Source organism: Rhinatrema bivittatum, chromosome 3 (assembly GCF_901001135.1).
Source record: "Rhinatrema bivittatum chromosome 3, aRhiBiv1.1, whole genome shotgun sequence".
NCBI classification, from domain to species: domain Eukaryota; kingdom Metazoa; phylum Chordata; class Amphibia; order Gymnophiona; family Rhinatrematidae; genus Rhinatrema; species Rhinatrema bivittatum.
The window spans coordinates 214,070,080-214,214,258 of NC_042617.1; the positions used below are offsets into that span (position 1 = coordinate 214,070,080).

Consider the following 144,179-nt stretch of genomic DNA (forward strand, 5'->3'; position numbering starts at 1 on the left):
ACCATTTGAAGTGGGTTTTGGACATTCCCTAACACCGCCACTTCCACTGAAGCCCTCAGTGACGTCCACAGCAGTTCATTGCATTGCTGCTGATATCTATAATAACATTCAGTGAATTTCTTCCAAGACTAAAAAACCACCTGTCGTCTATGCAGAAGACGACTTAGTATACAAGGTCGAAGAGGTTCTGGATGTTCGTAAACGAGGCAAGACTTTTGAATACCTTCTCAAGTAGGAAGGTTTCGGCCCCGAAGAAAACTCTTGGGAGCCTCAGGCCAATATCTTGGACAAAGAGATGCTTCGTCAGTAGGGATGTGAATCGTGTGATCGATCGTCTTAACGATCGATTTTGGCTGGGGGGGGGGAAATCTGATCGTCATGGTTTTTTTTGTTAAAAAATCATAAATCGGGGGAGGGGGGGAAAACTGGCACACCAAAACAACCCTAAAGCCCACCCCGACCCTTTAAAACAAATCCCCCACCCTCCCGAACCCCCCCAAAATGTTTTAAATTACCTGGGGTCCAGTGGGGGGGATCCTGGCGCGATCTCCCACTCTCGGGCCACGGCTGCGTTAATAGAAATGGCGCCGGTGGCCCTTTGCCCTTACCATATGACAGGGCAAAGGTAGCGCCGGCACCATTTTGGTTCCTGTCACCCGACGTCACGAGTGCAGGAGATCGCTCCCGGACCCCCGCTGGACTTTTGGCAAGTCTTGTGGGGGTCAGGAGGCCCCCCCAAGCTGGCCAAATGTCCCTGGGGGTCCAGCGGGGGTCCGGGAGCGATCTCCTGCACTCGTGACGTCGGGTGACAGGAACCAAAATGGCGCCGGCGCTACCTTTGCCCTGTCATATGGTAAGGGCAAAGGGCCACCGGCGCCATTTCTATTAACGCAGCTGTGGCCCGAGAGTGGGAGATCGCGTCGGGACCCCCCCACTGGACCACAGGTAATTTAAAACATTTTGGGGGGGTTCGGGAGGGTGGGGGATTTGTTTTAAAGGGTCGGGGTGGGTTTTAGGGTTGTTTTGGTGTGCCGGTTTTCCCGGCCTCCCTCGATTTACAATTTTTGACGATAAATCGGGGGAATTGCTATTGTATCGCGACTCTAACGATTTTTGACGATTTAAAATATATCTGACGATTGTTTTAAATCGTCAAAAAACGATTCACATCCCTATTCGTCAGTTCCATCTCGCACATCCTTCTAAACTCAAGCCTGGTACCCGAAAAGGCGATCGCCCTTTGAAGGGGGGTACTGTTGTGTCCGTCACTGCCCGACACCTCCGCTCCGCCCACCTTACCCCTGTGGCGACTCTTCGGGGATGATGGAAGGCTGGCTGCCACGGCGTCTCCCTGCCATCTCTCTCCGGCGTCCCCGGACCGGCTCGATGCTGCAACTGCGCCATGTTGTCCTGAAGCCTATTGGCGCGAGCGCACGCGTGTCCCGACTCTTGTACCAGCAAGGGCATGAACCTCAGGGGCTTCCCCCTGAGATGACGTCATCCGCTTCTGATATTTAATACCTGATACCGGAGCGCACTGTTAACCTGCCACTGGACGTGCATTTTCCCTTACCCCTTATTCAGTAAGGGGTGGAAAACATGCGTCCAAGCCGCCGAACCTAATAGCGCCCTCAACATGCAAATGCATGTTGATGGCCCTATTAGGTATTCCCACGCGATTCAGTAAGTAAAATGTGCAGCCAAGCCGCACATTTTACTTTATGAAATTAGCGCCTACCCAAAGGTAGGTGCTAATTTCTGCTGGCATCGGGAAAGTGGACAGAAAAGCAGTAAAAACTGCTTTTCTGTGCACCCTCCGACTTAATATCATAGCAATATTAAGTCGGAGGTCACGAAAGGTAAAAAAAGTAAAAAAAAAAAAGAAAAAAAAATTTAAAATGGGCCGGCGGCTGTCGGGTCGAAAACTGGACGCTCAATTTTGCCGGTGTCCAGTTTCCGAGGCCGTGGCTGTCAGCGGGCTCGAAAACCGACGCCGGCAAAATTGAGCGTCAGCTGTCATACCCGCTGACAGCCGCCGCTCTGGGCCAAAAGGAGGCGCTAGGGACGCGCTAGTGTCCCTAGCGCCTCCTTTTGCCCGTTTCTACCGCCGGGCCTCATTTAAATACTGAATCGCACACAGGCGAGTGGCCTGTGCGTGTACCGGGAGAGCAGGCGTTCACCCGCTCTCCCGCGGACTTTACTGAATCGGGCCGAATTTGTCCGGCACTGGCAGTAGAATGTGTTTATGTTACTGATAATGAGTTGACACCAGAATTTGAATTTCTTTTATTGATAGTGATTTTTAAGAGGAAACATCCAAAGTCCATTGTTGGGGGAATTTCAGTGGATGTGGAGTGTGTTACAGAACTGGAGGTGCAGAATTTATTTTGAGATTCTGTCCCTTCCTGTAATAGTAGATTACAGACTTCACTCTCATTTCTCTATAGAAGAATTAGTTGAATGAAGATATCAAATCATTTTAAGAATAGTTTTACTAGATGGTTGAAACTGGCCAGCTTTTTAAAACTTGTGCAGAATGCACTTGGATCTTTTTCTTATTGTACTTTTATAGCCAATTTAAAGGGAGGAAGCCATGCTATGGAAGTGGGCATGATGTGAGGAAATACCTCTTTAGCTTGCCCCCTTTACACTTAGCTTCACCACCTGTTGCCACCAAATACTTCTGTCTAGAGACCCCACTGTCTGTATTGTTTGTACTTGGTGAGGGTGTGTACTAGGGATGTGCAGCCAAAAACTTTTCGTTGCATTCGTGATACGTATTCGTCGGGGGTCATTTCCATTGCATTTGGACATATGGCGCTCTCGATACGTAGATATGTGAATTCGTTTTCCGGTTCCCATTAAAGTCAATGGGGGAAGGATTTCCAGCCTATTTTTGGCTGCAGAATTGGGGTTTTATTATCAATTTTGATGAGGAGGGTGAATGTGAACAGCGGTGCAACATGGGTCAGAGGGTAGAAACAGGCAGGCTATACCCGGGGAGAGTTCCCTTTCCTATGAGCAGGAAAGGGCTCCCTAGAATGGGTTCGCCCCTAAAGTGGGGGGTTTCCATTGGGGTCCAGTGGGCTCTTGCTGGTCTTTTAAAATCAGGCTGGCTACACCCGGGATTCCCAGGGACTGTAGTGTGAGAATATCCTTGACAAAAGACAGGTAGGCCGGAAAGCAGTCAGAGTACAGCTTGGCATAGAAAGAGGCTGATTTCAAAATGGAACAGAGGTTCAACATGGGTCAGAGGGTAGAACCAGGCAGGCTACACCCAGGGAGAGTTCACTTTCCTACGAGCAGGAAAGGGCTCCCCCCTAAACAGCGGTTCAACATGGGTCAGAGGGGAGAAACAGGCAGGCTACACCCGGGGAGAGTTCCCTTTCCTTCGAGCAGGAAAGGGCTCCCTAGAATGGGTTCCCCCCTAAACAGCGGTTCAACATGGGACAGAGGGCAGATACAGGCAGACTACACATGGGACCCCGAGGGACTGTAGTGTGAGAATATCCTTAACAAAAGACAGGTAGGCTGGAAAGCAGTCAGAATACAGCTTGGCATAGAAAGAGGTTGATTTCAAAATGGAAGAAACGACTGGAGGTAAAACACTAATAAAAAGGACTTCATCAAGTGAAATAAAATCCCAAATGCCAGCTGTTGTTTTAGTAGAAACAGGCTTTGAAGAACTTTACTATTCCGAAGCTAAGAAGAAGAACTAATAAAGTGTGCTTGGCACCTAGCAACACAGATAGAAGAGAGTACATACAGATGAAGTATACTTTAGAAGAATCAAGATCTGATATGTGCTATCATATGCACTCTTCCTGGCATTTTGGTGATATGAAACTTGAATATACATATGACAATCGTCAATGCCGAGGTGGAGGAGGTTACCATGTAAACAAACAGCGGTTCAACATGGGTCAGAGGGTAGATAGATACAGGCAGGCTACACCCGGGGAGAGTTCCCTTTCCTATGAGCAGGAAAGGTCTCCCTAGAATGGGTTGGCCCCTAAACAGCAGTTCAACATGGGTCAACAGGTCCTAAGAGATAGGCTGCAACACCGTGGAGAGTTCCCTTTCCTAAGAGCAGGAAAAGACTTCCTTGGAATGGGTTGGCCCCTAGAGTGGAGCACGAGCCTTCAAAGCATGGCGACAGGGAGCAGGGTGCCATGTGAACAGCGGTTAAACATGGGACAACAGGTCCTAAGAGATAGGCTGCAACACCGGGGAGAGTTCCCTTTCCTAAGAGCAGGAAAGGACTTCCTTGGAATGGGTTGGCTCCTAGAGTGGAGCACAAGCCTTCAAAGCGTGGCGACAGGGAGCAGGGTGCCATGTGAACAGTGGTTAAACATGGGTCAACAGGTCCTTAGAGATAAGCTGCAACACCGGGGAGAGTTCCCTTTCCCAAGAGCAGGAAAGGACTTCCTTGGAATGGGTTGGCCCCTAGATTGGAGCACGAGCCTTCAAAGCGTGGCGACAGGGAGCAGGGTGCCATGTGAACAGCGGTTAAACATGGGTCAACAGGTCCTAAGAGATAGGCTGCAACACCGGGGAGAGTTCCCTTTCCCAAGAGCAGGAAAGGACTTCCTTGGAATGGATTGGCCACTAGAGTGTATAATGGTACAAATTGTTCAGATTAAATCATTTGCAAACAGATCATGACTTCATAAGCAAGATGAAGGAAGTTCTCTTCTTTGCCCTGAAACTAAACAAAACTCTTTGTTTTTTTTAAGGATCAATGCTGTGAAGGAGTACTAGTTTTAATTGCCAGAGACTGAGGTTTCCCTTTGCAACGAGAGTTCAGCCATTAGGACTAGATATAAGGCCTGGACTGACAGGCAAAGCAGTCGAGGACAGAAGTCAATCCCACCTAGGGACATAAGGCATGGACTGACAGGCAGAGCAATCGAGGTCTAACACTTGTAGGAACATAAGGCCTGGACGGACAGGCAGAGCAATCGAGGTCAAACACTTTTAGGAACATAAGGCCTGGACGGACAGGCAGAGCAATCGAGGTCAAACACTTGTAGGAACATAAGGCCTGGACGGACAGGCAAAGCAGTCGAGGACAGAAGTCAATCCCACCTAGGGACATAAGGCCTGGACTGACAGGCACAGCAATTGAGGTCAAACACTTGTGGGAACATAAGGCCTGGACGGACAGGCAGAGCAATCGAGGTCAAACACTTTTAGGAACATAAGGCCTGGACAGACAGGCAGAGCAATTGAGGACAAACACTTTTAAGAACATAAGGCCTGGACGGACAGGCAGAGCAATCGAGGTCAAACACTTGTAGGAACATAAGGCCTGGACGGACAGGCAAAGCAGTCGAGGACAGAAGTCAATCCCACCTAGGGACATAAGGCCTGGACTGACAGGCACAGCAATTGAGGTCAAACACTTGTGGGAACATAAGGCCTGGACGGACAGGCAGAGCAATCGAGGTCAAACACTTGTAGGAACATAAGGCCTGGACGGACAGGCAGAGCAATCGAGGTCAAACACTTTTAGGAACATAAGGCCTGGACGGACAGGCAGAGCAATTGAGGACAAACACTTTTAAGAACATAAGGCCTGGACGGAAAGGCAGAGCAATCGAGGTCAAACACTTGTAGGAAGATAAGGCCTAGATGGACAGGCAAAGCAGTCGAGAACAGAAGTCAATCCCACCTAGGGACATAAGGCCTAGACTGACAGGCACAGCAATCGAGGTCAAACACTTGTAGGAACATAAGGCCTGGACGGACAGGCAGAGCAATCGAGGTCAAACACTTGTAGGAACATAAGGCCTGGACTGACAGGCAAAGCAGTCGAGGACAGAAGTCAATCCCACGTAGGGACATAAGACCTGGACTGACAGGCACAGCAATAGAGGTCAAACACTTGTAGGAATATATGGCCTGGACAGTTGATGGTCAGGCACAGCGTTTGAGGTCAGACCCTTGTAGGGACGTACGGACTGGGCAGTGGACGGTCAGGCACAGCGTTTGAGGTCAGGAACATGTGCTGCAGTGCTTATATTATCTGGAGCATAGGAGGCAGTTGGAGCTGCTGCAAGGCTTTGAATTGCTTTTATTCATCTTGCCATTTACAGGGAAAATTTGGAAACCCAAGCAGAGGCAGGTTTACTCTCAAAAACACTAGCATTTCCATCAACTCTGGTGCCATCCTTGAGCGGTGAGGGCTCATGATATCCCCTGTCATTGAAAAGACACGTTCACTGGGCACACTGGTTGGTGGACATGACAGATATCGCTGAGCCACTTTGGCTAGGTGTGGCCAGACAGTGGACTTGTGTGCCCAATATGCCAGCGGATCTGTCTGCATGTTCTCTATCGACTCTGAGAGATACCGTGTCACTGACAGCTATGCTGGTGTCTCCTTTGCTTGGGCGGGCTCAGAGTCACTCATGCCAGCTGCTTTCTCTCTCGCCCATTCACAATTGATGAATCTTTATGGGCAACATGCCTTGGGCGTTCTGACATGGAGGAGGAGGTACTATCTGTCACTGACACAGTGCTGCTCCTGCTTGGGCTAGCAGCACAACTCTCTGAAGTGCCTGCTGTTTCCACCTCTGCTTCAAGCCTAATCTGTCTCCGCCTATGGCGCTCTTGTTCACGGACTTTTGCTAACAGCAGCTCCTTCACAAATCAGCAAGGAAGGCTGCTTAACAAAGCCGTGAGAGCAAAAATACAGAATAAGCAGTCAAATGTCCAATCTGGATTTCTTTATTGTATAGGGACAAAATTGTGCAAATGAGCCCGACTCTGGCCGAGTTTCGCCCTCTTTCAATAGGGCTGCATCAGGGGCTAAAAACATACAATAAATAACATTAAATAATGAATAAATAAATTAAAAAATTATAAAACATAATTCTAAGAAACATACGGGCGGATTTTAAAAGCCCTGCTCGCGTAAATCCGCCCGGATTTATGCGAGCAGGGCCTTGCGCGCCGGCGCGCCTATTTTCCATAGGCCGCCGGCGCGCGCAGAGCCCCGGGACGCGCGTAGGTCCCGGGGTTTTTGGAAGGGGGCGTGTCGGGGGGGGGGCGGGATCCGATGACACGGCGTTTCGGGGGTGGGGCGCTGCATTTCGGGGGCGGGACCGGGGCGTGGCGCCGGCCCGGGGCGTGGTCCAGGCCTTCGGACCACGCCCCCGGGTTGGAGCACGACGCGCCAGCAGTCTGCTGGCGCGCGTAGATTTACATCTGCTTCTCGCAGGCGTAAATCTACGGACAAAGGTAAGGGGGGGTTTAGATAGGGCCGGGGGGGTGGGTTAGGTAGAGGAAGGGAGGGGAAGGTGAGGGGAGGGCGAAAGAGAGTTCCCTCCGAGGCCGCTCCGATTTCGGAGCGGCCCTCGGAGGGAACGGAGACAGGCTGCGCGGCTCGGCGCGCACCAGCTGCCCAAAATCGGCAGCCTTGCGCGCGCCGATCCAGGATTTTAGAAGATACACGCGGCTATGCGCGTATCTTATAAAATCCAGCGTACTTTTGTTTGCGCCTGGTGCGCAAACAAAAGTACGCGAACGCGCTTTTTAAAAAAATCTACCCCATAACGTGGACACATATAATGGTAACATAAATGTATGTGGTGTGAACATAAATTAAACAACATAAAATGCAATAAATATATAAAAAATGCAATGACTGTGTAAAAAAACAAATTGAATAACATAAAATGCAATGAATAAATGAAAAATACAATGACTGTAAAAAGTAATATTGCCTTTTCCTACAATGAACGGGTGTGTACTTACTATGTAGCTATATAGCTAATACAAATAAATTCAACTCTGACAAATGAAAAATAAAAAATAAAAATCATAGGGGGTAATTTTCAAAAGGAGTTACATGCGTAAATGTAGCTACTATTGTAGCAATTTTCAAAAGCCATTTACTCAAGTAAAGTGCACTTATGTGAGTAAATCCTATAGACAAGTCAATGGCATATATTGTAGCAATTTTCAAAAACCCACTTACTCAAGTAAAGTGAATTTACTCCAGTAAACCTGGTTTTTACTCGAGTAAATGCTTTTTAAAATCAGGCCCACTATGTGTGATATAATTACTAAAAACACGTATAAAACAAAATGCTCACCACGCGTGTGTGAATGATAATTTAAAAAGGAAGAAAAAAAGGGAGAAAAAAGGAGAAAAAATAACAGAAATAAATATGTTGAGATCAAATATATCAACTGTGGGGTATAATTATGTGACTATAAATTATGCAAAGGTATTGCTTACTATTGCATGCACCAACCAATTCTTTGTCTTCGTCATCCTCTTAAGTATTTCAAATATGAATAATACCTAAAAAAATGGTAGAGAAACAGTAAAAATAGAATTAAATTAGTGTCAGAGGACAACTTAAGAGTGAAAAAAGGAAAAAAACAAAAAGAGGGAAAAAAATATATACAGTGTATAAGTGAATGAAATATCAGAACAAATTTATGATTAACAATTGATAAAGATAGCGGGCACACCAAACCCAATACATTAATGCTTGTGCAAAAAATTGTTACAAAAAAGATTTACAAAAGAGTCGCTAGATGAATTTATTTATATGTAGCAAGATTTGAAGAAGTGTTTTTAAGCGACCATGGTTTTGAGAACATTTTATTCTGGAAACGGTACATTGATGATATTTTTCCGTTATAGAAAGGTACTTCAGAATTGTTACGGCTTTTTCATAGATGGCTTAACAGTTTGGATTTTAACCTGCATTTTACTCTTGAATTCAATTTTAATCAGATTTCATTTTTAGATATTTTAGTTTCTTTTAAGGATGGTTCATTTTTTACTGACATTTTTAGAAAACCAACAGATACAAATAAGTTATTACATTATGAAAGCTGCCACAACAAGTCTCTACAGAAAAATTTACCATTTTCACAGTTTTTAAGACTTAAAAGAATATGTGGTGATGAAGAAACTTTTTTTAAAAGATCCAAAGAAATGTCAATGAGGTTTAGTGAGAAATGCTATCCAAAAAAACATATCACAGCAGGTTTTCTGAAAGCTTCAAATTTGGACAGACACACATTATTACAACCAAAAGAGAAAAAGCACAATGAACGTATAGTGTGTCCTATCACATATACTCACATGTCTTTTCAGATTACGAATATTCTAAAAAAACATTGGTCGATCTTACAAATTTTGCCTTGCTTTAAGAATAAAAATTTGATGATTGCGAATAAGAGAGAGAAAAATATAAAAGAATTTATCTCTCCCTCCGCTCTATCTATCATTCGCTCTAAAGATATAAGACCACCTGGGCATCGTCCTTGCGGGAACTGTTCAGTATGTGGTGTAAATATGAGGACTAATGTATTGCACATTCCTGGACAGAATAAAGATTTCAAACTTAATAGATTTACTAATTGCAAAAGCATAGGAGTTGTGTACATTGTATTTTGCCCCGTAATAAAATATATATTGGCAAGACCATCAGACAATTTAATAAACGCATCATTGAGCACAAGAGCAGCATTAACAGAAAAATTCTATCCAGCCCATTGGTGTCACACACAATAGAAAATAATCACAAATTTGAGGATTACAAGTTTTGGGGCGGATTTTAAAAGGCCTGTGTGTGCCGGCATGCCTATTTTGTATAGGCCGCCGGCACGCATAAAGCCTCGGGACACGCGTAAGTCCCGGGGCTTTCGAAAAGGGGCGGAAGGGGGCGTGTCCAGGGCGTTCCCGAAACGACGCGGCGTTTCGGGGGTGGGCCCGGTGGCATGGTCGAGGCCTCCGGACCAGCCCCCGGGACCGGAGGATGGAGCAGGGCTGCCGGCTGGCGCGTGCAAAGTTACGCCTGCTTTCAGCAGTCCCACTGACATGGTTGCGGGTGCCTTGGGGAAAAGGGGGATTGGGGGTACCAGATCTGGCAATCTATAATTTGGCCAGTAATTTACGATTAATCAGAGACTGGTTATTGGATACCTCCTCCTTTCTTAATCTTCTGGCGGATAAGGCCTTGACCCATCCATTGGCTCCCTCCTTTGTGCTGCAAGCCGCCTCTCTGTCTCTCAATACTTTTTGAGTACAAAATGCTCTTATCCATCCCCTTCGCGGGTCATGGCGGAAACTGATGTCTCTTCTAAAGCTGGATCACGAGTGTGCTTATCTTCTACCTATTCAAGGGAACCCAGCCTTTACTCCGGGCTCACAAACCCTCGCTTTTCGTAAATGGGGTACGCTTGGTATTACAAAATTGGGTCACGTGTTTAATCCCGAGGGCCAAGTTCTCTCGATGATGGAACTGAAAGAACTATATGGTAACTCCAATATTGGGGTCTTCCCTTATTTACAACTCCAACACTATGGGCCTCATTTTCCAATATCGCATTGGTAACGCATTAGGGGGCGTTTCCAATGCAAATGAGGCTTCTTTCGTGCAGTGGGGAAACATCGCGTGCGGTGATGTTTTCGCCGTTTGCGAAAACATTAGCGCCATTCGCGATGTTTTCCCGGTGCGCGAGGAAACACCCGAAGAAACATCGCAGCACACGATATTGTCGGTATCTGAAGAATCATCATCGCAGCACACGATAGTTGTCAGTAGCCGACAGTAAGAGCGTCGGGGGTTGGGGGCCACTTTCGCATTCCACATGAGAAGTACGGAAAGAACAGTGGTCCCTAGTGAAGATTTGCTGGCCATCGGAGTGAGGACGCTCACTCCAAGAAGAGGTTTGGGCAATGAGTGAAACATAGATGGACAATGAGTGAAACATTGCCCAAACCTCTTCTTGGAGTGAGCGTCCTCATTCCGACGGCCAGCAAATCTTCACTAGGGACCACTGTTCTTTCCGTACGTCTCATGTGGAATGCGAAAGTGGCCCCCAACCCCCGACGCTCTTACCTAATCCCCACCCCGAGTTAGTAGGTGGCCCTCCCATAGGGATTCAAATACCTGTCTAGGGCATAGGCACTATAGTAAGTCTCTGTCTCTCTCTCTCTCTCTCTCTCTCTCTCTCTCTGAAACAGGCTGTCCGGACATATCGTGGACCGCGATAACCCTTTACTGGCCTGTAACGCAAATCAGAGGGTTGTAGTTAGCAGCCGCGCTACCACTGCGGCTGTTTCGCCGCACACGATAAACTGGTTCCCGTTTTACATATACTCCGCCCCCTGACTACCAAATTACTAATTTGCATTCGCAAATTGCGTTAACGGCTGTCAGCGCGATTTGCGAATTTATCGCACGCGGTAAACTGCTTGGAAAATGAGGCCCTATATTGCTTCTATACCTCCTGCTTCGCGGCAGGCGGCCTCCTTCCATGCTATAGCGGACATCCTACTCCTAAAGCAGGAGAAAATTCCGTCACTCGCCAACCACTATCGTATGATTAGACAAGTCATTTCCCTGGATACATGTTCTATTTTGGTGGAAAGATGGAATCGGGATGGGGTGTTTCTGGTTACTGAAGCCATTATTGCAGCCTGTTTTCGGCGGATCTCCCAACTCTCAGTTAATATGTATTATCGCGAAATGCAGTACAAATATATTCGTCGCGGATATATTTCTGCTCAAGATGCCTATAATTCAAAAATTGCATCCTCACCTCAGTGTCCACGCTGTGGCAAGATTTCTGGCTCCTTATCCTATGCTTTTTGGGCCTGCCCGCCAATTCAGACCTTTTTGCGTAAGAACTTAGTTATGTGGAATTGGTATTAGGGCTGGATATCCCCTTCTCATATTATTGGCTTCTTTTTGGTTGTATTTCGCCTCGACGTGTGAGAGTTTTTGGATCTCACCTCTTCATACAAAAAGCCTGTTTGGTAGCTAAGAAGATTATACTTCTAAATTGGAGAACTACGGATCTGCCTTCTTATTGGGCCTGGCGTAATCATTTACATCAAATGATGCAAATGGAGGCTTCCCTTATGCGACAACCGCCGAGTCAAAAAAAGAAGTTTCTTGCCGTTTGGGGCCCGTTTGTGCAGAGGCTCCCTCATTGGGCCCGCAGTCTCATATTAAATGAGTGAAAAACTGCGGGGATAACTTCCCCTGGATATGGATGGCAAACGTAGCTGAAGGACCATGAGACATTTGAGACTTTGGACCTAGGGCGGGGGGAGGGGGGACAGGGGCTGGGGGGAAAAACCTATTTGTAAATCGGTTTTGAAACGGGGAGTATATCAGAGTCAAATACTCGCTGTACTGTCTTAGGTTTATATTTGAAATAAAAATCTTTTTACACTAAAATAGTTTTTATTGTGAGTTTTTGCCTCTACGGCCAACTTCTTTTCAAATTCTCTCTTAGCCTGTCTTATCAATGTCTTACATTTAACTTGACAACGTTTATGCATTATCCTATTTTCTTTAGTTGGATCCTTCTTCCAATTTTTGAATGAAGATCTTTTGGCTAAAATAGCTTCTTTCACCTCCCCTTTTAACCATGCCGGTAATCGTTTGCGTTCTTTCCACCTTTCTTAATGTGTGGAATACATCTGGACTATGCTTCTAGAATGGTATTTTTTTAACAATGACCACGCCTCCTGCACACTTAGTAGCTGCTCCTTTCAGTTTTTTTCTAACAATTTTTCTCATTTTATCAAAGATTCCCTTTTGAAAGTTTAGCAGTAGAGCCGTGGATTTCCATACTGTTCCTCTTCCCGCCATTAATTCAAATTTGATCATATTATGATCACTATTGCCAAGCGGCCCCACCACCTCTCTCACCAAATCCTGTGCTCCACTGAGAATTAGATCTAAAATTGGGCCATAATGGAATGGGAGAAGATGAAGTGCACTTTCAATGACACAGTTGGCATGCTGAATGTAATAGGTGCAATTTATGCACCCCTGTCGCTCTCATCTCCCCCACATGCTGGAACAGAAAGCAATTTCACTCCCTGAAAATACAAGTTGCCTGGAATGTGCAGATGAAGAACCTCAGCGCTGTCTCCAAAATTCACCAGAAGCAGTTATGCTTCATCCTTACACAGTCGGCACTGACCCAAAGTTTCACTGAAGGGCAGCTCCTACGTTCCGCGTTTAATATTGCATCGGCCCCTATGTGTTACTTTAGCCACTTTAAACCTCTGCCCGCAGCTGGCTTGGCCATAGAAAAAACAGATAGTCTGGCTGAATACCAATCATTTGATCACCCTGGTTATAAACATAAAACATGTAATTTCAATTCCATAAGCTTTCATAAACAAGCAGAATATCGACAACAGTTCCCCCAAGTGTCTTCCAGTAACGCCTTTACCTTACTTTTTCTTTGACAAAAATGACAATTTTATAGCATGAAAAAATGACTTTTTAAAACTAGTTTGTGACAGATTTAACTCTCATAAACAACTGCCAGTTTTTGAGCGGGAGCTCCGATTTAAAATCTAAAAATCTGACCTCTTCAAAATTACTATTATCAAAGCTTTTTAAAGAAGCCCGCACGGAACCCTCTGACTCCTGGGCTGAATCGCCGCTGTTTAAACGTAAATAATAATACAAATAGCAGCGCTCACACAACCCCCACCTGGAGTTGGCGCCAGGGTTTAACCCCTGCAGTGCCAGTCCGCAATCATGTGCTCAAACAAATGTATAGCTCCGCTGCAATCAAGATCCCTGCCTCCAAAACCCGCTAGCTCTGGGTGCTGCATAAGCCCCCTTGATCTGACCCAGCCATCGTCACCACTAGCTCTGTTCCGATGTATTCAAGAGCAATAACTCAGAGTCCTTTTTTCCTGCTGCACTACTCAACCAGTGTTTCTCTCTGGAACACGAGTTGTATAACACTGTTGCTCAGGCTTGAAATAATTCCTTTCTCTGCATAGGAGGAGGTTTTTGGGTTTTATTGGGGGGGGGAGGGGGGGTCATTTTTGTGTTCTGTTATTACTCTTGACATGACTCGAAGCTAAAATAAACAATGAGGTCGGCTCCTTTGCTCTTAAAGGGGCTACCTTAAAAAAAATTAGAAATTCTCACTTTTTCCTCGGTTACCTTTGACCTCAACATGTCTTGCCAGTGAGTTTTGAGAGGGCAGCTTCCTTTTTTTCTTTAAATGTAAAAGGGAATCAGGAAACGAAACTGAAACTATTTTTATTTTCCTCTTAGAAACATGGCTACGGTGAGTAGCGTGGAGGAGAGTCTGAAAGTTGTAGGTGCTTGTTCCTTTTGTTTAGATTATTTTAAAAACCCAGTCACTATAGATTGTGGGCACAATTTCTGTCTCTCTTGTATTACTTATTACTGGCAGAGGGTAGACACAAAATTCCTCTGTCCCCAATGCAAAGAAACCTCTAAGCAGGGGACCCTCATGCCTAACAAGCAGCTGGCAAATGTGATAGAAATAGCAAAAATGCTTTCTCAATGTTCAAAGAGACAACACGAGGACCATCTGTGTGAGGAGCATAAAAAGGAACTGAAGCTTTTCTGTTCAGAGGATCGGAGACCAATCTGTGTGGCGTGTGATGATGGCTCCCAGGATCACAAATGTCACACTGTGATTCCCATAGAGGAGGCTGCACAGGAATACAAGGTGTGTGTCTATCTTTACTATCATAACGTGTCCTGGATAACAGATCTCACAGTGTTCCTCATAGACGAATCTGTGCAGGAATACTACTACCACTAAATATTTTTATAATGTTACAAGATACGCATAGTGGTGTAAAGACACAGAAGATACAACCCCTGTTCTGTAGAGCTTACAACCGGGTTGATTTTAAAAGCATTGCTCAATCAAAAATACCTACAAATGGTGTATGTGGGCTGCACATGAGAAACGCAGATTTTAAAAAACTGTAAAATACATTTGTATGTACCTGTGTGTGAGTGAGAAATAAGGGGCAGGACCAACACTTAGTGTGTAACTCCATATTTTAAAACTGAAAACCACTGCACACATATGGCTAGTATAACTCCATCCCTGGGTTAGTCCTAGGGGAATTCTGCGCTACTGCGGAGTGCAGAATTTGCGCAGAATTCCCCCATGCGCAGAATTGCCAAATTCTGCGCATGGGGAATTCCCGCGAAGATGAAGGCCCCGGCATACCGTTCGCAGCGAAGATGAAGGCCCCCGTGTGCCGTGGGACATGCTTCGCTCACACGAAGATGAAGGCCCCAGTTTGCTGTTCATGGCGAAGATGAAGGCCCCCTCGTGCCATAGGATGCGCTCCGCTTGCAGCGAAGATGAAGGCCCCAGTGAGAGTGAATGTGTGTATGTGAGAGGAGAGAGAGAGGGGTGCGAGAAAAGGGGAGGGGGTGTGAGAGAGGGGAGGGTGAGAGAGGGGGAGGGGGTGACAGCAGGGGAGGGGAGGGTGAAAGAATGGGGGGAGAGTGTGAGAGAGAGAGAGAGCAAGGGGGTGAGCAGGAGGGTGTGTGAGAGAGAGAGCAGAGGGGGATGCTTGAGTTTGGGTGCCAGAGAGAGGGAGCCTATATGAGGAGACTGTGAAGGAGTGTGTATGTGTGTGAGAGATTGGGAGCTCGTGTGTATGAAAAAGAGATCATGTGTATGTGAGGGTGCTAGCCAGTGTGAAGAGATTGTATATGTGTGAGAGAGAGCCTGTGTGAAGGGGTGCGTGAGAGAGAGAGACATAGGTAACCTGTGTGAGGATGTAATGAGTGAGAGAGAAAGGGAGCTTGTGTGGGTGTGTATGCAGGAGAGAGTGAGGGAGCCTGTATGAGGGTGTGTGTATGTGTATTAGAGAGAGAGGGAGCATGTGTGTGAGAGAGGGAGGGACAGAGGGAGCCTGTGTGAGGGGCAGTTCTGAGAACGGGGTCGAACTCTGGGACTGGCTATAGAGTGGAAGGGGTTGAGCCTAGATGTGGAGGGGAGAGATACTGGCAGGTGGAGGAGTTGGGGCCTGAGACAGCAAAGTGGCCAGGGGAGTAGGGAGAGCGAGTGAAAGGGACACTCTTACAGTGAATTTCTAGGGAAATTCTGCTCAAAATATTTAAAATTCTGTATCTCTAAGTAATAACTTTTTTTGTATTAATTTAAAATGTAATTACTTAAAGACTCTCATGTAAATTGTGTTATTTTGACCAATATAAAGTTTGCAGAATTTTAAGTTTTTGTGCGCAGAATTTTAAGGTTTTGTGCACAGAATTCTGCCAGGAGTACCAGGTGCAGACTGCATCCTGATGGGGTCATAAAAAAAATTGCTTACTCTCTGGGGCTGGAACCTCTCACCAGCTAACTCTCACAGTCTCTCTTACTCCCAGCGCCAACAACTTTGTAGATAGGGGGAAAGATGTACTTTCAAGACCCAGTGTGACAGGGGTGAGTTTACTTGGCGTTCCTTGGGAGAGGTGCACTCATCCCAACACTATGGAAGCTGAAGGTGCTAGAACACACCACACAGGAAACTTTGGGTTTAGTGTCCAAAATCAAACATTTACTGATGGGTGATCAGGTGGATAAATGGCAAAATTCAAATAATTCCTTTGGTTTCCACAGGTGGCTGTTACAGTTCTGTCTTTTTTTCTCTATCTGTGCAAGGGGTCTATTTATCAGGGTCCAGGGCAAGGGAAACATTCACCATCCAGGGCTTGAATTAATGAGGTTCCCAAATGAACAGGGGTATCCTTGTTGAGATGAAAAAACCCCTTCCAGCTGGGCAAAAATCTATTATACAGTCTTTGCACAGAATCCCAATTATCTCTCTTCCCAGGGGCGAAGACTCCAACTGGGGATCCTCAGATGTGACACAAATTTGGTTTTACTCTGTTTCCCCCAGTCTCTCTCAATCTTACTCACAGATTTTTCACAAATCCCAAGTTGGAAAGAGATCCCCTGGAACATGCAGCTCTTGATATTCCTTACCAGGGCAAGAAGCAGGGGAAGCAAAGCTTTTCCTCCCAGCTCTTCTAACCCAAAAGTTGTTCCTTGCTGTGGGTCACCGCCTCTAAAACCGGAGTTGTTCCTTGCTGTGGGTCACCAACTCTAAAAGGCACCCCAAACACTAGGTTTCCCCTGCCCAGTGCCCAGGAGAGGCCCAAGTGTCTCACAAGGCTCCTACCACAAAAACTGTTAAACCCCCAAAAGCAACCTAGAGGGAAAATCCCAACTATCCAGTGAATTCACTGGAAAAGGAAAACCCTCCTGACCCTGATCAGGGTTTGCCTGCATCCTCTGATTGGGCCTGAAAAATACAATGCAGGAAAAGCTCCTCACTACCTCCTAACTCTTAGCAAACCTAAAAAGGATTATCCCTACAGCTCACTCTTACAAGCTACTTTTGTTAACTCACAGGAGGCTGGCCATCCCAGCACTCTCGAGAGGAGGGGCTGTACACAAATCACTCTTCCCCTTTCTCTAACATACACTTCTGTATTCTTAGGAACTGAAATTCATTAGCGGGCCAATTTTAAAAGGGGGTTACACTCATGGCTGGGCCCTGGGCTCGGGCACACATATAACCCCCGATATATGCCGAAATGCCAGGCCAGTAGAAAGTGGCGTGCCGGGGAGGGCATGATCTGTGGGGGGGGGCCGGGCCAGGATGGCACCATTAGACGCTGTCCCAGAGAAGTGCGCGCCAGGAGCTGACCGGCACATGGAAGATACTTCTGCTCTGGAGGAGCAGTAAGTATGAAAAAAAAAATAGGGGATAGTTTTAGTTTTGGGGTAAGGAAGGTGAGGGGAAAGATAGGAAGAGTAGAGTTAAAGATAGGAAGAGTAGTGTTAGGGAAGTTCCCTCCCAGTCCGCTCCTTAATTGGAGCGGACTGGGAGGGAACTAGTCAAGGCCTGATCACGTCGCCATATGTACTTAATAAAATACCCCCCTGCGAGTAGCAGGCCGCCCGCATATACGAGCAGATGTTAAAATCCGGCGCGCATGTGTGCCCAGATATTGCATTTTATAACATGCGCGCGGCGACACGCGCATGTTATAAAATCGGCACGCCCATGTACACACTCTGGGAACCGTGCGCACATGGACACGTGCATGCTGCTTTTAAAATCGACTCCTAAGGGCTTATTTATGTATTTTTAAATTTTATATACTGCTAATTTCCAAACAAATGGTTCAATGTGATTTACAACAGTACATCCATAAAAATCATAACGAAAATGTAAACATTTTATAAAACATAATATGAGCACAATAAAATCAGTTAAATGCTTTCATAAAATAAAAAGTCTTCAATTTTTTCCTAAAATGTTTCAAATCTCTTTCCAACTGCAGCTCTAATGGCAATCCATTCCATAGTGTAGGTGCAACATGTGTGTTATTTGTAGCTTATATTCTCACACTGGAGGAATCGCCAACAAATTATCTGTTTGATCTTTGCTGCCTTATGGGTTTGCATTTTTTAAATTTATTTGAGGGCATGGATCTCATAAATTTAACAGCTTAAAAATGACAATTAGTACTTTATATTGAGTATGCCATTTTACAGGCAACCAATGTGATTGGTACAAAACTGGACTAATATGGTCAGTACTTTTGAGACCCTTTAAAGTCTGTGCTGCTGCGTATTAAACTAATTGTAATGCTCTACTACTCGTTTGAGGTAAACAAAAAGATTGTTACAGTAATCTATTTGATTAAAAAAGATTGCCTATAAAAAGACTGTCAAAAATATTTTAGTGGCATCAATATTTTTAGTTTAAAAAAAGCATTTTTAACAATCTGCTTTAAGTGCAGTTTAAAAATCTGTTGCAAGTCTAATGTCACTCCAAGATTCCTAGTCTCAGCAAAATGAGTTTCCCCTAAGTATTTTACATTAACCATTCCCTAAGCAATATGTTTTTCCCTGTCCAAAGCAAAGAGGGTTTTTTTTTAAATATTCAATGTTTAGTGAGTATCACCAAGCCATTTCTTAATTTCCATCATTCTTAGTTGAAAACAGGTGGCTGAAAAAGCATCATCTGCACTCGGAATATATATCTGAGTATCGTCAGAGTAGAGAAAATAAAGTACTCCCTAACCCTTGCAATACATCACACCATAGACACATAAAAATATTATAAAGAATCATCAAGGTGGATCGTTCAAGGACACCAGAATTGCTATGTTTCCAAGATAAAATATTTTCCTTATAGTGAACTTGAAATTGTCTATTTGTCAAAAATGATTCAGACCAATGAAGTACAGTTCCACCAATGCCAATTTGCTGTAAATGGCATAATAATATCTTATAAGATTTTTTGGGGAACACAAGAACATATGCTGCACTCAGCAACAATTTTGTAAAACACAACAAGTGCAGGAAATGTTTCATAGTCCGTCAAGTTTCCAAATGTGTTTTTATTTTTCTTGTTTTTATCCAAGCGGCGACTCCACTGCTTTAACAATTATACTTTCAATGGGTCCCCCATTCAAGCATTTCGATTTGCTCTAAGTTCTATGTCCCTCCCAAGGCAGCCTCGGCGAATCACGGGTCCGTGTTGGGGGACCCATTGAAAGTATAATTGTTAAAGCAGTGGAGTTGCCGCTTGGATAAAAACAAGAAAAATAAAAACACATTTGGAAACTTGACTGACTATGAAACTTTTCCTGCACTTGTGTTTTACAGAAGATAAGATAACATAAGACATAAGAAATTGCCATACTGGCTCAGACCAAGAGTCCATCAAGCTCAGCATCCTGTTTCCAACAGTGGCCAATCCAGACTACAAGTACCTGGCATGTACCCAAACACTAAGTAGATACCATATTATTGATGCCAGTAATAGCAGTGGCTATTCCCTTGATTAATAGCAGTTAATGAACTTCTCCAATAATTTATCCAAACCTTTTTTAAACCCAGCTACACTAAATGCACTAACCACATCCTCTGGCAACAAATTCCAGGGCTTAATTATGCATTGAGTGAAAAAGAATTTTCTACGATTAGTTTTAAATGTGCTACTTGCTAACTTCATGGAGTACCCCCTAGTGCGTCTATTATCTCTCTCACTACAATGCATCCTAAATTCAGCTCATGACTTATCTTTCACCAAAGATGCTAAACTCATATAACACCTCTTCTGAAGTCACTGCATTGGTTCTCTATCTGTTCTCACATACAATTCAAGCTCCTCTTATTCATCTACAAGTGCCTTCACTCTGTAGCTCCTCGCCACCTCTCCTCTATCTCTCACTATACCCCTCCTCATCCATGCCGCTCATCAGGCAAGTCATATCCATGCCCTTCTCCTCTATTGCCAATTCTTGACTCTATGCTTTCCACCTGGCTGCACCATGTATGGTATCAAAAGCCACATTAATATCTAGTTGCACAAGTACTCCCAATTTACTCCATTCCAAATCACAATAGAGACTATCAACTAAAGACAACAACAGAGTCTTTGTCCTATGGCTTTTATGAGAACTATATAGATTTGTATCTAATACCGCCTTTTCCTCTACAAAATCTTCTAATTGCACATACATATGTTTCTCTACTATCTTACCAAGTGTGGGGATATTTGAGATGGGACGAAAGTTAGAGACATCTGTCAAAGGCAAAGAAGGATTTTTTTGAACTGTTTGTATAGTGACCTTTTTTAGTCTGTCTGGGACAGTACCTACAGTAAGTGTCATATTAACCATTTCAACTATAAAACTATGAGACATGTCTTTTAAATTCTTAATAAAGGAAAAGGGACATGGATCCAACGCAGAATGTGTTGACCTCAGGCCATTTATGATACTTGTTGTTTCCATTAATGTTACCTGTCTGAATAATGTCCAACTAATATTTTTAGTCGATGGAAAAACAATAACCTCTAAGCAGATCAAACTGGGTCTTTATCAATTTTGTCCTGAAAAACGTTTTCCAAGCTATCACAAATCATGAATCCGTTGATTATTAATCACTTTTTCTTGTTAAATGTTTCACAGTCACAAAAAGTTCTAATGCCCTGTTTAATGATTGCTGAATCCTAGCTTGAATAGAAGTTCTCTGAGTTTCCCTACAGAATTTCTTATATTCTTTTAATTGTAACGTGTAACTGTGACTGTTTACTAGTAATGTGACCGTAGGATCAGTTAGCCTAGATATCTGCAAAACTTTACTGCTTCTCCTGATGCAGAGCAAATCTGTAGATCTTGAGTTTTAGGACTTACAGAATAGGGTGAGGGGTCCGGGTCAACTGGGTGGTGTGCAAGATAAAGAACCAGAGGGGTCTGAAAGACCTTAATATAGAAACTAGACAATGACAGCAGAAAAGGACCAACTGGTCCATCCAGTATGCCCAACAATCAATCTTATGTTAGCATCTGCTGTGCTATTCAGGTCAACCCCATATTTAGTTTCCCAAAACCTTCCCATGTTGGGACCCTTGCTGGTTGCTGTCCAAGTCCAATTTCTGTTCCCACTTGCCGCTGAAGCAGACAACAATGTTGGAGTTGCATCAGACGTATCAGGCTTATTGGCTATCCCCATGCACTCATTTCTTCATTTCCATCCCCTCACCTTTAGGGATCCACAGTGTTTATCAAACTGGACAAAACTGGTGGACTAATTTGAAAACTGGGAATGGGCCTTGCACAAGCATGTTTTAAAATCTGCTGACATACACGCGTAAAAGCCGACAAAGTCCTATGGAACACATACACATGCTAGCTGTGCTCAAGTGACCTCTTAAACTTGGGAGCATACTTATGCTTGATTGGCACATTTTACAATATACACATGCAAAAACGCACACGATGAAAAATTCCAGCGTATCATTGCTCGTGTACCAATACGAGTATGTGAGCACACGCACTCATTTAAAACGTCAACAGACAGACATTCAGAACAGGCCTAATTTTAGTGGACCAAAGGATCATTGTTTTTAAAGTCTAAGGAAATAAAATATTGTGGCACAGTAAATGTCTCCCTTACATTGTAAGCCCTCTGGGGATAGGGAAATACCTACAGTTCCTGATTGTAATCCATTTTGAGTGCCAAAAGTTGGAATGTAAATAAATAGGAAAGATAGGAAATCTGGAGGGGAACAAGAAGTTTCCAGAAAGACACAGAGAGAATACTTCCTCCTGTTCGGACTGAGAAAAAAAGTACAGGAAAAAATGAATTTTTCTTAGCATTCCACACCAGTGTGTTATGCACCACTATCAGCAGATGAAGATGGAGCAAAGCTGACATCATGGTATATATATAGCCCTGCACCGGTAGCAGCCCACCAATATTCTCTGTCTCCAGCAGATGGTGGATGTGCATCTCCCTACTGGGGATTACTTTAAAAAATGATATATAGAAAATGAAGGAGAAAAGAAGAAGGAAATTGATTTGCCCTGCTCGCCTGTCGTAATACCTTATGGTCCCTCCCTCAGTTGCATTTTACTGAGGTGATATCTGCGGATCCCTTCCTCAGATGAGTGCCTCAGTCTGGTAGCTGGTTTTCCAGCATGGACTTAGCTTAAAATAAAAACAGCTGAGATGTTAGCGGGTGCAGGAAGCCGAGTGCAGCAGTGAAGGCCTTTGCCCTTTCTCCCCGCAGCCGGAGACCGACACTATACTTGGCCGGGTCAGCTTGAAGAAGATGCAGGATAGCAGAATCGAGGCTATTCTTACACAGGCTTCAAGGTGGTGGCAGTGAATTGCAGATGGCCTCTTGCTTCGCCCTGATGGATCTCTCTTCCTTGCTCTCTCTTAGGAAGTTGATGAGTTTGGTTTGAATTCAGGGCAGTGCCCTATGGCCTCTCCACCCTGGATGAGCCTGATCTCATCTGATCTCATAAGCTAAGTAGGATTGAACATCAGCTGTGACTGATGAATGGGTGCTGAGACAATCTAAAGCCTAGTATTACGAAATGGCCTTTTAAGGATCACTCTGGTTTCAGAGTAAAAAAAAAAAAAAAGAAATGGCCAATAAGTGGGGTGAGCCTCGGTTATCAGAGGATTAAATGCAGGTGCCATGTTCATTCGGCATGGTACATTGTTCTGGTGGTTTTCAAAAGTTTTCCACCCTACAGAGGAGTGACTTTTCATAGGGCTTGAACTTTGAGTAGGTTCAGTCCTACGATTGGCGGTGCCCCCCTCGAAACCCCTCAATCAGGGTGTGCTGAACCACTCCCAGGATCTGGAGTTAGGATGTCCCCTGTCTCTCCCTTTTAGTGGAGGTGGGTCAAGATCACATAAGGCCAGTGAGGTCTGGAGGTGATGAGATGGCTGTATTCTGGAATTTCTGCTTGCCTTGGGATGTTCAGCTCAGTGGAGTGTAAGTTTCTGGACTCCTCAGCCTGTGGATTGTGATACCAGGGCCCATGTCTCAAGATAATTTGGACTGATATTCTTTCGCCCATCCCGGCATCTCAAGGGAGTCACTGACCTTTGCAAGTGAATCATTCCCAAATGGAAACCTTACGCTTGCTGATGAGAACATTAAAGTTGGGGGAGTTTATTAAGTCTCTGGGGTGTCAGAGGAGTATCTGCATATTCCCTCTGGCTGGAGCATCAACAGTTTTCTGCATTTTACTGTTTTGGGGCAATGTCACTTTTTAAGTGCTACCCTTTGGATTGGACACCATGCCCAGAGCCTTCTCTAAGGTCATGATGCTGGTAGCAGCAGTGTTGAGAAAGGATGGCATTCTGAGCCACCCGTACTTTGATGATTAGCTAATTCAAACCAAAATCTATGAAAGAGAATTTTCAGGCCCCACACAGGGTGATCTCCCTGCTGCAGAAAAACTAGGCTGTGTGGTGAACTTGGCCAAGAACAATCTGCAGCCATCCCAGACACTGGAGTATCTAGGTATAAGAAGCAGGACAGGTGTCCCTGTCAGAGGTCCGCATTTAGAACTGATGGTGCTGATGCAACTGTTGGCAGAAACAATATGCCCAGTGATGTAGTTTATGTACATGTGCACAGGGTGATGGCAGCCATCCGAGAGAGGGTTCCATGGACAAGGGCACATTGTGTCCTCTTCAGCGCACACTGCTTATGCAGTGGAGTCTACAGTCTCGGAATTTCTTGATACGATTTTAGTTACAGTGAAGATCTGCCTCCAGCTGTAGTGGTGGTTGCAAGCATGTCATCTAATGAGGGGCTTTCCCCTATGAACACCAGACTGGCTACTACGCTCAACGGATACGAGCCTCCAAGACTGGGAGGCTTACTGTCAGGAGTTGAAAGCGCAGGGGTGCTAGAGTACTGAGGAGTACCTCTGGAGCATCAGTTGGCCGGAAGCCTGTGTTGTTTGGTTGTCTTGTTTGTGATTCGTTGATCGCTTGCAGGATCAAACGGTTCAAATAATGTCAGACAATGCTATTTCAGTGGCTTACATTGGCAGGGAGGAACCAAGGGCCAGCAAGTGTCAGAGGCAATAGCCCAACTCATGGAATGGGTAAAAGTACATCATTAGGAGTGTTATACTCACCGGCTGTGGGCCATCCCGGCCGGCCTCCCCGGCTCTCCGACGCTCCATTCCAGTGACTGGCTCTCGGGCCACGGCACCCAGCTCTTCCCGATGCGGCCGGCGTCTCCCCCACGCCGCTGGGGCCGCCCCAGACCTGCCAGCACATGGGGCTCCTTCCTCTTGGCCCTTCCCTTAGGCGTGCATGCTCGCCACCTGAGGGGATTTAAAGGGCCCACGGCGGGAAGATTCCGTGGGCCCCCTCAGATGACATCAGGGCTCTTGCCCTATATAACTCTGAAATGGACATCGATCAGATGACTTGGCAACAGGTCACCTCACTCTGGGATTCAGCCTTCCTGATCCAGCCTGTCTGAACCAGCTTCCAGCCTCCGTGATCCAGCTTTCCTAATCCAGCCTTCAGCCTACCTAATCCAGCCTCTCTCCTTCTTCCCTTTGGATGGATCTCCCAGTCTCTTGATCTTGGACCGGATTTCATCTTGCTTCTCGCCGCCAGCCCCTGATCTTTAGACCGGATTTCACCTTGCTTCTCTCCGCCTGCTCTGACCCCTGGACCGGACTGACATATCTCTTGCCTCCTACCTCCGGTCAGGGACAGAACTCCGCTCACATTCAGTCACCCATGCCCTCATGGTTTGTCTTCGCAGAGGCCCACCTAAGACCAGCCGGCCTTGGTACCCAAATGCTCAACCTGCGATGAACGTGGCTGGTAATGGCGAAGTTCCAGCTGACCCTGTGTCTCTCTGGCCTTGCCTCCCGACAGTGGGGACCTGTGGGGGCTTCCCCTCAGGTAGCGCCAACTCCGCCTCGGGCCAAGGGACCACAATCCGTACCGGATTCATAACAAGGAGATATCAGCCTTGCATATTGCAGGGAAAGACAATGTTAGAGCCGATTTTCTAAGTAGACAGTATGTGGATCCAGGAGAAAGCGAATGGTGTGAAACATTCTAGCTCATAGTGGGCTGCTGAGACCTCCCGTTTCTAGGCTTGCTGGCAACATCACTCAATGCGAAGGTTCCTCGCTTCTTCAGTTCTAGGAGAGATCTGAAGTTTTTGGGCATTGATGCTCTCATGCAGGAATGGCCGGAAGGCAAGCTTCTAAGACACACATGGGTTGGTACTACTGGCAGTGCCAGATTGGCCAAGGAGGCTGTGGTGTGCAGATCTGCAAAGGTTTCTGGTAGAGTATCCTTTCAGATTTCTGGTCCACAGGGATCTACTATGGCAGGAGTTTGTTCTTCTTGAAGATCCGACTTGATTTTTGTCTTACAAAAAAGGCTCAGTTGAGGAAGCGTGGGTAGTTCACTGCAGTGTTTTCCACCTTGCTTCCAGTGCGAAAGTTATTTACTTCCTTAGCCTATGTTCACATTTCGCAAATGTTTTTGATTGTCTGAGGAATGAGGGGGTTTATCCTCATTTGGTTAAAATCCCGCTCAGTTTGGATTTTTGCAGGATGGATCGTGTAAGGACTTTGCCTTTAAAACCTTGAAGGTATAGGTGGCGGCTCTGACCTGTTTCTGATGTCACGTGAAAGGTAAACCCATGTTGGCCCATCTGGTTTTGGCACGGCCTTGGAAGGGATGAAGCATCTTCGTGCTCCTTGCGATTGCTGGTTGATCTGGTTCTTGAATTCTGGCGGGTCCCACTTTTCGACCACTGCATATCCTCTTCCTGAGGTTACTTGCTAAGGGAAGATGTTCTGCACATAGAGTTTCCGGATTGCGGGTTCTGTATTGCCAGGAACCATCTCTGCAAGTGTCTCCGGGATCGGTCCAGATGCAAACTGTTCTGTCTTTTTGGCCAAAAGTGGTCTTAGATTTCACTAGAATCAATCAATCCCTGCTGGCCCTGGGCAGGGAGAGAGAGGTGGAGGAATATAGCTTGCTACGGACTTTGGGTATCAAGCGGCATATCTTGAGGTATGGGAGCATTTTAAACCTCTTCCCACCCTTGGCTGCCGGATAGAGGTGCCTATTGTCCTCCTGAATGGCTGTGTTTCCGGGGATTACTGGTAAGTGTCAGATCCAGTCCCTATATTAGTAATATTACACTTGTCTGACCACAATGTTTTCCTGTTAACGGAGTGTTTGAATGGTTGTCTTGATGGTTATGATCATGTATTCTTTAGTTGTTCATAGTTGGCTTTTGCATAGAATACTGGCGGGCTGATGCTGGTGCAGGGGTATATATACCATGACATCAGCTTTGCTCTGTCTCCATCTGCTGGTAGAGGTACATAACCCGCTGGTGTGGATTAACCGGTCTTCATTAAAGAAAAGGAAATTATCAGGTAAGTCGTAATTTCTCCTTAGAATAGAAGCAAATGAAATTCAGCTGAGAATTCTCCAGTGTATTAACAAAGTGCCAGTAATATTATACACACAGGGGAAGAGCAGATAAATCATACAACAGAAGAAAGATATGTATGTGTGATATTTATCAGGGATCATGTAACTCTCTGAAATCACAGCAGAGATCTGATACTGAAGACAGATAATATACAAACTATAACAGAACCTTTAGTAAGAATGAAGACATGCGGACATAACAGAAAACATGTTAATTCCTGTCAAGATATGCACAATACAAACCCATTTGGAAAAACTGTCCTGAGAAACCTTGTACACATTCTGTGGGAAAGGTGTAATGCCCCTTACCTCCAGGTAATCTAGCTTCCTTCAGCGTGCTGCATCCTAGGGCCTGGTTGAAACCACTTGCACTTCTGTAGCCCTTTTATACATCATGTAACCAGCATTTCCTGTGGCCACTGACTGATGATGTCTTCCCAGCTCTAGTACATAAGGAAGCTCAGTTCCATCACTCAACACCTCAGCAACAGGTCCTCTGCCATGCTTGCAGTGCATGTTGCTTTCTCGTGCCTTGTTCCTGCTCGCCCTGCCTTTTGCATCGTCCCTGCTTTTCAGCCTCTGTCTTGCTGCAGCCCTTCCTGCCGTCACCTTTTTCCAACTCACCCTGCTTTTCTCCATTCCAGCTCTTCAGATTGCTCTCTTGTGCCTGAACAAAACCTTGATATTGACACCACCTGATTTTTGCCTGCTCTGACCACTGCCTGGATACTGATGCTGCTTGATCTCTACCATTGCCTGTACACCTATGCCGCTTGATCTCTGCCTGCCCTGACCTCTGCCTAGCTCACGACTTTCACTACTTTTCTCTAGACTCTTGCCTAAGTCCTGCCAGCCTCAGAACCCAAGGGCTCAACCTGCAGGGGAAGAGGCTAGTAAGGTGAAACCTAATACCTTGTCCCAGTCAGAGTGAGTCTGCCTGCTGTTGGTGTTGGCCTAATTGGTTTGCCTGCTAGGCTATATCACCCACAGTCAAGGGCTCATACTCTGTGACAGATTGCTGAGGCCATGAGCTTGGTGGACTCACCCTCAGCTCAGGCCATTTATTATTTATTATTTATTTATTTATTCAGTTTTATATACCGATGTATTTATTCAGTTTTATATACATTTGTACAAAATCTAAAAAACAGACATATTACTTAAATCAAATTATACAATTTAAATACAACTTAGTCATAAAATAAAATTGAAATAAAAGGAATTAGTTCATAAAGTAAAAATCACTTAAAATAAAAGAAAATAAAGAAAAAAATAATTAAAATGAAAATAAAATCACTTGCTCAATTCTGTATCAAAAGCTTGATTAAAAAGCCACGTTTTTAGAGCCTTTTTAAACAGTTTCATATCTCTTTGTAGCCTCAATTTGGGTGGCATAGAATTTCATAGTTTTGGACCCGCCAACGAGACAGCTCTTTCTCTGACAGTTGTTAATTTGGCACTTGCCACGGAGGGAACAACAAGGAGTCCTTTACTAGCAGAACGTAAATTATGTTGGGGGGGGGGGGGGTGTGTATACGTAACATTGCATTCAGCCAGTCAATCTGTTCGGCATAAATTGCTTTATGAATCAAACAAAGTGTTTTATATTTGACTCTTGCATCAGTCGGCAGCCAATGAAGTGCTACAAAAGCACAGGAGCAATATGTTCTCTTTTGTTTATTCCTGTTAAAACTCTAGCCGCTGAATTCTGTAAAATTTGAAGCGGTCTTAATGTTGTTTGAGGGAGACCTAAATATAAGAAGTTACAGTAATCTATAATTGTAAACACTAAAGCATAAACACTAAAGCGTAAACACTAAAGCCATATCCAGATTAGCTACTGAGTTCCAGCAGCAGCAAGAGCAGCTTAATCAAATAGCTGGTGTTACACTCTTGGTAATGGTAGACCCTTGGTGCTGTGGTGTGGTTCATGCAGCCCAGGGAACAAGCCCACTAGGTCCACATTGACAGCTGGCGGATGAGCCCAGAGACAGGTCAACTGGAGCTTCACCTATACCAATTATTTTCTCTATAGGTTGAGCCCTTGGTTCTGGTGACTGGCAGTACTTATGTGGGTCCCTAGGGCAAGCCAAATAATGGAATCCAAAGCCAGGCAACGGTCAGGGCAGACGGAGACAGCAGATACAGAAGATGAGCCAGAGGACATGGCAGGCAGCAGGCAAGGCGAGGTCAGGTCCAAGCAGGTGTTGGGTCCAGACGGCAATCCAGAAGTCAAAGTCCAAGCAGAGGTCAGAATCCAAGAAGGTAGGCCAAGGAGAACAAAATAAAGACCAAGACCAGGGCAAGATGAACAAGATGAGGCAAGGACACTGCAAAGTGAAAACACAGGAACAGAAGCAGGAACACCGGGGCACAGGCCGAAGAACTCCAGGAGACCTGTTGCTGAGGCCAGGATCCAGGGCTTCTACAGGCACCAGAAGCACCGAAATGTTTTTTCCACCATGGTGTCCCTTGACCCAGGTGGAGACTAATGCATGTGCACTCATGTGCATGCTTGGGAGCAATGGCACTTGCACTGTGAAGTATGGTGTCGCAGTGAAATGGCAGCATCCTGGGGTGAGTGAGGCAGCTCGCTGGTAACAGCTGGTTTGCTTCAAGGTCTTGCCATTCGCATGGATGCCATGCAGGCCCAGCAACTGCCACCGGCACCTGCCATGCCACCTCCGTCAGTACCAGTCCATGTTCCTAGACCTATGCCACATCTGACACCTCCACCCAGGTATGACAGGGACTCTAAAATCTGTAGAGGATTCATCATCCAATGCTTAATGCATTTTGAACTGCAAGCCATCAACTTTCCTTCTGATCAGACTAAGGTAACATATATCCTTTTTGGCTGGGTTAGCCTTAGCTTGTGCATCCCCCCACCCCCCTGTGAGAGAGGAATGACCAACTCATGGGGAACCTAGAGGAATTCCTGAAACACTTTTGGCATATCTTCAATGAGCCAGGCCATGCCTCCTCAGCTGCTTCAGAGCTACTCTGCCTCAAGCAAGGCACAAGAATGGCTGGGGGCTATGCCATCCATTTCTGGACCTTCGCCTCTGAGTTGCGCTGGAATGAGGAGAGTTTGATCACCACCTTTTGGCAAGGCCTTGCTGAAAGGAACTAGCCAGTAGGGACTTTCTGGCAGGCCTTGAGGACCTCATTGTCCTCTCCATTTGAATTATGTCTGGTTCCAAGAACGGTCTAGAGAGAAGGAATCCTTCCGACAGCATTTAAAGCTTGAACCCAGGTTTCAGCGTCCATTAGTGGTCTTCACTAAAGAAGTCCCTTCCGCTTCCACTTTTGAAGAGCCTGGGAAAGACTGATTATCTGAAGAGGAAAAACAGAGGACCTGGTAGCTTAACCTCTATCTTTATTGTGCCGACCAGGCGCACGTCACTATTCAATGTCTTGGGAAATTCCTGGAGAGGCAACCCTAGGCCATACTTCACCTTCTTCTCAGATGACAGTTGCCATCCACCTCATGGTGAACAATGTTGACATCATGGCCAAAGCTTTCCTGGATTCAGGAGCCACAGGAAATTTCATAGAAGAGTCCTTGGTACGTCATCATAATCTACTGGCGGTTCCATTAGTGAGGGTATCTTTTAACTATGGAAAACCTCTTACTAGTCTCCTGACTAAGATGACTACTCTGCTGACCCTACAGATCGGAGCCTTATATCAGGAACAGCTCTTCCTCTTCATTCTCCCTAAGGCAGTGTGTATCCAGTTATCCTGGGTCTACCATAGCTGATCAAGCTCAACCTCACCATTGATTGGCAGGCACTGGAAATCTCCTGCTGGAGACCTTGGTGCCCTCAGAAGTGCCTCTCTATGGTTTCTCCAACCATGCCTGTTGCCCAAACTTTGGTATCTGACTTTCCAGGACTTCCACCACAATATGCTGCATACGCTGACATCTTCAGTAGGAAGCAGACAGAGACTCTGCTGCCATATAGGTCTTACAACTGTAAAATTGACCTCATCCCTGACAAGACTTTCCTAGAAGCTGTTTATATCTATTATCCATTCCAGAGACCCAAGACATGTCTGCATACTTCAATGAGAAAATGGCGAAGATTTTCACTTAATTGGACCTTCAGGGCATCTACAGTCTGATTCATATTCAATAAGGCAATGAATGGAAAACAGCTTTTAATATTTGAGATACACATTATGAATATTTAATGAAGCAATTTGGCCTGTGCAATGCCCCAGCAGTATTTCAGCACATGATAAATGAGAATTTTTGGGATCTTTTCCAGTCATGTGTGCTAGTCTGCCTCAACAATATTCTTATCTTCTCCCAATATTTCCCCAGCATTAGATGCATGTGAAAACAGTGCTGCAGAGACTCTGGGAGAACCATCTGTATTCCAAACTAGAAAAATACACATTCGTGCAAAAGGAGTTACCCTTCCTGGGATATATAGTTTCCCAAAATGGCCTTCGTGTGGACCCTGAGAAGCTGAAGGCGATATAGGACTGGCCTCGGCCAGTGGAGCTCAGGGCTCTACAAAGATTCCTTGGTATCACAAATTATGAACAGCAATCTATATGTAATTAGTCCACTTTAGCAGCCACTTTCACATCGCTTACTGAGAAGGGCGCAGATACAAGGAATCGATTGGACTTGGTGAACCAAGCCTTCGAACAACTCAAGCTGGCTTCTTAGGAGCTTCCTGGTTGCAACACCCAGATCCTTAAAGGCAGAGAAGATCAAGCATCTGGATGCTCTCTTCCAGTCTTTTGAGGTCATCAGTTCTCAAGAACCACCTTGTCAGATTATTGATCCAGCCCAAATTGTAGCGGCCGCTGTGACCACTGTACCACCCGGCAAGACAGTCATTCACAAGCGACTTAGAGGAAAAAGTTCTCCAGTAGGCATATGACTTCCGCCTAGCCGGCCTCCCCGGTGTCAAGAAGACTTTGGAATTGCTCACTCACCACTACTAGTGGCCTTACATATCTCAGGACATCTGCCAATAAGTTGAATCCTGCCCTAACTCACAGTCAATAAACTTTCTTATGTCCGTCCCTGGGATCTGTTATAGCCAATGCCAGTCCCTGACAAACCCTAGACTCATGCCATGGATTTCATTACCGACCTTCCTCTCTCCAGCAGCTGTATGGTTATCTGATTTGTGACGGACTGGTTCTCAAAAATGGCCCACTTTGTGCCTCTTGCTGGACTATCATCGACTCCAGAGTTGACCCACCTCTTTTTTCACCAAGTGTTCTGCCTCCATGGCCTACTGGAGCACATAGTCTCAGACTGTGGAGTCCAGTTCACTACCAGGTTTTTAGTTCTCCATAGGCAAGCTGATAGGACTAATCAAATTCTCAAAGCATTTCTAAGGGCACACCTCAGTAACCGACAAGACAACTGGGCCTCATTACTGCCATGGGCTGAATTTTGCTGCAGTAAACAAGCTGGTGAATCCACAGGTTCATCACTGTTTTACATAGTCTATTGTCAGCACCTGAGAATTCCACTCTCGGTGCCCCTGTCTGTTACTTGACTGCCAGCCAACTCTCTTGCCCAAGACCTCGATGAGCTTTGGCAGAAGACCAGGCAGCATCTTGTCTCTGCTGCAGAGAGGTACAAAAAACATGCTAATAAGAAATGCCATCTGGCGCTGCACTTCAAACTGGGTGAGAAGGAGTGGCTCTAAACACGGAATCTCCTTCTAAAGATGCCATCCATGAAGTTCTCTCCCAGATTCATCAGACCTTTTTCAATCGTCCGCCAAGAAAGACCAACTACAGTTGCTTCCTACTCTCACATTTCCTTATTGAAGCCATTACTGCTGTCCTGGCTTCGGTACCTAAACCCACTGAAGCAATTTCCGAGATGGACACCAAATATGAGGTACAGGCAATTCTGAATTCTAAATGCATCCAGGGAAGCTCTTCTATCTCCTTTCATGGAAGGGCTTTGGACCTGAGGAGAACACCTGGGAACTTGCTTCATAAGTCCAAGCCCCCGTCTGACTGCAGATTTTCACCAACTCTTTCCCCACTAGCCCAGACTCAAGGGCTTGGGAAAGGGGCTTAGAGGAGGGGGGGCTGTTACGTCCCTTACCTTAAGACACTCCCTACAAGGCTTCCTGCAGCATGCTGCATCCTAGGGCTTGGTTGAAAACACCTATGTGTCCTATAGCACTTTTATAGACTATGCAGCCAGCATTACCTGTGGACACTGACTGATGAAGTCACCCCAGCTCTGGAAGCTCAGTTCCACCACCCAGCACCTGAGCAACAGGTCCCCTGCAGTGCTTGCAATGTGTGTTGCTTGTCCTCCCAGTGCCTTGTTCCCTCTTGTCCTGCATTAGTCCTGTTCCAGCTTGCCCTGCCTTTTGTCTCGTTCTTGTTTCTTTGGTCTCTGCCTTGTTCCAGCCCTTCCAGCCTTCACCTTGTTCCGGCCCCTCCTCCCTTGCTGTATTCCTGTTCCTGTATGCCCTCGAGAGTGCTTTCTTGTGCCGACCATAGCCTGGATATTGATGCCGCCTGATTTCTGCCTGCCCTAACCATTGCCTGGATACTGATGCTACCTGATCTTTGCCTGCCCCAACCATTACATGGACCACGACTCTCACTACTTGCTCTTTTCTGAACTCTTGCCTAAGTTCTGACGGTCTCAGAACCCAAGGGCTCAACCTGTGGAGGAAGAGGCGGGTACAGGTGAAGCCTAAGACTTTGTCTCAGTCAGAGTGAGTCTGCCTGCTTTCAGTGTGGGCCTAGAAGGTTCGTCTGCTAGGCTATGTCAAGGGCTCCACACTCTGTGACAGAAAGATTTAAGAAGAAAGAGAGAACTAATAAAACGCCAGAAAATCATCAAGGGGAAGAGACTGTCTTCAGCTACAGAATATGGGATAAGCTTTCTTAAAGCAAACCTTACAAATTACAAGAAAAGCCATACTGATGATACCATTGTTGTCTTCTGATTGTGACAAAAGTTTCAATTGGAAAGCAAATGTATTTATTTATTTAATTTATTTATTTAGTGAGGTTTATATACCGTCATTTGGAACAATTCCTTCACAACGGTTCACATGGCACAATATAAATTAATAACGTACAAACAATAAAATTAGTTCAAGTGCCAAACATCAAGATAAAAACAAAACAACAAAATTACGTTCCATCCATAAAACTAATAAACATTTTTTATGTTTGAAATGAATGGAGGTGACCTAAGTAATGAATTTTAATGGATCAAAATAAAAATTTTGCCTCTGCTCATGCATACCCTCTAACTCAATTTCCCTGCTATGTCCCCTGCCTATCTCTAACTCTCATGCTCCCTTTTCTCCATTAACTTTCCTTTTCTCTCTCTCCTCCCTTCCTCTCACTCACTGTCATGCTAATTCTTCCTCTCTTCATCCATTCTCTCACTGGGGATCATGGATCACCCTCTTCCCCTGAGTCTTGATGTTAAAACATGACCCAGAAACTAGAGCAGCACAGCTATCAGTTCCATCACATTTTGCCTGTGCCAATATGGAACAGGCTAAGATATGTGACTTTTTGTTGTAAGCATTGGCTTCTCTCTACCCTGTGGCATACGCTTCCTGTTTAGAGAGGAAACTTGTAGGAAGGAGGCAGACCAGGGTGGTTGCTCTCTGCATACTCCTGTATGCATGTCTCTGTTCTGCTGCTACACAGAAAATACATGAAGCTGACAGGACTCACTTCCTCAAGCTATTACCAGAAGTACTGGTTTTGTAGATGGGAAGGGTCACAGACTAGGCCTGGAGTCTCATGGGACATACAAGAGACCCAGTTTGCGGGCTTTGAGACTCAGACTATTGCCTTGATTGACTTCCCTGCTAAAGGTAGCTCTGCCTAAGAGGGGAGTCACATTGCTATTTATTTATTTGATTTATATTTTGCTTTTTGGCATTTCAAAGTAGATTACTTTGAGGTACTGAAAGTATTTCCCTATCCCAAGAGGGCTCACAATCTAAGGGCCAGATTTTAGTATCTACGCCTGATTTTATAACATGCGCGCGCAGCCGCACGCATGTTATAAAATCCGGGGTTGGCGTGCGCAAGGGGGTGCACGCCAAGCCCTAGGGGAGCCCCGATGGCTTTCCCTGTTCCCTCCAAGGCTGCTCCGAAATCGGAGCAGCCTTGGAGGGAACTTTCCTTCCGCCCCCCCCCCCCCCCCCACCTTCTCCGCCCCCCAGCCCTATCTAACCCCCCAACCTTTATTTTGGAAGTTGCGCCGGCCTCTGGGCAGGCGCAACTGGGGGATCGCGCGCCGGCCAAGTGCTGGCGCGCGATCCCCCAGCACGGCTGCTGTGCCGAAGGCCTCGGTCCCACCCCTCCCCGCCTCTTTCACAAAGCCCCGGGACGTAGCTGGGGCTTGCGCACGTTGCCGGGCCTATGCAAAATAGGCTCGATGCGCGTAGGGCTTTTAAAATCTGCCCCTAAGTTTATAGACGAAGCAATTGAGGGTAGAATGACTTGCCCAAGGTCACAAGGAGAATCATTGGGATTTGAACCCTGGCTTTCCTAGTTCATAGCCTGCTGCTCTAACTACTAGTCCACTTCTTCACTCCACTACTATTAGGAAAGACAAGCTTAGAGGGTCAATTGACCTCCCTGCCTATCCCTTGCATTTCTTTGTCTAGATCCAATCTTTCTTAAAATGTATTGTGCGAACTAGCCGAATTGTAATAGTTGTAATGTAATCTCTGATGGAACCCATGCAAACACTTTGGGGCAGATTTTCAAAGGGGCACGCACGTAGCATACGCGCGTAACCCCCGAAAAGCTGCCCCTTCCACTCCCTGCGCGCGCCGAGCCTATGTTGCATAGGCTCGGCAGCGCACGCAAGTCCCGGGGCTTTCCTGGGGACGTGTCGGGGGCATGTTGCGGCGGCGCATCATCTGGGGGCAGGGCCACGGGCGTGGTTCCGGCCGGGGGCGTTTCGGGGGCGTGGCCGAGGACTCCGAAACTGCTCCTGGGCCGGGGAATCGCGCGCCGGCAGCTGGCCGAAGTGCACGAGTTACACCTGCCTCAGGCAGGCATAACTTTTATAATAAAGGTATGGGGGGGTTTAGATAGGGCTGGGGGTTGGTTAGGTAGGGGAAGGAAGGGGAAGGTGGGGGGAGGCGGAAGGAAAGTTCCCTCCAAGGCTGCTCCAATTTCGGAGCAGCCTCGGCGGGAACGGGCAGCACGCACAGGGCTCGGCGCATGCAAGGTGCATAAATGTTCACCCCCTGTGCGCGCCGACCCCGGATTTTAAAAGATACGCACGGCTACTCGCGTATCTATTAAAATCCGGCATACTCTTGTTTGCGCGAAAAAAGTACGCGCGCGCATACTTTTTAAAAATCTGCCCCTTTGCGTACTACCCACGAGGAAGGTCTAAAACGGGTAGATGTGAATCGGTTATTTACTCTTTCAGATAATAGAAAGACTAGGGGGCACTCCATGAAGTTAGCATGTGGCACATTTAAAACTAATCGGAGAAAGTTCTTTTCCACTCAACGCACAATTAAACTCTGGAATTTGTTGCCAAAGGATATGGGTAGTGCAGTTAGTATATCTGTGTTTAAAAAAGGATTGGATAAGATCTTGGAGGAGAAGTCCATTACCTGCTATTAATTAAGTTGACTTAGAAAATAGCCACTGCTATTACTAACAACGGTAACATGGAATAGACTTAGTTTTTGGGTACTTGCCAGGTTCTTGTGGCCTGGATTGGCCACTGCTGGAAACAGGATGGCCTTGATGGACCCAGTATGGCATGTTCTTATATATTTTACAATGTTGTAGGATAGATTTATGCATATTTTATATCATGCATGCACATATGAGTGCATAATATAAAATACATGAGCATGAGTGTACATGTCTATATACATGCATATACAGGCGCATGCACGCGTGCTTTAAAGTTATCTTCTTTCTCAGTGGCACAGTTTCAGGAAGATTATGTGCTGTAATAATATAATAGGCTTCATGGACACCACACATGCCTTTTTCTAAGAACTTGCAATTGAGTTCTCAAGTGCTAATGTTAAAGATATTAGGATGTTGCCTGCCATGCAGCCTCATCCTACTTTGCTGCTTCCTACTATGACACCTCCTCCCAAGCAGAGGACTCTTATGGACTCTACTCTCAGACATCAGAACCAGCTTTTCAGTGACCAACCTGAATCAGACTGTGTGCAGCCTTCTTTTCATTAGGAGTCCTCAGCAGGCTTGGCTTCCAGAACTTGCTAGGCTCCTTCTTTCTGCCTGCACCACATCCAGCACTAGCTCTATTTAGGCCTGCCTTGCCAGAACCTCCTCACTGGTTCATTGAGTTACTCTTAGCTCTTTGTCCTGGCCTCGGTTCCTTGCCTTATGGGCTATGGGCCTTCCTGCCTTGCCTTCTCTTGCCTTGTAGCCTTAGAGCCTTCTTGCTCTCAGCCTTGCCTTGTGACCTTGCCTAGCCCTGTGGCCTTCAGGCCTCTTGCCTAGCTCTGTGGCCTTTTGGCCTTCTGTGTTATCTGTCTGTCCTTGTCTGTGTCTTGTCCTGTCCTAGCTTCATCCTGCCTTCATATCCATCCCTTACATCCAGCCCTGTACTTCCCTGGCATTCAATCTTGGTCTCCAGTCCTTTCTTGGCTCAGCCTCTATTTTGTTCTTGCCTCAGCTGCCAGTCCAATCTTTCCGCAACCTATAGTCCATCCTTACCTGTTTCAGTTAAGTCCTGTTGGCCTCCAGAACCCAAAGGCCCAACCTGCAGGGAAGGAGGCTGGCTAGGCTGAAGACCAACCCAGCTTTAGCCATGATATTCAGCCAACATACCCTACTGGCCCCCAGCACCCTGCAGAGGGGGGATGGGGGGGCCCTGGATAAGCAGAAGATAGATTCAGCTTCTGCCTTGTGGTCCAGCCCTGCTCCTGAGAGAGCATCCCTACGCCCCAGTCGCTATAACAAAAGGTGGAAGACTTGTAACCTTTTCTGCTTGTTTCCTTTGCCTTCCAATGCATTGTGGGTTTTTTAATTGCAGCCTTTGCTGAAATTTATTTGACACCTTTTTCAAGGTTCACTTGACAGACAGATATAGTGAGGGTTTAACTCCATAGCAAGCATTTGCTTGTTGTTCAGCCTGTTTTCTTCCTTGTTTCTAGGGAACTCTGATGTGGCAAGCCATACTTGAAATGGGACAAAAGCTGCAGTGGAGTGGCCAATTTGGGTTATGCAGCTTGAGGTGACAACCCTAAAATTATAGAACTGGCTTAAAATCAGGCTACACACATAGCTGAGCTATAAGAAATGAGGAAAGCAAAATTTATAAATTTGTGATTTTTATTGCTGTTTGCTTTGAGTGACTAGTGCGTTAGGGAAGTGGTCTAGAAACTTTTTTAAAGAAATAAAATATTTAAATCTCATAAATGCAAATTAATATTGGAATTCTGAAATAAATGTGTGTAATATTTCAGGAAAAAATTAAATTTCACATGGACTTGCTAAGAAAACAGCTGGATGAAATTTTGATATATAAATCCAGTGAACAGATGAAAGCTGAACTGCTGAAGGTAGGTGTCTATGTCTTTCTCATAGCAGGATTCTGTAGGACTGGTGAGGTCAACCTTCAAAGGGTTTGTCCAGTGAAGTTCTAGTCTTAGCTGGACAAATCTAGGGTTTAAATAAGTCCCCCCTCTTAACAGGTTACGTTTTTTAGCAGGGTTAATCATTACCTAACTAATACTTAGCTGGATAAAAAAAGAGGCAGTGTTGGGGTTTTCTAGGAGCAAGACGTAAACTTAGCCTGGAATATCAGTGCTGTTGAGCTAAGGGTAGCTTGATCAAAACAAGCCTAAAGTTATCTGCATACTTATACATGGATAGCTTTAACCTTAATTAGCATATTCAACATATAGCCAGTTAAGTGACAAAAAAAGAAACCCCTTGGGTGAGCAGGCTGGGCTCATCCCCCCTCCCTGTAAAATAAATAAATAATAAGATTAGGACAAAGTGCCTGATTTTACTCCCAAATACCCGCAAAAGAATGTCAATAAGTTGTAGGTCATAGTGACCCGAGACTCCCCTTTCCCATCCCAATTTCAAAAACCCAGACCAGCTACAAGCCTCTTCCTAACTGTGCCCACCCATAACCCCTATCGCAACCCTCATATCACACTTACAAGTGGCCCGAAAACTGAAAGGCCAACAAGAGCGTGCTATGATTGTACTGCTCACGGTGGTGTCTGACAGCACCAGCTTATACTATCAGGTTTTCTATCAGAGCTGTACTGGATGCTACTAGGAGTGGCAGCCTTTGAAGTTTTTGTGGGGTTTCACAGGTTTTCAAGTGGGAGTTAGGAGGGGATTTTTTTTTTTTTTAAATAGGTGGAGGGGGCCTCAGGCCCTCAACTTATTCACATTCTTTTGGAGGGGGGCGGTAATAGGAGATCAGACCTACTGGCTCAAAAGGGATTCTTTTGTTTATCACTGAAGCAGTTTATCTGAATAAGCTTAGACCAACTGGCTATATGCAGGATATAGCCAGGCAGATTTAAACATATCTATCTGGGTAAACTTGCCTGGATAACTTTAGCTCGGTATATTCAACGAGACTTGTGGATAAAGGTGAACCGGTAGATGTAGTGTACTTGGATTTTCAGAAGGCGTTTGACAAAGTTCCTCATGAGAGGCTTCTAGGAAAAGTTAAAACTCATGGGATAGTTGGTGATATCCTTTCGTGGATTACAAACTGGCTAAATGACAGGAAACAGAGAGTAGGATTAAACGGACAGTTTTCTCAGTGGAAGGGAGTGGGCAGTGGAGTGCCTCAGGGATCTGTATTGGGACCCTTACTTTTCAATATATTTATAAATGATCTGGAAAGAAATACGACAAGTGAGGTAATCAAATTTGCAGATGATACAAAATTATTCAGAGTAGTTAAATCACAAGCAGATTGTGATAAATTGCAGGAAGATCTTGTGAGACTGGAAAATTGGGCATCGAAATGGCAAATGAAATTTAATGTGGATAAGTGCAAAGTGATGCATATAGGGAAAAATAACCCACGCTATAGTTACACAATGTTATGTTCCATATTAGGTTTTACCACTCAAGAAAGAGATCTAGGCGTCATAGTGAATAACACATTGAAATTGTCGGTTGAGTGTGCTGCGGCAGTCAAAAAAGCAAACAGAATGTTGGGAATTATTAGAAAGGGAATGGTGAATAAAACGGAAAATGTCATAATGCCTCTGTATCGCTCCATGGTGAGACCGCACCTTGAATACTGTGTACAATTCTGGTCGACGCATCTAAAAAAAGATATAATTGTGATGGAGAAGGTACAGAGAAGGGCAACCAAAATGATAAGGGGAATGGAACAACTCCCCTATGATGAAAGACTATAGAGGGTAGGACTTTTCAGCTTGGAGAAGAGACGGCTGAGGGGGGATATGATAGAGGTGTTTAAAATCATGAGAGGTCTAGAACGGGTAGATGTGAATCGGTTATTTACTCTTTCAGATAATAGAAAGACGAGGGGGCACTCCATGAAGTTAGCATGTGGCACATTTAAAACTAATCGGAGAAAGTTCTTTTTCACTCAGCGCACAATTACACTCTGGAATTTGTTGCCAGAGAATGTGGTTAGTGCAGTTAATATAGCTGTGTTTAAAAAAGGACTGGATAAGTTCTTGGAGGAGAAGTCATTACCTGCTATTAATTAAGTTGACTTAGAAAATAGCCACTGCTATTACTAGCAACGGTAACATGAAATAGACTTAGTTTTTGGGTACTTGCCAAGTTCTTGTGGCCTGGATTGGCCACTGTTGGAAACTGGATGCTGGGCTTGATGGACCCTTGGTCTGACCCAGTGTGGCATGTTCTTATGTTCTTATGTTGTCCCGCTGAATATTTGTGATATAATATCCAGCTAAAAATAGCCAGATAATTTGACTTCTCCCCAGTTTAATGAATATGGATTTCATTGTTCCTATCACTACATAAATGCCCTGAAAATATTAATACTATTGGATATTCATTGTTGCATAGGCCATGTAAAGTGTTTCACGACTTCTTATTGGTTAAGGACTGTCACACTATGAATCAGTATATTTCTATTCACTTCTTTGATATCAAGGATACTTAAGTCTTAATGAATTTCAGCCTTTGAAATTGCAGGATAAAAATTTTATTTTTAAGATGACTCCTTTGAAGTAAAAGATAAGTTAATCTGTGTTTGTGATGTAATAATATTTTGTTTGTAATTTCGGATTGGGTGAAACCTGGGAGTCGCCCCCCAGGAAAAGGTATCATTTTTTTGACAGCGGCCAAAAAAGCAAATAGAATGCTATGGATTATTATGAAAGGAATTGGGACTAAAACAGAGATTATAATAATGCCCATGTATCACTCCATGTTGTGACTTCACTTTGAGTATTGTGTGCAGTTCTTGTCACTGCATCTCGCAATGAGGACGAGTATTCCAGGGCTGCTGCCTAGGAGGGAAGGGTTAGGTTGGCCATCATAGTTGGTGATTTGATTATTAGGAATGTAGATAGCTGGGTGGCTGGTGGACATGAGCATTGCTTAGTAACCTGACTGCCTGGTGTGAAAATTGTGGTCCTCATGTATCACCTAGATTGGATTTTATTCATTGCTGGGGAGGTGCTGTCTGTCATAGTACATGTGGGCACCAACGACTTTGGACAGTTTGGGAGGGAGTTTCTGGAAGCCAAATTTAGGCTTTTAGGTAGAAAGTTAAAATCCAGAACCTCCAGGGTAGCATTCTCTGAAATGCTCCCTGTTCCATGCTCAGGACCCCAGAGAAAGGAAAAACACTAGAGTTTTGAAACACTAGAGTTTCAATGAGATATAGTGCAGGGAAGAGGGATTTAGTTTTGTAAGGACCTAGGCAACCTTTTGGGGAAGGGGGAGTCTTTTCTGAAAGGATGGGCTCTACCTTAACCAGGGTGGATCCAGGCTGCTGGCATTAGCCTTTAAAAAGGAGATAGAGGAGTTTTTAAACTAAACAAAGAGGAAAGCCAACAGTTGCTCAGCAGCTCATGGTTCGAATGGAAGTATTTTCAAAAAATACTAATGAAACAGGAGAGAAAGGGTTCCAGTAAAAAAATTAGTCCATGTGTCCTGAGTTAGAAGATTCTAAATTATCCCTGTCAACTGAAAAACAGATAGTTGATACAAACAAAAAACACACTTTGAAATGTCTGTATGCCAGGACCAGAAACTTTAAGAAAGGAGAGTTAGACTGTATAGTACTAAATGAAGAGGTAGACATAATTGGCATCTTAGAGACCTGGTGAAAGGAGGATAACCAATGGGATAGTGCTGTACCTGGGTATATATTGCAATGATTGGTTGGATAGACTTGGTGGGGGGAGGGGCACTTTATGTTCAGGATGGCATAGAGTCCAATAGGATAAAGATATTGAAGGAGACTAAATGCACAATAGAATCTTTATGGGTAGAAATCCAGTGTGTGGTGGGGAAGAGTATATAGCGATAGGGGTATTCTACCAACTACCTAGCCAAAAGGATCAGTCGGACAATGAAATGCTAAGAGAAATTAGGGACGTGAATAAATTTGGCAGTGCAGTAATAACGGGAAATTTCATTTACCCCAGTATTGACTGGGTAAATTTAATATCTGGATATGCTAGAGAGGTCAAGTTCCTGGATGGAATAAATGTCTGCTTCACGGAGCAATTGTTTCAGGAACCGAAGAGAGGGGGAACATTTTAGATCTAATTCTTAGAGGAATGCAGGATTTGGTTTGAGAGGTAAGGGGGTGGACCACTCGGCAAAAATGATCATAGTATGATCAAATTGGACTTAAAGACTGGAAGGGGACCTTAAGTAAATCTACGGCTCTAGCATTAAACCTTTAAAAAGGAGACTCTAATAAAGTGAGGACAAGAGATCAAAACTGAAAGGTGCAGCTACAAAAGTTAAGAGTATACAGGGGTAGATTTTATAAATTTATGCGCACGTGTACTTTTGTTCGTGCACCAGGCGCGAACAAAAGTATGCTGGATTTTATAAGATATGCACGTAGCCGCGCGTATCTTATAAAATCTGGGGTCGGCGCGCGCTGCCTGTTTCCTCCGCCTCCCCTCACCTTCCCCTCTCTTCCCCTACCTAACCCACCCCCCCAGCCCTATCTAAACCCCCCCCACCTTTGTTGGCAGATTTACGCCTGCCAAAAGCAGGCGTAAATCTGCGCGCGCCAGCAGCCTGCTGGCGCGCCATCACCCAACCCGGGGGCTGGTCCGGAGGCCTCGGCCATGCCCTCGGGCTGGCGCCACGCCCCCGGTCCCGCCCCAAACTGCCCCCTGACCTCGGACATGCCCCTTTTACGAAGCCCCGGGATTTACGTGCGTCCCGGGGCTATGCGTGCGCCGGCGGCCTATGCAAAATAGGCCCGCCGGCACGTGAGTGCCATGCGTGCGTAAATCCGGCCGGATTTACGCGCGCAGGGCTTTTAAAATCCGGCCCATTATGTGGGGTAGATTTTTAAAAAGTACGCCTGCGCATACTTTTGTTCGCGCACCAGGCGAAAACAAGAGTACGCCGGATTTTAATAGATACGTGCGTAGCCGTGCGTATACTTTAAAATCTGGGGTTGGCGCGCGCAAGGCTGTGCAAAATCGGCAGCCTGCGCACGCCGAGCCGCGCAGCCTGCCTCCGTTCCCTCTGAGGCCGCTCCGAATCGGAGTGGCCTCGGAGGAAACTTTCCTTCCACCCCCCCGCACCTTCCCCTCCCTTCCCCTACCTAACCCACCCCCCCAGCCCTATCTAAACCCTCCCCACATTTGTTTGACAAGTTATGCCTGCCCGAGGCAGGCGTAACTCGTGCGCGCCGGCCGCACGATTCCCCGGCCTGGGAGCAGTTTCGGAGGCCTTGGCCATGCCCCCGAAACGCCCCCGGGCCAGAACCACGCCCACAGCCCCGCCCCGAATGACACACTGCCGCGGCACACCCCCGACACGCCCCCCCAGGAAAGCCCCAGGACTTACACGCGTCCCGGGGCTTGGGCTCGGCACGCGCAGGGGGAACTTGGGGCAGGTTTTCTGGGGGTCCGCGCATATCTTACGCGCGTACCCCTTTGAAAATCTGCCCCAAAGTGTAGACATTGTTTAAAAAATACCATCTTATAAGCCCAATCAAGATGGAATCCATAAATTAAAAAAGTTGAAGGCCAAACGACTGCCAACATGATTAACAGCTGATATGAAAGAGGCTATTTTAACCTCTTTCACTTTGCCTTTTTGCCAATGTTACCAAAATCTGTAACAGAATGGACATCCAGGAAGGAGTGGAAAACATGAGGAATGATCTAAGGTCTGGCAGCTAAGATATAATGCTAAAAAATGCAGAGTAATGCATTTAGGAGGCAAAAATAAAAAAAGGAAAATGTACAGTATTGGAGGTGAAATTCTTCCAAGCTCAAAGGAAGACTGGGATCTGGGGGTAATTGTATCTGATGATCTTAAGGTGACCAAGCAGGTGGATAAAGCGACGGTAAAAGCCAGAAAGATATTTGACTGCATAAGGATAGGAATGGTCAGCAGATAAAGAGAGGTGATATTGCCCCTGTTTAGGTCCCTGTTGTGACCTCATTTGGAATACAGTATACAGTTCTAGAGACTGCACCTTCAAAAGGATATAAACAGGATGGAGTGGGTCCAGAGATCAGTGGTCTTCATTCTAAAGCATATGGAGATAGACTTAAAGATCCAAACACCCTTAGAGCAGGGGTGGGCAAACTACACCCCATGGACCAAATCTGGCCCACCGATAGTGTTTTTTTCTGGCTCTCACTGAATTTAGCCCATTATCCCGGCCCCTTGCAGTGGTATCATCAACAATGGCCTGACATTGCGGGCCTTTGTTGATGATGTCATCCTGTTTGTCAGCAGCTGGTGATAATGTTTCCCTTAGTGTATTTTGGAGAGCACCATGGCCCCAGCATCAGCAATTAAAATAGCAGTGTGCCGGTGGGGCAGGAAGAGGAGCAGCTTCTTGGCTCTTCCGGAATTGGCACGTGCTAACAGCTGACATAGGGAGGTCCTTGTGGCTGCCGGTGGACCTCATCCCACCAGTGGCTGAAAAACAAAGAGAAGCTCGTGCTGCCACTGGGGCACCCCATCCCACTGAGGCCCGTTTGGTGGTAATAGCATCAGCATAAGAATGAGAGAGGCTCTGAGGTTGCCAGCAAAAGAGAGGGTAGCCTGCCTGTGTTAGGATAAGTAAGTGAGTGAACCCTTTGGCCGAGGTGAGAGGTGGAATCATCCACGGGGGAGGAGCCTCACGGGGCCTCACTGTCAGGAGGCGGAGCCTCGGTTGTGGGATGGAAATACAGCAGACTTTAGAGGTGGAGATATAGAGGGTGACCCCCTGGAGGTGGGCCACGGAAAGGCAGCAACCTGCTGACGTCAGTCTTGCTAGAGAAGAGAGTCAAAGGTGGAAGCGGCAGTACCCGAGGAGCGGGGGTGCCACAAGATACAGTCACTGTAACACACTGAATCAGTAGTAGAGGTAGCAAGGAGGTTCCTTGGTGGTAGGGATCCGCAGAGCAGAGGGGAACCCGGATGTGAGTCCTCACGGTAATGGACCGCAGAGCGGGGTACACCGGCGAGGGTTCCCATGTAGCAGTCAAGCAGTGATCCAGAAATAGTACTCACAGCGACAGGAAGTAAGCAGAAGTCCCGTAGAAGGCCTTAGGAGAAGGCAGGCTGGAAACTGGGTGACAGGCCCTCTGAGGAGCGGATAGCCAAGAGACAAGAGAGGCCCCCTAGTAGCGGGTACCCAGCAGTCTCACACCACGGAAGCGATACTGGAACAAACAGTGTAGAAGCTGGAACAACATTAAGTGAACTCGTTGCCAAGTCACCAGCTGTCTGGGCAGGCCGGATTAAATACTAGAGCAGAGTGACGTCATCTGGTGGGGACGCCCCCGAAGTTCCCACCATGACGTGGTTAAAGCCGGTCAGGAAGCTCGCGCCTAAGGAACCCCATGGATAAGATGGCGGTTGGGAGCTTCCATGCTGCTTGGATAGGCCCGGGAACGGAGGCCAGAAGGCCGGTGGTAGCTGGCCGAAGCCGTGAGTTTGCCCAACGGAGCCAGAGTTGTAAAAAAAGAGGTGAGCAATGGCGGCCGCAGCCATCTGTGGCCACGGAGTGTAACAGCCTGGGTGTATGTATAAATGAATGGGAGTCTGCCTGGTGGGGGAATGTGTGTGAGAATAAATGTGAGCCTGCCTGGAGGTCTGTGTGTGTGTGTGAGAGAATGAATGGGAGCCTGCCTTTGCGTCTGTATATGTATGTGAAAATGAATAGGAGCCTGTCTGGGATCTGTGTATGTGAAAATGAATGGGAGCCTGACTGTGTGTGTATGGGAACTTGCGCACGTGTGTGTGTGTGAATGGGAGCTTGCCTGGTGGTATGTGTGTGGGAGGGAGCCAGTGAGAGTGCGTGCATGTGAGAGAGAACATGTCTACGTGGGTGAGGGAGATCATGTGTATGAGTATGGGTGAGAGAAAGAGAGCACATGTGTGTGCAAACAACCCCCCCTTCCTTTCTGCCTTTTATCTAGGACAATCTGAGGGCATCTGGAAATTAAAAGTTTCAGGTATGGAGAGCAGAGAATTTTTTAAAGTCCTTACTAGTTTCAATTATTGGGTATTTGAATTGCTTGTTTTGAAATATTTTCTGGGTGTTTGGAACATTTGTATGAGTTTTTAACTATTTGATGTTATTCTCTTCTGTTTTGAATTATTGTTTTATCGGTATGGTTGCTGCTTTGTTCCTCTAGGGTATAATTGCCTCTGTAACCCCTTCTCCCCGCTCATGGAGCCCCCGGCTCTGATAGGCACCAGTAACATGGCCGTGTTTTAAAAAAAAAAGTTTGTCCACCCCTACCCTAGAGGAAAGGTGAAATAGGGAAGATATGAAAGAGACATTCAAAGGTTACCATGCACAGGAGGTAAGCCTTTTTCAATGTAAAGCAGGCTCTAAAACGAGGGGTCATGAGGGTGAAAGGGGATAGATTCAGGAGTAATCTTTGGAAATATTTCTTTACAGAGAGGGTGGTGGATGCATGGAACAGCCTCCCAGCAGAGGTGGTGGAGACAAAAACAGTATCTGAATTCAAGAAAGCATGGGATAAATACAGGGTATCTCTAAAGAAGTGATGAGATTTATAATGCTAAATTAATTGGACAGATAGACAGACTGGATGGGCCATATGGTCTTTTTCTGCCATCATATTTCTATGTTTCTAAAATAACTTCTTTCGAAAATTGGAAGAAGGATCCATCTGAAGAAAATAAGTAAAAAGCATAAGCATCAGCAACTTAAATGTAAAACTTTGATAAGACAGGCTAAGAAAGAATTTGAAAGGAAGCTGGCCATAGAGGCAAAAACTCATAATAAAACCTTTTAAAATCTATCCAAAGCAGGAAGCCTGTGAGGAAGTTGCTTTTTATAGCTAGTTAGATGATAGAGGGATTAAAGGGGAATTTAGGGAAGATAATGCCATTGTGGAAAGACTAAATAAATTATTTGCTTTGGTGTTTACTGATGAATATGTCGGGGAGATACTCATTCAGGAGACGGTTTTCAAGGGTGGTGATTCAGGTGAACTGAACCAAATCAGAGTGAACCTGGAAGATGCAGACTGAAAGATGCAGAGTGAACCTGGAAGATGCAGACTGAAAAACTGAACAGTAGCAAATCATCCAGGCCAGATGGTATACACCTCGGAGTTCTGAAAGAACTAAAAAATGAAATTTCAGATATATTACTAGTCATTTGTAACCTATCAGTAAAATCATCATTGTACATGGAGGATGGCCGGTGTAACTCTATTACTTAAAAAGGGCTCTGGGGTATTCTGAGAAACTGTAGATCAATGAACCTGACTTCAGTGCCAGGAAAAATTGTGGAAACCTTTAAAGAACAAATCACAGAACATATGGTTTAGTGGGACAAATCCAGAATGGAATTATAAAAGGTAAGTCTTGCCTCACAAATCTGCTAAATATTTTTGAATGGCTTAATAAACGTGGATAAAGGTGAGCCGGTAGATTGTGCGCTTGGATTTTTGGAAGGCATTTGACAAAGTCCCCCATGAGAGACTCCTAAGAAAATTAAAAAGTCATGCGATAGGAGACATTGTCCTTTAGTGGACTGCTAACTGATTAAAAGACAGGAGGCAGAAAGTAGGATTAAATAGTCAGTTTTCTCAGTAGAGAGAGGTAAATAGTGCAGTGCCTCAGAGATCTGTACTGTATCTGATGCTTTTTATTATACTTATAAAATATCTGGAAAAAGGAACAGTGAGTGAAGTGATCAAATTTGTAAATGATACAAAATTATTCAGAGTTGTTGAGCCAGAAGTGGATTGTGATAAATTGATTGAAGACCTTGTGAGCTTGGAATACTGGGGCATCTAAATAGCAGATGACGTTTAATGTGGACAAGTGCAAGGTGATGCACATAGGGAAATGTAAGCCACACAGTAGTTATATGATGTTGGGTACCATATTAGGAGTTACACACAGGAAAAAGATCTAGGCATCTTAGTGGAAAATACATTGAAATCGTCGGTTCAGTGTGCTGCGGCAGTCAAAAAAGCAAACAATGGTAGGACTTGTTAGGAAGGGGATGGTGAATAAAATAGAAAATGTAACAATACCTCTGTATCACTGCATGGTGAGACCTTACCTTGAGTACTGTGTGCAATTCTGGTTGCTACATCTCAAAAAAGATATAGAGAAGGGCGACCAAAATAATAAAGGGGATGGAACTGCGCAGCCATGCCACTGAATATCCTGGCAAAATTAGCCAGATATGTTAATCTGGCTAACTTTCCTAGCCAGATAACCTTTGAATTAGCTAAAGAGGTTGGGTGTTCAGCTTCGAGAAGAGAAAGCTGAGGGAGGATATGATAGAGGTCTGTAAAATCATGAGAATGGGTAAATGGGGATAGGTTATTTATTCTGTCAGATAATACAAAGACTAGAGATGTGCGAAGCCCGAACCTTTTGGTTCGAGCTTCGTTTTCGGCCCGCCACAGGAAATTTTGTATTTCCCGCGGTTCGAGTCTTTTAAATTCGGGGGGACGCGAATTTCGGATTAGTGCACACTAAAACATTTTTACGTTAGCGCGCGCTAATCCTGTTAGTGTGCACTAAACCTGAAAACGAATTTTTCCTGAAATTTTGGGAAAAACTCATTTGGGTTTCGGGCTCCCCTAATTCATCCTGGACGAATGCACATCCCTAACAAAGACTAGCATTCCATGACGTTTGAAAGTAGCACATTTAAAACAAATCGTAGAAAATTATTTTTCACACCGGTGCAGAAATAGGCCCTTTAATTCATTGCCAGAGGATGTGGTTCATATAGTAATTATAGCAGAAAAAGACCAAATGGTCCATCCAGTTTGCCCTCACATTTCTTATGGTAGTAACTGCTGCTCCGTGCAGGTTACCCCCCAAGTTTCTGTTAAAGGAAGTAACTGCGGGTCCGTGTAGGTTACTCCCAAGCCTTATGTTAAGAGTACTAATATTAATAATCAAAACCAAGAATTGTCAAACCCATAACAAAATTACTGCTAGCAACATTTTTACCAGGTTAGCAGCATTCCTGATAATTCAAGGCAGTTTGCATAATTGGATTTAAAAAAAGGTGTGGATTAGTTCCTGGATGAGAAGTCCATAAACTGCTATTAACAAGTTGACTTAGGGAATAGCCACTACTTATTATTGAAATTAGTAGCATGGGATTTATTTACTCTTTGGGTACTTGCCATGTACTTGTATTCTAGATTGGCCACTGTTGGAAACAAGATGCTGGTCTTGATTGATCCTTGGTCTGACCCATTATGGCAATTTTGTATGTTCTTATATAAAAAAGATATGGCGGAATTAGAAAAAGTATAAAGAAGGACTTCCAAAATGATAAAAGGGATGGAACTATTCCTCTATGAGGAAAGGCTAAAGAGGTTAGGGTTCTTCAGCTTGGAGAAGATACAGCTGAGGGGAAATATGATAGAAGTCTATAAAATAATGAATGGAGTAGAACAGGTAAATGTGAATTGGTTGTTTACTCTTTCAAAAAGTACAAACACTAGGGGACATGCAATGAAATTAGTAATACATTTAAAATAAATAGAAAATATTTTTGTACTTAATGCATAATTAAACTCTAGAATTTGTTTCCGGAGGATGTAGTAAAAGCTGTTAGTGTAGCTGAGTTTAAAAACAGTTTGGTCAAGTTCTTGGAAGAAAAGTCCACAAACCATTATTAAGGTGGACTTGAGGAAAATCCATTGTTTATCCCTGGTATAAGCAGCATGGAATCTATTGATTTTTGTAATCCTGCCAGGTACTTATGACCTGTTTTGGCTACTTTTAGAAACAGGATATTGGGCTTGATGGACTTTTGTTCTGATCCAGTATGACAAATCTTATATCATAAAATTCAGTAGGATACTGGTAGGAAAAGAGATGTCTTCAGACACTTCAGGACCTAAATCTATAGCTATGTGCAATAAAACCAATACAGTGTCACTAATATATTGTTACTTTGATTAATCTAGAGGGAGACAGATATCAAGAAACAGAAGATTATGTCTGAATTTCAGGAACTGCACCAGTTTCTGAATGAGGAGCAGCAGATCCTTCTTTCAAGACTGGAAGAGGAAGAGAAGGAATTTCTACAGAGAACTGGGGAAAGGATGATACAGCTAGAAGCACAAAGGTCATCCCTCATTAAACTGATTTCAGAGATAGAGAAAAAGTGTCAGCAGTCGGCTATTGAGTTACTGAAGGTGAGACTGTATTATTAATCCGGGGAATCCATTATACAGGGCTCGATACCCAGTGTCACTTAGCCGGATAACTTGAAACTTATCGCTAAGTTGTGACGTTTCAATATTCAGCCGCGTACAGCAGCCACCACCTAGCCAGATAACTATTTATCCAGCTACAGTTAAGTGATGGGCAGAACAGGGACATTCTGGAGATTTGCTACTGGCTTAGCCAGATAAGTGTTAATATTGATTGATTGATTAAATAAATTCATAAAGGCAGGCAGGCTCTGGGGGTTAATGGTAGTAGAACACATGACAACTTTCCAGAGAGAGAAGAGATCTCGGTAGTCAGTAACCAAGTTACTGTAGGTGAGATTGTATTATATAAATCCAGGAAATCCATTACATTGACTATAGGCTCTGGGCTTAATACTAATCTATGACACTATGAAGCCTCATGAGAGGCTTCTACGAAAACTAAAAAGTCATGGGATAGGAGGCGATGTCCTTTCGTGGATTACAAACTGGTTAAAAGACAGGAAACAGAGAGTAAGATTAAATGGTCAATTTTCTCAGTGGAAAAGGGTAAACAGTGGAGTGCCTCAGGGATCTGTACTTGGACCGGGGCTTTTCAATATATATATAAATGATCTGGAAAGGAATACAATGAGTGAGGTTATCAAATTTGCAGACAATACAAAATTATTCAGAGTAGTTAAATCACAAGCAGACTGTGATATATTACAGGAGGACCTTGAAAGACTGGAAGATTGGGCATCCAAATGGCAGATGAAATTTAATATGGACAAGTGCAAGGTCTTGCATAGAGGGAAAAATAACCCTTGCTGTAGTTTCACGATGTTAAGTTCCATATTAGGAGCTACCACCCAGGAAAAAGATCCATCATAGTGGATAATACTTTAACATCGTCGGCTCAGTGTGCTGCAGCAGTCAAAAAAGCAAATAGAATGTTAGGAATTATTAGGAAGGGAATGATTAATAGAATGGAAAATGTCATAATGCCTCTATATCGCTCCATGGTGAGACCGCACCTTGAATACTGTGTACAATTCTGGTCGCCGCATCTCAAAAAAGATATAATTGCGATGGAGAAGGTAGAGAAGGGCTACCAAAATGATAAGGGGAATGGAACAACTCCCCTATGAGGAAAGACTAAAGAGGTTAGGACTTTTCAGCTTGGAGAAGAGATGGCTGAGGGGGGATATGATAGAGGTCTTTAAGATCATGAGAGGTCTTGAACGAGTATATGTGACTCGGTTATTTACACTTTCGAATAATAGAAGGACTAGGGGGCATTCCATGAAGTTAGCAAGTAGCACATTTAAGACTAATCGGAGAAAATTCTTTTTCACTCAACGCACAATAAAGCTCTGGAATTTTTTTGCCAGAGTATGTGGTTAGTGCAGTTAGTGTAGCTGGGTTCAAAAAAGGTTTGGATAAGTTCTTGGAGGAGTCCATTAATGGCTATTAATCAAGTTTACTTAGGGAATAGCCACTGCTATAAATTGCATCAGTAGCATGGGATCTTCTTAGTGTTTGGGTAATTGCCAGGTTCTTGTGGCCTGCTTTTTGGCCTCTGTTGGAAACAGGATGCTGGGCTTGATGGACCCTTGGTCTTACCCAGCATAGCAATTTCTTATGTTCTTATGTTCTTAAGTAGAAATGTCAGTAATGACTGAATTACTGATAGTGACTCTGCATTAAATTCTATCTAGAAATACATTTCTACATGAACGTTTTAAAAAGGGCTACCATTTGACCAGTGCTAACCCCCCTCCCCCCCAAAAAAAAACAACCCCCTAACAATTGGCTATCTCTTCTCTGTAGATATTGCTTTATCAACCTATTTCTAACCTTCCTTCTTTGGCTAAGCTGCTTGAGAAATGGATTTTCCAGCAGATGAAGGACTTCCTAGAGGAACATAATGTTCTTGAGCCATTCCATTGAGTCTTTGCAAGGGCCATGAGCCACTGTTGGTTTCTTTTATTGAATGCTATCCAACCTGATTTGGGTAGTAGGCAGTCCATGTTCTTAGATTTATTTTTTTTTTTTAGATATTTCCGATACTTGAACTATGTGGCTAATATTCCAGAAAAGATAAACTCCTAAATTTAGGGACTTAAGATAGACTTCTTCCTATTTTCAGTAGAAAATTCCCCTAAATTTAGGTTCCTAAAATTTAGCACCATACATTTATGTTTACTATTAATTTTCCTAGATTTAGGCTCCTAAGTTAGGTACATAATGCTGAAAATCAGTGATTAACACCTACTTTTTTTCTTCAACCTAACTTCACCCCTGTAGCAACCCTGAAGTCCATATTCAGTCACTGGCTGGATTGGAAAGTTAATGGGAGATGCATCAAACCAAGATAGTGCTTTAATGCGTGTCCCCACCCTGGTCCCCTCCCCTATTACAATTACCTTCTTTGGTTTTTTTTTATTTTTTTAATTTTAAATTTTCAAATTTCACATTATTACATGGAATAATTTCTCATTAGAACGCAATACATATGCCCAAAAAAGAAAATGTTTCACCTGAGTAAATCAAACAATATACCTTAAATACAATGGGGCAGATTTTCAAAGGGGTACGCGTGTAAGATACGCGCGTAACCCCCGAAAGCCTGCCCCAAGCTGCCCCTGTGCGTGCCGAGCCTATCTTGCATAGGCTCGGCAGCTCGCGCAAGCCCTGGGACACTCGTAAGTCCCGGGGCTTGCAAAAGGGGGCGTTCCGGGGGCGGGGCCGTGGGCGGGGCACCTGCCCGGGGGCATGCCAGTGGCGGGACCAAGGCCTCCGGCACAGCCGCCATGCCAGGGGTTGGAGAGCAGGCGCACGCAAGTTACGGAGGCAGGCGTAACTTCTTCGATAGCGGTTAGGAGGGGGATTTAGGTAGGGCTGGGGGGTGGGTTAGATAGGGGAAGGGAGGGGAAGGTGGGGGGAGGCGGAGGGAATGGAGGCAGGCTGCTCGGCTCGGCGCATGCAGGTTGCACAATTGTGCACCCCCCTGCGCGCGCCGACCCTGGATTTTATAACATGCACGCGGATTGCGCAAACAAATCTATGCCCGTGCGCATGTTATTAAATCTGTCCCAATGAGTTTATGTATCTAAATATAAGAAATTGGTGGCAATAGTAACTTAGAGCGATCTAGAACATAATATCTATAATAAGTAACCGATAGGTACCTAACAGCTTACAACATTCATGTTGATCCCTCTCTGGGGGTACTATGTGAGTGACCAATCAGAAAATCCCTGAGCTGGTCAGGTTCAAAAAACACATAATTATTGTTCATATATTTAGCGCAACATTTACTAGGGTACTTTAAGACATATCGGGTCCCTAAACTTAGGACCCTCTCTCTTATTGTCAGAAATTCTTTTCTACGAATTTGCGTTAATTTCACAACATCCGGAAAAATCAAAATTTGTGCTCCATGAAACAAGGCTGACCTATTTCTTAGAAATAATTTTAATACATTATTTCGATCTGTAATAAAAGCAAATGAAACTAACAGACTTCCTTTCTTTAATTTCTACATCTATAGTCATCTCTAACAACTCAGATATATCCAAAGTATCACTCCCCTGATCTTCTCGGTTATTTTCACTTTCGAATAATAGAAGGACTAGGGGGCATTCCATGAAGTTAGCAAGTAGCACATTTAAGACTAATCGGAGAAAATTCTTTTTCACTCAACGCACAATAAAGCTCTGGAATTTGTTGCCAGAGGATGTGGTTAGTGCAGCTAGTGTAGCTGGGTTCAAAAAAGGTTTGGATAAGTTCTTGGAGGAGAAGTCCATTAATGGCTATTAATCAATTTTACTTAGGGAATAGCCACTGCTATTAATTGCATCAGTAGCATGGGATCTTCTTAGTGTTTGGGTAATTGACAGGTTCTTGTGGCCTGGTTTTGGCCTCTGTTGGAAACAGGATGCTGGGCTTGATTGACCCTTGGTCTGACCCAGCAAGGCAATGTCTTATGTTCTTATCAATTCCCGTGAATAACATAGCTTGCAGTATGGATCTGAAATTCTCTTGGGAGAGTAGAGGTCTCAAATGTCTTAACATCATTAGTTTCGAAAAACCCTCTTTTAATTTTTTTGTAATGTGAAATTTCAAATTTAACTCTGTATCTATAAAAAGGCTAAATTCCTTGGACTGCAGTAAAAAAAAAATGAAAGCATATTAGAGCTTATAAAAGTTAAAAAATACCTGTTATCCTTTATATAAGTGAGTGCTACATGTGGGATGGCATTTACCTGTGAACCTTATGACAATTCAAACCTATTTATTAATCCACAGTATATACGTAACACTATAAAAAGCAAGCCTTTAAATTGTAGTTATCAAAAAATAGGTTTGGTTTCTATGTGCTGAGATGGCTAAGGATCTAGACTGTTTGTGATACAGAAAGCATAATCTAGGTACATTAGATAATGTTTTTTTTCACAATAAATGGATTGTATTGTGATTGCACAGAGGTATGTGTGAGATGTTGTTGAGTGTATAATGGTTGATCTCTGACCTGTGTAACATAACTATTTCCTATCTATTTTTCCCTTTAGGATGTAAAGGATACCCTAAGCAGGTATGACTATTCCAGTTTTCACTTACGCTGTATAAAATAGCAGTCCTTATATCTTACTATGGAAGATTTTTTTTTTCATTACAGAGGAGTCATATGATAGAGACTTTCAAATACCCCCTCCCCCCATAGAAAGGGTTCTGTGAAATGCATATTAGACCATATATGTAATGCTGTCTTTAGATTCTTGGGGTTTCGCATTGATTTTCTTATAGTTCAATAAATGCTTAGAGCCAACAGCTGTGGAGAAGAACTTATTTTGTATTAAATGCTAATTTATGGAGAGAGAGAGACAGAGTGCCACACAAGACACCAGTAGAAAACTCTAATGATTTTACTGATGATAAGGTATCTACCTTATAAATGGGCTCTGACCGACGGCCCGCAAATGCGCAGTAGAGAGCAGCTCTACCGCACATGCACGGGCGAGTATGTCGGTCAGAACGGAGCGTGCCTGAAAACAAAATGGCGCTGGGAGGAGCAGTGGTGGCGGCGCGCATGAGGGAGGGAGGGAGGGACCCCCCTCCCCGGAGATCTTCCGTCTGCGGGTTGTGGATGAGCTGAAAGGGAGGGGATTGAGAGAGGGGAAGTGACTGAAGGGAGGGGGAGGGAGGAGAGAGTGAGGTGAGGGGAGGGAGGAGAGAGGGGAGGGGAGGGAGGAGAGGGTGAGGGGAGGGGAGGGGGAGAGTGAGGGGAGGGGAGAGGGAGGGGAGGGGGGAGGTGAGAGGGAGGGAGACTAGAGAGGGGAGGTGAGAGGGAGGGAGGGAGAATGAGGGGGAGGGAGTGGGAAGGGGAATGAGTGGGCAGGAAATGGACCAAAAAAATTGTTTTAAATGTAGCCCATTGTTACGGGCTTAACGGCTAGTTATATAGAATTTACACTTCTTCATATCTCCAATTCCTAAACCAATAACTGGGTTACACAAATATCAAAATATTTCTATGATTGGGCTTTTATTATAAACAATTCATCTAAATGGTTATCTGTAAATTCACTCTCGCCCTGCATGTAAATACTATCTATAGACCTGCAACTAAGCTACAGTACTAAATGACCTTGGTGTGTTTCTAAACATATCTCTATAATACTGTGGCCTGGTAACTTTTCAGCTTGTATAGCACTTCTAGGTAACTGTTGCGTCCGTCAGTCTTCGACGGCTTCGCCCCGCTTGTTGCACCCCTATCTCAGCTCCTCCCGCTTACCTGGGCAAAATGGCTACCACAGCGTCGTCAAGCCGACTTCTCTGGCGTCCCCGGAATGGCTATGGTGCAGCCGTACGCCATTGTTCCTCCCAGGTATCTGCTAGGGTGCGCGCGCAACCCATGTCTAAGTACGCCCAGTGGCGCGAACCTCGAGGGCGTTCCCTCATCTGACGTCACGCAAATCCAGGTATATCTACTTCTCAAGATTGCTAGCTCATTGAAAATAGAACAAAGGCTCGAATGGTCAAGTACTATTCCTGTCTGCGCTTCTCTGCTGCTTCCCTGCTGCCTGCGGGAAGCTCTCCTTCTGCACTTCAGGGTTTTACTACTAACTTGGGTACCTGCTCCTCGGGGGCCCTTTGTTCTATTTTCAGGTGCCATTCAGGAAACAGGTACTCGCTCCTCGAGGGCCTGCTCTTTCTGCCTCAGTGCCTATACCTACAACCAACTATCTGGTGGAATCGCATCCATAACAGCTAACACCGAGTGAGTACTCTAACATCTCATCTGTCAATGCTATAGGTCAGAAAATAAAAAATAAAACAAGAATAACAACTTCTTGTGTGACATGTCAAAAAGTGTTCCACTACTTCTTCACTGCTTTTTATCAAAGTCATGCCTGCAATTGGGCCCAGTGCACCCACATCAATCTTCTCTTTTCATCATTTTGTATGACAACGTATTATAATAACCTTATTACGACAGTGGACCCTCGAGCCGAGATGAGTAAGGCCCTACCTGAGAGAAGACATCCCAGGCTCTCGTCGTCAGGAGGCAGATCTCAGTACCAGTCTGGGTTAGCAGTCAGCAGCAGACAGGTGGTTCCAGATATCAGTCCAGGGTTGAGGCAGGTGGTTAGCAGCGGAATCCAGCAAAACAATCCAAGGGTCAAGACAGGCAGCCAAACGGGCGAATCCAGGAAACAATCCTTGGTCAAGACAGGCAGCGAACAGTGGAATCCAGCAAACAAGCCAAGGGTTGAGACGGGCAGCAAACAGGTGAATCCAGGGAACAGTCCAAGGTCGAGACAAGTGGCAAACAGTGGAATCCAGCAAACAATCCAAGGGTCAAGGCCAAGAGACACTCCAGGAGATGAGGAGCAGGATGGGAACAGGGAGGAACAGGAACCAGGGACGAGGAGCAGACTCAGCGCAACCAGCAGCTTCAGGACTCCGGGTCCCCAGCGGGTAAGGGAAGCCGGCCATGCGTTGCTGCGGCTGGAGAGCGTAACAGTACCCTCTCTCTTACGCCCCCTCCCTGGGGTTTATGTTTCTTGGGGTAGCGGGCATGGAACTGCTTAAGCAGCTTTTTATCCAAAATGTTTGAGGTTGATTCCCAAGTGTTGTCCTCTGGCCCGTAACCTTCCCAGGATATCAGGTATTCCTACCTTCGATTCCGTTGGCAGACATCTAGAACATCCTTGACTTGGGAGTTGATACTCAGCTGAAGAGAACCTTGAGGGGTATGGAACCTTTCTGGTGGGCCAGGATAACACCAAGGGTTTTAGGAGGGAGACGTGGAAAACACATTGTGTATTCGTAGAGTAGCAGGCAAGCATAGCTGGTAGGTTACTGGTCCTGTCGGATGATGGGAAATGGCCCAATATAACGCAGGGCCAATTTCATGGAAGGCACCCTGAGACGGATGTATCGGGTGCTCAGCCAGATTTTATCTCCGCACTTGAGTTGCGGGTCTGGTCGACGATGCTTATCCGTACTCTTCTTAGCCCTGAGGCCAGCCTTTTGTATCAGAGACTTTGTGCTGCCCCATAGGTTCTGCAGTTCCTGAGCCATTAGCTGGGCTGTATGAGAGGCTACTGATAGCAGTAGGGGTAGCAGGGGGCTCAGCTGTCGTCTGTAGACTATTTGGAATGGGGAGGTTCTGGTGGTGGTATTGAAGTGGAAATTATGGGAGAATTCCGCCCAGGGCAATAAGACTGCTCAATTGTCTTGTCGTTCATTGACAAACATGCGCAATGTCCGATTTGTGCTTTCTGTTTGACCATTGGCCTGGGGATGGTAAGCTGTGGTAAAGTTCAAGGTGATGTTATACTTTTTGCAGAGTGATCACCAATATTTTGCAGTAAATTGAGTTCCTCTGACCGAAAGCATATGTCGTGGTAGTCCATGTAGACAGAAGATATGCGTGGGAAACAGTCTTGCTAGCTCCGTGGCGGTATGGAGTCCAAGAAGGGCCACGAAATGGGCCATTTTGGAGAAGGGATCGATGACCACTCAGATGATTTGACAGCCTTCTAAGAGAGGAAGGTTGACCATGAAATCTGTGGATAGATGAGTCCATGGCTCCTGGGGCACCGGTAAGGATTGTAGCAGGCGATAAGGTCAACCTACCAGGGGTTTTTGTTTAGCGCAAACGGGACAGGAGTCCATGTAATTCTGGACATCCTCCTTCACTTGGGGCCACCAGTAAAAGTGTTGAATTAGATTTAAAGTTCGTGCTCGGCCCGGGTGACCTGCTATATGGGAATCGTGCCCCCACTCAAGAACCTTCTGACAGAGCTGGCAGGGAACTACCGTCTTTCCAGGAGGAACGGGTATGGAAGCAGCCAGGAGGATTCGGGCAGGATTGATCACATGGCTAGGCGGGTTCCAGGGTATCCTTCAGTTAAAATGAGCAGGAGAGGGCATTCGCCTGGGTTTTCTGGTGAGCTGATCTATATTTCACCTCAAAGTCGAAGCGGGTGAAAAATAATGACCACCGAGCCTGACGTTATGGAGATGTTCTAAGTTTGTAAGGTCCGTATACACCCTAATCCGGTGTGGTGCCCCTTCTAACCAATTCCGCTATTCTTCAAAGGCCATTTTTTGGCTAACAGTTCTTTATCCCCGATTCCGTAGTTTCGTTCTGCTGGAGAGAAGTTTTTCGAGAAAAACGAAAAGGGTCAAAGACTCCCCGTATCCGAGAATTGACTCAAAACGGCTCCTACTCCCTCCAAGGAAGCATCAACCTCGATGACGAAGGGGCATGTGGGATCCGGGTGACAAAGGCAGGGTTCTTCAAGGAAGGCTTGTTTTTGGTTAGAGAAGGCTGTGACTGCCTCAGGTGGCCAGTTCTTGGTATTGGCCCCCTTCTGGGTGAGTGCTGTGAGGGGGGCCACTTTCTGCGAGTAGTTAGGGATAAAATGGTGATAAAACTTGGCAAATCCCAGAAATTTTTGAAGTGGGCAAAGGCAGGATGGTTGAGGCCAATTTAGGATACACTTCACCTTTTCAGGGTCCATGCAAAATCCTTTGCTGGAGATTATATATCCTAGGAACGGTAGATTTTCTCTTTTTAAAAGGCATTTTTCCAGTTTAGCGTAAAGTTTGTGGGCTCGGAGTCTCTGGAGTACTTGAGTAATGTCTCGACGATGTGAAGATAAATCTTTAGAGAAGACAAGGATGTCGTCCAGGTAAACTACCACACTGGTGTACAGGAGATCTGTGAAGATTTCGTTCATCATACCTTGAAACATTGCTGGAGCATTACATAGGCCGAAGGGCATGACCAGATACTCATAATGTCCATCTCGCGCATTAAACGCGGTCTTCCATTCGTCTCCTGTTTTGTTGCGGACCAAATTGTATGCACCATGCCGATCCAATTTGGTAAAAATTTGGCCCCTTGAAGTCTATCAAGCAGCTTTGGTATGAGTGGAAGAGGGTATCTGTCTTTCTTGGTTATAGCATTGAGTCCCCTGTAATTGATGCAGGGGTGCAGTGTCCTGTCCTTTTTGGTAACGAAGAAGAACCCCGCACCAGCAGGGGAACATAAGAACATGCCATACTGGGTCAGACCAAGGGTCCATCAAGCCCAGCATCCTGTTTCCAACAGTGGCCAATCCAGGCCATAAGAACCTGGCAAGTACCCAAAAACTAAGTCTATTCCATGTAACCATTGCTAATGGCAGTGGCTATTCTCTAAGTGAACTTAATAGCAGGTAATGGACTTCTCCTCCAAGAACTTATCCAATCCTTTTTTAAACACAGCTATACTAACTGCACTAACCACATTCTCTGGCAACAAATTCCAGAGTTTAATTGTGCGTTGAGTAAAAAAGAACTTTCTCCGATTAGTTTTAAATGTGCCCCATGCTAACTTCATGGAGTGCCCCCTAGTCTTTCTACTATCCGTAAGAGTAAATAACCGATTCACATCTACCCGTTCTAGACCTCTCATGATTTTAAACACCTCTATCATATCCCCCCCCTCAGTCGTCTCTTCTCCAAGCTGAAAAGTCCTAACCTCTTTAGTCTTTCCTCATAGGGGAGTTGTTCCATTCCCCTTATCATTTTGGTAGCCCTTCTCTGTACCTTCTCCATCGCAATTATATCTTTATTTGAGATGCGGCGACCAGAATTATACACAGTATTCAAGGTGCGGTCTCACCATGGAGCGATACAGAGGCATTATGACATTTTCCGTTTTATTCACCATTCCTTTTCTAATAATTCCCAACATTCTGTTTGCTTTTTTGACTGCCGCAGCACACTGTACCGACGATTTCAATGTGTTATCCACTATGACACCTAGATCTCTTTCTTGGGTTGTAGCACCTAATATGGAACCCAACATTGTGTAATTATAGCATGGGTTATTTTTCCCTATATGCATCACCTTGCACTTATCCACATTAAATTTCATCTGCCATTTGGATGCCCAATTTTCCAGTCTCACAAGGTCTTCCTGCAATTTATCACAATCTGCTTGTGATTTAACTACTCTGAACAATTTTGTGTCATCTGCAAATTTGATTATCTCACTCGTCGTATTTCTTTCCAGATCATTTATAAATATATTGAACAGTAAGGGTCCCAATACAGATCCCTGAGGCACTCCATTGCCCACTTCCTTCCACTGAGAAAAGTGTCCATTTATTCCTATTCTCTGTTTCCTGTTTTTTAGCCAGTTTGTAATCCACGAAAGGACATTACCACCTATCCCATGACTTTTTACTTTTCCTAGAAGCCTCTCATGAGGAACTTTGTCAAACGCCTTCTGAAAATCCAAATATACTACATCTACCGGTTCAACTTTATCTACATGTTTATTAACTCCTTCAAAAAAGTGAAGCAGATTTGTGAGACAAGACTTGCCTTGGGTAAAGCCATGCTGACTTTGTTCCATTAAGCCATGTCTTTCTATATGTTCTGTGATTTTGATGTTTAGAACACTTTCCACTATTTTTCCTGGCACTGAAGTCAGGCTAACCGGTCTGTAGTTTCCTGGATCGCCCCTGGAGCCCTTTTTAAATATTGGGGTTACATTTGCTATCCTCCAGTCTTCAGGTACAATGGATGATTTTAATGATAAGTTACAAATTTTTACTAATAGGTCTGAAATTTCATTTTTTAGTTCCTTCAGAACTTTGGGGTGTATACCATCCGGTCCAGGTGATTTACTACTCTTCAGTTTGTCAATCAGGCCTACCACATCTTCTAGGTTCACCGTGATTTGATTCAGTCCATCTGAATCCTTACCCATGAAAACCTTCTCCATTACGGGTATCTCCCCAACATCCTCTTCAGTAAACACCGAAGCAAAGAAATCATTTAATCTTTCCGCGATGGCCTTATCTTCTCTAAGTGCCCCTTTAACCCCTCGATAATCTAACGGTCCAACTGACTCCCTCACAGGCTTTCTGCTTCGGAAGTGGAAGGCTGGATGAATCCCTTATCAAGATTTCTTGGATATATTGAGCCATGGCCTTGGTCTCTGGCAGAGAGAGCAAATAGACCCTTCCATGGGGTGGTGTGGTTCTTGGAATCAGATTGATTGCACAATCAAAGGGACGGTGCTCTGGTAGAATGTTGGCTGCCTGTTTGGAGAACACATCCGTGTAAGCAGTGTATTGAGGAGGGATTCCCAGTGAGGCTGTGGCTAATGGGAGCGGCGGTAGAGGCCTCACTGGGAGTATACAGGAAGACAAACAATGATGGCTCCATCTGGATAGCTGAAGGGTTTCCCAGTTAAAACTAGGGGAGTGGATATGTAGCCAGGGAAGCCCCAATACGACGGGGTGAACTGCCCTCTCCAGGACGTGAAAGACTTTCTTTTCTTGATGGAGAAGGCCAGTCCAGAGGGTCAAGGGTTCGGTCGTGGTGGTGATCTGCCCCAGTAAGGGCTCTCCGTAGATGGATGAGATGTAAAGTGGAGTCTCTTTACGGATGGTGGGAAGTTTGAGGTAGTCCACCAGGGCCTTCAAAATAAAGTTCACCACGGCTCCAGAGTCCACTAAGGGAGGTTGGAAAACTCGCATGCATCAATCATGAGGGTAACGGGTAGAGTAAGCTGGGGAGAAGGAAGAGCGCAGCCCAGGGTCAACTTCCCACCGACTCCTAGGATCTGGAGTTTCCCAGCCTCAATGGACATTGAGCTCGAAGATGCCCTTGTCCGGCACAGTAAAAATATAGGCCCAGAGAGAGCTGAAGTCTCTCCTCGAAGAAAGATGGCTCTGTCCAAGCTGCATCGGTTCTTTCTGGCTCATCGATCCGGAAGAGGCGATAGGTGACGAGGTGAGAGGGCGTGAGAAGAAGGGAGCCAGTGGTACCGACCTTCTTGCGACCCGTAACTGATTTCTCTGCTGGAGTCGCCTATCAATCCTCCCAGCCAGATCAATGAGAGCGTCGAGGGATTCGGGGAGTTCTCGGGTGGCCAGCTCATCGTTAAATCATGAGGATTGTCCTAAGAAAATGTTTCGGAGACTGTCCTTCCTCCATTTCAACTCAGAGGCCATAGTCTGGAAATCGATAGCATATTCAGCCAGGGTCTTTGAACCCTGGCATAGATGCAACAGGTCCAACCCCACGGTGTTGCGTCGGCCAGGTTCGTTGAAGGACTTCACAAACTGCTGCATGTTTTGAAGCAGGATGTTGCCTCTCTCCCAGAGTGGTGATGCCCAGGCTAAAGCTTTCCCGTCAAGAAGGGAGAGGATGAAGGTTGTTTTAATAGAATCGCTGGAAAACTGTGAGGGATGCAAGGAAAAGTGAATAAAGCACTGATTCAAGAATCTTCAGCACAACTTAGGATCCCCTGCCTATCAGGGAGGTGTTGGAAGATGGATGGCAGTGGCCATTGGGGAGGTTAAAGGAGGAACGGTAGCTGCATTGCTGGTCGAGGCAGTAGAGGCATCCAGGCAGGCATTGAGTCATTCCACTGAGCCTGCAAGTGTCTCCAAGAATTGCTGATATTGTTGGATGTTTTGTGCAAGTCCCAGAATGGCCTGGAGATTGGAGAGATCTTCTGGGAACATGGCCTCTGCAAGCTTTTACAACAGTGGACCCTCGAGCCAAGATGAGTAAGGCCCTACCTGAGAGACTTCCTAGGCTCTCATCATCAGGAGGCGGATCTCAATATCAGTCCGGGTTAGCGGTCAGCAGCAGACAGGTGGATCCAGATATCAGTCCAGGGTCGAGGCACGTAGTTAGCAGTGGAATCCAGCAAAACAATGCAAGGGTTGAGACAGACAGCCAAACGGGTGAATCCAGGTAACAGTCCATGATCGAGACAGGCGGCGAACAGCGGAATCCGGCAAACAATCCATGGGTCGAGACGGGCAGCAAACAGGCGAATCCAGAGAACAGTCCAAGGTCAAGACAGGCAGCGAACAGCGGAATCCAGCAAACAATCCAAGGGTCGAGGCCAAGAGACAGTCCAGGAGGTGAGCAGCAGGATGGGAACAGGGAGGCACAGGAACCAGGGACAAGGAGCAGACTCGGCACAGCCAGCAACTTCAGGGGACCTGTTGCAGAGGCAAGACTGGAGAGCAGGACTGGGTTCAAATAGTCCCTGCTGGATGATGTCAGTGGGGAACCGCAGGAACTTTTCCTGCTGCGGTTCCTTTAAGGTCTGACGTGGGGCATGTGCGCCTATGCTGCGGTTGGCCTTAGAGGACTGGCGACATTCCTGTTGCCCCTGAGGAATCACAGTGGCGTCTTCCTGCCGCCATGAGAGAGGGCGGCTCGACTCCGGGGCCCCGGTGGGTAAGGGAGTTGACCAGCGAGCGTAGCAAACCTCCAATCTATGATCTCCCTTCCGTGGCTTGGGTTGGTCCTGAGTGTGCCTGACCTATGAAGCTATAGGTAGACTGGGGGCTCTTAACCTTCGTAGGAAGAAGACAGCAAAGTATATATTTTTAAGGTCTGTTGTTTACTTAACGACTTGAGGCCTATTGATGATGTCCAATCATTTTCACGAGGAAGTAGGAGGGCAAAAATCAGGTACCTGCAGAAAAATGTCCAGATGTATATGAGGCAATGGGGTAGTTAATGCAGGATCAATAAAGTTAGAGGTGGACTTATGGCAGAGATTAAATGCACACACATTACTGTCAAGTGCAAACAAAAATTTTAAAGGTTAAACATTTAAAAATAAATGAAATTCTATGAGTAGCTTTTCTAACATTTCTTAACAAAAAATCTAGTCTATGTGTAAGCCTGAGAGAAGAAGGCTCATAGAATGGTCTTTCTGTGTATTTCTAAACTTAATGAAATACTAAAAGATGTTAGTAATCTTAGGAGAAACTTTCTTTCTTTGTTAGTAATCTTTAATTGTCATTTCTATATGCTTTTACTGTCATTTGTAAATATATTCTGAGAGTATTTTTTCTTAACTAATGAGTGCTGAAATAACATAGGTGACAGGTTAACTCTAAGAATGCTAACTAATTAAATAACTAAGTAGTTGGTAATGTATGCTTGCAAGGTAAGAATAAGAAAGCTATTCTTTATGGTGGACAGTGATATTAACTATATGTTGAGAAATAGGAAGGTTCAGAATCTTTGTGTTGAATACACATTAACCCATTTATCTTTTAACAATTTGATCAATTCCAGCCCCCATTTTGTTCAGTGAATTGTAGATATGGAAAACAAAATTATATAGACATGAAATTGAAGGCAGTTTGGCATAACAACATTATTAAACAGTTTGAGCAATTTCAAATTTTGTGTGTAGCTTGTTCTCTGAGGACAAACAGGATGGTACACTGAGTATTCCCATCATGCCCTGTACCACGCACCCATGCTGGGTGCATCTTCAGTCTTTTCTTTTCCGCGGTGCTCACTTTGGCTGTTTTTAGCCTTGTGGAAAACTTTGCCTTTTGTGTTTTTTTCCTTCGATCCGTCACTGGGTCCCTCTTGGTGCCTTCTCATCATGTCCCTAGGCAGGGTTTTCGGCGTTTCAGGTAAGTTTCCTTTTGTGGTCTATTCCCTTTATAGTGGTGGTGCCTCGGTGCCCATTGGCCATCAACGCCCACTGCAATTGCTTTCAACTTTGCGGCCGTTTTATTTTGTCCTGTCATGGTCACGTCCGGTTTTCGCTGATGCCCCTGGTGCCCGAGGACCATGTCTATCACTGATTCTCATAAGGTGTGTGTATTCTCTGCCTGGGGGCATCGCATGATGTCCGGGGTTGCCAATTATTTTTATTTATTTATTTTTAACTTTTATATACCGACATTCTTGCATTAAATGCAAATCATGCCGGTTTACAGTGAAACAGAAAAAGCAGGAAAAAATTCCTTAGTCGAATACAATGAAACAGCTTAGTTAACAAAGGAAACATAAAAATAAATTTTTACATATACACAAAGGTTTGCACGAAGGGGTGCACAAAGGGGAGAGCCCCTTTGTTGCGCCCCTTCGGCGCGTGACGCCTGGTGTTGAGGCTGTCTTAACTGTCCGATGTTAGTGACGTCATGGGGGGGCGGGTCTAATGATCGCAGCACTTACATCGCTGCTTCTTTCCAGTTCCAGGTGAAGATCAAGCTGTTTCCTTCACTTCCCCTCCCATGACTGTGGGGTAAGAAGCGCTGCAGGGTGCCCCTTGATGTTATCTGGCTTCCCACACGCGACGCCTGGTGTTGAGGCTCAATTATGTGCCTATATGACTCCGAAGGGACGTAGATTTCGACTGAACAAGATGGATCAGCTCTTAAGGTTAAGGAAGTCCAAGCATTGGCACTGAAGGACCTGGGAGTCGCACCGATGGATACCACGCCATCGACATCAACAGGACTGTCTGTTCCGTTGATGCTGCCGGCAGATAGGGGCACTAGAAACCAACCGTTGTCAATCTCTTCTGGGCTGAGGACGCCGGGTTCGTTTTCAACCTCGGCACCAGGGAAAGACTGGGCCAAGCATTGAGGGACGCCTGAGAAGCATCGGCACCGGTCCCCGTTGATGCAGGATGCTGGATGAGGGGATGCACAGGCTTTTGCCGTGATGCTCCTGAAGCGACCCTGCAATGAGGAGAACCCATATTCTACTGATGCCGAGGGTCCACGATGGTCTCTGCCGGTCATGGTGCCAATCGCCGAGCCCCCTCACGGGTCCGAAGATCTGGCCACCCCTTCTTCCTCCCAGTCTGTGTTGGAATTGGCAATGTTTGAGGAGGAGCTGAAGTGGCAAGTCCAGCTGGTGGTGGAGCAGGCGCTGAAAGGCTTTGGTCCTGTAGCACCGAAGGTATCAGAGCCCGTGCCACCCATCCTCATATTATTTCTGGACAAGCTCAACATGCTCATTGTTGTGTTATTGACCCAGCTGGCATTGGTTCCTGGGACAGCTTCGGTGCCTGGCAGGGTACCGAGGCCTCCTCCTACCAATATAGTGGTCATTGTTGGTTCCGAGGAGGAGGAAGCCTCCCGTCCAGTTTTATCAGTACCTTCACTTCTGGACAAAGGCCGAGCACCTGGGCCCATCCCTGCAATATACAGTGAGGATGAGGGACCCTATGACTCCTGGGTGTATGATACTATGGAGCCCTCCTTTGAAGACTCTGAAGGCCTCCTGTCAAGACTATTCTCCTCCAGATGAACGAAGGAAATTCCCGCCTGAGGACTTGACCTTGAAGAATTTGTGAGGATGGGCAACTTCGGGACCACCATGAGATTCTCCAGCAACTATCCGCCAGTACTCCAGATCTGTTCTTATCCAGGAGGCTGTCGAGACCAGGGCCAAGGAAGCCTTTCTTTCACCAAAGGAAGTACTATTCTCCGCCTCCTCGCTCCTGTCAACACCATCAGGGCTCCCACGGCTGTCCCAGGCAGCAGAGAGCCTCCAAACCCCAACCAGCTCCTCAGTTAACTCTGGGGACAGGGTTTTTACTGGGCCGCAGGGAGAGTAAGCCAGTGGCCCGTACCTGGGACAATGAACCCTCCGGTTAGGGGCAGGCTACTGTTCTTTGTGAACCAGTGGCCCAGTGAAACCTCGGACCAGTGGGTTCTGTCGATTATCCGCCAAGGGTACCAATTGAATCTATTGGGTATCCCCAAAATTGCCCTCCATGCCCACATTGGGGTCTGTAGCACATCAAGAGGTACTACAAGCAGAGCTCTCTTCCTTCTTAATGGCCAGAATGGTCGAGCCCATGCCACAAGGGCAAAGAGTGTGGGGATTCTACTCCAGGTACTTCCTGATTCCAAAGAAAACAGGAGGACTCCCTTCCTAGACCTAAGGGCTTTGAAAAAGTTTCTGAGAAGAGAAAAGTTCAAGATGGTTTCCCTGGCTACCTTCTTCCCCCTTTTGCAAAAAGGGGACTTGCTATGCTCCCTTGATCTAAAGGATGCTTACATTCATATAAAAATCTTCCCAGGTCACAGGAAGTATCTCCAATTTGTGGTGGGAACACAGCACTTCCAGTACTGAGTGTTGCCATTCTGGTTTGCGTCTGCTCCATGGGTCTTCACAAAATTCCTTGTCATGGTGGCGGCGCACCTCCACAGACTGGGAGTGCATGTCTTCCCGTATCTGGTCAAATGCCCGTCTCAAGCAGGGGCCGTGAGGTCCATGCGCTTGACCATTTGGGTGTTGGAGTCACTAGGGTTCATTCTCAACTATTCAAAGTCCCATCTTAGCCTGACACTTCAATTGGACTTCACAGGAGCCCTGCTAGACACAGCTCAGCCTTTCTGCCTCACCAGAGGGCTGTTGCTGTGGCGACCATTGTGGCAGAGATTCAACAAAGCCAGCAGGAGTCAGCCTGGCATATGTTGAGGCTGTTCGGCCATATGGCCACAACTGTCCATGTTACTCCCTTGGCACGTTTACACATGCTCAGAGCCCAATGGATCCTGAGGTCACAGTGGCGCCAGGCCTCTCAGAGCTTCCAAGATTGCATCCGAGTCACCCCGTCACTCCAGGACTCATTGTCCTGGTGGTGGATACTTTCCAATCTGGAACAGAGGATCTTGTTTCAGTCTCCCCACTCAAATGATCCTGAACATGGATGCATCTTCCCTGGGGTGGGGAGCTCATGTAGATGGGCTCAGTACCCAGGGTCTCTGGTCCGCTCAGGAACGTTCTTGTCAAATCAACTTCCTAGAGTTTTGGGCGATCAGATACAGCTATGGGCTTTCAGAGATCGATGTCCAACAAAGTTGTCCTGATCCACATAGACAACCAGGTAGTGATGTGGTATGTCAACAAGCAGGGAGGCATGGGATCCTACCTTCTGTGTCAGGAAGCGGTCCAGATCTGGTCATGGGCCATGTCCCATGGGATGTTGCTCAGGGCCATGTCCTGGCTGGAATGGAGAATGTGATAGCGGACAGGCTGAGGCGAGCCTTCAGACTCCATGAGTGGTCCCTGGACCAGGGGGTAGCGAATCAGATATTCTGCCTCTGGGGAAGCCCAGGTGTGGATCTGTTCGCATCCCCCTGTAACAGGAAGGTGCCTCGGTTCTGCTCCCTGTACAGGTCAGATGGCAAACCAGTCTTGGACACCCTTGCCCGGCATTGGGGTAAGGGTCTTCTGTATGCATATCCTCTGATTCTTTTAGTGGCAAAGACTCTCTTGAAGCTTTGCAGGGACTTTGATCCTCATAGTCCCTCATTGGCTGAGACTGGTCTGGTTTCCACTCCTACAGGAGATGTCCATCCGGAAGCCGATCAGTCTGGGGACTTCCCTAAATCTTATCACACAAGATCAGGGTAGGCTGAGGCATCCCAAACTGCAGGCTCTGTCACTCACAGCCTGGATGTTGAGAGGTTGATTCTGCAGCCACTTGATGTTTCAGAAGTTGAGTCTCGGGTCCTGGTGGCTTCTAGAAAGCCTTCCATTAGAAAGTCCTACGGACTGAAGTGGAGGAGGTTTTTTTGTGGTGTGAGCAGAAGGCCCTAGATCTGTTCTCCTGCCCCACACAAAAACTGCTTGACATTCTACCTCAGCGTGGTATTAGCTCAATTGATAAAAGCTCCTTTTGATCTGCTGCGCACCTGTGAACTGAAGTATCTGATCTGGAAGGTCATATTTTTGGTGGTGGTCACTTTGCGCACAGGGTCAGTGAGTTCCAAGCCTTAGTGACTTATCCACCTTATACTAAGTTTTACCAGAACAGGGCGGTCTTACATACGCACCCTAAGTTGCTGCTTAAGTTGGTGACTGATTTCCATCTTAACCAGTCAATTATCCTGCCAGTATTTTTTCCCAGGCCCCATTCACACCAAAGAAAACGAGCATTGCAGTTTGGACTGCAAGTGAACCTTAGCTTTCTATCTGGAGTGGACAGAAGCCAATATCACCGTGAATTACGTTTTTTTGTATCATTAAGTAGACCTCATACATAGGCGTAGATGTGAATGCTATTCAGCATAACGTTTTACACCAGTAGTATAATCATGGGTCAGAAATGAATTTTATATGCTTAATGAATCCAAAGTGAAAAAAATTCAAAGTTGATGTAGCATGACATTTCTCATTGTATTCATTGTTGCAGAATTTCTTAACGCATCATAGGATTGACAACATATCAGAAGAAGGGACCTATGAAGTTTTAAGTACTTTTATACAATATTTTTAGGTACACATTTTTAGGCATCCTGGTTTGTTGTTACTGTTGAGTTTTGGCAGTTAGTGTTGTTTTGGTATGGGAGATTTACTATATTGTTATTGTTTATTCATGGCTTTCTGAATAGCCCACACCCAATACTTGTTACAACAGACCTAATACCATATGGATTCCAAATGACTCTTGTGTTTTGGGGAGAGAGGCTGAGGGAGTGAGACTACTGGGAGGGAAGCAGGTGTAGGAGGGGAGAAAGGACTGAAGGAGCAAGACTATTTTTGACTGAAAGGGGACGGCATTGGAGTGGAGATGAAGCTAAGGGAGCAAAACTTAATCCCCTGCTATAAATGTCAACACACGCCGCTGGTTAACCTTTTATCTTCAAGCTAATTATCAATATCTGGAGGGGGGGGGGGGGAGTAGTATTGATGGGAAGGACCTATGAGCCCATGCCCCACATCTTTTAATTACCTAGCAATGCTCCTGGCTAAAACACCTTGGGCTCTTCAAGAATTCCTTCCTCCTGGAGGAAGTATAGCATTAAGTTGTCTCTAAGCCCTGGTATTGAGTGTGCTGCCAGCTTCCAGCTATACATAGAGAGGGCTACATAATTCTGTTGGAGCATCTCAAAATTCTTGTGGTTCAGTCACGTCAGCAAAAACATTTCTGGTGTACCACCAACAGTCACCCTATGCCCCTGCTATAATTATATTCAGTACCTTTTGAATATCTTTTGATTTTTCATTTGTACAGTAAATATTTTTTTTATATACCTGTCAGCCAACAGCAGCATTTCTCCTTCCTTTTACCTGTCCCACAGTTGAAAGGTCCCTGTCCTATCTCTATCCCCATGGATTCTGAGAGCTGAGATGAACATCTCCCAAAATAATTCCAGTGACTTTTTTATTCTTAGGTGTCAGAAAGTGAAGATTCCAAAACAAGAGGCTGTTTCTACTGAAGGAAAAATGTGTTTCCAACTGAACTATCCTCGGCAGAATATTATTTTGAGGAAATTGTTCGCAAAATTTGGAGGTAAATGAGAATCCACTTTCATTTTATTTGCATGCATTAATTAGCAGACACTATATGAAACTTGTAAGATATAGATACAGTAAAACGTGCAAAAAATGTTTAGCATAAATTCACAAAAAATGTAGCATGCATATTAAAAAGTTACTTAAAGAGTGATGCAAAAAGATTTAGCATTGCTTGGAGAATATCTCCAATAGTGTAGTCAAGCTGTTCTCATACATGGAATGCTCAAAATGCATGAGCTAAATGGCATGAACATCTTACCGAGGGGAAGCCAAATTTGTGTGAACATACTTAACTGTGCAAGCTCAGTTCTCTTTTTCACATGATGACTCCTGCTGGCTTCCAAGGAATAGTATATATATTTTACCATTGTTTTGATTTTTTAACGTTAAAAATCAATACAATTACATATTCCTCAACAAAAACAAATGTATTGTTGGAAAGTGAACATCTTATTAAGTTTGGTGCAAGTTTGGCACCATGTATGAAGATGCTGGACAAGTTAAGTATGGATGTGACATTTCAATGAAGAAAGAGATATAATGTGCAAATTGACTCCCCCGATGCAGAATCTACCTTCAAAGCACTGCTCTGTATCAGGGTATTGTAGCAGCAAGATGCAAGAAGTTGCACAGATAATTTTTTCTTTTGTTTGAATCAAAAAAAGCATATAAAAATACTTTGACCGATAATTATATATGAGGTAATTGAAAGCCTTTTATCTGGTAGTGCTTAATATGATGATCCCTTTCCACAGAGGTGTATCAAGGGTCTCCAGTGCCTGGGAGCCAATGCATTTGTGTTGTCTCTCCTGAAACACCGCCCCCCCCCCCCCCTCTTGCAATCAGCATCCTTCTATAAATGCTTGCGGTCATAGAAAGTCACAGTAATACAAACCACAGAAAAAAAATGAACTGACTGACTATTGTGAGCTGCCTATGGGGCAAAATCTTCCCTGCCTGCAGACAGGCCGCCATTAGAGTTTCCTTTGCCCCTTCCCTCTGTGATACTGAAAGCAAATATAAACAGCCTCTGATAACAAATGAGACTGAGTCAAGGACTGTGATGGAAAATTTCTAAATTCTTCCAAAATTTATTTTCCCACTTGTAACCATCAGGATAATAAGGAAAAATCTTTCCAATTTTTGTACTTTTCTCCGAGTTCAAGCTGGATAGTATTCCTCACACATAGGTGACATCATCAGATGGAGCCCCGACATGGAAAACATGTCAACATTTTTAGAACTTTGACCTGGCACACTGAGCATGCCTAGCATACCCACGTGGGGGTCCCTCTCCAGTCTCTTTTTTTCTGCAGAGCTGCAGCATCACATTGTGAGTGAGCCCACTTTGGCTTTTTTGGCCTTTGTGGAAAACTTTTTTTTTTTCTCTTTTCTTGCATTTTTCATAGTTTTTCTTCACGGTGTTCGATGCCAGGGCCCACTCGGTTCTTCCTTATAATGTGCCTAGTCAGAGTTTTCAACGCTTCTGGTAAGTTTTCTTTTGTGGTCAATTCTCTGCAGTGGCAGTGCTTCTGTGCCCAGTGGCCATTGAGGGCCCGTCGTCATCGAGTTTGATATTCTTCCCTTTTATTTTGTCCAGTCATGGCCGTGTCCGGGTTTAAGCGATGACCTCTGTGCCCGAGGACCATTTCTATCACAGACCCCAGTGATGAATGTGTCCTCGGCCTGGGGGCATTGCATGATATCTGGGGTTGACAAGAATATGCCTTCATGAGCCCTAAAGGATGTCTCCTTCATCTCGACAAAATGGAGTGCCTCTGGGACCATGGAGCCACAGCGATGGACACCGAGCCTTTGACATCGGCGAGACCGTTGATGCCATCGGCAGATAGAGGTGCTAGAGACTGGCCATCGTCGGACTTCTCCAGGCCAAGGACATTGGGTTCATTATCTTTGGCCTCAGCACCAGGGAAAGACCATGCTGAACATTGAGGGAAGCTGAAGAAGCATTGACATCGGTCTCTGTCGATGTACAGTGCCGGGCACAGGGATGCGCCAGCTCATGCTGTAATGCTCTCAAAGCGACCCCGCGGCAAGAAGAGCCAGAGTCTGCGATGGTCTCAACCAGTCCTAGTACCAGTCACCAAACTCTTGGTTCCGAAGAGGATCTGGCCACCCCACCTTCCTCCCAGTTGGTGTTGGCATTAGCAATGTTTGAGGAGGATCTCGAATGGCGAGTCCAACTGGTAGTTGAGTGGACATTGCGGGACATCAGTTCAGTGGCACCGACAGTACTGGAACTGGCACCATCTGTTCTGGAACCATTGTTGGAGAAGCTCCATGTGCTTATTGGCACATCACTGACCCAGTTGGCATCTGTTCCTGGGCTGGCGTTGGTGCAAGTTGGGGCACTGCAGCCTCCCCCTACCTATCCGGTGGGCCTGGCCAGTTCCTCTGAGGAGGAAGCTGCACCAAGGCCAGCTGAGACACAGAGGTCTGCAGCCTCCCATCCAGCCCACTGGTGCCTGCATCTCTGAACGAAGGCCGAGTGCCCTGGACCTCATTACCTGTTCCTTTCAGTGAGGATGAAGTCCCCTATGACTCCTGTGGGGATGACACAACGGAGTCCTCTACCAATGGCTCTGAGAATCTCCCCTCAGATCCCTCTCCTCCAGAGGAGCAAAGGAGTCTCTGCCTGAGGACTTGCGTTTTGCAGATTTTGTACGGGCAATAGCAGAAGCCATCCCATTTCAGTTACTGATGGAGGAGATTGCCAGGCCCAAAATGCTTGAAATCCTCCAATTTGTGGAGCCTCCTAAGGAGATCGTAGTCCCAGTGTATGAGATCCTTAAGGAATTACTACTGAGCCCTTCACAGTGCCTCCCGTAATAAAGGTGAATGGGATTTACCCCGTCCAGAAGGCTCCCGGATTCAATAAGCGGCAGCTTCGCACCAATCAGAAGTAGTCAAATCTGTTCTCAAGAAGGCCGAGTGATCTTGGACCTATTCCTTGGTGCCCACAGGGAAGGATCTCAGAGCGATGAACGCTCTTGGGAGGAAGGTTTTTCAGAGGGCTAAGCTCATTGCCCGTATAGCTTTGTACCAGCTCTACATGAGCCAGTACTCTCAGGCCATCTGGAAGCAGGTGCAGGAGGTGGCCGATAGTTGCTTTAGCAGCAGCAGGAAACCCTCATGTCGCTGTTGCATAAGGGTCTGCAGTGTGGAAAACATGAGGTCTGCGTGACTTACGATCTTTTTGAAATGGCATCAAGGATCTCTGCAGCGGGAATCATTGCCCGCAGAATGGCCTGGCTACGGGATTCGGATCTCCGACCGGAGGTACAGGAAAGACTCTAGACATGCTGTGTACTGGGGAAAATCATATTTAGACAGAGGGATGCAGTGATCCAGCTTTGGGACCACCATGAAACCTTCCAACAACTCTCTGCCAGCAGTCTGAACCCATCCTTCTCTGCTAGGACATCGGCAAGATTGGGGTAGAAGAAGACTTTCTTTCACCAGAGGAAGTACTATCCTATGCCCCCTCACTCCCATCATCAGCATTGGGGCTTCTGTGGCCATTCCAGGCAGCGGATACCCCCAAGGCCAAGTCGCCGCCTCAGTCAACTCCAGGAACAGGGTTTTGATTGGGTCATAGGGAGCGTAGTCCAGTCGCCCATACCTGGGATGATAGATCTGCTGGTTGAGGGAAGGCTGCAGTTCTTTGCGAACCAGTGGCCCAGTGTAACCTCAGACCAGTGGGTTCTTACCATTGTCTGTCAAGGGTACTGATTGAATCTATTAGGTGCCCCACCAAATTGCCCTCTGAGCCAGTTTTGGGAGCCAGTAGAGCATCAGAAGGTGCTACTAATGGATGTTTCCTCTCTCTTAACTGCCAGAGTGGTCGAGCCTGTTCCACCAGGGCAAAGAGGGCAGGGATTTTACTCCAGGTATTTCCTGATTCTAAAGAAAACATGAGGACTCTGTCCCATCCTAGATCTAAGGGCCTTGTACAGAATTGTCAAAAAAGAAAAATTCAAGATGGTTTCCCTGGGCACCTTGATTCCCCCCTTTTATAAAAGGGGTACTGGCTATGCTTCCTCGATCTGAAGGACCCATGCACTCACAAAAAGATCTTCCCTGGTCACTGGAAGATCCATGGTGGGAAAACAGTTCTTCCAGTATCGAGTGTTGCCTTTCATGCTAATATCAGCCTTATTAGCAGACAGGCTGAGTCATGCCTTCAGACCCCACTAGTGGTCCCAGGACCAGGGGGCTGCAAATCAGATATTCCATCTCTCAGGGAGCCCGGATATGGATCTCTTCGCGTCCTCTTGCAACAGAAAAGTGACTTGGTACTGCTCCCTGTACAGGACATCTAAATAAATACTTATTTCTCACTGCATAATGGACTGATGAAACAGATTCACTGTGAAGATCCTGCAACCATAAAGGACCTGTACAGGACAGTAGCAAACCAGCCTTTGACACCCTATCCCATCATTGGGGCAAGCGTCTTCTGTACGTGTATCCTCCGATTCCCTTAGTAGTGGAAGACTCTCTTGAAGCTTCGTGAGGACAAGTGGACTATGATCCTTATAGCACCGTATTGGCCAAGACAGGTCTTGTTTCCATTCCTACGGGAGTTCTCCATCCAGTCTGGAGACTTCCCCAGATCTCATCCTACAAGATTGAGGCAGGTTACAACATTGCAATCTCCAGGCCCTGTCGCTCACAGCCTGGATGTTGAGAGGTTAATTCAGCAACCACTAGATCTCTCAGAGGCTGTGTCTTGGGTCCTGGTGGCTTCTAGAAAGGCTTCCACTAGGAAGTCCTATGGACTGAAGTGGAGGAGGTATTTTGTGTGGTATGAGCAGAAGGCCCTAGATCCGTTTTCCTTCCCCATACAAAAACTGCTTGATTACCTTCTTCACCTATCGGAAGCTGGCTTAAAACCAACTCTATAGAGTTCATTTCAGTGCAGTTGATGCACACCACCATGATGCAGATGTTACGCCCATCTCTGTACAGCCTGTAGTTGTATGATTCATGCGGGGCCTGCTTCAATTGTAGCCTCCCCTAAGGCCTCCGCTGTGTCTTGGGTCCTCAACAGAGCTGACGAAAGCTCTTTTTTTAGCTGCTGTGCACCTGTGACCTGAAGTACCTGACCCGGAAAGTCATATTTTTGGTGGCAGTCACCTCAGCGAACAGGGTCAGCGATTTCCAGGCCTTAGTGACTTATCCACCTTATACTAAGTTTTATCATGACAGAGTTGTCTTGTGTATGCACCGTAAGTTCCTGCCTAAGGTGGTGACGGACTTCAATCTTAACCAGTTCATCATTCTGCCAACATTCTTTCCCAGGCCCCATTTTCAGCAAGGTGAATGAGCACTGCACAGTTTGGACTGCAGACAAGCCTTAGCCTTCTATCTGGAGCAGACAGAGATTATCATGGATTGGGGGAGCAAGGAACACACATACACACCTAGCTCTTTTGCTACCCTGTGCAAGCAATTACTGTGCTAGCCCCTCCTTATTCTGTTTTTTTATAAATTTAATTTGTTTTCTTTTTCTAATCATGGTTAGTGCAAGGATATTAGGCACCCTAAGTAAATCTTACAGCTTTATGCTTACAGCTTTATGCCCGCCTTCCTCCCCACCACAGCCCTCTGCCACAGAATTTAAAATTATGCATTTATAATAAAAGATTTTACATGAAAAAGGACATTCAAAGTACAGTCTTTTAAAGTAAAAATATCACAACAGTGTGTGCATTGTATTTACAGGCATTACTGTGGCAGTCAGACAACCCTGCATAAAAGCTAAAAAGACAATGGGAACATATATGGTATTAGGAATGTTTTAATGCATGTTAGGTATGGGCTTGGTCATCAGAAAGCCATCAGCTAATTAAATTTCAATTACAATATGATAAATCTCCCATTCCAAAATAGCACTAACTGTCTTTGTTGGCTCTAAAACACCAATACATCTTCTATTAGGAAAATTGGACAAGCCAAGCTGCATTACTTACATAGAAACGATGCATTAGCAGAATACTTAACCTCAGTCACACATGCAGAACAAAGACAGAACCTCACCAAATACAAAATAAAGTGACTTTAAAGTATAAATGGAAAAACAAAAACTGAACTAGAAACCACAACAAGCTAGACTCTCTATGTAGTGCACCAAAGGAAAACAGAAACATCACCATTCCTCAGAAAACATTAAACAATAAAATCAAGAAATATAAAGTATCAATCATAATAGTAAAACCATCCTAATAATAATTTCAAAGCAGCTGAACAGAACATCCAACAATTAAAAAATCATATATTTATTTTTTTAATTTCCCACACACACAAAAAACTCAAACCGCTCCTATTCCACTACGATTTCAGATCTGTCCTCCAAGCCATTCTTTTCTCCAAGATAGACTACTGTAATTCCATCTTGCAAGGTCTACCGGCTTCTACTATTAAACCTCTCCAGTTGCTCCAAAATGCAGCGGCGAGAATTTTAACAAATACTAATCGGAGAGCGCATATCTCTCCCATTCTAAAAGATCTTCACTGACTCCCAGGATCCTTCATAAATCACTGACAATTATCCACAAAAATATTCACCATCAGACCCCATTAGATCTTTCACACCCTCTCAAACTGCACTCGACGACCACACCCTTAAGAGATGCCTACAAGGGATCCTTACATGTTCCCCCAATCAAAATTGTTCACCGTTCAAACATCAGAGACCGGACATTCTCTATCACAGGTCCCTCCATCTGGAACACCATGCCTCCGGACCTCAGGCAGGAAACTTGTCTACTAACTTTCAAAAAGAAACTAAAGACATGGCTATTATGCCGAGCCTTCCCCGCCACTAGCCCAACAGCCTGATTTAGAACTATCATATTGCTTATGTAAATAAACAAACGCTAATCATGCTCACAAGTCATCATGAGGTTGGCTCCTTGCCTCCCTCCCATATTCCATTATATAGTAATTTATCTTCGTTCTCCCCCTCTTTTTTTCCTTCTCCCAGTTAAGGCATCCTTGTTATAATGTAACTTTATGCTCCTTTAAATTGTCACTTGTTGATTGGTTGGTTATAGTTCTGCTTAGTTCAATGTAAACCAAGTTGATTTGATTTGTATCAAGAAAGTCGGTATATAAAAGCCTTAAATAAATATAAATAAATAAATAAATAAATAACACCAATAAAATATTTTAAAACATCATACAGCTCAAACAATCAATTAATTAAAATCAATAATAATAATAATTTTAAAAAAATTACTCTCCATGCCTGGGAACTTAACTTCTGGTCAATCTGAAATTGTTGTAGATTAGTGGGAGGGGAAGGGAGGTGCACAAACATTCTCCTCTCTCATGTACACACTCTCATCCCCATGCTCACACATACACAAACGCTCTTTCAGAACTCGCACAGACAATGTACATAATTTCTGTACTCAGGGCCAGGCACACAAGAACACTCAAACTCAGTAAAAGGTATAAATTAAATTTTATTTGGCTTTTTTAAAAGTGTTCCTGGGAGATGCTGTATGCTAGGTGCCCTTTCGTCTGTCAAAATAATCAGCATCTCAATGAATATAGGACATGCCCTTACTTTTATAGTTAAAACATACAGTATTGCCGAAACTTCCAGAATGGCGTGACTGCCCAAAGACTCATTTACAAAGATACATTATGCTGTTGTCATGACAATCTATCATGCATAGAAAATGCTTGTGAGGATCACTCCCCCCAACTGAGAATTCTTCTAAACCTGTTCATCCTCCCACCATAAAAGTTCCTTTATCAACATGGCTTTGATGGCCTTTGTTTCTTCTGATCTTCTCTTGAGCCGCTTTGTTGTGTAAACAGATAGCCAGTCTGTGTCCTCAATAGAAACTAGGCCTGAATTCCGTTTGCTGGCGCCAGGACTTTAATTAAAACTGTAACCTTAAAAGGATCTTCTTTTCACCTGGCTCCTGTCGTTGAGATAGGCATCTGTAAAACAAAAGCTTGCATCCTGGCTTCATGCGAACCAAGCTTCCCTGTATTGTGGTGCAAATATTGTCATTGATGCCTTCCTGGCCTTTAATTATAGGCTTTGCAGAGCTACAAGTTTCCCAAATCTTCCACATTCTTGAGTCTGAGAAATTCACTATATTTCAGCAGTGTCAGTATGAATCAGCCCTCTGAGGATTCTGGGAATGGCTGAATGAGCCACAATTCTGAACCAGAATTATGAATTATATCAACACACACATTGACTGTTTCTGAAGCATACAGATAGCTGGCTCCTCCTCTGTCAGGAACACACAGGCTCCCTCCCTCTTTCTCAGGCAAACACATACATACATGCTTGCTCCCTCTCACTGTGGCACACACTGGCTCCCTCTCTGTCAAGCACACATCTTACATATGCTCTCTCTCTCTCTCAGGCACACACACAAACATGCTACTTCTCTCAGGCACACATGCTTACACACAGATATACATACACACACTTCCTCTCTCAGGTATACATGCTTACACACAAACACTCATACACACACTTCCTCTCTCTGAGGCACACATGCTTACACACACTTCCTCTCTTTTACGCACACATAAACACTCATACACACACTTCCTCTCTCTTAGGCACACGTGCTTATGCACACACACATATATACTCTGTCTCTAGCAGGAGGGCAGGACTGATCCCCTGCCACCGAGGGGCTTCCTGTAGTTGGGCTGTTGGGCAGGATGCGATTCCCCAGCAGCCGTGGTGCCTCCTTCGTTTTGGCTGCTGGCTGGATGCAATCTCCCCAGCAGCTGTGGGGCCGCCTTCATTTGGGCTGCCGGATGGGATGGGATCTTCCAGATGTCCGTTTGGGCTGCCGGGCGGGATGGGATACCCTGGCAGCTGGGGCCTCCTCCAGTTGGACCTTCGGGCATGATGGGATCCCCCGGCGGCCATAGGCCTCTTCTCTCATTTGACCTCAGTGGGATGAGCTCCACTGTGGCCCCACTGGTCTTACTGTACCCGGGGGCGGGGGGAGGGGACAAGCTGTGCGTAGCTTAGAGAGCATTGCCAGCAGCTATGTACCTCCTTCAGTTTGGCCGCTGGGCAGAATGGGGTCCCCAGCAGTCATAGGTTACCAATTCTGCTGAAAAATAAAGGTCCCCGGGATCCCCCTACAGCCTGGCACCCAGGGACCTCGGACCCACCCCCAACCCTCCCCTCGGTATGCCACTACCTTTCCAACAATATGTGTCTTTTTGAGGACTATGTACCTTTTTTGATTTTTAACAGAGTAATTGTGACAATGGTGACTGTGTAGTTGCTCCTCTAGTATTTGACACCCTTGTTTCATCATTTATACAGTTTGCATTATATATTTTTTTCTGTTTTGTTTTTCCACCTTGAGCTTTAGAGGAAAGGTAGTTTGTAAATGTCAGAAGTAAATTAAATTTAAATAATTATGTAGGCACAGAAATGAGCTCTACATTTAAACCAAAACAATTGTCAGCTGACAAAAGCTTTTGAGGCTCAGATTGCAGTTCAACCTGAAGCCTTTGAATGCCTACAGGTGTTTTTTGGCCACAGTAACATAACATAATATCAATGAGAGCAAAGACCTTTGTCCTCAGGTAACCTGTCCTTAGAAATACATTTGCCTTGTATAAATAAAGGGATTATTTGTGAAGTGCTCTGTGTCTCTGTCACCTAAACATTTAGCTAGATTTGGTATCTTGCCTTTATTATCACAAAAGACTTATGAGATGAGACTGTAATTCAAAAGGGCATGGGATAAATACAGAGGATCCTTAATGGCTAGAGGATGGAAATGAAGAAAAGGGATAATATTTATTAACTTTAGGAATAACATTTCTGCATGGGGTAATCTGCACGGAATTACAGTTACTACCCTTAACAGAAGACATGGGGTAACCTACACAGAGTAGCAGTTATTACTCTTAACAAAGGATAAGAGTGGTAACCCACAGTGGAGCAGCAGTTACTACCCTGAACAACTTACTGGGCTGACTGGATGGACCATTGGGTCTTTATCTATCATCACTTAATATATTACTATATAGGAAACAGTATATGATGCAAATATAACATAGTACATGGACATACATGTACATGTGCCGCTTCGTGTGCGGCATTCAAGACTTTAGGAATCAAATTCAAGGAAAAAATGCTCTACTTCAGCAGACTGCTTTCCTCAGCGTCTCATTCGGTCGCCATCTTGGACTCTGCCCCATCCTCCTGGGTTCTTTTAGCTATCGGGGCTGTGGCCAGTAGGTACTAGGTTTCCTGGTATCACAGGCAGGCAACATAATCTTGGTCCTAAAAGGAGAAAAAGTCACTGAACCAGAGTCTCTCTGGGGCTGAGGTGCTGTTTTGCTGGTGCTGAATTCTGGATCAAGGTCTCTCAGGCGCTGAAATGCTGGACTGGGGTCTCTTTCCAGAGTCTCTTTGGTACTGGATTGCAGGACCGGAGTTTCTTGAATGCTGAAATGCTGGATCAGGGTTTCTTTGGCACTGGGTGGCTGGGCCAGAGTCTCTCTGGTGCTGGGTTCCTGGAGCGGGCTCCTTCTGGAGCAGAGTTGTGGGAGCAGACTCCTGGATCAGAGCTGTGGGAGTGGGCTCTTCCTGGAGCAGATCGAGTGGACCAGGCTCCTCCTGTACTGCAGCGGAAAGACTGGGCTCGTCCCAGAACAGAGAGGATGGAAGGGACTTTTTCTGGAGCAAAGCAAATGAACCCTGCAGCTCTCAAGGTTGCAGTATTTGGCTGTGAGGCTGGCAGAGAGATCCGATTCTGCTGATTGAAAGGGACAAGGCAGCAGTGATGCTGAGTGACACTGCCAGTGGGTAGACTAGGGACCTATATGCAGAAAGTGGCAAATCCATGGCAGTGATGAGTAACGTGGGCAACAATGATACTAGACCCTGTTAGAAACAGCCTAGCAAGTGGCAGCAGCACTGGGATGCAGAATGGCCCATGCAGAGATGACAGCCCAAACAGACATTCCAGCAGTGGTACAGCTCAGAGGAAACCAAGGCCCTACCAGCACCAGAAGTTATGTCACGTATGGAGCCCAGGCAGGCAGGATATTGAGTGTAGACTCTGCCATCTATGTCTCCCATCATTTTCTGCTAGTAATATATTTATTTATTTATATTTAAGAATGATAGTTAACATCATGATCAGAAAGCATTCAAAGTGATGACTTGTCTTATGTCAACCAGGAGAGGAGCTCAAATCCACTTTTTATTCTCTTTAACATCTCTCTTTATCCCTCTTTCCATTTATCTTTTTACAAGACTAATTTACTGATTGCAGACTTTGGTGACAGTAGTGGATTGGATGATATTTCAGATAACATCAAGATTTAAAATATAGCTCCAGCCATTGTGCTAAGAGTTTATCTGATATAGCAGCAGGACTAAAATATCAAGAGAATAATATTCTTTACTGGCAAGCCGAGAGACTGTAACTTTGTTGGTTCTTGATGATAACATCTGTATAGTAAAAATAACAATGAAGAAGTTCATATTCAGCCGCTCTGTGGCTCGACTGGTTAACCAGATAAACCTATCCAGATAACAGCCTGTATATTCAGTGGTGCATGTGTTGAATATTTATTTATTTATTTATTTATTGAGTTTTATATACCGTCGTTCGGTTTCGCCATCACAACGGTTTACAAAGTTTCGATGTTTAACAGAGTTTCAAAAAGGTTCTAGTGATTGTTAACATAGATATTGTTGGTTTTATAAACATAGTTCGGTTGTCGAACTATACAGGTTTCGGTTTTGTTATATTACTTTCTTGCATTGGATCAGTAGGAGGGAAATGGTATTTGAGAGTAATTGGGTGAGTTGGTAGGCTTTGGTAAACATCCAGGTTTTTAGATCTTTTTTGAAAGTTTTTAAGTTTTGTTGTGTTCTAAGTTTGATTGGGAGGGTGTTCCAGAGTTTGGGGCTTCCTAGTGCTATGGCTCTCTTCTGAGTTGAGGTGAGTTGTTTGGAACGAGCAGGTGGAATCTTTAATAGACCTTTATTAGCTGATCGGAGGTTTCTGCTTAGAAAGTGCAATTTTATGGATGTACTTAGCCAGTTTGTTTGTTTTTTGTATATTATTTTGTGTAATATGGATAGTATTTTGTATTCTATCCTAAATTTTATTGGAAGCCAGTGTAGTGATATAAGTGTAGGAGTAATGTGATCATGTTTTTTAGTTCCAGTGAGTATTCTTGCAGCTGCGTTTTGGAGGATTTGGAGTGGTCGGATGGTGTTGATAGGTAAGTTGAATAGCAGGGAGTTACAGTAGTCCAGGTTGGAGAAGATGAGTAGTTGAAGGACTGTTCTGAAATCATTGGGGGAGAGGAAAGTTTTTAGACGACGTAGGGTTAGGAGTTTGTGATATCCGTCTTTGATTTTTGTTGTGATGTGGTTCTTGAAGGAAAGTTCTTTGTCAATTATGACTCCAAGGTTGCGGACATGATTGACAGGTGAGATTGCTGCTTTTTGGTTCATTAGGTTGAGTGGTGGTAGTTGATGTTATGAACGCTCCTGCCCGTGGGTTCCCCCGCGAGCAGGCTAACTCACCCCAAGCATGTATCTCTTCGCCGGCGTGGCAGGACACCGCTGTCGGCCCTCCCACGCGGCCAGAGCCGCGGCTTGAAGATCCTCATGCGGCCCGGAGGCCGCCCGTGCTTCCCCTGTTCTCCACGGTCGGAGCCGCGGCCTTCTTCGGGGCTGGGACCGCCCCCGACGCTGCCTCCCATCTTTGCGGCGCTAAGGCCGCACCCCCGGGCTGGCCCGGCGGCTGGAGCCGCCCCTCGGGGCTCCCCACAGCAGCTGGAGCCGCCCCTCGGGGCTCCCCGCAGCAGCTGGAGCCGCTGCCAACGGCAGGGCCTGCTCCTCAGGCTCTGCCGGCGTCTGCACGTAATGACGACGGTGCAGGCCGCTGTCCGCGGTCCTGCACAGCTCCCTCCTGCTCTCCTAGGTGCGTGGCCGCGACTTCTTGCAACATTTAAAGGTGGGGCCAGACACAGGAAGTGTCCTGGCCCCACCTTTGTGACTGTTTCCTGCTTCAGCCCTATAAAGGGCTGCTCCGTTAGTTTGTTCTTCGCCTTGCATCGAGGTGACTTCGCTCTGGAGGCTCCTGCCTGCCAGAGCCTTTGTAAGGTCTTCTAGTCTTCGTGGAGCTCCTCGTCTCGTCCGTTTGTATCATGTTAAGTTTTCGTGCCTGAAGTCCTCGTCCAGGTGTCCTGGTGTCTTGTGATGATCTTCTACATCCTGGTGTTCCTGCCTTCCTAGATGTTCGTTCCTGTGTCTTCGTCTGGTGCTCCTGAGCCTTCTGGTCCTGTGGGCCGGACTCCCTCGGACGACGTCTTTCCCGGGTTGGAGTGGCCTGCAGGTGGACTGGTGTCTTGCGCTCTTGAGCCGTTATGTCCTGGATCTTTCCTGCGCTGTCCCGTTCTCCTCGTGGTCCATGACCAGCCTGCTAGGGCTGTGTAGGGCGCGCAGTGGGTCAGGGTGATCCATGACTCAGTCCCGCGGGTGGCCTGAGTAGTGCGCCCTGAGAGACAGTGCCAATGTCCGCCTTCCCTACTTCTCGTCTCATCTGGATTCCAAGTTCCTCGTTATGTCTGTACCCCAGCGTCATGTCTCTGATGTCGTTGCATCGACCCTGGTCCGGGATGCCGTCGCATCGACCACTGGTCCGTGATGTCTTCGCATCAGCCCTGGTGTCAGGTCTTCGTCTGCGATGCCGTTGCATTGATCCTGGTGTCACGTCTTCATAGTCCTGGTGTCATGTCTTCAACCAAAGTCTTCATGCCATGTGATGCCGTCGCATCAACCCAAGTCTTCGTGCCATGTGATGCTGTCGCATCAATCTTCATAGTCTTGTCTTCGTGTCAAGGTCTGTCTGCCCTCAACCTCAGGCCAGGCCTGATGCTCCATGCTGTTCGCAGCAGGTCCAAAAGGGCTTGGAATGGTCGGAGGACCATTCAACTTCCAACATCCTCGGATGCTGGCCTTGGGAGCTTGCCGGCATGGCAGAGGGTCAGACCGTCAGCCATGCGGAGCCACCGTCAACCCTTGGCTCAGCCCTGAAGGTCTGGGTCGGGCTGAGGCCCATGGGCACACTAAACACCCCCGTTACATAACAGAATGCAAGACCTTTCGAGCCCGTTCTCAACAGTTGAGGAGTGTTGTTCTTTCTATCCAGTATGATTATTTCAGTCTTATCGAAGTTTAGGATGAGTTTCATGTTGGTTAGTAGTTGCTTTATTTTGTTCAGGTAAATGGCTGGTTTTTTTGTAGGTTTCTTCCAGAGAGTTGTGTATTGGGATTAATATTTGGATATCAACCGCATATATGAAGTGGGTCAGTTTAAAGTTTGAGAGGAAGTGGCATATTGGAAGTAGATAAATGTTGAAGAGTGTCACTGATAGAGCGGAGCCTTGGGGAACTCCGGTGTCTAGGTTTATTTTTTTGAGAGGGTGTCGTTGATCAACACCTGGTAGGTTCTTTGTGATAGATAGGATGTGAACCATTGTAAGGTTTTTTCTTTTACACCAATTTCGGATAGACATTCAATCATGATAGGGTGGTTTACCATGTCAAAGGCTGCTGATAGGTCAAGTAGGACTAAAAGGTAGCTGTGGCCGTTTTTGAAACCTTTGAGTACAGTGTCGTTTAATGATAGGAGTAGTGTCTCAGTGTTCAGTTGTTTCCTGAAGCCAAATTGCGTGGGTATTAGGATGTTGTTTTCTTCAAGGTGGTCGCTGAGTCGGGAGTGGACGATTTTCTCGATGATTTTGGCAATGAAAGGTAGTTTTGATATGGGTCCTACAGTTAGCTGGCTAGGTCTGTCCAGCTGACTTTAAGGCAGGTCTACAGGATGACCAGACAAAGATAAATTATCTGGCTATCTATGAATATCGATGTTAGCTGGATAACTTATCTGATTACTCAGCTACTCCCTGGAACGCCGTCACCATGCCTGCCACTTAGCTGTCTAACTATTTAGCTGGATATGTAGTTATACAATTAAGTGGTGGCTGCTGGTCCCAGGCATTCAGCTGTCGCTACTTAGCCGAAACTTATCCAGCTAAGTGACACTGAATATGTACCTGAACATAAATATAATTAGTATGAGCAATGGTCTAATGTCATGACCATCCTGTGACGCTGTATGGTCTCCGGTGGCTGTATTCCTCCCTGGGTCCCAGCCTCTGACACTCTGGCAGCTCCACTGTATACAAATAGCCATGAAATATTTTGGGAATGCCTTCCAATTAAGACTCAATAGTAAAATACAGGCAGCCTCCTGCTTCGGATCTGGGTTAGCATGGTCCCTCGTAATAAAAAGAACCAAAAATCATTTTTAGAGCCCCCTTTTAAGACGTTGCAGACCCTTTCTGGGTTTGTGCTCCTCCCCTTTCATTTCAGTAGTGAGGGCTACAGTCAGTCCTTTGTCCCTCCTGTCAGGCAACACAAACTTGATCAGGCCCACATCATGCTGCAGGCTCTCCTCTTAGCGTCCTCTCCCCCTCGGTTCAATAGTAAAGCCAGTGTCTCGCCTTTGGCCTGTTATACAGCAGGGCTTCTCAAAAAATACAAAAAACAGAACAAAAATCACAAAATTTGTTTAACTCATGGCACTACGGCAGGCTTTTCTGTTAGCAACCCCCATAGTAAAGTCACAGACAGATCTCCTTTTGTCTGTTACACAGCAGGACTAGCCAGTGATCCTCCCTCAGCTCATGAAAGAATCCTTGTGGGTGTTTCTACTCCACTGCCCACCCACTAGAAACACCATAGGCTGCTATAGGGCTGAAAAAGTGGTTCACTTTCAAGCCAAGTGCTGCTCAATGCTATAGAGGTCTTCCATCTCCCCAAACAGCTCGGAAGGTAAACCTTTAAGCCAAAACTTTATTGGGCTCTGAAGTATCCCCATAGGAGTGATTTTTTCCTCTGGCCCCTGTCATTTCTTCCACTTCCATGGGCTCAGCCTTTAACCATTTTCTCACTCTGGCTTCCTGGCCCTGCTGTAGCTGCAGCGCTAATAGCTCCCAATCAATCTTACCTGCAGAGTTACTCTGCATACCAGTTTCTCCCCACCCACCTGTTGCTCTTCCCTCTGCTTGGGTCGAGGGCTTCCTGCCAGCACCAGGCCTTATTCCATAGCCTGGGCTTTCTAGTCCTTATCCTAGCCCTGCTCCAGTCTGTCTGCACTGGCACAGAGGAGGCAGAGTCGGATTCTTTCTTATCCGCTCACCACATACAATAGCAATACATAAGAATGCAGACCCCCCCCCTCCCAAACACCCGAATACCTTCAAACAAGGTGGGTAGGTTTAGGGCCTGAGGTGCCCCTTAGCCCCAGGTTTGGTCAGCACCATTTTCCAAAATGGGGGCGGGGGGGTCACTATTTTGGAGGGGGGTATGCTTTAATAAGGTGGGTGGTCAGAAGTGGGGTCATCGTCATGCAGCACCGTTAACTCTATTTTTATGCAGGGCCACCTCAATTGGGTGACCCGGGGTGTATGGGAGGAGTCTAATAAGCCTTTGGTGACTTTTTTTTTAAATTTCACTTTTAGGGGGAAGCTGTGTCGGGGTGCAGGACCTTTTCATTTTACTGTGGGAGCATCAAGGGCCTATTGCGTTAGGGCCTTGCTGCTGCCGCAGTAGAATAATGATTTTCAATAGGTGTAGATAAAATAACATGGCTGAAAAATTTAAAAGTCAGCCATGTTATTTTATTTACATAGAACTAGGTATGCCTGAGCTGCTTTGCATGGATTTGCAAAATGTATGTATGCAAATGCCATGAAAAGCAGCTCACGGCATAGCGGCAGGTTTCTGGTCCAAACATCGCATGATATTGCTGTGATAGGGCTATATTAAACAATATACAGCATTTATCTGTGCGATATGTGCTATTTAATGTGTGTTCTAGACCTGTTGCGGCTTGATAAATCTCCCTATTAGCCAGATAGACAGCTTCACCCCAGAATGCCCTAAGCCACCCCTGAACTATCCAGATAACTATTTAACCACTCAGCATGGTGGGATTTTCAAATCCTGCCATTTTTCCAACTAACTTCTAACTTAGCAGGACAAATGGTGCTCAATATCAGCCTCATTGTGACCAAATAAGAGAGAATCACTTTCATAAAGAAGAAGAGTGGAGAAATTTGAATAATTTAATAAACAAAGGAGAGAGCCACATTCAGTGAACCAGTGAGGGATGACATTTGCTGGGTAAATTTATCTGGGATTTTCCATGGGACTTAGCTGGTTAAGTCCTGCTGATGAATAATATACTCAGACAATTTTACCCAAATAAAGTTATCTGGCCATGTTTAGCATAGTATTCCTTCTGCCCACACTTACCCTGCTAATGCTGTATATTGCTGGCCATATAAATTTTTGCCATGCCCCTGGAATATCCCCTACTCTGCCTCTTCTTATTTGTCTAAATTTTAGCCAGGTAATTGCTTACCTGGCAAAAGTTTTGCAGATGAGAGGGTAATCAAATTCAAACCTTGGGGTTTGTACATCTATCTTAAAAGTTACCTGGACAAACCTTTTTGATTATCAATCTCAAAATTAACGATTTTAAGTTGGTATGTTCTTTTAAGAGAGCTTGAACTACAGAAAAATCAGATAAGATTTTTTAATAAAAAGTTATGAATATATGTTTTTGATAAGTTATGAATGTAATGTTTAAATTTGTTACCAAAAGTCATGTTATAAGTTTACTTGCAGACATTTTTATAAACTGCACTTTCTAACATGTGTCTATGTATTACTTTTCCTGACCCATAAAGAAACACACACTGCAGAACTTGGTAAGTTTTATTCACATTTAGAAAAGTATATTTCTGGTTACTGTTGTATTTTTTTTTACCTGATTTCTGATCACTGTATCTTTATTTTAATTCAGAGTGGTGGATGAAATATGGCAGATATGCAGGTAACAAAATCTAACATATAACTAACAGTACCCGATGATAAAACTACAATGGCACCAACTAATCCTTAACCTAACAGCTCTCGGTGTCACCTCATAGACCAGATATCTGCAGATAGTGGTAGGGAGGATTTTTTTCAGGATTAGAGAGTGATCCAGAACAGAAGAGAGGTAATATACAAGTTAGGAGGGTTCATAAAAATGAACTCCATTATGCTTAATTACATATTTAAAGGGAAAATTCAGCCATAAAATACTCACAACTTTTTTCTCTTTTTTTTTGTCTTTAGCCACATGAGGTAAAATTCTTATTTTCAAAGTGAAAACAAGTTATCTTTATTCTGAAAGAACAGCCTTAAAATGAAATGCCTGTCAGAGCACAATGTTAAGTTGGCAATTAGTATAGAAGGAATAGGAATATCAACCTGAGACTTTTGAGAAACCAAATCAAATTCAGAGCATCAAATGTAGCCTGCAGCTGCACAGCCTGGGTTCCCTTGTTCTCAATTTTTTTGAAGGGGGAAATAGTATGCTTTTGAGATTAGGGGAAAAGCATTTTTCTAGATTTTAAGAATGTCAAATAAGTATCTTTTAAACATATCCAATGGAGTAATGAATTTGATTTTGGGAAAATTGATGAGATTTTAGTCTTATGACATTCTCCCACATTTCAAATTTGCTTTGCAAAAACAAATTTCCCCTAGTTAAAAAGTTGCAGTTCTCTTGAATTCCTTCAGCCTTATGTATTAATGACTCTGATCCCTCCCCTGTTTCCTTAAGTTTGTAGCTTAAATGCATTTATCCATGAATGTGATGCTCCCCAAATAGCGCATTTAAAACATCCTTACTTTTTAAACAATGCTGAAGGAAGGCACTAGTAATGGAATCATTCTGATTACATAGCTTAATATGGGCAAATCCATAATTTCAACAATGTTTACTCAAAAGGGATAACTACCTTTCCCATAGAGAAATATTTATATGCAGACTCTTCAATTTTGGATTTAGACTATCCAGTGCATGCTTTTCAGACCTAGATTAATTAAGATACCTAAATATTTTAGACAATTTTTGACCCACTTGAGCTCAGGTGTTGATATTGAAATAGATTGGCAAAATGTCAATAGTTCACATGTATTCCTGTTGAGTTTACATCTTGATATTCTGGAGAAGTGAGATATTAGGGCCATGAGTCTATTGGTTGAATAATTTGGTTTTAAAAGATTAAGGAGGATATTATCAACATAAATCTAAAGTTTATATTCTCTATGGGGTTAATTTTCAAAAGGTGTAGGTGCCTAACTTTGCAAGTTAGGCATCTAAATTGGCCACTTTCAAAATTAACTAGAGCTGAATTCCTAAACTGAGAAGCCTATTTTCACTGAGTACCTAAAAAATGGCTATGAGCGCATAGTTAGAGTTGGGGGATGGGTGGGGGGAGGGAGCTTAAATGCTTAGCACTGATTTTCACCACTAAGCAGGAACTTAAATCTAGGTAGATCAACTGTGGGCCTAAATTTTAGGTGAATTTTCATCCATAGGTAAGGTAATTTTCAAAGGGATTTCTGCAGATAAAGTAGTGCTTTAATTGGAGAAATGGCATGACGTGTAACAATATACAGCAAAGGATAAATCCGAAAGTAGAAAGTCTGTATAAAAAATATAATTGATCCCCTAACAAATTATGCTGGTAAGTGTATCAAATACTGGGTATGTAAGAAATGACAATCATAAACTGCAGTTTGTACATATATTATGCGTCTTATATCTTATGTGCATACTCCCATTTTAGTCATTGGTCACCATAATTGACTACATCAAACCACTTGCATATCTTTTTTTTGAGATTTTTTTTTTATGCAATTAAAAAACAAGTTTTGTGAAGACATCAACTTATCTTAAATGGTTCCTCTTGCCCACCAGCAGTGGTGAATGAATTAAGCTATTTCAGAAATACTCACTGTAGGCAGACCAGGATTTTTCTCAGCTCATTAGTATCACATAAGATATGAGACATAATATATGTGCAATTAGTGCAGTTTATGATGGTCACTTCTTATGTACCTAGTATTTGATACACTTACCAACTTAACTTGTTGGGGGATAGGCCATTTTATAAATTGTGTGCATTTCATAAAATAACCTGGGCTTGCACACATGTGCGTGCCCATCTGCGTAAATTGGGTTTCAGCCGTGTAAGTCATGGATTTTATAAACAGCGCATGCCCACACCATGACCAGTTTCATCAGTTCATCCACCAGTTCGCCCAGTCTAGAGGTAAGTCCTCCAAACCCTCCTGGTTTAATAGCCTACACTCCCCCCCCAGTAACCCAGACCCCTAAAACCCTTTTGGAATGCTTAGAAATACCATACTTTTATGAAGACTTACGCCTCATCAGTAGCAGAAGTAAAGCTATGCAGCACTGGATCTGGGTGCATGCCCGGGCGTGTAAGTATTTACATGCACATCTCTTGCCCACACCCCGAAACCCCCATGCCCTCCCAGGTTCCATACCCAGACCACTCCCTTTTTGAGTCCAAGTGAGATGTGTGCACAATGGGAGATACACCTGCATCTAGTGAGCTTTTAAAGTTCAGTGGGTGCACATCCCCTCATTGATGTGCGTCCCAGGCTTTGAAAATACACCTTCAAGTGTGTATAGTTTTATGTGCCAGGGGAGAAGGCACTTCAAGGAGTGGAGTCTATGTAAGGTTGGTACTTAACGTACATATTTCTTGATTTAAAAAGTATAAACAAATTTTATTAGCAAAATTACATGCATCAATTAGCTGATATAGTTATGTGTGCATGATTTTGCCAGCATAATTTTTGAAAATAAAAGTATGTGCATACTTTCATGTTGAAAATTAATGTACACACTGTGGGTAAAAAGCACCTGCAGACTTCACACTGGCTGAAAATTACCACCAAGATGTAAGTGCTCAAGTTGAACAATTGTAGGTTCCTAAACGTTTGGAGCTTAAATGAGGTCCTGAGCATTTTTAAAAATTGACCTCTATGCATCCGGTTGTATGTCCTCAGTCCAGTTTTCCTTCTGTATGACAATTGCTCTACAGTGTCAGAATAGTGATTTCAGTTCTAAATGAATTAAAACTGTAAAGACTTTGGGATAGCGCTTTTCACAATGAGTAAAATGCTATTTTCTCAGATAAAAGGGTTGCGATGGAGAAGGTACAGAGAAGGGCAACCAAAATGATAAAGGGGATGGAACAGCTCCCCTATGAGGAAAGGCTGAAGAGGTTAGGGCTGTTCAGCTTGGAGAAGAGACGGCTGAGGGGGGATATGATAGAGGTCTTTAAGATCATGAGAGGTCTTGAACGAGTAGATGTGACTTGGTTATTTACACTTTCAAATAATAAAAGGACTAGGGGGCATTCCATGAAGTTAGCAAGTAGCACATTTAAGACTAATCGGAGAAAATTCTTTTTCACTCAATGCACAATAAAGCTCTGGAATTTGTTGCCAGAGGATGTGGTTAGTGCAGTTAGTGTAGCTGGGTTCAAAAAAGGTTTGGATAAGTTCTTGGAGGAGAAGTCCATTAATGGCTATTTATCAATTTTACTTAGGGAATAGCCACTGCTATTAATTGCATCAGTAGCTGTTGCGGTTCTGGCCACGAGCGCCGCGACCAGACCCTTACCTCCGTGCTCCTGGACCTGTTCCTGCTCTTGGAGGCCTGGTTTGCAGCCTGCTCTGTGGCGTCCCCGCGGGGGCCGCACCACTGGTAAGCCTCCCATGGACGCCCTGCTTCTAGGCGCGTGCCACTTGGGCGCTTTTCTAGGCCATTTCCTACCAGTGGTGACTCCACCCAATTCCTGACATCAGATGCCGCGGACTTGATAAGCCGGCCGCGGACACTCAGTCTTTGCCTTGCAACAGGTTTACCTCTTGGTTCCTTGTTGCTTCGTGCCCCAGAGTGAGCTGCCTTGGTACTCGCTCCGTTCCTGCTTGCCTGCTATAGTTCCTGCCTGGTTCCGGTACCCGAGCCTTGCTACAGTTCCTGCCTGGTTCCAGTACCCGAGTCTTGCTACATTTCCTGCCTGGTTCCAGTACCCAAGTCTTGCTACATTTCCTGCCTGGTTCCAGTACCCGAGTCCTGCTACAGTTCTTGCCTGGTTCCAGTACCCGAGTCTTGCTACAGTTCCTGTCTACTGTTCTAGTCTGGTTCCAGTTCCCAGTCCTGATCACCAACCCGCCGAAGTCCCAGCGGCCGGGCTCCTCCCGGGGGAGCATCAGCTTCCAGGGTGAAGATCACCTCTACGTCCTGCCTGAACATCTGCCTCCCGGCCTGCCATATAGTAGAGACTTTGAATACCTTTCCCAGTCTCCTGCAGGTAGGCCCAAGGGTCCACTAAATTGAGACTCCATAACAGATTGCAAGGCCATGGACTCAGCGGATGCACCTGTCCCCTTGGACCTGCCAGGGTTGGCCTAGCAGCTGCAGTATCAACAACAGTACCTCGAGAGTCTTACTGGTTCGGTAGGGGAGTTATCGGCCAGATTGCATGCCAGGGCCTCGTCTGCCTCAGAACCAGCCCCCAAGGGTCAAGACTCTTAAGTGACTCAGCTGCCGGCACCCTCTCGTTATTCTGGTGATTTAAGGACCTGCCGTGGCTTTCTGAACCAATGTTTTATCCGGTTCTCTCTGTTGCCTCGGCAGTTCCCCTTGGATACGGTGAAAGTGGCGTATATCCTGTCCCTGCTTGATGGGAAAGCCTTAATATGGGCTTCTCCCCTTTGGGAAAACAATGATCCCTCGCTAATGGACTTACAACAGTTCATGTCGAACTTCCGACAGGCCTTTGATGAGCCCGTCCTAGTAGCTACGGCTACGTCTGATCTGCTGCAACTCCATCAAGAGGCTCACTCCTTGGCAGATTATGCTATGGAATTCCGGACTTTAGCCCAAGAAGTAGGTTGGCAGAATGGTAGTCTACTTGGGCCTCTCTTGGACGCATAAAGAGTCTTGGAGGGCCTCTCCGATGCATAAAGGATGAGATTGCTGCCCAAGATTTACCGGAGGACCTCAATGCCGTGATAGAGATGGCTGCCCGCATCGACCGCCGCCTACAACAACGGGCCAAGGAACAGCACTCCTCTCGCCACCGTCCTGCTTCTGGGTCGGCGAGATCCGCGTCTCTTCTTAAGACTCCCGTCCAGATGCTCCCACCTGCGAACCCATGCAGCTGGGACGGGCCCCGCTCTCTGCTGAAGAGAGGCAACGTCGCCGTTCGTTGAAGTTGTGCTTGTATTGTGGCCAGACGGGCCACTTCTTGGCATGCTGCCAGGAGCGTGCGGAAAACGCCAAAGCCTAGGAGGTCGGGAGGAGCTCCTCCTAAGTTGTGCTACAGCTCCTCAATGCACCATGCCTGTTACCCTGGAATACCCTGGAGGGTCCATTGAGACGATTGCGTTCCTGGATTCGGAGCCGGAGGTAATTTCATCCTGCAGGACTTAGTCTCCCAGTTGCGAATCCCTACGCATAGATTGGAGGTCCCGTTACGAATTACCTCCATCCAGGGGACGCTCCTTCCAGGACCTGTCCTGATGTCCACTGCACCCATTACTGTCCGCACCAGGGCAATCCATTCGGAGAAGATAGCCTTCCTAGTATTGGATAAGGCTGTCCACCCTGTGGTGCTAGGGTTGCCATGGTTACAGAAGCACTCACCCACGATTCAGTGGGATACTCTACAGATTGTCAAGTGGAGCCCTTTCTGCCTAGCTAACTGTATGAAAGTGCCTAGGGCTCCCGCACTCCCATTGATGCACTCTGCCCTAGGTCCTCCTGCACCTTATGAGGACTTTACGGATGTTTTTTCCAAGACCAAGGCGGAGATCCTTCCGCAGCATCGCCCGTATGACTGCACTATAGACCTGTTACCTGGAACTATGCCCCCCCCCAAGGAAGGGTATATCCCCTATCATCACCTGAAACCCGGGCCATGTCCGAGTATATTTCAGGTGAACACAAAAAAAATAGATGCCTGTATCTTTTCCAACACTTTATTGATACAGAGACATGCCAATGAAATTGCCCGACTCAGGCAGAGTTTCGCAGCTTTGCAGCTGCTGCCTCAGGGGCTACAAATAGAGTAAACAATCACATAAAAATGAATAAATATTTCATAAAATAATATAACCATTTACTCCAAAAATAAATAATCTTATTAAGATCTCACAAATATTAAAAAGAATTTTATATAAAAGAATAAACATCCTTTTTAAACATTAAGATCTAAAATCATAAAATTATAATTAAAAATTAAAAATTATGGTTGGATTTTTTCCTTTTAATAATGGTTGGATTTTTTCCAGTTGTTCTTATACAATTGATTGGATGAAACAGCATCACTGATTGGAATAGTGGAGGTAAAATATTCACATTTTTAAATAATTTAGAACATATTAAGTTTGGTTCTATATGAATAAGTATATTTCCATTTGGAACTCGACTAGTTCAGTTAATAATTTGCTGTTACCTTTTTAATTTTTAATTATAATTTTATGATTTTAGATCTTAATAATGTTTAAAAAGGATGTTTATACATTGGTAAAACTATCAGAGAGTTCAACAAACGTATTCTAGAACATAAAAGTAGTATTAAAAGGAGTGTCAGTTCAAAACCGTTGGTTGACCATTCTATTGAATATGATCATAAATTTGAAGAATACAAATTTTGTGTGATCCAACAACCGATTTTAAACTGGAGAGGTGGTAATCTTGATAAATTATTATTACAAATTGAACAGAAATATATTTATGAATTCAACACCATGGCACCGCATGGTTTAAACATGGAGACTGATTTGTCAGTATTCCTATAAATGAAAATTTCTGTGTCATTTTAAATAAAAGATTTTTTGCCTGTTTTTTAATGAACTGTATGACAAAGATTCGGTGCTATTTGGGAACAACCATTATTAACATATTCATTTGAGTTAATCTTTTATTATTGTAGTAAAACCATGTGGTAAATATTTGATTTTTATGTTTTTTAAGTTTTATCATATATGCAAGTGTCTTTTTAATTTTTGTAATTTTTCAGAAGTGATATTTTTTATTTTTTATTCTATCCATCAACTTTTATGATAATATATGCAGCATTTTGTTTAAAATATTTTCACAATATAATTTTAGTGTTCCATTAATTTGACTTCTCCGATAGCATAGCACAAACCACGCCCACTGATTTGATTGACAGCACACGATAAACTTTTGTTTTTAGTTAAGAGTATTTTGTATTGTTTTTTAATAGCTTTCAAATTTTATTGTACATCAATTTTATTGGCTAATATTTATTAGTTTAGTACAAGTTTTTTTAATTGTTGCCGATGGTTTTGGCTCCAAAATTGACCATTTAAAAATGGCTGATCAGACGCGGTCTGAATTAGATGAAAGCGAAGACTGCGGTTATGCTGGCTTACAATATGAACCTTTGAGTATAAGGTATGCATTCTTTAAGAGATTCATTGGAAAGGTATTAAATGTATGCTTGGTATGTCTGTTGAATTAGATATCAGCTAAGAAAATTAAGTAGTGCTACGTATGTTTGCAGGGTCATTTAATACAGTTTGTGCTTTAATGGTATAGCTTGGAAAATAGAAGGGGGATAGTACTATACAATCTTGTTGAGTACCACATCATAGTTTATATTTACTTTTGAAAGGTTGGTCGGCACTAACATTATAGGCAGTACATGCACCTTTGAGTTTAGCGAAAATTTAAGTGTGCTGTACAATTTTGAATAATCGTGTGGGCATTATTTGTTTTAAATTTCCTTTAACGCGATCGAAAATATTAGAAGCAGAGTTTATAATTAACAGCGGAGACTCTTAGTAAGTTTTAGTGTGCTGCATAAGCTGAATCTGTATTGTATTATAATTAAGGGACGGGGTATAGTGCAATATTTATATCAGCTGAATTTATGTAGTATGATGTCTGGTTTTTAGTAATGCACAAATGATTAAAACGCTGCAAATACATTTATGAGCCACTCAAATGTAGTGTTAGAAATCACATCATGATTTTAACATTTTTAACTATGCATATATGTTAAAAACGCTAATGAATATACATGAGTAACATAAACAGAGATCAGTTTTACCATATGTTTATATTAATCAGATTAAATTTTGTTTCAATAATTTTAAAACTGAATGTTTTAATAATGGTTGGATTTTTTCCAGTTGTTCTTAAACAATTGATTGGATGAAACAGCATCACTGATTGGAATATTCACATTTTAAAATAATTTAGAACATATTAAGTTTGGTTCTATATGAATACGTATATTTCCATTTGGAACTAGACTAGTTCAGTTAATAATTTGCTGTCACCTTTTTAATTTTTAATTATAATTTTATGATTTTAGATCTTAATGTTTAAAAAGGATGTTTATTCTTTTATATAAAATTCTTTTTAATATTTGTGAGAACTTAATAAGATTATTTATTTTTGGAGTAAATGGTTATATTATTTTATGAAATATTTATTCATTTTTATGTGATTGTTTACTCTATTTGTAGCCCCTGAGGAAGCGGCTGCAAAGCTGCGAAACTCGGCCTGAGTCGGGCAATTTCATTGGCACGTCTCTGCATCAATAAAGTGTTGGAAAAGATACAGGCATCTATTTTTTTTGTGTTCAACTGACGGTATCATAGATCGCCTACCTCTGTTTTCTCGAGTATATTTCAGAGAATCTGGCCAAGGGGTTTATTCACCCGTCCAAGTCGCCTGCAGGGGCAGGCTTCTTCTTTGTCAGCAAGAAGGACGGCTCGCTGAGACCGTGTATAGACTATCTAGGCCTAAACTCCATTACCAAGCGGGATCGTTACCCGCTCCCGCTAATCCCGGAGCGCCTCAATAGGCTCCAGGGAGCGAAGATTTTCACAAAGTTGGACTTACGAGGTGCTTACAACCTAGTCAGAATTCGTCCCGGAGATGAGTGGAAAACCGCTTTTAATACCAGAGACGGGCATTACAAATACCTTGTGATGCCTTTTGGCTTATGTAATGCTCTGGCGGTGTTCCAGTACCTTATGAATGAGGTGTTACGGGACCTTCTGAACCCCTGCGTAATCATCTACCTCGACGATGTGCTAGTCTACTCCCAGGACCTGCCTTCACACAGTCAGCATGTCCGTCAAGTGCTCCAAATATTTAGGGAGCATGGTCTGTACGTGAAACTTGAAAAATATAGTTTGGAGAAGACGTCCCTGCCGTTCCTGGGCTACATAATCTCTGCAACAGGCTTTCAAATGGATCCTGAGAAAGTGGTGGCAATTAAGAATTGGCCTTGGCCGAGGGGCCTCAAGGCGTTGCAACGCTTCCTCGGCTTTTCCAATTTCTGCTGTCACTTTAATCCTAACTATTCCCGTCTTGTGGCCCCGTTGACGGCCCTCACCCGAAAGGGGGCCAACGCGGTGGATTGGCCTGTTCCCGCCTGCCAAGCCTTCGAGGCCCTCAAGGAATCGTTCTTGTTAGATACCTGCCTTCGTCATCCGGACCACAGCCGGCCCTTTGTGGTGGAAGTCGATGCCTCCAATGTGGCCGTGGGAGCCGTGCTGAGCCAGTACTCTGATTCGGGACAATTGTTACCCTGTTCATATTTTTCGAAGAAATTCTCACCGGCAGAGAGCAACTACTGTGTTGGTGATAAAGAGTTGCTAGCCGTGAAACTTTCCCTGGAGGAATGGAGACAGTGGTTGGAGGGAGCCAACCATCCGGTTACGATTTACACAGACCACAAAAACTTAGTTTTCTTGAAGCAAGCCCAACGCAAGCCCGGTGGTCGCTGTTTTTTTGATCGGTTCGACTTTACTCTACGCTACCGACCCGGCTCTATGAATGTTCGAGCCGATGCGCTCTCGCACTCCTCTGAGGTTGAAGAGACTCCTGACACTCCCCAGTACATTTTGGATCCCGCGAAAGTGAGCCTTGCAGCAACCTTGGTGTCCTCCCAAGGAAAGACCGTCGTTCCACATCGCTCCCGGAGAGCAGTCCTCACTTGGGCCCATAACTCCCTCACTGGGGGCCTTGCTGGCTGTAAAGGGACTTTAGACTTGTTGAACCGATTCTACTGGTGGCAGACGGTGAGACAGGACGTCCAAGCCTTTGTGGGCTCTTGCTCTACCTGTGCTGTTCAAAAGCCGCTCATCGGGAGGCCCAGGGGCCTGTTGCAACCATTACCCATTCCGGTGGAGCTTTGGACACACATCTCCACCGACTTTGTTGTGTACCTCCCCGTCTCAGGAAGTAATTCGGTCATTTGGGTGACCGTAGACCGATTCTCCAAGATGGCGCACTTTGTCCCCTTGCCAAAGTTGCCTTCTGCACCTGACCTAGCCAATCTCTTCGCTCAGCATATCTTTAGACTTCACAGTCTGCCGCAGGCTATAGTCTCCGATCGAGGACCACAGTTTACTGCTCGATATTGGAAAGCACTTTGCAAACGCTTCAGTGCGCAACTTAGTCTTTCGTCTTCGTTCCACCCCCAGAGTAATGGGCAAACGGAACGGACTAACCGAACCTTAAAGACTTTTCTCCGTTCATTCGTGAATGAACGACAAGATAATTGGGCCAAGTTACTCCCATGGGCGGAGTTCTCGTATAATAATCACACGCATGCTGCTACTGAAAGTTCGCCTTTCCTCGTTGTCTATGGGAAGCAACTTCGACCGCCCTTGCCTTCGCCTGAACCTAGTGCACTCCCGGCAGTGCAACTTTCAGCCCGCCAGCTTCTTTCCTTATGGACTTCTATCCAGAGAAAGATCAGTAAAGCCGCCCAGTCCGCCAAGAAATGGGCGGATAGGCATCGTCAGCCAGCGCCTATTTTCCTCTCAGGAGACCGCGTCTGGCTTAGTACAAAAAATCTATAGCTACGAATTCCATCTCGAAGAATAGCTGCGAGATTCTGTGGGCCGTTTCGAGTCGCCGAACGAGTAGATGCAGTCTCATACCGACTACGTCTGCCCTCCTCCATGCGCATACATGACATGTTCCATGTGTCATTGCTGAAGCCTCTTGTTTTATACAGATACCACTCCCGGGCTCCTGAACCATCGGATCTTTCAGTACCAGACGATGTTACGTATCAAGTACGTGAGATCTTGGATGTCCGGTTCCATCAACGACGCTGGGAGTACTTGCTTGCCTGGGAGGGTTGTGGACCCGAGGATAATTCTTGGGAACCTGCCCGTAACATCCTCGACAAGGACTTGTTACGGCAGTTCCATCTGGACCACCCAAGTAAACCCAGACCGGCTAAGAGGGGGCGTAAGAGGGGAGGTACTGTTGCGGTTGCGGCTGAGAGCGCCGCGACCAGACCCTTACCTCCGAGCTCCTGGACCTGTTCCCGCTCTTGGAGGCCTGGTTTGCGACCTGTTCGGTGGCGTCCCCGCGGGGCCCCGCCACCGGTAAGCCTCCCATGGACGCCCTGCTTCTAGGCGCGCATGCCACTTGGGCGCTTTTCTAGGCCGTTTCCCGCCAGTGGTGACTCCGCCCAGTTCCTGATGTCAGACGCCGCGGCCTTGATAAGCCGGCCGCAGACACTCAGTCTTTGCCTTGCAACGGGTTTCCCTCTTGGTTCCTTGTTGCTTCATGCCCCGGAGTGAGCTGCCTTGGTACTCGCTCCGTTCCTGCTTGCCTGCTACAGTACCTGCCTGGTTCTGGTACCAGAGTCTTGCTACAGTTCCTGCCTGGTTCCAGTACCCGAGTTCTGCTACAGTTCCTGTCTACTGTTCTAGTCTGGTTCCAGTTCCCAGTCCTGATCACCAACCCGCCTAAGTCCCAGCGGCCGGGCCCCTACGGGCTCCTCTCGGGGGAGCACCAGCTTCCAGGGTGAAGATCACCTCTACGTCCTGCCTGAACATCTGCCTCCCGGCCTGCCATATAGTAGAGACTTTGAACACCTTTCCCAGTCTCCTGCAGGTCGGCCCAAGGGTCCACTAAATTGAGACTCCATAACAGTAGCATGGGATCTTCTTAGTGTTTGGGTAATTGCCAGGTTCTTGTGGCCTGGTTTTGGCCTCTGTTGGAAACAGGATGCTGGGCTTGATGGATCCTTGGTCTGACCCATCATGGCAATTTCTTATGTTCTTATGTTCTGAAAATTACTGGTTTTCAGAGAAGCTAGAAGTACATGTGGTCTTCGACAGTGTATGTACTTTTAGCTGAAGTAAGAGGAGGCATTCCCAAGGGTATCTTTAAGGTTGAGGACAGAAAAATAATGCCAATGCATGACACTTTGAAAAGTACATAGGTTATTTTCCCTCACTTGGACAACCACACGAAAAACAATTGCAAAATGCACCAGGTTTGAACGTATGAACTTTATGATAATTTTGAAACAGAAATTATGTACATGATTTTCCTGTGACAATTTCTGTAAAATACATGTGTTAAAATTGTTGTGCATGGCTTGGACAATTCTCAAGGCAATTTACCTGCCTTCTGAAAATTGTTCCCCTTAGTGCAGCTAAAAGTACTTGGGCTTCCACAGTGTATATACTTTTACCAGCATTGAGGGAAAGTGTTCCTGGGGTTGTGTTTAGGGAAGGATCGATAATCAGCATGGCTAGATATCTATTTTGAATTTATGTCTTTCCTGCAAAAAAACTGTCCATAAGCAAAGCGGGTGGAGTGTCTCTGGGAACTTTTGTACCTGCGAGCAGTTTTCAAAGAGAAGGTATATTTGTGCTTTTCTTTTGAAAATGAGCTACAAAGTCATTGTACCTAAGCACGTTGCATAAAGGTAGGCTGGTTGAAAATTGCCCCAAAATATTTAAAGATTTCTTGTCATACAGATGTGGCCTTACACCATGTGCTGAGAACAAATAATCCCTCCATAGTTTCTTATGTTATGGCAATTTCTTATGTTCTTCAGCTAAAGAGAACATAAGAACATGCCATACTGGGTCAGACCAAGGGTCCATCAAGCCCATCATCCTGTTTCCAACAGTGGCCAATCCAGGCCATAAGAACCTGGCAAGTACCCAAAAACTAAGTTTCTAAGCATCCAGAGATATGAATCCAGTACCAGTGGGTTATGCACCTCTATTAGCAGATGGAGACGGAGCAAAGCTGACATCACAATTTCACCTTCGATGCATGGTGCCGGGCTCAGGAAGTCGCCGGCTCATGCCGGGATGCCCTCAAAGTGACCCCGTGGCGAGAAGTGCCCATGTTCCATCAATTGTGATGGTCTCCACCAGTCCTGGTGCCAGTCGCCAATCCACCTTGGGGATCTGACGAAGATCTGGCAATCCTTTCTGCCTCCCAGTTGGTTTTGGCATCGGCAACTTTCAAGGAAGAGTTGGAACGCAGAGTCCAGCTGACAGTGAAGCGAGCATTGGAAGGCATCGAGCTTGTAGCACTGATGGTGCCGATGCCTGACTATCCCTGTACTTATTGGTGTGTTACCAACCCAGTTGGCATCAATTCCTGCGAGGCCGTCGATGCCCGGCGAGGCACTAATGCTTCCCCTGACCATTACGGTACTCACTGTCGGTTTCGAGGAGGAGGAAGCTCCATCGAGGCCGGCAGGGACACTGAGGCCTGCAGGGGCCAGAATCGGCCTTCATCCAGGGCCGACATCAGTGCCACTGTTGCTCATGCCTCTGGACTTAGGCTGAGCACCTAGGGCCCCATCTCCTTTGAATTTCAATGAGGATGAGGCCCCATGCGACCCCTGGGGGCATGACATTGCAGAATCCTCCTCTGAAGACTTGGAGGGTCTCCCTTCAGAGCTGTCTCCTCCAGAAGAACAAAGGAGGTTTCCACCAGAGGACTTGACCTTTGTAAGTTTTGAGCGGGGAATGGCCAAGGCCATCCCTTTTCAGTTGATGACGGAGGATGATGCCAGGCACAAGATGCTGGAAATCCTCCAGTTCATGGAGAATTCTAAAGAGATTGTGGTGGTCCCGGTGCATGCGATCTTTAAGGAGTTGCTGCTGAGGATCTGGGAACACCCCCTCTTGGTACCTCTCCTGTAAACAGAAAGGTGGATGGGGTTTACATCATCCAACAGGCTACCGGAGAAGCATCAGCTGTCATACCATTCAGTTGTGGTCAAATATGCTCTCAAGAGGGCCAAGCACTCCTGGACCCATGCCTTGGTGCCCCTGGGGAAGGATCACAGAGCGATTGATGCTCTTGGGAGGAAGGTATTTCAGGGGCTACGCTCATTGTCCGCATTGCCTCTTAGTTCTACATGAGCCAATACACGCGCAACCTCTGGAAGCAGGTGCATGAGGCAGCTGAGCGGCTGTCTCAACAGCAGCAAGACACCTTCTTATCGTTGGTGTGTCAAGGCCTGGAGTGTGGAAAACACAAGGTTCGTTCAACCTATGATGTTTTTGAGATGGCATTGAGAGAGACTCTGTAGCGGGAATCGGCACCCGCAGAATGGCATGGCTGTAGGCCTTGGAGCTAGGACTGGAGGTACAGGAAAGACTTGCTGACTTGCCATGTACAGGAGAGAATCTCTTTGGTGTTAAGGTGACGGACACAGTGGCCTAGTTACGGGATCACCATGAGACCCTCCAGCAACTCTCTGCCAGCACTTCAGATCCACCCTCCTCAGCCAGGAGGTCTGTGAGGCAGGGCCAGAGGAAGTTTTTGTACCGACCAGAAGAAATACTATCCTCTAGCCCCTCACTCCTGATCTCAGAGGGTGAACTCCCACAGCTGTCCCAGGCAGCAGAGAGCTGCCAAGCCCCAGATGGTGCCCCAGCCAAATCCCGGGATGCAGTTTTGACTGGATCGTAGGGAGCATGAGCCAGCCACCTGTACCCGAGACCCTGGACAGGCTACATTTCTTTGCGGATCAGTGGACCAGGATAATCTCAGACCAGTGAGTTCTGACCATCGTTTTTCAAGGGTACCAATTGAACATATTGGGTGTCCTGCCAAATTGTCTCCTGTGCCTGTTTTGGGGGCCAATAGTGCATCAGGATCTCTATGTCCTCTTAATGACCAGAGCGGTCGAACCTGTCCCATGAAGGCAAAGAGGACTGAGATTCTACTCCCAGTACTTCCTGATTCTAAAGAGAACAGGGGGACTCCTTCCCATCCTAGACCTGAGGGCCTTGAACACGTTTCTCAAAAAAGAAAAGTTCATGATGGTTTCCATGGGCATCCTGATTCCCCTCCTGCTTAAAGGGGTCTGGCTATGCCCCCTCGATTTAAAGGACACATACACTCACATCAAGATCTTCCCAAATCACAGGAAGTATCTGAGATTTATGATCGGAAAACAGCACTTCCAGTACAGAGTGTTGCTGTTCAGGCTAGCTTCGACTCCACATGTCTTTACAAAATGCCTGATCGTGGTGGGGGCGCATCTCTGTAGGCTGGGAGTGCATGTTTTCCCTTACTTGGATGATTGGCTGGTCAAGAGCGCCTCTCAGGCAGGGGCCAGTAGGTTCATGCGTTTGCCATCCGGGTGTTGGATTCAATAGGGTTCATCATCAACTACCCAAAGTTCCATCTCAGCCCATCATCTCGATTGGACTTCATAGCAGCTCTGCTAGACATAGCTCAGGCAAAAGCCTTCCTGCCACAATCCTGGGTGGTCACCTTGGCATCCATAGCGACGGTGATTCCATAGAGCCATCAGGTTTCAGCTCGGTACATGTTTATGCTGTTGGGCCACATGGCTGCAGCCGTTCATGTTACTCCATTGTAGGGATGTGCATAAATTTATTTTTCATTGGGGTTTCGTTTTCAGGTCCGGGATGGGCCATTTCGGTCCACTCCCCGGATCGGAAAACTTTTTTCATCCAATTTCGGGAAAACAAACCCCCCCCCCCACCCCTTCAAACTTAGTTAACTACAACCCCCCCAACCCTCCTGATCCCCCCAAGACTTGCCAAAAGTCCCTGGTGGTCCAGTGGCGGTCCCGGGAGCGATCTCCCGCTCTCGGGCCGTCTGCTGCCAGTAATCAAAATGGCGTCAATGGCCCTTTGCCCTTACCATGTGACAGGGGCTACCGGTGCCATTGGTCGGCCCCCTGTCATATGGCAGGAGCAATGGATGGCCCTCGCCATTTTTTAAGATGCGCTGCCAGTCTATTGCTCCTACCATATGACAGAGGCCGGACAATGGCACCGGTAGCCCCTATCACAAAGCCTTCTGACAATTCCATCAGTCAAGACAGCAAGACTAACACAGGTAAGAGAAAGGGCATTATCCTTAGCAGGACCCATTTTATGGAACTCCATGCCATTGGAATTAAGACTACAAAGAGAAAACAAAACTTTCAGAAAAAATCTGAAAACTTGGCTATTCAAACAAGCCTTTCAAAAAGAGAAGGGAGAATAGAGTCCAGGGAAATGCAAGGCCTAAACCAGGTAAGTGCAAGGGACAAAACACCCACGCAAACAGAAATCACTAAGGGTGTATGTTTTTTGTTTTTAATAGAATTCATCAGTAAAGGATAAGTTACTTATAGAATGAGTCCTTGACTCAAACTACTATAGAATCAAACGGGACATGATAGTGTTCACTCTCATTTAACAACTAACATTGATTAAAACTATGTTACCGAACATTATGGCACCTGTGTAAACTGATAGAGGTTAATAGCATTTCTTTTGTGCCTTACTGTAAACCGTTGTGACAGTACCCACCTTAACGACGGTATAGAAAAAGTTTTAAATAAATAAATAAATAAATAAGGGCAAAGGGCCATCGGCGCCATTTTCATTACTGGCAGCCGACGGCCCAAGAGCAGAAGATCGCTCCCGGGACCCCCACTGGACCACCAGGGACTTTTGGCAAGTCTTGGGGGGGTCAGGAGGGTGGGGGAGTGTGTAGTTAATTAAACTTGAAGAGTTGGAGTGGGTTTGGGGGGGGGTTTGGTTTTTTTTTAATGTGTGCCCTTTCTCCCCCCCCCCAAAAAAAAAAACGATAGGAAAACCACATGAAATTTCATGGGTTTTCCTTTTGTTTTGTTCGCTTCCCAAAATGCAATGAAATAGGAAATATCCTCTTTATTTCTTATTTCATTACAAACGAATGCACACCACTACTTCACTGGCACGCTTACACATGCATAGAGCCCAATGTACTCTGAGTCTGCAGTGGCACCAGGCCAGCTTACAGGTTCCCATCCGAGTCACTACATCCCTCCGGGACTCTTTGTCCTAGTGGTGGGTTCTCTCAAATTTGGAATGGGGAATAACTTTCCAAAATCCCCCCTACCCAAATTGTCCTAACCACGGATGTGTCTGCCTTGGGGTGGGGAGCACATGTAGAGGGGCTCTGCACCAAGGGCGGATCTATATACAGACAACCACCAACAAGGACTGAATTACATAGGCTGGGTAAACAAATAAGCATGGGTGTAGCTTGCTTATTGCGGCGGTTACTACCCCTAACTAAGCTAGATATTTCACTTAGATGCAGTTCCAACACTGCTGTCTACATTAATGGTGGGGATAGAACCAAAGGGTTACTAAGAGCCAAGAGTAACATATAAGAATGAGAAAAAAAAAAGGTGCGAAACTTGCTGGACAGACTGGATGGGCATTTGGTCTTCTTCTGCCGTCATTTCTATGTTTCTATGGTCTGCCCAGGAAGCATGATGTCAAATCAACTTCCTGGAGCTCTTGGTGATCAGGTACAGGCTGTGGGCTTTCAGAGATCGGCTGTTCAACAACATTTTCCTGATCCAAACAGCCAACCAAGTAGCGATGTGGTATGTTAACAAGCAGGGGGTCACAGTCATACCTCCTGTGTCAGAAAGCGGTCCAGATCTGGTCCTGTAGCCTGTCCCATGGGGTTGTACTCAGTGCTATGATTCTGGCCAGAATGGAGAACATAATAATGGACAGACTGAGTCGTGTTTTCAGACCCCACGAGTGGTCTTTGGACTAGGGGGTGGTGAATCGGATCTTCCGGCTCTGGGGAAACCCAGATGTGGACTTGTTCGCGTCCCCCTGCAAGAGGAAGGTTCCTCAGTTCTGTTCTCTGTACAGATCAGATGGTGAACCATCCTTTAATGCCTTTGCCCACCATTGGGGCAAGAGTCTTCTATACGCGTATCCTCCGATTCCTCTGGTGATGAAAGAAGCTTCACAAAGACCGAGGGACTATGATCCTCATAGCCCCTCAATGGCCGAGTCAGATCTGGTTTCCACTCATTCGGGGAGTTGTCCATCCAGAGACTGATTAGTCTGGGGACTTCTTCAGATCTCATCACACAGATTAGATGTTGAGAGGTTAATTCTGCAGCCTATGGACTGAAGTGGAGGAGGTTTTCTGTGTGGTGTGAGCAGAAAGCCCTAGATTTGTTCTCCTGCCTCACACAAAAACTGCTTGACTACCTCCTACACCTTTCGGAGGCTGGCTTGAATACCAATTCTGTTAGAGTTCATCTCAGTACAGTTGGTGAATACCACCAAGGTGTAGATGGTACACCCATCTCTGTACAGCTGATAGTTGTATGTTTCATGCAGGGCTTGCATGAATTGAAGCCTCCCCTAAGGCCTCCCTCTATGTCTTGGGACCTCAAAGTGGTGATCGTTCAGGTGATGAAAGCTCCCTTTGAGCCGCTGCACTCCTGTGACCTGAGGTACCTGACCTGGAAGGTCATATTTTTGGTGGTGGTCACTTCAGCATGCAGGGTCAAGTGAGCTCTAGACCTTAGTGATTTATCCATCTTATACCAAGTTTTAACATGATAGGGTGGGGTCTTGTTAAGTTCCTGCCTAAGGTAGTGACGGATTTCTATCTTAACCAATCAATTGTCCTGCCAACATTCTTTCCCAGGCCCCATTTGCACCAAGGCAAATGAGCACTGCACAGTTTGGATTGCAAGAGAGACCCTTAGCCTTCTGTCTGGAGCAGATAGAAGCCCATAGTCAGTCCACCCAACTTTTTATTTCTTTTGACAGGAATAGGTTGGGAGTTGCTGTTGCCAAACAAATGCAATCCAATTGGCTAGCAGACTGCATCTCCTTCTGTTATGCCCAGGCAGGACTGCATCTTGAGGGTCATGTCAAGGCTCATTCTGTCAGAGCTATGGCAATGTCGGTGGCCCACTTGCAAGCCATTCCCCATGGAGGAGATGTGCAAGGCTGTGACGTGGAGTTCTCTCCACACATTTGCATCTCACTACTGTCTAGAAAGGGTTGGCTGACGTGACAGTAGGTACGGCCAAGTCTGTCCTTCGAAATCTTTGAGGTGTAGAGCCCAACTCTCCCTGCCTAGAGCCTATTGTTTGGGTTTAGGCTGTCTCTCCCTCTGTTACCAACAGCACTGCGGTTGTTGTGCCCGTTGGCACCTGTTTTTTTTGCTTGTTGGTCCCCTTTTGTGTTGGGGAGCAGCCTGTAGCTAGGGATTCACCCATGTGTGAGGACTACCATCCTGCTTGTTCCAGGAGAAAGTAGAGTTGCTTTCCTGTAACAGGTGTTCTCCTAGGACAACAGCATGGTAGTCCTCACAAAACCCGCCCACCACCCTACAGAGTTGGGTTTCTCCTGTTTTTTGTTTTAATCGAAATTCTATGTTACGAGACTGAAGAGGGACGCTGCGTGGACACATAGTTTAGGGCATGCTGGGCATGCTCAGTGTACATAGTCAAAGTTCCAGAAACTTTGACACAAGTTTTCAGTGCCAGGCTTCATCTGATGATATCACCCTTATGTGAGGATTAACATCCTGCTGTCCTATGAGAACTCCTGGTTTACTTGTAACAATCTGCTATATATACCCCTGCAGGGACATCAGTCTGCAGTATTCTCAGTCTCCAGCAGATGGTGAATGTGCATCTCCCTACTGAGAATTGCTTCAAGTTTTAGAAGGAGAAAAAAGAAGGAAATTTAATTTGCCATACTCTCCTGGGGTGATACCAAATGGTCTCTCCCCCAGTAGAGAATTCCCGAGGTGATTTGTCAGATGAGTACCTTGGTCTGGTAGCTAGTTTTTCAGCTGGCGTAGACTTAGCTGCTGAAACAGCTGAAAAGGCAGTGGGTGCAGGTGCACCAATCCGATGTTTGTTCTCGCCTCCGAGGGAGCTTAAGAGAATGGCGGGTTGAGCAGCTCTTTTTGGACTAGGCCCCGCTCATAGGCTTTTCTCTGTGCACTGCTTGGTAGGCTGTGACAGCGTTTTCGTGCATTTTTCTGTATGTTAGACTGCGAGTGCATCCGGCTATGCATCCAGTTCTGCACCCAGTTTTTGGGCGCTTAGTTGGGCATCCAGTTGGTGGCGGTGTCTACCTTGGGCGCGTGCTTTCTGTACGCACAATTTGGATGGATATTGAGGACACTCACTTTTTGGGCACTCATCAAGGCATAGGGTTGTGCGCTTACATTTTGGATGCTTAAATTTTGGATACACAATTTTTACAGCACAGTTTCAGCTGGATGCACTCCTTTCAGTCGCCTGTTAAGCGTACTGACTGACTAATCAATACAGTATAAAACCCTTTGTACATTACATAAGTTAATATATAATGAAAATACTGATTGGCTGAACACAGCCCTCCACGTACACGTCCCTAACAGAAACCTGAGATCAGCTAATAAAGCTTTACTGTCCATCCCCTCAATCAAAACAGCCAAACTAACCCAAGTAAGGGAAAGAGCGCTCTCCTTAGCAGGTCCTATGCTATGGAACTCCATGCTCGTCGATATCAGATTACAAAGAGACAGCAAAACCTTCAGAAAACATTTAAAAACATGGTTATTTAAACAGGCATACAACAAAGAGAAAGGAGAGTAGAACACAGAGAAAAAAAGAAAGCGATTGGCAACACACCCTAAACACACCACCCAAATCAACACGGGTACACTTTCTATTTTAATCTTAGATTCCCTTTTTAAATCCCGCTTCAAAAATAAACGGTCATAACATAACACATCCAATTATGAGTTGTTATAACTACTTTTGTTACCGTAATGTCTCGGCACATGTATAGTGATAGAGTTTTTAATCTGTTTCCAATATTAATATTTGTGCCTTATTGTAAACCGTTATGATGGTACCTAACTTAATGACGGTATAGAAAAGTTTTTAAATAAATAAATAAATAAACAAATAAATAAATAATGGTGCCTATAGCTAAAAAACCTAAACACCTTACTCTCTGTGCTTCTTGTCATATTCAGGTATCTCAGCCTGGCATTCCCTCTTAACTTGTGCCAGCACTGCTTGGAGGCTCAGGGAGAATTGCCTTTGATTTTACCAAGCTTGGTTCTTCCCAGCCTGATGAGGGCCTGGGTACAGATGTGTCAGAGGGGACGCTTACAACACCCGTAACTGGTTTGTCAGTGGGGGGAGTAGTTCAGTGGGCACAGGACAGGTGCTTCCTGGTTTTGGCATGTATCCTTCTGCCTTTTCTTGGCTGGAATTTTTTCAAGGATTGCAATCCTTTCTTCAGGCACAGACCTTAGCCCCGAGAAATCTTGCTAAGTAAGAGTAGCAACTGTTGACCCTCCGCACGCAGGGTGCTGTGGTTAAGTGTTGAAGTACACCTAGATCAGCAGCCGGTCTTCCCAACAGGGATCCAGATGGTACAGATGATGAAGCCAATCCTTAACACTCCCTGGAGAATGGTGAAATTCCTCTGGGATTGGAACCATATGTTGCGGTTCTATTGTAGAGATAAGTTACCAGCTCTGATTTTCTAGACATTAAAGATAGGGATGTGAATCGTTTTTCTGACGATTGAAAATGTCGGAAGATATTTTCAAACTCGTCAGAATTCGGGGGGCCCCCGAACCCGATAGGAAAACCCCTCGAAATCTTTTGTGGGGTTCTCTTATCGTTTTTGGGGGGGCAGGAAGAAAGGGCACTTAAAAATAACCCCCAAACCCACCCCGACCCTTTAAATTTAATTCTTTCTAATCCCCCACCCCCCAAACTTTTTTAAAGTACCTGGTGGTCCAGCGGGGGTCCCAGGAGCTATCTCCCGCTCTCGGGCCGTCGGCTGCCACTAATCAAAATGGCGCCGATGGCCCTTTGCCCTTAGCATGTGACAGGGTATCCATGCCATTGGCTGGCCCCTGTCACATGGTAGGAGCACTGGATGGCCCATGCCATTTTTAAAGATGGCACCAGCCGTCCATTACTCCTACCATGTGACAGGGGCCGGCCAATGGCACGGATACCCTGTCACATGCTAAGGGCAAAGGGCCATTGGCGCCATTTTGTTTACTGGCAGCCGACGGCCCGAGAGCGAGAGATCGCTCCCGGGACCTCCGCTGGACTACCAGGTACTTTAAAAAAGTTTTTGGGGGGGGGGTCGGGTGGGGGATTAGAAAGAATTAAATTTAAATGGTCGGGGTGTTTTGTTTTTTTTCGGCACGACACAGCCAATTTAAACGGGTAAAAACCGTGGGAACGAAGATTTGCCGCGGTTTTTACCAGAACCTGATACTGGAAACGAGTCCAGTACTGATTCACATCCCTAATTAAAGATGCTGGGAGTCCCTGGGGATGAAATTATATCTGAGCCAAAGAGAAATCCCATTTTGATTTATTTGCATAAAACCTCTTTTTTCCCCTGTTATGGAGGCCATTCACCCAAGAGGTTAATTTTAAAGGGGGACGAGTCTTGGAAGGCCTGTACCCCTGGATCTAGTGATGAGAGAGTGGTTGTATTTTCAGAAAGTGAACGCGCTTGTGTGTGCTGTCATCAAGCAGATGAATATCCCCATGGAGGGAGGAACAGCCTTGAAGGATGTGCACAATAGAAGGATTGAGGCCATCCTTAAGCAAGCATTTGAAGTGGTGGCAATGACTTTGCAGATAGCTTCTTGTTGTTCCCTGGAGGCTTGCTCCTGTTTACTTCTCTCTCAGGAGGTTGATGAGTCTGGTGTGAATTCCAGAGCAGTGATGGAACCAGAAGCTGCCTTTTTAGCAGACGCAGGCTGCAATTTGGTCTGTACCTCTGCCACAGGAGTGGCTTGGTTGGCTGATGTGACCTCCAAGGCTAACCTTACGAAGTTGCCCTTTAAAGGCTCGCTTTTGTTTAGGAGCGAGTTGGAGAAAATGGCCAATAAGTGGAGTGAATCCCCAGTTCCTCAGTTGCTGAAAGATAAGAAGCAGACGCCATGCTCTTTAGCATTCAAGGTCATGCTAGAGGACCCTAGCGTTTTCGACCCTACAGAGGAGCGGCCTTTCAGAGGACTCGACCTTTCGGTAGGTCTCAGGTCTTTCATCCCAGACAGCCTAGATGTGGTGCAGACTTAGGTAGTGGAGCCCCCCGAGCCTCCCAATGAAGTGTGCTGATCCAACCCAAGGAACAGGAGATAGGGGGTCATCGCTCTCTTTTATCGGAGGTGGGTTGAGATCACATCAGACCAGTGGGAGGTTTCTAAACTTTTCTGGAAGATGGATCGCCTTTTGTCCTCCACGGTGGAGGTAAACAGGGCGAACCAGCTTTGTGGGCTACAGTAGCTCGCTGGATTAAGGAGGTAGTCATGGCCTTGTATGTGGATGCTGAGCAGTCAGGTTAGGGCTCAGGCAGTATCATGGGCGGAAGTTAGATTGTTGTCTCCCGTCGACATTTGCCGAACTGCGGAATGGTCCTCCTTACACACCTTTTCCAGGTAATATTGTCTGGATGTGCAGGCCCAGGACGACGCAGCCTTTGTACATGCGGTTTTGACTGGACCGCGGGCAGCCTCCCGCCCTGTTCAGGAGTAGCTTTGGTACTGATCTTTGTACTTCCCATGTAAATTGTCTGTCTCCGTTCGAAACTTGTAAACCATTGTGATGGCGGAACCGAACGACGGTATATAAAACTCGATCAATAAATAAATAAATAAATACATACATACATACATCCCACTAGTTCTGGATTCATCTGACTGGATGCTAAGAAATGAGAAATTACTACTTACCTTTTCTTTAGACCAGACAGACGAATCCAGCTTCCCGCCCTTGGCTGCCAAATGATTGTGCTATGGTCCTCTTGCGTGGCTATATATTCCAGGGGTTACTGGTAAGTGTTAATCCAGTCCCTAAACTAGTGTTAATACATTCTTTGTCTGAGCTCAGTGTTTCCTGTTGGCTGAGTACTGAAATGGTTATCTGTTATTATTCAAGTTTTTGCTAGTCTGTCCACAGTTGGCTTTTGAAGAGAATACTAGCAGACTGATGTCACTGCAGGGGTATATATACTGTGATGTCAGCTTTGCTCCGTCTCCATCTGCTGGTAGAGGTGCATAATCCACTGGTTCTGGATTCATCTGTCTGGTCTAAAGAAAAGAAAATTATCAGGTAAGTAATAATTTCTCATTACTGAAAAACAAGTGAGGCCAATAAGGTTTCAAGTTCAATAGAAGCCGAGTGAACCATTTGGGATCTCTGTTCATTCACTTATTGTCATGTGAGAACCAACAAGGTGAGCTGGTTTCTCAGATTCTGTCAGTGAGCGGTAAACAGTAATAGAACTCTATTTAAACAGCAAAGTAACAGAGGAATCAGCCAATTAAGTTTAAAGGTGGGTGCATGAGGAACCAATGGGAAGTGTTTGTTTATGTTTCTCATTAACTTGCAGTGGATGTGACTTTGGATCCTGGAACTGCTCATCCTAAAATTGTGCTGTCTGAAGATCGGAAACATGTGCGACATGGAAACACAAGACATAAACTGCCCGACAATCCTGAGAGATTTAATACTACTGTGAGTGTCCTGGGGTGTGAGATCTTCACCTCAGGGAAACACTACTGGGAGGTGGAGGTGGGAGACACAACTGACTGGGCATTTGGGGTTTGTAAAGATACTGTGAACAGGAAAGGAAGGATCACACTGTCACCTGTGGATGGATACTGGGCATTGGGACTTTGGGATGAAAATGAATACTCAGCCTATACCTCCCCAACCACTGACCTTCTCCTGAAAGTGAAACCCCAAGCAGTTGGAATTTTCTTAGACTATGAGGCAAGAAAGGTCTCATTTTACAATGCAGATGAGAAATCTCATCTCTTCACTTTCCCTGACATCTTTGCAGGGAATCTCCGGCCATATTTCAGCCCTGGACTGAATACAGGAGGCACAAATGTAGGAGCTCTTAGAATCAGACCAATCCCAGACTGGCAATGAGAAAAAGCCAGGCTCAGATATGTTATATGTAATCATGGAGCTGATTTTCCAGACAGTTCAAGAAAGTTCCTCATGAGAGGCTTCTAGGAAAAGTAAAAAGTCATGGGATAGGTGGTGATGTCCTTTCGTGGATTGCAAACTGGCTAAAAGACAGGAAACAGAGAGTAGGATTAAATGGGCAATTTTCTCAGTGGAAGGGAGTGGACAGTGGAGTGCCTCAGGGATCTGTATTGGGACCCTTACTGTTCAATATATTTATAAATGATCTGGAAAGAAATACGACGAGTGAGATAATCAAATTTGCAGATGACACAAAATTGTTTAGAGTAGTTAAATCACAAGCAGATTGTGATAAATTGCAGGAAGACCTTGTGAGACTGGAAAATTGGGCATCCAAATGGCAGATGAAATTTAATGTGGATAAGTGCAAGGTGATGCATATAGGGAAAAATAACCCATGCTATAATTACACGATGTTGGGTTCCATATTAGGTGCTACAACCCAAGAAAGAGATCTAGGTGTCATAGTGGATAACACATTGAAATCGTCGGTTCAGTGTGCTGCGGCAGTCAAAAAAGCAAACAGAATGTTGGGAATTATTAGAAAAGGAATGATGAATAAAACGGAAAATGTCATAATGCCTCTGTATCGCTCCATGGTGAGACCGCACCTTGAATACTGTGTACAATTCTGGTCGCCGCATCTCAAAAAAGATATAATTGCGATGGAGAAGGTACAGAGAAGGGCTACCAAAATGATAAGGGGAATGGAACAACTCCCCTATGAGGAAAGACTAAAGAGGTTAGGACTTTTCAGCTTGGAGAAGAGACGACTGAGGGGGGATATGATAGAGGTGTTTAAAATCATGAGAGGTCTAGAACGGGTAGATGTGAATCGGTTATTTACTCTTTCGGATAGTAGAAAGACTAGGGGGCACTCCATGAAGTTAGCATGGGGCACATTTAAAACTAATCGGAGAAAGTTCTTTTTTACTCAACGCACAATTAAACTCTGGAATTTGTTGCCAGAGAATGTGGTTCGTGCAGTTAGTATAGCTGTGTTTAAAAAAGGATTGGATAAGTTCTTGGAGGAGAAGTCCATTACCTGCTATTAAGTTCACTTAGAGAATAGCCACTGCCATTAGCAATGGTTACATGAAATAGACTTAGTTTTTGGGTACTTGCCAGGTTCTTATGGCCTGGATTGGCCACTGTTGGAAACAGGATGCTGGGCTTGATGGACCCTTGGTCTGACCCAGTATGGCATTTTCTTATGTTCTTATATTAGAAGATGTCTTTTTCTCTAATTATGCATTATTTTACTCAGCTGTGATTTGTGACCACTGATGTGAACTATCCATATTTGTGTTTGGGTTTTTTTTTTAAAGAATTTACTAGTGTAGAAATATTAAGTTGTTAAGATGTCATTTCTTTTTAATGATAACATATTATTTAAATAAGAACATAGAGGTGAATTTTCAAATCCATGTACACAAACTAATGCACACAAAGTTACACCTGCATTATGGAACTCAAACAGTAATAAGCCTACCTCTGAAAAGGCAGCACTGCAAAAATTACACCAGGCCCTAAACACCAATACACTTCCTATTAGGAAAACAGAACAAGCCAAGCTGCTATATAGAAACATAGAAATGACGGCAGAAGAAGACCAAATGGCCCATCCAGTCTGCCCAGCAAGCTTCACACATTTTTTTCTCTCATACTTATCTGTTTCTCTTAGCTCTTGGTTCTATTTCCCTTCCACCCCCACCTTTAATGTAGAGAGCAGTGATGGAGCTGCATCCAAGTGAAATATCTAGGGGTAGTAGCCGCCGCAATAAGTGAAATATTAGGGGTAGTAGCCGCCGCAATAAGCAAGCTACACCCATGCTTATTTGTTTTACCCAGACTATGTTATACAGCCCTTATTGGTTGTTTTTCTTCTCCCCTGCCGTTGAAGCAGGGAGCTATGCTGGATTTGCGTGAAGTATCAGTTTTCTTTTTTTCTCCCCTGCCGTTGAAGCAGAGAGCTATGTTGGATATGCGTGAAATATCAGTCTTCTCCCATGCTGTTGAAGCAGAGAGCCATGCTGGATATGCATCGAAAGTGAAGTATCAGGCACATTTGGTTTGGGGTAGTAACCGCCGTAACAAGCCAGCTACTCCCCGCTTTGTGAGTGCGAACCCTCTTTTCTTCTCCCCTGCCATTGAAGCAGAGAGCTCTGCTGGATGTGTGAAGTATCAGTTTTTCTTCTCCCCTGCCATTGAAGCAGAGAACTATGCTGTATATGCATTGAAAGTGAAGTATCAGGCTTATTTGATTTGGGGTAGTAACCGCCGTAACAAGCCAGCTACTCCCCTCTTTGTGAGTGTGAATCCTTTTTTCCACATTTCCTCTTGCTGTTGAAGCTTAGAGCGATGTTGGAGTCACAGTAAGCATGTGTATGTTTATTTAATAAGGGTATTGTCTCCAGGCAGTAGCCATCATTCTGGCGAGTCACCCACTCTTCATTTGCGGCCTCTTGACTTTATGGATCCACAGTGTTTATCCCACGCCCCTTTGAAGTCCTTCACAGTTCTGGTCTTCACCACATCCTCCGGAAGGGCATTCCAGGCATCCACCACCCTCTCCGTGAAGAAATACTTCCTGACATTGGTTCTGAATCTTCCTCCCTGGAGCTTCAAATCGTGACCCCTGGTTCTGCTGATTTTTTTCCTACGGAAAAGGTTTGTCGTTGTCTTTGGATCATTAACACCTTTCAAGTATCTGAAAGTCTGTATCATATCACCTCTGCTCCTCCTTTCCTCCAGGGTGTACATATTTAGATTCTTCAATCTCTCCTCGTACGTCATCCGATGAAGATCCTCCACCTTCCTGGTCGCCCTTCTCTGTACTGCCTCCATCTTGTCTTTGTCTTTTTGAAGATACGGTCTCCAGAACTGAACACAGTACTCCAGGTGAGGCCTCACCAAGGACCTGGACAAGGGGATAATCACTTCCCTTTTCTTACTCTATATTCCTCTCTCTATGCAGCCCAGCATTCTTCTGGCTTTAGCTATCGCCTTGTCACATTGTTTCGCCGACTTCAGATCATTAGACACTATCACCCCAAGGTCTCTCTCCTGCTCCGTGCACATCAGCCTTTCCCCCCCCATCGAATACAGTTCATTCGGATTTCCACTCCCCATATGCATGACTTTGCACTTCTTGGCATTGAATCTCAGCTGCCATATCTTCGACCACTCTTCCAGTTTCCTTAGATCTCGTCTCATTCTCTCCACTCCTTCTGGCGTGTCCACTCTGTTGCAGATCTTAGTGTCATCCGCAAAAAGACAAACCTTACCTTCTATCCCGTCCGCAATGTCGCTCACAAAGATATTGAACAGGACCGGTCCCAACACCGATCCTTGTGGTACACCACTTAAAACCACTCTCTCTTCAGAGAAGGTTCCATTTACCATCACACATTGTCTTCTGTCCGTCAACCAATTTGCAATCCAGGTCACCACCTCGGCACTCACTTTTAAGCTTCTCGTTTTATTCACCAGTCTCCTGTGCGGAACCGTATCAAAAGCTTTGCTGAAATCCGAGTATATGATATCGAGTGCTCTTCCTTGATCCAATTCCTTGGTTACCCAGTCAAAAAAGTCAATTAGATTTGTCTGACAGGATCTTCCCTCTGGTGAATCCATGCTGCCTCTGGTCCATCAATTCTGACTGTAGATAGTTCACTATTCTCTCTTTCAACAGTGACTCCATTACTTTTCCCACCACCGAAGTGAGGCTAACCGGTCTGTAGTTACCAGCCTCCTCTCTGTTCCCACTCTTGTGAAGCGGGACCACCACCGCTCTTCTCCAATCACTCGGCACCACTCCCGTTTCTAGGGATCTATTGAACAGGTCGCACAGCGGTCCCACCAGCACATCTCTGAGCTCCCTCAGTATCCTTGGATGAATCCCATCAGGCCCCATGGCTTTGTCCACTTTCAGATTCTTTAGCTCTTCCCATACATTATCTACTGTAAATGGATTTTCCTCTGTTCCGCTTCCCTCCAGTTTCTTGTTGTGTAGAGATGTTCCTTCTCCAGGGTCTTCTTTAGTGAACACAGAGCTGAAGTATTCGTTTAATATTTCTGCCATTTCTTCGTCTCTCTCCACACATTGATCATTTCCACCTTTCAATTTCACTATACCACTTTGGACTTTTCTCTTTTCGCTGATGTATCTGAAAAATGTTTTGTCACCATATTTTATCTCCTTGGCAATCCTCTCTTCTGCTTGACTTTTTGCCAACTTGATTAATTTCTTAGTCTCCCTCAGTTGAATCAGATATTCTTCTTTGTGCTCCTCCCTTTGGGATCTTTTGTATTTCTTGTATGCAGTTCTTTTAGCTTTAATTTTGTCAGCCACCTCCTTTGAGAACCAGATAGGTTTCATTTTTCTTTTGCTTTTCTTTACATTTCTAACATATAGAGCAGTTGCCTTGGCGATTGCTCCTTTTAGATTGGTCCACTGCTGATCCACATCTCTCTCATTTTCCCATCCATTTAGTTCTTCCTCTAGGTACTTCCCCATTTCCTCAAAGTCTGTGTTTTTGAACTGTAAAACTCAGGTCTTTGTGCTTCTTTTCCATATTCTTTTAGTGATATTAAACCATACCGTTTGATGATCACTGGTGCTGAGGTGGGCGCCCACCTTGACATCAGAGACGATATCTCCATTATTGAGCACTAAGTCGAGAATAGTTCCTTCTCTTGTGGGTTCCAATACCATTTGTTTGAACAAAGATACTTGCATGGCATCCACTATTGCTCTACTGTTTTTAAATTCTGCAGATGGGATTTTCCAGTCTACATCTGGCATATTAAAGTCACCAACGATCACCACTTCCCCTTTCTTACCTATCTTATGGATGTCTTCGACCAGATCTCTGTCCAGCTCTTCCTTTTGGTTTGGAGGCCTGTAAACCACTCCACTATAAATGGATGCTCCATCATCTGTTTTTAGGTCGACCCATAGTGCTTCTTCCTTGCCCCAACTTCCTTGCAGCTCAGATGCTTGGATATTATTTCTGACATAAAGAGCCACACCTCCCCCTTTTCTATCCACTCTGTCCTTCCTTAACAAGTTATAGCCTGGTATTGCCGTATCCCAATCATGAGATTCTGTGAACCATGTCTCTGTGATAGCAACGATGTCCAGTTCTGCCTCTGTCATTAGGGCCTGCAGATCTGGGATTTTATTTCCCAAACTATGAGCATTTGTAGTCATAGCTTTCCAGGTACTCTCTTTACGGTTATTGCTTTTCCTGTACTCCTTATGAGACTTTAGTTGAGATTTGTTATTCACTTTACTCTTTCCTTTTGCAGTTGTGCCATTGATGACAGTTATCCATCTCAATTAGCTTTTTCTTTTGGTTATGGATCTTGAAGTTCTGCATGCATTGGTTTTTTCTCTTTTCTGGTAACACGTCAATGTTTTTCTCTAGAATTTCTTCAGTTAATATAGGGAGGGCTTTATGTTCTTGTTGCATTTGATACTGTGTGTGTTTCCTTGTTACAGGTCTAATTCTACCAGAGCCCACTGTGCTCCTGTTTTTTAATGATTTACTTGATGAACTGATTGAGTGGGGGGGTATACTTGTTGGCTTCCCATCTGTCAAGAATGGGTGACTGTGGGACACGTGTTATCCTACGTGAGTCTACTGTATTTCTTTTTCTTGACTCCTGGTTATTCTTTGGTGTTGGGGGATTATTTTCTGAGTAATGCAATGTGGGTGTAATTCTTGTAATTGAAGCTAATTGAGCTTTAACCTCAGTCAGCTCCGTTTTCAAAGAAGAGAGCTGTGCACAGATCGGGCAAGCTCCAAGTCTCCAGATGCTTTCCCTCAGAATAAAGGCTCTACAAGATCCCTACCAAGAAACTACAAGCTTGCAGAACACCCTTAGCTGGGTCACACATGCAAAACAGACAGACAGACCCTCACCAAATACAGAATAAGGTGACCAAAAAGCTAATGTTTTTGTTTTTGCGTTGTTGCACTGCATACAGAGTTTGGCTTCTTGCTGTTTCCAGTTCAGATTTTGTCTCCACATTTCTATTTATACATTGATCGAGAAATATAAAATAATTCTAAAACTAGAATATAATAAATGTTCAAAATAACTGATAAATGGAATAACATCCAATCATTAAACATTTTCAAAATTATTAAAAATACTCCAAACACCAATAAAATATTTCTAAAAGCAGACACATCACATAATAACCCAATAATTAAAATGGCAGAAAATCAAGAAAGATAAACTTAAAAAGCCACTTTTACTTACCCTCTCCAGTAACTCTCCTACTCCTTTCCCTTGTAGGCCAAGAGCACATACCAGAAGCAGCAAGGGCTGCTGAAGCTCTGTCCTCATGCTCTTCTTCCTTTGGGCCTATGACTAGTCTATTTCACACACACACTTTCTCTCTCTCACACACCAGTCACCTCCCTGACTAATCTCTGTCTCACACACCAGTCACCTCCCTTCACAATCTCTTTCTCTCATACACACCAGTCACCTCCCTGACCAATCTCTCTCTCACAAATATCACCTCCTTGACGAATCTGTCTCACACATGTCACCTCCCTGACAAATCTATTTCTCTCTCACACACATCACCTCCCTGACCAATGTCTTTTTCTCGCACACACACATACCAGTCACCTCCCTGACTAATGTCTTTCACACACACATACCAATCATGTTCCTGACCAGTGTCTTTCTCACACACACAGTCACCTCCCTGACCAATGATGAGGCTGATGAGTAAAGATGGCCAGCGCCATCTTTAAAGATGGCACCGGCCATCCAGTGCTCCTACCATGTGACAGGGGCCGGCCAATGGCACGGATACCCTGTCACATGGTAAGGGCAAAGGGGCATCGGCACCATTTTTTTTTATAACAGCTGATGCCTGGGAACGGGAAATCTCTCCCCGAGGCCCCCCTGGACCACCAGGTAATTTTAAAAGGTTTTGGGGGGGTCGGGAGGGTGGGGTCGATTTAAAGGGTCGGGTGGGTTGTTTTTTTTTTAGCGGCACGGGCCTCCCTAAAAAAAAAAAAAAAATTAGCGATGTGAATTGGAATCGGAAACGATTCCAATTCACATATCTTAACTATCAGATTTTTCCCCCCCCACAGCCGAATCTGATCGTTAAGACGATCTGGCACACGATTCACATCTCTAATATTTAAATATTGTATGGTGGAATGCCTTAAAATTCCAAAGGAGGTAACTCCAGTGATTACTAAAGTTGTTTTCATATCACACAAACCATTAAATGTAGACAGTATATAAATGAGGGAACAACAGTCCTTGAATATCACTGAGATGCTTGAATTATCTACACAGACAGAAATTACAAGAGGAACATTGTTAATATCATTTGCTTTTGAATACGATTGAAATCTGGTATTAAAGTTCTTTATCCAGACATAGTACGGCCCACAGAAGAACGTAGGAAGAAATTCCTCCAGATGAGATTAGAAGTAACAAATCGTGGGGCTAGCATGATCTTGAAATATCCATGTAAATGTCTATTGAAGTATAAAGAAGAAAAATATGTATTCATGGAACCAGAACAACTATGGTGCTTCTTAGATGGGAATTCTGGAGGCGTGTAAATGGGATAAAGGGTGGACTCGTCTCAAAGAGTGGTTAATTCTTTAACATTAAGTGATATTATATGAGTTCCTGTATTTCCTTATATCTTGACTCCATATTTTCCTTATACATTTAGAGATTTTATGTAAGAATGTAATTATTTTTCTTTTTTTTTACTTTATTACCTTGGAAAATAAGGTGTATAAAATCTCTATTCTTTTGTAAAATACGATATTGGATTATATCTGAAAATGCAAAATTAAAAAAAATACAAATAGTTTAACTTCTGTTTATTCACTGCCTGACTATTAAAAGCACAAACACACTAAATAATATTCACCAATATTTCACCCCAATACTTTAAAAAAAAAAAAAAATTCCCAAGCAAAACTTACTGATTCCTTTCAGCCACCAGCAAGGTGATCCTCTCCTCTTAGTGCTCCCACTGGATTGGTTGCACATGTAGTTAAGCGTCTTAATTTATAATCTAGACAGCTTCTCAAATGGCAACATACTACCATTAAAGGAATGAGGACACACTGAGCACCATTCACATTGGTAATGGTCTATCCGTAAAATCTGAATGGACCACCATATCTCTAATGTTGCATCCTCATGTTAACATGAATAGTGATAATTCGTACAACTGTGGTTGTAATTGCAAAACACTCCAATGACACTTCATGATCTGTTGCATCCTGTAAATCTGTGGAGAGTGGTTAATCCACCGGGCTCTTTTATAGACTCGTTTCACCACCTGTCTAGGATAACTTCTCTGTATAAAACCTGCAAATATCTCTTTTGCTCTTAGTTTGAATTCAGCTATTGAAGAACTTAAGACCATAAGAAATTGCCATACTGGGTCAGAACAAGGATCCATCAAGCCCAGCATCCTGTTTCCAAAAGTGGCCAATCCAGGCTACAAGTACCTGGCATGTACCCAAATACTAAGTGAGAACACAACCGAACCTAAAAACCTTCAAGAAGGAGCTAAAAACTTGGCTTTTCACTAAAACCTATCAAAACAACAACTGAAGACCACACATAACCCCCACTAATTACCAAGATACTGGAACATCCATGTAAGCCCCTTGACACACAAACATAGTAATTTGTCGCTCCTTCCAGATGAACCTTGTGACCCTTATCCACACCATGTGAACCCTATCCTTAATGACCCTAGCAACCTTTAGAAACTGAATAACTAACAATATAAATGTATAACTAACCTCAACTCTGCGATAACAGTAATGTTCTCAATGTATACGATACTGCTGATCGTAATGTATGCTATAATGCATGTATCAACTCTTTGGCATCAAAAATTGTAAACCGTTTTGATGGCAAAAACCAAATGATGGTATATAAAACTGGATAAATAAATAGATCCCATGCTACTGATGCCAGTAATAGCAGTGGCTATTCTTTAAGTCAATTTGATTAATAGCATTTAATGTTCTTCTCCTCCAAGAACTTATCCAAACCGTTTTTAAACTCAGCTACACTAACCACATCCTCTGGCAACAAATTCCAGAGCTTAATTGTGCATTGAGTAAAAAAGAGTTTTCTCCAATTAGTTTTAAATGTGCTACTTTCTAATTTCATGGAGTGCCCCTAGTTATTTTATTATCCCAAAGTGTAAATAACCAATACATATATACCTGTTCTAGATCTCTCATGATTTTAAACACCTCAGCTGTCTCTTCTCCAAGCTGAACAGACCTAACCTCTTTAGCTTTTCTTCATAGGGGAGCTGTTCCATCCCCTTGTTACGGAAGTCCGGTGGTGATGGTGGACCCTTAGCCCAAGGTGGTGTTGGTACTACCTGAAGGGGTAAACCCCTCCTGGTCTCCACCATCGAGAGGCAAGGCTGGAGTGATGCAGGGGCCAACAGGAGCTTCGCGACTACCAGCCCTCGTTCCACATAGGTTGAGCCCTTGGGTACCGGGGCTGGCTGGTCTTAGGAGGGCCCCTGCAGAGAGGAAAGGTGAAGGCGTGAGAAGCAGGCAACATAAGGTCCAGTCCAGAGGTTGGTGACAGACAGAAATCAGGCAGCGTGAGCTCCAGTCCAGAGGTCTGTAGCAGGCGGCAATCAGGTGGCGTAAGGTCTAATCCAGAGGTCGGTGGCAGGCGGCAATCAGGCAACGTGAGGACCAGTCCATGGTCAGGTAGCAAGGAGATCAGTCCGGAGGAGAAGCGGAGCGAAGATGGGACAAGCGGGCAGGAAGAAGGAGCAAGAGACTGGAACCAGGCAGGCGGGAAAGGTCAGGAGCAGGTAGGCAGGAATGCAGGAGAACACAATGAAGAAGGCCAGGCAGAACCCAAAGCGAGAGACCTGTTGCCAAGTCAACGGACCGAGGTCGCTGTTGGATTTATATAGGGACAGGCCCCAACGCCATTGGGAGGAGTCGGTGGTGTCTCCCTGCCGCGGGCCCTTTAAATTCGTGCGGGCCGTGTGGCATCCCTGTTCGCAGTGAAGATGGGGTGGCCCCGCCGGGGGCCAGGAGCAGCGGAGGAGCATCTGGGAGTTGATCTGAGGCCAGTAGGCCTAATAGTACCCCCCCTTCTAGGCCCCCTCCCAGGAGGTTTAGGTTTGTTGGGATGAGAAGCGTGAAATTCCTGCAGGAGGGTTCTGTCCAAGATGTTGGTGGCAGGTTCCTAGGAGTTTTCCTCTAGGCCAAACCCCTCCCAGGTGAGTAGATACTCCCACCTCTGACCTCTCTTCCTAATATCCAACACATTACATACTTGGTAGATGGTGTCATCCTTCGAGACTAGTGGCTGAGGTTCTGGAGGCCTCTTGGTGGGCCAGGAGAGTACTACTAGTTTCAGGAGGGAGACATGAAAAGAGTTATGGATCCTTAATGACGTTGGTAACTGTACTTGGTAGGTCAATGGTCCTATACGGCGGAGCACCGGGAAGGGCCCGATGTAGCAAGGGGCCAATCGCAATGAGGGGAGTTTTAAGTGAATGAAACGCGTGCTGAGCCAAACTTTGTCTCCAGGCCAGAGTTGGGGAGCAGGCTTTCGATGTACATCCGAGTTTCGTTTTGCTAGGCTGCTAGCCTCCTTAGTCGCTGGGTGTCTTCCCACAGTCTGTGTAACTCCTGTGTGGTTAACTGGGCTGCTGGTGAGGGAACTGTCAGAGGTATTGGTAGAGGAGGAAGTGGCTGCCTTCCATACACAACTTGGAAGGGCAACGACTTAGTGCTGGCGGAGACTTGCGAATTGAGGGCAAACTCTGCCCATGGCAACAGAGTGGCCCAATCATTTTGCTGGGTATTAACATAGGAGCGTAGGAATTGTTTTAGTGTGTGGTTTGTCCTTTCCGCTTGGCCATTCGCTTGCGGGTGACAAGCGGGCATGAAATCGAGAGTGATTTCAAACTTCTTGCAGAGTTCCCTCCAAAACTTCGCCGTGAACTGGGTGTCGCGGTCAGATACTAGATGTTTGAGGAGGCCATGAAGACGGAAGATGAACTGTACGAAGAGCTGTGTGAGTTGAGGGGCCGAAGGAAGCCCTAGGAGCAGGACAAAATGTGCCATTTTGAAGAAGTCGACCACTATCCAGATGGTGGTCTTGCCTTTGGAGGGAGGTAGATTTACAATAAAATCAGTGGATATATGCGTCCAGGGTTCTTTAGGTGCCAGTAGGGGCTGCAGTATGCCCCAAGGTCGACCAGATAATGGTTTTTGCTGTGCGCATATGGAACACGCATCCACGTAGGCTTGAACGTCTCTCCTCATGGTGGGCCACCAGTAGAATCACTGGATGGAGTTCAAGGTACGCATCCGTCCAGGGCGCCCGGCTGTACGGGAGTCATGGGCCCACCGGAGTACCTTCTCGCTTAGTCGGCATGGCACGACAGTCTTACCCAGCGGTACGGAGACAATGGTTGTGAGCTGCATGCGAGCAGGATCAATGATATGGCATTGTGGCTCCAGAGAGTCGTCAGGAATGAAAGAGCGAAACAAGGCATCTGCTTTGATGTTCTTGGTTGCGGGTCGGTATCGGAGTACGAAATTAAATCTTGAGAAGAAGAGGGCCCATTGAGCCTGTCACAGGTTCAGGCGCTGGGCTTGGTGCAGATACTCTAGATTTTTATGGTCAGAGTTTATGGTGATGCAATGCTGTGTCCCTTCCAGCCAGGGCCACCACTCCTTGAAGGCGAGCTTTATAGCTAGCAACTCCTTGTCCTCGATTCCGTAATTCCTTTCGGCTGGCGAGAAATGTCTTGAAAGGAAAGAACAGGGATATATGTTGCCGGTGGAGGAATGTTGGCTTAGAACGGCCCCCATCCCTTTGGAGGAGGCATCTACCTCCACGATGAAGGGTCTCTGGGGGTCCAGGTGCCAGAGACAGGGTTTGTTGAGGAAGGCAGCCTTTAAGGACTGAAAAGCCTGGGCTCCTGGGGGCTGTCGCCTGGGGTTAGCTCCCTTCCGAGTCAGGGCTGTAAGAGGTGCGGCTAGGCTAGCATAGTTGTGAATAAAACTCCGATAGTAGTTGACGAAACCAAGAAATCTTTGTAAGGCCTTGAGGCCAATTGGTTGTAGCCAACATTGAATACTGGTGAGTTTCTCCGGATCCATAGAAAAGCCCTGTTTCGAGACTATTTAGCCCAAAAAGGGCAGGCTCTCCCATTCGAATGTACACTTCTCCAGTTTCGCAAAAAGGTTGATGGTCTCTGAGACGTTGGAGCACCTGGGCAACATCTCGGCAATGGGTGGCGAGGTCGCAGGAAAAAAATCAAGATGTCTTCAAGGTAGACTACTACGCATTCGTAGTGCATGTCTCGAAATACCTCGTTCATCATGTTTTGAAAAACCGCGGGCGCATTACAGAGTCCAAAGGGCATGACAAGATACTCGTAATGCCAGTCTCTGGTGTTGAAGGCGGTCTTCCATTCATCGCCGCTCTGGATGCAAATCAAATTATATGCCACCCCCCCCCCACCCCGGAGATCTAACTTGGAGAAGATGTGAGCTCCTTGTAGGTGGTCAAAGAGTTCTGTGATAAGTGGCAAAGGATAGCAGTCTTTTCGGGTGATGGCATTTAGACTGCAGTAATCGATACATGGGCGGAGCGCCCCGTCTTTCTTTGCCACAAAAAAAGAATCCTGCCCCTATGGGAGAGTTGGAAGGCCGGATGAATCCTTTGGTCAGGTTTTCTCGGACGTAGTCAGACATGGCTTTTGTTTCGGTTCAGGACAAGGGGTAGACCCGACCCTGGGGTGGTTCGGTGCTGGGCACTAAGTTTATGGCGCACTCGTACTGACGATGGGACGGTAGAGTATCAGCGCTCTCCTTGGAACAGACATCTAAGAAGGGTGTGTATTGAGGTGGGAGCCCCTGAGGAATAAGAGTAGTTGCAAGACAGGACTGCTGGAGTGTCAGTCTTAAACAGGACTTATAACAGGAGACCCCCCCATCAGGAGAGTTGTAGGGCTGTCTAATTGAATTTGGGAGAGTGCTGTTGGAGCCAGGGGAGGCCCAGGACTATGGGATGAATAGCCTTCTCGATAATGTGGAAAGTCAGAGTCTCCTCATGTAGGGTGCCCGTATGGAGCCTTACAGGACCGGTGATATGGGAGACTTGACCCGGCAAGAGTTCCCCTTGGATAGACGACAGGATAAGCAGGACTGAAGCGGAGTAGGTAGATATCCGAAGGTTAGTGACTAGTTGTTTCATAATAGACTCCGGGGCTGGGGTAAGTTTATTAGGGCCAAAGTATGGAAATCCTGGTCGGGCATCCGAATGGTCACTGGAAGTGTAAGCAAGGGGGCAGGATGAGTCAGGCCTAGGAGCAATCCCCCTCTGCGCCCTAGGCCTGGGAGTTTCCCGGCCGCACCGGGCATAGGGACAAGACGTATCCGGCTTCCCCACAATAGAAAAACAGCCCCGAACGCAGGCATCGGCGGCATTCCTCCGGAGCTAACTTACCTCGGCCTAGCTGCATGGGTTCTTCCGGAGAGGATTTGGATCGTCCAGGGGATGGTGGCCTAGCTGCATGGGTTCTTCCGGAGAGGATTTGGGTCATCCAGGGGATGGTGATCACCGCGAACACGGAAAGATGGAGGAAGATCTCCTGGAGGATTGCTGTTCTCGGACCCATTCCTGAAGACGGTGGTCGATGCAGCTGGTCAATTCAATGAGAGCATCGAAGGAAGTCGGGAGCTCTCGGGCCGCCAGCTCATCTTTTATGCGGGCTGCAAGGCCATCCAGGAATATGGAACGGAGGCAGTCTTCGCCTAAGTGAAGCTCCGTGGTCAGAGTCCGGAATTCGATGACATAGTCGGCCAGGGACTGGGAACCGTGGCGTAGGTGTAGGAGTGAGGAGCCAGAGGTGGCCTGTCGTCCCTGATCTTCGAAGACATTGTGGAACCGAACAAGGAAGCCGTATAGATCCCGGAGTATGGGATCTGCCTGCTCCCACAGGGGAGAGGCCCATGCCAGAGCCTTGCCACCCAGCAAAGAGAGGATGTAGGTGGTCTTGGTAAGGTCATCAGGGAAGAGAACGGACTGAAGACTAAAGTGCATACTGCACTGGTTCAGGAATCCTCGACAAGACACCGGTTTTCCTGAGAAAAGAGGAGGAACCAGGAGAGGGAGAACCAGTCGGTTCACAGGTATGGCGGTCGTGAACACCGGCGCTGGAGCAACTGAGTAAGCCACAGGCACCGAGGAATCCAGGTGGGAATTGAGCCTTCAGCGCCCTCTACTGCTCAAGAATTTTCTGGGCCAGACCGGGAATCGCCTGCAAGGCGGAGGCCTCCGCCAGGTCCATGGACTTGGCAATCTGTTACGGAAATCTGGTGGTGATGGTGGACCCTTAGCCCAAGGTGGCATTGGTACTACCTGAAGGGGTAAACCCCTCCTGGTCTCCACTGTCAAGAGGCGAGGCTGGAGCGATGCCACTACCAGCCCTCGTTCCCGCAGGTTGAACCCTTGGGTACCGGGGCCGGCTGGTCTTAGTAGAGCCCCTGCAGAGAGGAAAGATGAAGGCATGAGAAGCAGGCAGTGTAAGGTCCAGTCCAGAGGTCGATGGCAGGCGGCAATCAGGCGGAGTGAGATCCAGTCCAGAGATCGGTGGCAGGCGGCAATCAGGCGGCATGAGGTCCAGTCCAGAGGTGGGTGGCAGGCGGCAATCAGGTGGCGTGAGGTCCAGTCCAGAGGTGGGTGGCAGGCGGCAATCAGGCGGCATGAGGTCCAGTCCAGAGGTGGGTGGCAGGCGGCAATCAGGCGGCGTGAGGTCCAGTCCAGAGATCGATGGCAGGCAGCAATCAGGCGGCGTGAGGTCCAGTCCAGAGGTCGGTGGCAGGTAGCAATCAGGCAACGTGAGGACCAGTCCAAAGTCAGGTAGCGAGGAGATCAGTCCAGAGGAGAAGCAGAGCAAGGATGGGACAAGCGGGCAGGAAGCAGGAACAGTAGACTGGAACCAGGCAGGCAGGAAAGGTCAGGAGCAGGTAGGCAGGAACGCAGGACAACACAACGAAGAAAGCCAGGCAGAACCCGACGCGAGAGACGTGTTGCCGTCATCAGACCGAGGTCGCCTCTGGATTTATAAAGGAACAGGCCCCTATGTCATCGGGAGGAGTCGTCGGCGATCCCTGCTGTGGGCCCTTTACATTTGCGTGCGCCTAAGGGGCAGGGCCAAAGAGGCCGGTCAGCAGCGTCCCTGTTCGCAGTGAAGACGGAGCGGCCCTGGTGGCACAGGGAGAGCGCCGGCCCCACCAGGGGCCAGGAGCAGTGGAGGAGCGTCGGAGAGTCGATCCGAGGCCGGTAGGCCAACACCCCTTTATCATTTTGGTGGCCCTTCTCTGTACCTTCTCCTTAACAACTACATCTTTTTTGAGATGCAGCGACTAGAATTGAACAGTATTCAAGGTATGGTCTTACCATGAGCGATACAGAAGAATATGACATTTTACATTATAGTCACCATTCCCTTCCTAATAATTCCTAACATTCTGTTTGCTTTTTTGACTGCCACAGCACACTGAACCAACAATTTCACGTTAACCTCCTCAGCCAAAAAAATGGACTTATAAGCAGATTATCCTGCAGTCATTGTGGATTTCAATGCCGGTAATGTAAGAATGTTTCGATATGTTGGTTTCTTGTTAATGGGAAAATGAAAACTCTCAGATTTCAACATAAATTTAATATCCAAGTAAGCTACACTTGATGTACTCTATGTAAAAGTAAATTTCAAGACTTCCTCACATTGGTTCAACTAACTCATAAAGGGGTAGATTTTAAAACCTACGCGCGGGCATCCATGTATGCAGGCTAGCCGGCACGCATATTATAAAATCGGGGGTTTGCATGCCAAGGGGGTGCACACTAGTGCATCTTGCACATGCCAACGCCCACAGCCTTCACCCATTTCCTTCCCCCTACTCTACCCTTCCTACCCTTTCCCCTAACCTTCCCACCCCCTAGCCCTATTCTAACCCCCCCCCCCCTTCCTTTAACTTACCGTATGCGCCTGCCTTGGGGTCCTTGGTACAGGGCAGCAACAATTACAGAACGCTATACAAACGCAAATTGATCAACAGAGCTATTGAGAGCGCAAGTGGTGCAGCAACAAATGGTGCTGACACAGATAGTCCAAGCAGTGCAAACCATGGCAAATAGTCCACCTCCCATGTCACCAACATTGTATAATATGACCCTCGGAGAAGACCTCAATGGGTTCCTGAAAAATGTTGAACACACAGCCTGGATGGCAAGCTGGCCAGAGGACACATGTGCTACCCATCTGGGGAATCTACTCTCCGGGAGCAGTTAAGATGCCTTCCAAATATTAAAGAGGTATGGTAGAAGGAGGATAAGAAATGGGGTACAAATTATATCACAATAATAGGGAGGAACAACTTGGTGGGGGGGGGGGGTGCTTTATGACCGGAATGGCGTAGAGTCCAATAGGATATGGATCCTAAAAGAGACTAAATGCACATTAGAATCTGTATTGGAAGAAATCCCATTTGTATAAGGGAAGAGTACAGTGATAGGAATATATCTATTTATTTATTTGCAATTCTTGTATACCACACTTTAAATTAGTATTTGCCAGTGTAGTTTACAATATTACATTCATAATATTGCATAATACCAAGACAGCATAACATACATCATACAGTATAAAACAAAAAATAAATAAATCATGGACAGAGCCTTGATTTCAGTACAGAAATGCCTCCAAATCAATGATAGCAATGTGATGAAAAAGATATTAACCTGAGTCATCAAATGCTTTTTTGAATAGATTGATTTTCAGATTTTTCTTAAACTCTTTGATATCTGATGTTAGTCAGAGGGAGTCAGGTAAAGAATTCCAGAGGGTTGGGCCAGTGATTGAGAAGGCACTTTTCTGGTGAGGTCTGTTATGATTTGTGGGTATATGGGCCCTTGGCCCAAGGTGCAAGTTGTTACTACAACAGGTTTGTACTGTTGGGAGGCGAGGTCAGAAACAGCGCTCTGGGTAGAGGTCCCGTGCTGCTAGGAGAGAGCCCCCGTGAAGAGGAGACTGGAGACAATATGTGGGCAGGGACCCCCAAGGGGGGAATGCCAGACAGTCTGCAGAACAGGGAGTGTGAGACAAGGCCAATCAGGAAATGCCCCGGAGGGCGACCCCGAGAGGAGGAGCTGCACAGCGTAGAATGATGATGAAACGCTGTAGGCCAACTCCAGGACAGGGGAGCCCGAGCTGAGCCTCTGGTGATGACGTAACACCGCCCCGAGGAGGGGGGGGGGGGGGAAGTGTTGATAGTCTTGACACAGTAGATTGGCGTGACCCCGAGGAGCAGAGAAACGTGCAAAGTCCCAAGAAGCCGGGGGTGCTATCCCAAGGAGCGGGAAGCCCTGGCAGTCACTGTAAAGCGTGAACGCAGTCCTGAGGAGTGGGAGACGTGGGCAGTCTTGTTCAGGTCGTGGGCGCAATCCCAAGGAGCAGGGAAGTCCCTCTGTAGAACTCCCAGGAAGCCGAAATGTTCCAGAGGTAGTCCCGAGCAATGGGGGGCCTTATAGGATAGAACCCAAGAGATGCAGATCCAGCCCGAGGAGAAGGATAGGCATGGAGAACAAGTCCCCAATGCGTGCACTGGCACCCGAGAAGCGGGTACCAGACAGGGTCCATGGAGCGATACAGAAGCATTATAACATTTTCCGTTTTATTCATCATTCCCTTTCTAATAATTCCCAACATTCTGTTTGCTTTTTTGACTGCCGCAGCACACTGAACCGATGATTTCAATGTGTTATCCACTATGATGCCTAGATCTCTTTCTTGGGTTGTAGCTCCTAATATGGAACCTAACATTGTGTGACTATAACATGGGTTATTTTTCCCTATATGCATCACCTTGCACTTATCCACATTAAATTTCATCTGCCATTTGGATGCCCAATTTTCCAGTCTCAGAAGGTCTTCCTGCAATTTATCACAATCTGCTTGTGATTTAACTACTCTAAGCTTCTGTTTCGTATATATTTTAAAATGTTTTTACTGTGAGTTTTTGCCTCTACGGCCAACTTCTTTTCAAATTCTCTCTTAGCCTGTCTTATCAATGTCTTACATTTAACTTTCCAACGCTTATGCATCATCCTATTTTCTTCTGTTGGGTCCTTCTTCCAATATTTGAATGAAGATCTTTTGGCTAAAATAGCTTCTTTCACCTCTCCTTTTAACCATGCCAGTGATCGTTTTGCTTTCTTTCCACCTTTTTCATGTGTGGAATACATCTGGACTGTGCTTCTAGGATGGTTTGTTTTTTTTGTTTGTTTGTTTTTTTTAACAATGACCACGCCTCTTGCACACTTTTTACCTTTGTAGCTGCTCTTTCAGTTTTTTTCCTAACTATTTTTCTCATTTTATCAAAGTTTCCCTTTTGAAGGTTTAGCACGAGAGCCATGGATTTGCTTAGTCTCCCCCTTCCAGTCATTAATTCAAATTTGATCATATTATGATCACTATTGCCAAGCGGCCTCACAACTGTTACTTCTCTCACCAAATCCTGTGCTCCACTGAGAATTAGATCTAAAATTGCTCCCTCTCTTGTCGGGTCCTGAACCAATTGCTCCATAAATGAATGTGACTGGGCCACAAGAAGCCATGACTGCCATACAGTAAATACTGAGCAGCACTTAAATCTCTGTGATGTTCCTTGTGTGATTAGCTCAAGTAGGGAAAATAATAAAACCATAACCTGTCACAAAGTACAATTCAACCTGTGAGAGAACACAGACCGAGTAGGGGTACGTAGATGCACATCCCCGGCTCCTTCTGTGGCTTGAATATTTTCAAACAGTTAGAAAGAAACATTATGAAGGTCCAGTTGAGAAGGTGGAGGGATATCTGACACCGTCCTGGTAAGAGGCTCTGAGCGATTAAAGCCCGAATTGAACACCTGCCGTGAGAGCGGAGAGAGTGGGAGGAGACCGCGAGAAAGAACAGCTGAGACTGAGACGTCATCACCAGGGCCCGGGACCTTTAAATCCCGAGGCACGCCGGCATTCAGAGGAGGTCCTGTTGAGAAGGTGGAGGGACATCTGATGCTGTCCTGGTAAGAGGCTCTGAGCGATTAAAGCCCCAATTGAACACCTGCTGTGACAGCAAAGAGAGTGGGAGGAGATCACGAGAAAGAACAGCTGAGCCAGAGACCGTCATCACCAGGGCCCGGGACCTTTAAATCCTGAGGCACGCTGGTTCGTGGCCTAAGCTGTGCACGCTGAAGGGGCATGGTTTAGACTGACTTTGACCGCAATTTGACCGAGAGAAGTCTGGAAAATCACCTTGAGGACCCTATGTGTCGAAAGAGGAAAGCAAAGTTTGTTACCTCTTCACCGGCAACAACCAGAATAGGCCCTATGAATGCCCATTTGAATCGGCAGGGAACTCCTGCAATGGACAGTTTAAGAGACACATCTGATGCCTCTTTAGGTCCAGGCAACAGACCAACCCCTCCCCAGCCACCAGGTGTAACAACTGGAATACTGCAGGATGAGAAGGCTTCACTAAATGTGAGTGTAAATGAACTGCACTCAATGTTAATTGAAGCTAATTCAACCCCCTGCCCCAATATTACATCTACTGAGACAGGAGAGGAAAAAGTCATAGTTACCATTGGTAACTCCCAGATTGACACTGTGGATCCTGCCAATGTGACTCTTGGTGATCTGTAGAAAACTTTGGTGAAACTTGATTCAAATCTAACTCAAGTAAATACATCTCTATCTTCCTTAGTAAATGTTAATAGGGTGTCAATATTGAACAAGGGTAAAAGATTGAATGAAGTGGAAATGTCTGGGAAGATAAATAATATGCAAAATATTGAAAACATGTTTATTGGAAGTACCGCATGCGATAGCAAAAGGGGCGTGTTTTATGCTAATATAGCATTTACCGCAATTTGCGCTAATTACCTGTGCGAAGAGCTAAGGTTAGCGCAAATTGCGATACCATTTCAGATTCTGCGATAAGTGCCAGACCTGTTGTATTTCCTTCATTCAACCACCAGGGGACCATTGTTAATATGGGGGAGGGAGGGAGGGGGAGAGAGAGAGCCTGGCCATAATGATGGACTCTCTACCTGGGTAACTTCAAGCTAGGTTGAGAGAACATTGCCCAAATCTCATCTTGGAGTGAGTTTCCTAACTCCGAAGGCCAGCAAATCTTCACAAGAGACCACTGTTCTGTTTATAGGTGTCACGTAGAATGTCAAAGTGGCCCCTAACCCCCTACACTCTTACCTAAACCCCACCTTGAATTACTAGGTGGGCCTACCATAGGGATACAAATACCTACCTGTGGGCCATGATATTATGGCTCTTCGCAGACAGGCTAACCCAGCCCACTCTCCGCCCCTAACTCCTCCTATTTTCTGAATTTGCATCGCACCATACGATATGGTGCGATCGCATGCGTTAAACACGTTTTTGCATGCGATAAGCCCTTAACGCATTTTGATAAATGACCCCCTACTAGGTTATCATCCCCAAGAGAAATGTTTTTGAAATACTTAAAAGAAATCTTGATGTATGAAGAAAAAGATGTGCAAATCCATTTCTAAAATACATTATTTAACCTCACGATCTAATAGATCATTAGAGGAAAATAGTATGGGTATTTCAACCTTTTTGGAGGAGTCAACAGACATTATAAATAAAAGAGCGACTCTCTTTGTATCCTTTAATTTAGAAAAGGAGAAAGAGGTATTATTGGAAAAATTTTTCAAGAATAAAGATGTTCAATTTTGTGGCCAAAAGGTGTTTATCTTTCCGGATGTTGCGAGGCCTACTCAGGTCCATAGGAGACAATTTTTTGGCACTTAAAGTTAGGACCCTGGAAATTGGAGCAACGTTTTATTTGAGATTTCCCTCAAAATGTTTTGTAAATTATCAGGGAAAAAAGTTTATTTTTAGTGAGCCATCTCATCTTGATAAATTTTTAAAAATTAAGGTTTGCTCAAGAAATAACCTAGAAACATCAGTGGGAAAAGGTCCATGAAAATGAGATGATAGATGTTCCTTCACATGGAGAAATATTATGAAAGAATGTGTTGAAAATACTTATTGAGGGCCTCCCATATTATTAGTTCTTTGTATAGAAATATTTGGATATATATTTAAATATTGCATATTGGAATGATTATTTGTAAGTATATTTCTATATAAGTTTGCCTATGTTATATGATGGAATATGATTTATGTTTGTAATATTCATATAATTAATAAAGAGACAATACAAAAAAAACCCAAAAAAATTAACACCAACCTTCATGTTTTTACATATCTATGTTTTAAGTTTTGTTTTTATGCACTTAGAATGACATTGCAGTTTTATATTATATTATTTTAATGTAATGTCGATCTTACTATGAAGTTTTTATGCTAAGATAATTTTTAATGTATTTTGTTTTATTGCAATTTTACTTTATTGTATTGTTATTACTGCTGTAAACCGAATGACGGTATATAAAATCAGTAAATAAATAGAAATAAATTAAAGAAGCCATGTGTTGTGGTTATGTATGTTTGGTGGATCCTTGGGTGCTGTGGGGATGACCACGCCCACGAGGAGGAGCCCCGTGAGGAACCACAGCACTGGGCTAGACTCGGACTACACACACACAAGCAAGTTCTTTTTATTAGACAGCTTTGTAGAAAGCCAGTAGTGAGGGAGTTGGTAGTTGCAGTCTCAGGGACCTTGGCAGAGGGAGCCCTTCTCTCCTGGATGACATCAGGAGGTTCCGCAGCAGATATTCCCCAAGGAGTTACTGTGGAAGAGATAGACTGATGATTAAGGTACTCACTGGATGTTAGCTGTAGGTTAGCGATTCCACCAGGTATTGTAAGAGGTACAGGCACCGAGGCAGGGAGAGCAGGCCCTCGAGGAGCGAGTACCTGTTCTCTGTAAGGCACCTGAAAGAAAACAGAGAGCCCCCGAGGAGCGGGTACCCAAGTTAGTAATACCCCAAAGGGCATAGAGGAAGAGCTTCCTGCGGGCAGCACGAAAGCGGCAGAGTAGCGTAGACAGGAGTGGATTTGAGTCCTTGCTAACTTGGAGAGCTAGCAAATTGATGAGGGTAATATACCCGGATGGCGTGACGTCAGCATGAGGGAACGCCCTCGAGGTTCACGCCAAAGGTGGTACAAAGACGTGGGTTGCGCGCGCGCACCCTAGTAGGTGACCAATGGCGGAAGGCAGAACCATAGCCATTCTGGGGACGCCAGAGAGGTTGGCAGGGAGACGCGGCAGAAGCCATCTTTCCCAGGTGAGCGGGAGGAGCTGTAAACAAGGTGAGGCAAACGGGGCGAAGCAGTCGAAGACCGACGAATGCAACACCATATTACAGACCGGTCACACCTCATCCAGCGACTGATTGAAAAAAAACGCTTTGCTTTGTCTGGTGAGTTATAGAGCGAGGTGCTACTGTCGTGGGTCATCCTCAATTTCGTCGAATATTGCAAGAGAAATGGATCTTTTTCTCAAACAGTATATTGCAAATATGTGAGAAGACTCTAGGCATTACCACCAGTTTAGCAGAGTAATCCTGGAATATAAGTATTTTCTGTTTCCCCACAGTTGATTGTAAGCTTTTACAAATCGCCTGCAGTATAGTTGTTTTATGAGTGAAATTAAGGAAATGAGCGATAACCACTTTAGATCAATCATTATTTTCCTTTCGAGACCCTATTTGATGTACTCATTCTATCAGAAGCAGCACAAGTTTTTCTGGGAGCTGCAGTGCCATTGGTAATCATTTCTCCAAAAATTCCACATCTGCCAAAATTTCTGGGAGACCTATGAACCTCAAGTTGTTCTGACACAATCTACTTTCAAGGACCTCTAGTTTTGCCTCCACCATGTCTAGCTGCGCTCCAGCTGTGTGTTTGGTCCCCTTGGTGCCGAAACATCTTCAAAATTGGACACACGCTGCTCCAGCGCTTCCATTCACTGGGGTAGATTTTCAGACAAGCGCGAACAGCCTACTTTTGTTTGCGCTCCAGGCGCAAACAAAAGTACGCTGGATTTTAGTAGATACGCGCGTAGTCGCGCGTATCGGCTAAAATCCTGGATCGGCGCGCGCAAGGCTATCGATTTTGTATAGCCTGCGCGCGCCGAGCCGCGCTGCCTCCCCCCGTTCCCTCCAAGGCCGCTCCGAAATCGGAGCGGCCTTAGAGGGAACTTTCCTTTGCCCTCCCCTCACCTTCCCCTCCCTTCCCCTACCTAACCCACCCGCCCGGCCCTGTCTACACCCCCCCCTTACCTTTGTCGGGGGATTTACGCCTCCCGGAGGGAGACGTAAATCCCCGCGCGCCAGCGGGCCTGCTGCGCGCCGGGCCGCGACCTGGGGGCGGGTACGGAGGGCGCGGCCACGCCCCCGGGCCGTAGCCACGCCCCGTACCCGCCCCCAAAACGCTGCCGACACGCCCCCGGAACGCCGCGACGACCGGGCCCGCCCCCCGACACGCCCCCCTCCGAGAACCCCGGGACTTACGCGAGTCCCGGGGCTCTGCGCGCGCCGGGAGGCCTATGTAAAATAGGCTTCCCGGCGCGCAGGGCCCTGCTCGCCTAAATCCGCCCGGTTTTGGGCGGATTTAGGCGAGCAGGGCTCTGAAAATCTACCCCACTGTGTGCAAGTCTCCTTGGCACCAGACATAAAATTTTAGCAAAAATAATTTCAAACTTGGAATCAAGAGCTTTCTCTACAGCTTCTGTTACTGCTTCAATAAGAGTGCCAGCATCAACAGCGCCAGTGTGGCTCCTGGTTTATTGCTGTTTGCCATTTTAGGATCTGCCAGCTTGGGTTTTTCTTTGGCCTTTTTTTGTCAATCTGTTGGACATATCCTGCATAAAAAGGTAAGTGAAGCAGCTCACCTTGAGTTTCACTGTAGATTATTGCTGATTGCATTGTTTGCGCCCCAGGACACCCAGTTCAAGGGTGGATGGTGGGGAGGCCTCAGAAGCAGAACAAACACATCTGGCTCCTTGCACAGCATCACATAACTTCTCTTCACAACTCAGATTTTAAAAAGGCCCAATTACATGTGTATATGAGTGTGCAACCAAGTGTGCAGAAAAAAAGGGAAGAGTTATGGTGTTTCAGGGTAGGACCAGCATTTACGTGTGTAAATCATGATTTTAATTCTGGTGACTACAGTACGCATTGGGCTGTTACCTGCGCATATTTAATTTTGCTCTAGATCAGGTGCAAGTCTGAAAAAACACTCATTTTAGGCCAGAAAGGATTTGGTGAGGGATCTGAGTAAAATGGGGGAATTGCAAGCTGTAGAACCAGAGGGGTCTGGATGATGTAGAGTTAAGCTGAGTGAACTGGACTAACTGGTAAAACTGGGAATGTCTTTCAGGGGCACATGTTTTAAAACCCACTTTCCTCTGTGCATTAAAGCTTACAAATTCCTAAGGAACCGCTTAAAATTAGGAGCAACACATACATGTATTAGGCGTATAACAATGGGAGGGAAGACACTGCACTCGATTCCCATCAGGTACCCCCAATAAATACATGACTATCTTTTGGCTTTTAAAATAGGCCGCAGTTTATTAAGAAACTAACCTGAGCCCTTACATTGACTTTAACTATAACAAAATCCCCCTCCGCCACACCCCCTCCTCCCCCACCCTTTTCGTGTCCTCTACCTTAAACCCCAATGGTGGAGCTCCCTTCCCCCCTTTCCACGTGCTCCGCCTCCTACCAGCGAGAGCAAGTTATACCGGGAACCTTAGCCCCACGGTTCTCTGGTCCTCCCGTGTAGCAGCAGCCCCCCCCCCCCCCCCAACTACATGAGGCAGTCCTCCCCTCCACCAACCAAATTCCCCTCCCCCAGCACATTACAACATAACATGGGCTCGGGTTTTCCGCCACTAACAAGCCAGGTACTGGCTTGTTCCCCCACTGCGGCCTACCTGCTATTCGCTAATTTCTTCACCAAACCCTCACAAGGAGTTGAAACACCAACCCCTCCAAATTATCCTTCCTCTATTTCCCAAGACCATGAGTGGCTTACCCAGAATCCGCTTCGCCATCCCATCCTCTTCCCGAATTCCTCGATGTAATTGAGTAACCACGAATTGCAAATTACCTCATCCCTATTCTGCAAATGAACTATGATGTCCGACCACCCTATCCGGATGTGAGACACCTAATCATGAATTGCGCTAAATCCTTCTTAAAACATGCCAAATTATCAACAGATCACCCCAATGCATGCCTCCTCAACTGAACCTCGCCATCCGCTAGCCCAGTCAGTCCAATTCCAGATTTGACCCATAAGGACGTTTGTTAAAGCTCTTCTCTGGGCTCGGCGCATGAACGAATGGCCCGCGATACAGGCAAATCCGGTCGCACGTTTCCGCCCCCACAATTCTGAAACAAAAGGCATAATATTAGTTTGTGATTCCTTGCCACCCCAGACCACCACCCAATGCCCCCCTTTTTTTTTTGACCTGTCTGATCCGGATGTCCGCTTTAAAAGCCGCGGACCTCCGTTGCCCATGCTGAGAATGCCGGTGGCCGAGAGCTCATCTTCTGCTGCTGAAGTCGCTGCCCCTATACGACAGGAATGCTCGAAACCATAATGTAGCCCTGCCAACCGCCCTCACCTCCCTACTCAATACCTGCGCAACCAGGTATCTTGTCAATGCTGCACCATCAGCTTGCACGAAGAAGGGCCTTACCCCTGCCCATCCTATCCACGATTAATGTATTGCAGACCATACTGATTTGCTACCTCGCTGTCCCCTAGCAAAAGTGTGGTGAACGAACCATTCCCTGTTTGTTACCTCTGAAATTTTTGAGCGGAACGAAGATACCACCCCTGCTGTAATCTACATTCCTCGTGACGTGATTCCCTAGTCATTCGTGCCCCTGCCAAAAACTGGGCTAACAGCCCGCTGTTTCTTGGGGTGCCATTGCAGGCCCACTGGACATCCTACCGCCAAGACAATACTTCAAACCCCAAACCTGCACATATTGACATTAAGAAATTCTTATTAAGCAAAATTTCTAATGGGCAACCCTCTTTTTTTTTTTTTTTTTTTAGAACTTTATGTAACCAAAAAACCTTGCATTGAATTTCCCCCACCCTTCACTGTGAAAGGAGGAATCCATCAGGTGTGCACGAACTGATCCTGAACAGGCAGGTTACATGACCTTCATGGAAGAATTCCTCAACCATCGTATATGTGTCATAGCTCATCCTCCTACCCTGTTCCTCTTGCCTTCCGTGTTACTGCACCCTCTCGTGCTCCCATCAAGCTGTGCTCCCTCGCTCATTTCCCCACCAGCTCTACTGCCGCCTAGTTACATATCTCCCCCATCATCCTACATTGCTATCCCCTCCCTCTTCCTGCTTATTATTTTATTAGTATTATTATTATTGTGGTCAAGCCCTCCTCTTTTAAGGTTTAATGCCCAACATGGGACTTTATACATTGTCAGGAGTACACTTAAGACTAAGGTGGGCTCCATTATATGTCTAGTATGCCGATCTAAACTTAAGCTCTGGAAATAGGGCAAGTGTCCCTGTTAAGTTCCATCAGAAGTCTCTGCTGGCCACTCTCGCAGCTGGCTCGCTACTCTATTTGTTACCCCTCCCGCTCCCTGATCCCCAATGCCGGGCCTCTGAAAATTCCACCCCTCCCCCACCATCCCCTCTCCGACCTTTCCTGACCTGTCACTTTTGGTCATAGGGATAAGCCATGAATAGGTGTCCGGAGGGAACCAAGATAGGAAACTATTTCCCTCCAGCTATAACTCCACAGTTGTATCCTGAAACAACCAAGCCCCAACCTATGTAATCTTCAGAAGCCCCTGGAGTGCAGTCACGAACGCTAACAATCCGCATGCTATTCCCTTTCTCCTTCATCTCTAACCTACCTTCCTGCCAGACACTGACAGATGCTACATATCTTATGCATCCCAGTCTCATATTCGATGTGCTGGGTGCCCTACTAAGTTAAGGATGCCAGCACCTGGTGTCCCACGCCCTGACTCGGGCCAATGCCGCTAAACCCAGCTACCCTCTCCCATGCTAAAATCCCTAAAATTGCCGAATAAGAACTGCAATCTGTGGAGCTTGCTGAAGTACTCCTCCTGCATTAATATTATCATTATTATTTTTATTGATTTATGTATTTATTTTTGCTAGCTCTCCCTTGCCGGTGATCGCCATCCCTCTCTTTACCGTCATCTGCGCCAGCCAGCCTGCTCCTTGCTGCTATCGTGCCTTCCCTGTCCAGCCGAACCCTTGCTGCGCTTCTCGTCCAGCATATCCTGGCTGCTTCGCACTCCTCTCCAACTCCTTGAAGTGCTGAGATAAGCCATATCTTCCGAACCTGGAAGAAGAACAAGACTGGCCGCAGTACCTGGTCCTAAAATATTCTGCTGCTCTTTACCTGCTTGTCCTGCACCCTGCCTCCGAAACCCGTTGCGCTCGCCGGACACCTCCCTTGCAACCCTACTTCCCGACTCTTGAAGTCTCCACCTCTCTGCCCTGTAATCCCCTGTTAGTGCCATAGACCATACGGACCAAACCCTTAATCCCCTTATTCCTGTATCCTGTCGTGCAGGAACAAACTCCCCGAGCATCTTATCATAAGTCTCCTGCTGCTCTCCCCCTCCCCCACTGGCATCTACCACACTCACCACCTGCATGTGCCTTCTCTTCCCCGCAGAAGCTCCGCCATATTTCCTCCTATGCTGATGAGGGCCTGCGCCTTGTCCGCATCCTGTTTTTTGTTTTTTTTTACTCCTGGCCCGCAATACTGAAGGGGTCTGAACGCTTCAACCTGACAAAGGACTTCATGTACCAGAATTCCCTGCTTCATGACGGGTTTACTTACAGTCTGCAATACAGCTGTAATTAGGACATTGAGAAACTCTCTGTCAGCACATTGCACATTTTCATTTTTTGGCTTCGCTGTTCTTATTCTCTGATAAGCTTTCACTGCTGTAACCTAGATTAGAACAATGGATGTATTATGTGAAGGGCTGTATTACTGCAGACTCGCAAATTCCTTTCCAGAACTGCAAGTCCCAGCAGCCTCTCCTGCAGAACATGGGAGAAGTTTCACGAAAGTTCCAGGGTGTCTAGGGAGGGGGTCAGTAGCCCCTTCAGCCGGAATATGCTTGCTCAGCAATGCTTAGAACGCATGTGTAAAAGATAAGAACTGTAAAGTGCATAAGAGTCTGCTCCTGGAGGGGAGGGGCATGCAGTTGTACTAAGCCTTTGTCTTAGCTGCATCTTGCTGGCAATAAAAGTCTATCTTTACGGATCAGTTGTCTGGACCTCCTTACTGACTAAAAAGAGACGGTTACATTTGGCGAGCCAGCCAGGAGGTACCGGGGATGCTATTTTAGCCCCCCAGTTGGTCCAGGGGATTTTGTGGCGGAGTGATCCCCCAGACTTGCCTGGTGAGTGGCCACCGCTGAGTTCAGTGATCAGGTATCCGAGGGGGTCATTCCACGGAGATCCTCTGAGACCTTTGGGCTGGTGATCTGGGAAGAAGGCTTTCATGACGTTCGGAAGAACCCTGCAGGCGAGTATTATGGGAATGATGGGAAAAGTGAAGAATAGCTAAAAGAGTAGCAAATAACCGGTCCATCCGTGAGGGGACCGAGGGGGCTTTGATCACACCCCAAGCGGTGGTTTGGTAGGAATTGCATTCCGAAAGCCACGCGCATAAAAAGAGGAAAAAGAAGTAACGCATACGATAGTGGGAATAGGTTTCTTGTTGTGTGAAAGTGACCCTTTTGTGTCTGACGGATACGGACCCCTTACCTATCCGTCTTCCCTTCCCTCCTTTGTCTGTGATTCTATCCTAATGGGAGGGGGCGGTTCTACTCCATTAAAAGTCATGACGGAACACTATAGGGAAGTGTTCGATAGACATAAATGTACTAAACCCGGAATGATTCAACGATGCACCCATAGGTGGCCCGGTTTGTGTGTAAATTGGCCTCCGGAAGGAACTTTCCATTTCCAAACGGCCACAAGGGTCCTGAAAATAGTTAGTGAAGAAGGGAATCCGGGTTGCCCTGAGGATTAACCGTACATAACTGCTTGGATTGCAGTTATTGAGAATCCTCCGTCGTGGGCAAAGAAGTTAGTGGAGGGAGCCGCCCTCGTAATGGTGGCTCAGGCGCACAAAATGGGGAACTGGAAGTCCCCATTATTAATTAAGGATTGTAATGTATGTAACTGCTATCTGTGAATTGCAAGCACATGTACCAGGGATTCTTTGTTTTTAATTGTTTTAAACCCTAATAAGAAGAGATTTTGGGTTACAGATGCTGCACAAGACTACTATACAACAAATTAATGTACAGTGTTAAGTTAAAATACTGATTTGATTACTGGAGAATGCATTTACTGGTGTTGAAGTTTAGAACTTGATGGCAGTTAAGGGTTAACGGCAGAGATAATTACAGGAGAGAGGAGGGAATCGAGCCAGAGGAAAAAAAAAAAAAAAAAAAGACGTTGAGCCAGTGCGTAGTGCATTCAATATGGCTGTGCGTTTCAATGCTGGCATTGCTAATCAGAAGTTTTAGTTTTCTCATATCTTCTATCCCAGTGTCCTCCCTATGCTTATCTTTCTATTCTCTAATACCATGTTAATTATTGTTCTTACTTGTCTCCTATATATTATCTGTTATTTAAAAGTTACATTGGAACGCATGATAAAGTATGAACTCTCTTTTGCTGACGCAGTTTATTTTGAAGCTGTCTCTGGGAAATTTAGAGAAATGATTAAGAATGGGTTCTTTGTTAAAGTTTTTCTTGTTGCTTCTTTGGCTAGCAGTAGTTAAATATGCAGAGTTACTCCCTGTTTTAAGGAACTGGCAAGATAAGACAGCCAAGCATGTGCAGCGCTGA

The 144,179-nt window shown here is 45.5% G+C and overlaps 1 protein-coding gene across 1 annotated transcript; it reads left to right on the forward strand.

Annotated features, from left to right (window-relative positions):
- The first annotated feature begins 14,076 nt into the window (after positions 1 to 14,076).
- LOC115088727 (E3 ubiquitin-protein ligase TRIM39-like) lies at positions 14,077 to 114,266 on the forward strand. Its single transcript, XM_029596969.1, has 8 exons — positions 14,077 to 14,496; positions 38,082 to 38,177; positions 50,235 to 50,465; positions 55,040 to 55,062; positions 70,958 to 71,076; positions 88,905 to 88,925; positions 89,021 to 89,050; positions 113,584 to 114,266. Exons 1-8 carry the CDS (start codon positions 14,077 to 14,079, stop codon positions 114,126 to 114,128), a joined length of 1,485 nt encoding a protein of 494 aa, XP_029452829.1. The 3' UTR covers positions 114,129 to 114,266.
- Positions 114,267 to 144,179: the final 29,913 nt, after the last annotated feature.

What these genes read in the sequence shown, in the direction of transcription:
- LOC115088727 (XM_029596969.1), top strand. Translation starts at nt 14,077, where the DNA reads ATGGCTACGGTGAGTAGCGTGGAGGAGAGTCTGAAAGTTGTAGGTGCT. An exon ending in AGGCTGCACAGGAATACAAG is followed by an intron (nt 14,497 to 38,081) that starts GTGTGTGTCTAT and finishes GTAATATTTCAG; the next exon opens with GAAAAAATTAAATTTCACAT. An exon ending in AACACACACTGCAGAACTTG is followed by an intron (nt 88,926 to 89,020) that starts GTAAGTTTTATT and finishes ATTTTAATTCAG; the next exon opens with AGTGGTGGATGAAATATGGC.